Here is a 144,179-nt window from a genome sequence, read left to right on the forward strand (position 1 = left end):
TTTCTATGCTTATGTTTAGGAATCCTTGCCCATCAGAATCCAGACAACATAAAAGAACCAGTCTCCCCTTGTCAGGTATTTTTTATCCCCTATACCCCAGAGTTCAAAACCGATGGGATGAGTTCATGTGTAGGTCTCTCCTTCCTGGAGGGAGTTAGGAAAGCAATCAACAAAGTCTCTGTCCTTTGATTCTACACAATGTGTCACGGGTCATCTTGGGTGCTTGTGAAGCACTTTACCTTAATCAACACTCCTTTTCATATTTTTTGAGTTATGCAATTATAGAGGTTTACAATGCAAACACTCAATATAACTTTATATCATGGGCTACAGAGGTTATCAATGAGATTAATACATGCAGGATCCTACAAGCATTGTATAAAGTCTAAATACTAAACATTATTTTTAACTTATCAATATCTATTTTGATGATGCTAACACAAGTGAGCTGGACTGGTTTCCACCTATGCATTTGTAAGTGCTCAGTGAGGCCTTGCGTGGGTTATCCCTGAAAAACAAACATTTGATTCTGATAGATGTCAGCTTTTAACACCATAGACTTAACTCAGCTGTGGTATAGGTTGCCTGCTTTAACCTATAAATAACATTTCTTTTTTCCTAGTTAATAAATCATTAATTTTATTACAGGACTGGCTACCAGCGTTATCTTTGGTGTGAGAGCCAGGGTACAAATTGATCTGAACACTGGCATTATCTGGCTGGTCTGGCAGAGTCACAGTTGGCATTTTGGGCTTCTAAATAGGAGTTATTTTTAAGAATCGATAAAAAGTTTCACTGGCTTCTGTGTATTATTTGGAACTCAATACACCTGCTTTTAAATGCTGTATTTGAGCAGCTGCAACAGATGTTTGCTTAAAGTTCTTACCCCTTTCTTGGCCAAAGAAATTTTTAAGGTTTAATATTTGAATATGTAATAACCCCTTACTAATTCTATATTGTGAGTTTGTGATCTATTTTTACTCAATCTTAACATTAAAGACAAAGAACAATGCAGTTCACCTTATAAAATAACCTTCTGAATTGTTATGCCAGATGCTTGTTTGATTTAAGTAACTGATGGATGGAGAAAGCGGGACTCGTAGCATCAATGGGTTAATAGATTGCAGGTGTTCCTAGAGCTAACAGCAACCTCTGTAAATCGTCACTCCCATTGATACAACTTTCCTCGCTAATGGAATTTTCAGTGATTTTGATATAGTAGCCCCTTTATGTTTTTTAAAGTTAATGCTTAAACCTAACAGAAAGCACATATAATATGTCTTGCAATCCATTATCTTCACATTTTCAGGTTGTCAGTCCTAATAGACATGTGCAGAAGAGTGTCTGAAGGTCTTAGATTTATTATGGATAAACAATGTTCTGATGGATTTTGGATAGCAAGTTATCATGAGCAAGTGACAACTTTTCCATTGTAGCTATAGACTTGAGTCCACCAGGCAAAGGGATTTCAGCCATTAATGTTTCAAGTTTAATCATGAATAATAATAATAAAAATAATAAAAATCTAGTGTACTGCTGGGCAGTCTTGATCAGCTTCAATACAAATACGTACGTCACTGCATCCCTGATAAAGGTCATTAGACCTTGAGTATACAGCCGTCACAAGACACCAGAATTTATGCATGTTTTTCTGCAACTGAGCCACCCCCTGCTCCCCTTCACATTAAGCAGCCCATATAGACACAATCCTGGTTACTCTTCACCTCTATATTTCAGAAACAGAGCTGAAAATAATCCAGGCATCCCCAACCACTGGAACCTCCCCTGTTAATATTTTATAAGTGGTAGCCTAGAGTTTCGGCACGCCCATAAGTATGTCAAGGGTAGGCTTTTTTCACATTTGAAATTATATTAGCTTGTGCAAGTTAATGACCAAACAAATCTCTGTCGTGAGCTAACATATGTTGTCAAAACTTCTTGTGCATGTGTTTGTTTCTGTCTAGCTCTCAGAGTTGTACTGCACTGGCAATCCTTTGCCACGAGAGAACTCTCAGGACCACAGGCAGGAGAAGAGATGGAGACACCAGGAGGAGAGAAGGTTTCCCAGAGAGAAGTGAAAAGAGTTTGGAGGCACCATGAGCTGAGATCCCATAGTGGGAGAAGTTGGAGAGGGGAGGGAATTGGAGGCACCAGGGGAGTGTGGACAGATCACTCTCTCTCTCTGTTGTGTTTGAGATAGACCTTCCCTTTCCATGGAATGTACCTGTGATGGAGCCTACCTCCATGGTGCCCTCTTGTGACCTACTCCTTGCTCCATCATAGCACCATATAGACATAGGAACATAGGGATCAGACCAATGGTCCATCTCATCCAATATCCTGTCTCTGACAGTGGCCAGCACCAGATGCTTTGGGAAAGTGCAAGAAATCTTATAATTGGACAATTATGCAAAAGCTCATCCACAGAGATTTTCTTCCTAACCCCCATCAATGAGTTCTCTGAAGTAAAATGGTTTATATACCTTTCCCAAACTCCTGGCTAATGTAACATTTTGATGTTTACATGATTTACTGTTTATTAATAGAGTCTTAGCCACAGGCCACTGCACATAATACAACATTTTAAATCAACACAACTCCAAAAAACAGATACAAATTTTAAAAACAAATTAAAAATGCAAGATTAACCCTTCCCTAGAATCAGTTACAACTTTAAAATCACCATTCTAATATGATCTATGAAAATAAGATAAAATATTAGGAGTACATAATTTCATTTAGGTCAAAATTAGCCAGTCTTTCACATACTTTTTTTCTTATTCTCTGACTAACCAGGCCAACAGGGTGACAATCTGTATTACTGAAACATTCAGTACACAGCAAGTATTCTAATTTCTAAGCTGATGTGGTAAAAGGCATCTGGGTTGGGAATGGGGAGAACCACTTATTTCGTTGACAGTGCAAATTACAAGACAATAAATAGTGTGGTAAGTCTTCAACCTGGCCAGACCTGCATGGGCAAAGACTTCTAGTGCCAATATACCTCCCTTCCAAATAGGTGGTCTGCATCGTTTGGAAAAGGAGACCTATAAAGGCCCTCAACATATTGTTCAAAATAGCCAAATATATCTCATAACTATGGATATCTTTTAGGTGAGAAAACCAAGGAGACATAGTTGTTGTATGAACAACTGCCATATCCAGTTGTTTGAGGATATCTTCTGCTCTGAGCTTCACTAACATTTTCACACTTTTGCCTACAGTCCTAAGCAAGTCAAGTTCTGAAAAGCCCGAAGAATGGAGAGAACAGTGAACTTGCAAAAGCCGAACTTCCGGGAATGTATCTTGTTAATTTGTTTCTCTAGACATAACCTTGGAAGGAGTGTCCATTCATATGCTGAATATGGAGCCAAGAGTTAATATAGAGGAGATGAAATTTCACATTCCCTTACCTCTGGCCTGAGTAAAGCAGCGGGAATGTAATTTGGGAGGCCAATGTTCTCCTTAAATATTATTGTTTTTCACAGCCTCTAATTTACTATGGTTCTTCCAGCCCAAAGTTTCACACCATCTAATATTTGGCCACAGACTTTAGCCCTGAAAACTCTCAGAGTTGGGATTATAAAATTGCGCCCATGGACCCAAGTGAAACACAGCACTGTTTGAATAGAACTTAGCTTTCTTTTTTACCTCCTCTACATGTTTATCCCATTGGCCATTTTATGTAAAACAAATATCCAAATAGGGGAAAAATCTGGCCCATTCTACATAATAGCCATCAATTGTCTATTTATGTAGCCTTGGTCAGCAACCAAAAACAATTACTTCAATTTTCTGGTAGTTTATGATTGAGTGCACCTGCTGGCAAGAGGAGCTGAAGTCCTTTAAATATGCTTCAAGCCTATAGGCGTTTGAGACAGAAAATCTGTGTCATCTTCATAAAGGACAGACACAAATCAGTTCAGAATTTTGGGAGGGAAATACTGCACCTCTTCTAAAGCCACCACCTCATTAATATAAAAATTAAAAGGAAAGGGTCCAATAACTAGCCCTGACAGACCACCTTTTGTGATAGATGTAGAGTCAGTTACCTCACCTTGCTGCCTTACCTTAACCTTGGCCACTGTTAGGCTATGAATGGTTCTCATGAGGTAAAGTAGTCCCTACAAGTTTCCCCCAGAGATGACCTCTGTCAACAGAACCAAAAGCCAATTTCAGGTTGACAAAGGGTGCATAACATTTTTGCTACTTGGGGAAATAGATATATTAATAAAATGAGAGGACAAAGTAGATATCAATGGTAGAACAGCCATTCCAGAAACTGGCTTACTCCTTAGCAAATAAATTACAATTCTCTGCCCAATCCTATAATCTCCCCAGGAGAGATCTGGTGGTAAATTATTTTTTTAAAAAATTTAGAGGTTAATTGGGTGATAATTCCCAGGATCTTTTCTGTCACCTTCATTTATAAATTCATTCCTCCTTCTGTAACTATATGGGCTTTTCACCACTTTGCTGGCACGTAACTGGTAGGTGCCTCTATGTGGGGGAGGAGCAGCCCAGATACCACATATCCTGTAAACACAAGAATCTCACAAATCAAAAGGATAGTTGTGGAGAGAAGAAATGGCATCTGAAACTTTACAATAAATCATCCACAGTGTAAGGGAATTTCTCCAGTACTTAGAGGTGGGGGGCGGGGGGAGGGGGGAAAGTTCTCACTTGGCAGGTCATTCAGCCGGACACTCCTGTTTTTAAATGGTTTGTCTCCTGTCTGGTACTGACACAAAATTGGACATGGTTTTTGTCTGGTATAATGGATGTGTGTGTGGTGGGGGGGAACCATTTTGAAGAGCATGCTCTTCTACCCCACTGCCACCCCACTGCCATGACCTTGCACACACCATGCATGTGAGATCTTGCCAGCAGCGGTAGGGTAATGTGCTCTTCAAAACAGCATCCTCCAGGTGGCACGACCTCACATGCACTGCGCATGGTGTGAGGTCACACCAGCAGGGGAAGAGTCACATAGGCAGAGGTGTGCCCAGGCTGCTCCCAGAAGTGCTGGAATGTTTAGTATTTTGGGGATGCATGCGTGACCACACTAGGTCTCTCTCTCTCTCTCTCTCTCACACACACACACACACACACACACACACACACACGTTCAGCTTCTGTCTTGGCCAACTCTGCCTTCCAGCTCATTGCAGCCGATTCCCAAGTCCTTGCACCTCCTCTTACTGCTCTCGCCTTGTTGACTCTCAGGGCCCCGTATATATTAACCTGCTGATTAGTTCTCCATTAACAGCCAGTATTCAGCTGGAACAACTACTGCTGGTGCTCCCACCTCCAGCTGTATCAGCCAGCATGACAGGGAGGGGCAGGAGGGACTCCTCCTCAAGCAACATCTCTCAGCTTCACTCACATCCCACATCTAGATCCTTGGCTTCATTCACTACTTCTCGCAACTGCCTCTCCAGCCACTATGTACACTAACCTGCTCCTGCCACCCTGCTCACTCTTTGTCATTGGATCTGCTTCAGCTTAGGGCTGCTGCTACTGCAGGTCAGCTCAGGCCAGTCTCTGCAACACAAGGTGCAGCCCATCAGATCACTCACCAAAGTAGCCACATTCCTTTCTGTTTAGCTAGAAAGTAGGGAGTTACAGCCTGCAGCACTTGGAAGCTAAAGGACAACAATCAGCAACCAGCCACCAATGGCCAGTACCCTTTGGCAGTGCCTAAAGGTAGTCAACTCCAGGCCCAGCTTATTATCCTGGAGAAGCTCCCCCCCCCCAGTATAATATATATAACAAATCATTTTCTGACTCCTACTACACTTTTGGCACAACAATCTTTGTGGCAATGAGTTCCAAAGGTCATTTTTATTCATTTTTACATTTGTTTTTCTATTTAATTGACTGGCTCCTTATTCTTGTATCCTGAGAGAGAGTAAATAGTATAGGAGCATCCATTCTACCTTCATTACCCTTCATTACTTTGTACACCTCCCCTCCAGGCACTTTTCAGATGGCAATGCTCAGGGACATGGGAAAGCTGGGTTTGAGTTGGCAAGGTGCCTTAATGAACACCTCCCTCAGTGCACATAACTATTAGATTTCTTAATCTAAACCTGCCTCTCTGAATCACCTGCATCTGCTCTGTAGTGCTGTTCATTTCAGGGCAACTCAAAGGTACTGGCATACCTGAGAGGCAACTGCTGGCACTTAGCCCAATGTGAAAAGAACCTAAAATCGTAGGCCTATGCGTGCCAAATGGCCTCTTGCCTATCAGTAGTCAAATAAAAACAGAGACGGACAGGTTTGGAGAGAGACAGCCAACAAGAGCATTTTGAGGACAGGCTGAGATGTGGGTAGCATTCCAAGAACCCCAGAACAGTTCTCTTTCAGTATTTGCATCATATTAGTATATCTTGTTATACATAAAGCAGAAAAGAAACAGGAAAAGAAAATAATCCAGAACCTAATGTCATGCAATTGAAATTAAGATCCTGACAAATTCCAGAAAATTAGATAGGTGTACAAATTAAACCAGATCAAAAGTATATAGAATCATAATATTTCAACACAAAAAACAATATGAAAAACAGGCTAAATTCTTTTTAAAAAATCAGATTATAAAGAAGCATTCAGTCATGTAAAAATGCACTTACATTATTAAAAATGCTTTGAAAGGCATTTTATGCCCCAATTCTGCAGGCTGCTGGAAGACAAGTGCCCATGCAGAGCAACTTGCGAGATTAGGCCCTTAGGTTCCAAAACAGTGTTATAATGTTCCACATTCATGCACTTTTACTGCAGTACTAACAAAAATCATCACTTTACTAAATAATTTGGATAAAAGATTTTGAATACCTGCCAATGTTCTGAAACACCCCCCCCAAATAAAATAAAAAAAACAAAACAGGTGATACTAAGACAAGTATTTAAGGAGTGGATCCTCCCTTAAGCTGGCAATAACTGTGGTTCAACCTTAGAGACTAACCAATTTATTTGAGCATAAATTTATGCTCAGATAAATTGGTTAGTCTCTAAGGTGACACAAGTACTCCTTTTCTTTTTGCGAATACAGACTAACACGGCTGTTACTCTGAAACCTGTGGTTCAACCCTTACTCACCTAAACCTGTGCAAACCCACTGTCATCAGATCAAGCCTTCAGTGACACCTGCACAATCCCTATTAACCTTCAATGGGTTTGCACAGATATCACTGAGAGCATATGCTGAAAACAAGGGGCTGCACATATATAGCTAAGAGCAAAATTTAACTTTCCAAGGGCATGTCTACATTATGAAATTAGGGCAATTTTATAGAAGTCAATTTTTAGAGATCAATTTTGTACAGTTGATTGTGTATGTCCCCACTAAGCGCATTAAGTCAGCGGAGTGCGTCCTCACTACCGTGTCTAGCATCGACTCATGGAGCAGTGCACTGTGGGAAGCTATCCCACAGTTCCCGCAATCTCAGCTGCACACTGGAATTCTGGGTTAAGGTCCCAATGCCCAGTGGGGCAAAAACATTGTCGCGGGTGGTTTTGGGTAGATGTCATCAGTCTCCCCTCCCTCACTCCCTGCGTGAAAGCAACTGCAAAGAATCATTTTGAGCCTTTTTTCCTGGGTTACCCGTGCAGATGCCATAGCACAGCAAGCATGGAGCCCACTCAGCTCACCACCACTGTTGCCAGCATTGTAAACACCTCACGCGTTATACTGCAGTTTGTGAAGAACCTGGATAAGAGACAGCAGCACGAGGAGGATTGTGAGGAGGACATGGACACAGACGTTCCTGAAAGCATGGGCTGTGGCAATTGGGACATCATGGCAGCAGTGGGGCTGGCTGATACAGTGGAATGCCGATTCTTGGCCCGGCAAACAAGCACAAACTGGTGGGATCGCATAGTCTTGCAGGTCTGGGATGATTCCCAGTGACTGCAAAACTTTCGCATGCGTAAGGCCACTTTCCTGGAACTCTGAGTTGCTTTCCCCCGCCCTGAAGCACAGGAATACCAAGATGAGAGCTGCCCTGACAGTTGAGAAGTAAGTGGCGATAGCCCTGTGGAAGCTTGCAACAACTGACTCCTACTGGTCAGTTGGGAATCAATTTGGAGTGGGCAAATCTACTGCGGGGACTGCTGTGATTCAAGTAGCCAATGCAATCACTGACGTTCTGCTTTGAAGGGTAGTGACTCTGGGAAATGTGCAGGTCATAGTGGATGGCTTTGCTGCAACGGGTTTCCCTAACTGTGGTGGGGCAATAGATGGAACCCATATCCCTATCTTGGCACTGGAACACCTTGCCAACCAGTACATAAACAGCAAGGGATACTTCTCAATGGTGCTGCAAGCACTGGTGAATCACAAGGGATGTTTCACTGACATCAGCGTGGTATGGCCAGGAAAGGTGCATGACGCTCGCATCTTTAGGAACTCTGGGCTGTTTGAGTAGTTGCAAGAAGGGATTTACTTCCCAGACCATAAAATTACTGTTGGGGATGTTGAAATGCCAATAGTTATCCTTGGAGACCCACCCTACCCCTTGCTCCCATGGCTCATGAGCCATACACAGGCAGCCTGGACAGTGGTAAGGAGCAGTTCAACTATAGGCTGAGCAAGTGCAGAATGGTGGTAGAATGTGTCTTTGGATGTTTAAAAGCTCACTGGCTCTGTTTGCTGACTAGGTTAGCCCTCAGCGCAACCACTATTCCCATTGTTATTACTGCTTGCTGTGCGCTCCATAATATCTGTGAGAGTAAGGGGGAGACGTTTATGGCAGGGTGGGAGGTTGAGGCAAATCGCCTGGCATCCAATTTTGAACAGCCAGACAACAGGGCAATTAGAAGAGCACAGGTAGGTGTTCTGAGCATCAGAGAGGCTTTGAAAACCAGTTTCATGACTGGCCAGCCTATGGTGTGACAGTTGTGTGTGTTTCTCCTTGATGCAAACCCGCCCCCTTTGTTGATTTTAATTCTCTGTAAGCTAACCACCCTCCCCCCTTCAATCACAGCTGGCAGAGGAAATAAAGTCACTATTGTTTTGAAACTATGCATTCTTTCTTTATTAATTAAAAAAAAAGGAAGATGACTGATAAGGTAGCCCGGGTGGGGTAGGGGAGGAGGGAAGGACAAGGACACATTGCTTATTGTAGCCACACTACAAAATAACAGCCTTCTGCTGCTTGGGCCATCCTCTGGAGTGGAGTGGCTGGGTGCCCGGAGCCGCCCCCCACCCCCGCATTCTTGGGCCTCTGGGTGAGGAGGATATGGAACTTGGGGAGGAGGGCAGGCGGCTGTACTGTGGATGCAGCGGCGATCTGTGCTCTTGTTGCCTTTTCTGCAGCTCCACCAGACGCCTGAGCATGTCCATTTGCTCCCCCATTAGCCTCAGCATTGCATCCTGCCTCTTCTCATCGCACTCACTTAATGCTTTCCTGGACTCTGCCACTGAATGCCTCCATGCATTCAGCTGTGCCCTATCAGTGTGGGAGGACTGCATGAGCTCAGAAAACATGTCATCACGAGTGCGGTTTTTTTGCCTTCTAATCTGCGATAACCTCAGGGACGGAGATGATATGGGGAGCATAGAAACATTTGCACCTGGGGGGAGATAAAAAGGCCGAGTAAAATTTAGGATGATACATTTCTGAGAACAAAAGAGAGACTCTTCCACAGTGAATCAAGCAATGCACAGCAGACAGCACATGTGCTTTAGGTACAAGGTCGCATTTTGCCTTTTATATTGAGTGCCTGCCGGTATGGTGACACATCACACATGGCTGGGCAACAGAATTCTTTTTCCAGGCAGCCATGGTAAGCCAAAGGGTACGCGGGTTTGGCTTCTAACGCCTTCATAACATGTGGGAATGTTTTCAAACTGCAGCGTCCTCCTTTCCCATAGCAAACAATGCTGGTTGGGTTTGCCATTTAAAAGGAGGGGCTGCGGTTTTCAGGTGGATGTGCAGCACACACCTTCCCCCACCCCTCCGCGTGGCTATTTGGGATGATCCCTTCACCCCTCCCCCCATCGTGTGGCTATGGGATGATCCCTTTTAGCCAAGCGCAAACAGCCCAGCATGAACGGGGTCCTTTTACTGTTCCCTTACAAAAATTCCCCTATTTCAACCAGGTGACCATGAATGATATCACTGTCCTGAGGCTTACACAGAAAGATAAAGACTGAATGTTGCTTGAATGCGACCAAAACCCAGAACCATTTGCTGCCATGCTTGTGCTGCAATGATTCCACACTACTTGCTACTGGCTTGGCATGGTGAAGTGTCCTACCGTGGAGGACGAAATAAGGCAGCCCTCCCCAGAAACCTTCTGCAAAGGCTTTCAGAGGACCTCCAGGAGAGCTTCATGGAGATGACCCTGGAGGATTCCCGCTCCATCCCCAGACGCGTTATCAGACTTTTCCAGTAGCTGTACTGGCTGCGAATGCATCCCAAGTCTTCCAGGCAAATCAAACATTAAACACTATTGCTTTTAAACCCTGTGCTGTAGTTACAAATGTGCACTCACCAGAGCTGCCTTCTCTGCCTTCAGGGTTGGGGATCCTGCCTTGGGAGGGTATTGGCTCCAGGGTGATGAAAAGGTCCTAGCTGCTGGGGAGAACAGATTCACCGCTTGCCTGCTGCGCATTCTCCTTCTCCTCCTCTTCCTCATCCACAAAATCCTCCTGTGTTGTGAGAGACTCCCCCTTGCAGGTGTCCACGAACAGTGGAGGGGTATTGGTAGGGTCCCCTCCTAGAATGCCATGCAGCTGATCATAGAGGCAGCATGAATGGGGCTCTGATCCAGAGAGACCATTTGCCTCCTTTTGGTGGGCTTGCCTGAGCTCCTTGACTTTCACACGGCACTGCTGTGTGTCCCTGTCGTAGCCTCTGTCCATCATGCCCTGTGCAATCTTGGCATATATATTAGCATTTCTTCTTTTTGATCGGAGTTCGGCCTGCACAGTTTCTTCTTCCCATACAGCAATGAGATCCCGTGTCTCCCGTTTGCTCCATGCTGGAGCACATTTGTGATTCTGGAGGGACTGCATGGTCACCTGTGCTGCTCGGCTTGCCATGCTGACCAAACAGGAAATGAAATTCAAAAGTTCCTGGGGCTTTTCCTGTATACCTGGCTAGTGCATCGGAGTTGAAAGTGCTGTCCAGAGAGGTCACACTGGAGCAGTCTGGACTGCTCCATAACATTGATTTGCATCCTCACTACCCCAAATTCGACCCAGCAAGGTCAATTTTAGCGCTATTCCCCTCGCTGGGGAGGAGTACAGAAGTCGATTTTAAGAGCCCTTTCGGTCGACTCAATGGGGTCGCTTGTGTAGATGCATTCATTATAAAATCTACCTAAAGCGGCTAAATTTGACCTAACCCTGTAGTGTAGACCAGGACAAAACCTTTTCAACTGCTGATAGTGTGAGAGAGAGAAAGTTGTGCACTGCTATTCACATCAATGTATTGTGTCTGCACTGCAGGGCAGTGTAGGCATAGCCTTAGGCCTTGTCTACACTAAAGGGAAAAGTCGATCCAAGCTACAAAGTTTGAGTTAGATGAATAGCATAACTCAAGTCAATGTAGCTTAGATCTACTTACCATGGGGTGTGCGCTACGCGATGTCGATGACATATGCTTTCCTGTCAACCCTCCTTACTCTTCTCAAATCGGTGAAGTATAGCAGTTGACGGGTAAGCAATCTGCGGTTCAGGGGGTTCTGTACTCTTCCCCCCTCCCTAGTGCAAAGTCTCACTTTCCTGTTAGTTTTAGTTTTGCAGCCAGAAGGAGGCAAAACTAAAGGGAGCACAGCGCACAGCTAGGTTTCCATCAGCTGTCTCTGAGTCTGTTTATCTAAATGAGACACTTAGTGACCATGGAATCTCTTGATATCATGTTTAGAGATTCACTTTTCAGGATAGAGTTTAAACTTAATTAAAACATAGCGGGAAAAATTTCAAAAGCAACATAGGCACTTAGAAGCCTTGATTTCATTGAAAGTCTATAGGATTTAGGCATAGGCTACCAAGTCACTTAGCTGAGTTTAAAAATGTTGTCCGGTATTACTGACCCTTGTGATGACAATATTTTTCTTAAAAAAATAAAAAAACAAAACAACCACAAAGATTTTGGTGACAGACTTTCCTTTAAATATTCATACCCTTGACAAGTTTGATATAATCTTCACTGTTGGGATAGGGAGCTCACCAAATATCAACAGTCTTTCTGGTGGGAATCTGTAGAGAAGCCAGCTTATACAAAAGGATTGCCTGGAGCATCCCAAGTTTTGACTCACAAAGGGCTAGATTCAAATACTCTATCTAATACTATCTTACTCCATGAGTAGCCCCACTGAAACCAGTGTAACTACTTGGTAGCAATAAGGATGTCAGAATCTGACCTATCATGAGCTCTTTCATCTTCTTCTTGATCCCAGTGTACTCTTTGACCTGTCCCCTTTTCAGTGGTGCAAGGTCAAAGAATACACCACTGTTCTAAAAGAGTGTGCTGTTCTAAAAGAGACTCAGGAGTGGGGATCTTGAAGCCAGATCCTGAGCTGATTTAATTCAGTGTAGCTCCATGATGCGATTATAGGGCTTGTTACACCTTTGTCCCCTTTCTGCTCTCTCTGAGTGCACCCTTAAGGTGGTTAGCCTCATGCCTTTACATATTCTGGGGCAGAATGTTGCATGTCTCTCCGTCTTAGACTAGTGACCCTGGACTATAATGCCCTGTGTAACCACCATTCTCAGTCTGTAGGCTTGACTGAGTTCAGGCAGTTGCAGTTCTTCCCTTCATAAGCCTGTGACTGGTGGCATACACTAGTGATCTGACAGCCTTTTAAAACAAAAGTATTTATTTTAGCAATATGAAAAACTTATACAGAAAAAGGATTTTAAAACAATGAACAGTCTATACCTATGTCTTCCTTACCTAAAGCCCTACCATCCTTTGATGGAGACCCCAGGCAGGCCTAGCTTCTTCAGACACTACAGGGGGTTCTGGTGTCTATCTGGGTCCTCTGAACAATTATTCCCTCTCTTGGGGGAGGGTCCCTTTTAATCCTACCATAATGCTTTTGTTCTTGTGTTCAGAGGCCTTTTTCTTGTGCTGGTCAAGACTGGCTGAAGACAGAGGCAAAAAACATCAAAGCTAATAGCTCTGGTTCTGTCCCTTAACAACTTTTCAGTGCTCATTGAGAGATGGCTTATCTTGAGCCATTCTTTGCCAGCTTGCCTGTTTTCCAGATCCAATCCTGTTGAGTTAAACCACTATAGTTATTCAGACAACACCCAATAACCAGGCCAACATATAGTTGTATTGGGGTATAAAACCCTCACAATGGCCAGGAGGGGGTTGCTGAGGGCCTGTGGTACCAATCAACTCTGTCCCACTACACCAGCACTAGGTGTTAGGTGCAGCAAGGAGTGTTAGAAAGAGAGGACTTAGTTAGGTCAGTTGAGTGCTGACCAGGAAGGAGTGCTGACCTCTGCTTTGACTTATGTGAGAAAAGCCAAGTTTTAGCCAGGAATAGGAGACAGCCTGTCAACTAGATGACCCCCCTTGTGGATGGGCAGACTTGTCCCAGGGAAGCTGACCATGCGTTTGAAGACAGGCTCTTGTCGTGAGACATAAGCTGGGCCCCTCTGGTTTCTGCTCCCACACTCTGAGCCGGCTGCGCACCCTGCAGCTCATCTGGTTTTGAACCGCGCCCAGAAACCATCTGTACACGCTCGTGCTCCACACACTGCACTTCCTCACCCTCACGTCCCGCCCTGACACCAAATGGCAGGACTATCTTCCACCTAAAGAGGGTGAGGCGCCCCGGTGGGCCAGCCTTTATTCCACCTTGGTCCCTCAGCCCGCCGGGGACATCAGTTGGTGGCTCCTTCACAGAGCTGTGAGCGCGGGCGTGCACCTGGCACGGTTCACCCCTATACCCGAGGCCTGCCCCTTTTGCAGCTTGAGGGAGAACCTGGCGCACGCCTATCTTAAATGCGCCAGGTTGCAGCCCCTGTTCTGGATCCTCCAGAACCTCTTCTTGAGGTTCTGGCTGCACTTCTCCCCGCACTTGTTCCTCTTTGCACACCCTATCCATGGCCCCACGAAATCACGAGACCTCCTCGTCAACCTTCTCCTGGCCCTGGCCAAAGTTTCCATCTATAATACCAGGAGTAGGATGTTGGACGAGGAGGTGCTCAGGGACTGTGGGGTCTATTTCTGTTCCTCCCTAGTTTCATGCATCCAGGCAGAGTTCCACTGGGCAGCGTCCGCTTGCTCCCTCTGCAGCTTTGAGGAGCAGTGGGAGCTGTCCAGGGTTCTCTGCTCGGTGTCCCCATCCGGTATCCTCATTTTGAACCTATGACCTTCACTCCAACCCCTGTTTTTCATTAGTTGTCCCCCGCATTTACTTGGTCCCTGGGTCCAGTGGTCCCTCCCGCTAGGCTGGCGGAGGGGCCTTTAGAAGTAGGTGGGCTTGTGCCTGCCCATCTCCCAGATTTTCCAATAAGACTGGGACATGGGTGAGCGCTAGGTTTCTCCTTGCACATCCTCTTCTCCCTCTGCCAGGGGGGTGTTATTCCAGGCGTGTCTCTCACCTGCCACTGGGTGATCTCTGGGGTTGTCCTTGCAGGGTTTGTTCATCCCCCACCCGCAGGAGAACTCACACTTGCTAGGGGGTGGACAGCCCCTCACTCTGCTGCTACCACAGATCTTCACACCAGTCACAACCCCAGGTCTGTCCTCCAGGCTGCCCCCGCCCTTTCCCTCTGGCAGGGGATCAGGATCATTCTTGACCACCCCAGGACACTCAGGGCCTCGTGTTCTCCTACCCTGTCCAGTGAGGTCCAGGTTTGTTTTCCTGGGGGCTCTATTTTGGGGCACTCCTTAGGCCCCTCCCCCTCTACTCCTTTGTCTTCCCCTTTCGGACTCTGTTGTCTAAGATTTTCTTCTGGTTTTTCATGAGGACCTTGGTCTTCCCCCTCATTGGGGTCCACTAGTGTAGGGGGTTTCCCTCCCCTCTTTGGGGTCCCTCCCCTTTTCCTTCCTGTGGATCTCCTCCCACTGCCTCCTTTCCCTTTTGGAAAGGGGTCCCAGTCTGTCCCCAGTACCACTGGGTACAGTAACCCCTCCATTACCCCAATCTGTTTCCAGAAAAACCTGCCCCGGGCTTCCAGGGGCACCTGGGCCATTGAGCAGTGCTTCCTATCCCTGTGGACTCACTCAAGTTTCATCCTCGCCTTTGGGGAAAGCCAGTGTGGCTTTACCAGCCCCCTTTTGATGAGTGAGCAGGCCAAGGCCACGTCTACCAGGCCCCTCTGGGGCTTCCTCCCCACTGGCACCAGAATGATGGCTAGTCCTCACCCTTTCCCCCGCCCTCCATCATTAATCCAGCTGCAAAACTCAGCTAGGCCACATTCCATCTCTGGGCAGTCCCCCCTTTTATGTCCTGGCTGCCCTCACTGCCAGCACATGAGCTGTCCAGGGTGACTGGGGGCTCCCCTGGTCTCCTTCTCCTGAGGCCCTTCCCGGGGGGGGTGTTTCTTGGGGTCTTTTCCCCCACTCCAGGTCCTGGCATGTCCAATCCTCCTTCCAGGGGAACCGTGCCTCTGCATACTCCCCAGTTAACTTAATGGAAGCCTCCACAGTGCTCGGCTGGTGTGGCCTGACCCAGACTCTCATGCTTTCAGGGAAGCCCTATAAAAACTGTTTGAGGATCACTCAGTCCATAATTTCTCCCACCGTTTGGGGCTGAAGTGGCAGGGGGCTGATTAAGCCCTCCTTACTCAGCACCCTGTCACAGCCCTAAAGAGAAGAGTGGGGCTCTGCTGAAGAATTGTTGGATGACCCTCTTTTAAGTTCCTCCTTTTCTTTTGTTTTGAGTCTTTGATACCCTACAAGGGTGGATCTGGAAAGTGTCTTAGCTGGAGTGCTAAGGCTCCAAGCACCGGCACCTATGTTAGGTGGTGGCTGACTATAGGTGACCCTGAGGCAGGGACTGCCATGCTGGGCCACTGGTGGGCACTGCAGAGGTCAACCTTGCCTCAACTATATTAATAAATTATCATGGAGCAATCCCAAACCTGCCACACTCCACTGAAGTCAACAGAGCTATGCCTGTTTACACCAGCTGAGGATCTGGCCCTTGGAGTCAGATCCCAGAAGCTCTCAGGATTTGTAAAAGAACAGTTGTTTTCCACAGCAGGTGTCTTGAAGATCAGACACTATCTTTCTCTTGTCAAACTGTATGCCCTTAACATTGCAAATACTTCTGATGTGGAGTGCCACCCCTTACCTCTTCCCCTTCTGATTCTCCTCTATAAACCATCTATATTAGCATTCTAGTTATGAATAATCTTACCAGGTTTCATCATACTTACTAACTCATTATCATATTGCTTCTAGCTCTTCATGTCATAATTGGATGTCAATTTTCAATTTATCCACACCTCAGTTTACAAATATTTGCATAGTATTTACTGATTGATAAATTAGGCACATACATACCATATGCAAATCAGTGTGGATGACTCATTTATATAGACAGCATATACTTCATTCATGATTCAGTTCTATTTTTACATTCATTTTTTTAAAGCTGTAGCACAATGTGTAGCTATATGCATACAGTCACCAATTAGTATGTACATAATTACATACTGTATCATGTATTTTCAACTTATAAAATCTCAGCTGATCTCTCTGATATCTCTTTGTGGATGTCTGTCAGCTCAAGCTCAACAGAGTTCTTAATCTTTCCACTCTAGCCTTCCCCAGCCACCTCCTTTCTCAATCACTGTGAATAACACCACCACCCTGTTTGTCACTCAAGCCAACAACCGGGCAACAACTTCAACACAGACCTCTCTCTACATCCTCACATCCAGGCTATATTTAAGTCTTGAAGACTGTTGCTGCATAACATCTCGAAGGGCTTGGCTACATTTGCGAGTTAGAGTGCATTAAAGGAGCCCTGGGTGCACTAGCTCACTACCCGTCCACATTGGCAAGGCACGTAGAGCGCTCTGACTCCGTGGCTAGAGCGCTCCTGGTACTCCACCACGGTGAGTGGAATAACATTTTGTGCGCCCCTACTGGAGTGCCGCAGCACCAGTGTGGACGCCCTGGTCTGTTAGTGCGCTCTGATCAGCCTCCAGAAGTGTCCCATAATGCCTGTGCTGGCCAGTCTGGTCATCACTTTGAACTCTACTGCCCTGCCCTCAGGTGACCAACCATCAGACCCACCCTTTAAATTCTCTGGGAATTTTGAAAATCCACTTCCTGTTTGCTCAGCCAGGCGTGGAGTGCTCTCAGCGAATCTTTCCAGGTGACCTTGCCTCCACACGCCAAGCGATCCCCAGTATGAAGCAATGGCGAGGTGCTGGACCTCATCAGTGTTTGGGGGGAGGAAGCTGTCCAGTCCCAGCTGCGCTCCAGCTGTAGGAATTACAATACCTTTGGGCAGATATCAAGGGACATGATGGAAAGGGGCCATGACCAGGATGCACTGCAATGCAGGGTTAAAATGAAGGATCTGTGGATGCCTACCGCAAAGCCCATGAGGCAAACAGCCGCTCCGGTGCTGCCCCTGTGACCTGCCATTTCTACAAAGAGCTGGAAGCGATACTTGGGGGCGACCCCACCTCCACTCCGAGTACCACCATGGACACTTCAGAGCTCAGTTCAACAAGGTGGGAGGAGGAGGAGGAGCAGGAGAAGCAAAGCAGGAGCGAGGGTGCTGAGGCGGAGAAAGACACCCCGGAATCCCTAGATGCATGCAGCCAGGAGCTGTTCTCAAGCCAGGAGGAAGGTAGCCAGTTGCAGTGGCTGGTGCTTGAGGAAGGACAAAACAGCAGAGGAGGTTCCGTGAGCGGCTTTTATTTTGGGAAGGAAGTTATTCAGTGCGGGCTCTTGGGGCAAGGAGGGTTAGGGCTGCATGCATGCCTAGATGCAGAATAGGGTGTTGATGTGCTCTCTCACATTGCGGTAACTAGCCTCAGTGATCTCTTCAAAGGTCTCTTCCAGAACTTGGGCAATGCGCTTGCGCAGGTTTCTTGGAAGAGCCACTGTGGTCCTTGTCTCAGTAAGTCTAATTTGTCCATGCCACTGTGCCACGAGGGGCGGGGGAATCGTTGCTGCACATAGGCAAGCTGCATATGGGCCAAGATAGAAATTGCATTGGAGTAGAAGACCCTCCCTTGCTTCCCAGGTCACCCTCAGCAGCGAGATATCTTCCAGGATGAACTCCTGTGGAAAATGTGGGGACAGTGTTCAGTACAGGGGCCCCTGCAGCTGTTGGCTGTCCCCAAGGCACAGAAGCCCAGAGGACGGTACAGCCGTGAAACAATCAGTCACGCTTGACCCTGTGCTTACTCACCATTTTGGGGCTCCTGTGGGTTATGTGAGCTCGCTTTGGGAGGGGCAAATTATGCTATTGTGTAGACTGTGCTTGTCTTTAAGTACAGGGAAATCATTGCTCTGTCTGGTGTAAACAATGCTGCCTCTGTTAAGGGTTGCATTTTGCCTTTACAGATGCAACCTTGAGATCTCAGACGTACATGTTATCACCGGCCGAAAGACTCCAAAGAATCAGAAAGAGGCCATGTAGAAGCAAGGAAGACATGTTGCATGAAGTAATGCAGCATTCAAGTAATGAAAATCAAAAAGTGCAGGAGTGGCGGGACAGTGATAGGAGGATCCACCAACAGAATGAGGAGTGCCAGCACAAAAGCGCGGTGCTCTGGAAGCAAAGCACGGATCGGCTGATAAGCATAATGGTACGCCAAGTGGACTCTATCCAGGCACTCGTAGCCATGCAAGCGGAGCACTACCGCACCCGCCCCCCTCCCCCGGCAGCCCTTGTCCCAAAACTCTTTCCCTTGTGCCCCCATGTCACCTCCAACCCACTTTCCCCAACATCTGGGTTCTTACTGCCACCAGCTGCCTCCAACACCTGTGGCTTCACAGCATTCCAGACAGGACAGCGAAGTATGATAACAGGACAAATGCAAATCTGTGATTGTACCATTCCCCACCCCACCCCCTTTCCCTTTCTGTTTCCCAAGCAGTTGTATTTCTTTTCAATAAATGAATTTTCTTTTCAATAAATGGATTTTTTGGCTTTGAAAACATTCTTTATTATTGCATAAAATAAAAGATACCTTAGCCCAGGAAAGAAACAGGCACTGCAAGTCAGCGTAGCAAACACAGATTCCTACTAACATTGGAACCACTGCACTTCACTCCTGTGTAAGCCACCAGACATTACTGGTGGCTTTCAGCCTCAAATTGCTCCCTCAATGAATCCCTAATCCTTGCAGCCCCACGCTGGGCCCCTCTAATAGCTTAATCTCTGACTGTTCAAATTCAACCTGTAGGTGTTGAACCTTCGAGTTCCAAGCCTGCGTGAATTGTTCACCCTTCCCTTCACAAATGTTATGGCGGGTACAACACGGGGGTATAACGGTGGGGATGCTGTCATCGGCCAGGTCCAGCTATCCATACAGAGAGCACCAGCGGCCCTTTAAACGGCCAAAAGAACACTCCACAATCATTCTGCACTGGCTCAGACTGCTGTTGAACCGCTCCTTCCTGCCGTCAAGGCTCCCTGTGTAGGGTTTCATGAGCCATAGCATTAAAGGGTAAGTGGGGTCTCCAAAGATCACAGTGAGCATTTCAACTTCCCCTATGGCGATCTTCTGGTCTGGGAAAAAAGCCCTGGCTTGCAGCTTCCTGAACAGGCCAGCGTTCTGAAAGATGCGTGAGTCATGCACCTTTCCGGGCCAGCCTGCGTTAATGTCAATGAAATGCCCACGGTGATCTACAAGCGCCTGGAGAACCATCGAGAAATACCTCTTCCGATTAACGTACTTGGAAGCTAGATGGGCTGGTGCCAGAATTGGAATATGCGTGCCATCTATCGCCCCTCCACAGTTAGGGAAACCCACTTCTGCAAAGCCATCCACAATGTCATGCACGTTAGCCAGAGTCATGGTTCTTCTCAGCAGGATGCGATTAATGGCCCTGCAAACTTGCATCAACATGATTCCAACGGTTGACTTTCCCACACCAAACTGGTTAGTGACCGATCGGTAGCTGTCTGGAATTGCCAGCTTCCAGATTGCAATAGCCACCCGCTTCTCTACCGTCAGGGCAGCTCTCAATCTCATGTCCTTGCACTGCAGGGTGGGGGCGAGCTCATCACAAATTCCCATGAAAGTGGCTTTTCTCATCCGAAAGTTCTGCAGCCACTGCTTGTCATCCCAGATTTGCATGATGATGTGATCCCACCACTCAGTGCTTGTTTCCCGAGCCCAAAAGTGGCATTGCACAGTGGTGAGCATGTTTGTGAATGCCACAGGCAAACTCGTGTCATATGCGTTACTCGAGTCGATATCATCGTCGGAGCCCTCACTGTCACTTTGGATCATAAGGAATAACTTGACTGCCAAATGTGACATGCTGGCGAGACTCATCAGCACCCTCCTCAGCAGTTTGGGCTCCATTCCTGCAGACCGAAAGGGAAGACAGAGCATGCAGTACAAAAAACGTTGAAAGATGGTGCCAAATGTGGATGGAAGCACAGGGATTGCTGGGATGCAAACCGATGCGAGCGTTGGGACAGGACCCAGAATGCCCCGCACTCCCTGCCTCCTTCCCACAAGCCACAGAGCCAGAATGGGAAGAGATGCTCTGTGGGATAGCTGCCCATAATGCACTGCTCCCAATGCCGCTGCAAGTGCTGCAAATGTGGCCACGCCTGTGGACAGACTGAAGAGCTTTCCCTACTGCGCTCACTGAAGGCAGGTTTAACTCAAAGCGCTCTACATCTGCAAGTGTAACCATGCCCTAAGATACAGCTTTATTCTATTCATCTACACACCTAAAGCTCTTATCCAGGTTCTCATCTCACATCTTGATTATGGCAACATTCTTTTTTCTAGCCTTGCAAATGCAATCTTGCCCCATTCATATCCATTCTGATTGCAAAGATCATTTCCCTAGCCTGTTGTTTTGACCGTATCACTGCTCTCTTTGCATTTTTCCATTAGTTCCCCCTTCTCTATCACATTAAACATAACCTCATCTTACATTTTCAAGGTCTTTCACTGCCTAAACCCATCCCACACGTTATCTCTCACTATTGAGAGGTCAGTGACTACCTCAACTGGCCCATGATACCAGCCTCCATTGTTCACTTGTTTAAATTTCTACACATGCACCTTCGTACTTTCTCCCATGGTGCTCTTCAGAGCTAGGAGAAACTCCTCATAAGTCTCCTCAAAACAAATGCATTATTCTCCTTTCAAATCCCTCCATAAAACTCTTCTTTGCCAAGATGCCTATGAAAAAACTTCACAATGGTTAGGCTGCTGGTGTGCTGAGATTACTGCCTATCAAGCTGACCAATAATGTTACCATTCTCTTGTACTCCTCCATCTATCTGTATCCATCTGTTGTCTCTTGTCTTAAATTGTAAGGTCTTTGGGAAAAGAACTGTCTTTTTTCTGTGTTTGTACACTACCTAGCACAGTGGCACCCTGGTCCATGACTACGGATCCTACTGCTATGATAATACAATGTTTGTTTGACAGTGCCCTAAGTGCAGCAGTGACAAACAAAATACAATTCATTAACAGTATTAATAGCCTCACTACATTCACTGTTCCCTCAGGCTAAGGACAGTTAGAGATGGGGAGATAGTTGGGAAGGCTGTTAAGTGTCAAGAGATGGTTTATTGAACAGGGGACCAATAATCTCTCACTTAATGGAAGGCTGGTGGCATCCTGTAGTTTTATAAGGAGGACACTGTTAATATCACTAACAAAGGACCTAGTACCTCACTGCAAGGCTTGACCAGTAAGGAGGGGCACAGGCCTAATTAGGTTGAAGCACCCTCTATCCCAAGCATAGTCTCAGTGAATGAAGCTGCATTCATAATGCACAAAACCCATAAAACTTAAGCTTCCAAAACAGACTTCTTGAGTTAAAAGATAATCTGCTTTAGCATGTCATATCTGCTCTTATATCCTTTTCAGTCCTCTAGCCACTAGAGCAAGAGACAAATTTATAAAGAAGAAAAACACTAAAGAGTTTCTGACGTTCCATCCAGCAGAGGGCACCAATGATGCACATAAACACTAACAGTATGTTACAGGGTGTTGATAAATTGTGTAGTCAGTTGCTTGACCACACTTAGGTTCATTATGAAATATACTCAAGAGATCAAATAACCAATGTCTGTCAGGTTTATTGCTATGAGCCAATAATAATATAGTACAGGATAAAAAGTCTATGCAATACCAGGTTTCAGAGTAGCAGTCGTGTTAGTCTGTATCCACAAAAAGAACAGGAGTACTTGTGGCACCTTGGAGACTAACAAATTTATTAGAGCATAAGCTTTCATGGGCTACAGCCCACTTCATCGGATGCATAGAATGGAACATATAGTAAGAAGATAGATAGATAGATAGATAGATAGATAGATAGATAGATAGATAGATAGATAGATAGATAGATAGATAGATAGATACAGAGAAGGTGGAAGCTGCCCTACAAACTGTAAGAAGCTAATTAATTAAGATGAGCTATTATCAGCAGGAGAAAAAAACTTTTGTAGTGATAATCAAGATGGCCCATTTAGACAGTTGACAAGAAGGTGTGAGGATACTTAACTTAGGGAAATAAATTCAATATGTGTAATGACCCAGCCACTCCCAGTCTCTATTCAAACCCAAGTTAATGGTATCTAGTTTTCATATTAATTCAAGCTCAGCAGTTTCTCTTTGGAGTCTGTTTTTGAAGCTTTTCTGTTGCAAAATTGCCACCCTTAAATCTTTTATTGAGTGGCCAGAGAGGTTGAAGCATTCTTCTATTGGTCTTTGAATGTTATGATTCCTGATGTCAGATTTGTGTCCATTTATTCTTTTGCGTAGAGACTGGTCCAGTTTGGCCAATGTACATGGCAGAGGGGCATTGCTGGCACATGATGGCATAAAACACATTGGTAGATGTGCAGGTGAATGAGCCCCTGATGGCGTGGCTAATGTGATTAGGTCCTGTGATGGTGTCACTTGAATAAATATATGGACAGAGTTGGCATTGGGCTTTGTTGCAAATTTGGATTCAGATTACAATCCGCTTCTCCCCCCTGAAGTGAGGGTGTTACAAAGATGGGGATTCTGAACTCCCTGCTATCCTTGAAGTTTAGTAGTGGTTGGATATGGGGTTTTGGTGTAGGTCCAATCTCACTTACCACATATACATTTTATGTCATCATCATTATTGTTCAAAAATTATCTTATTCAAAGGGTACGTATACATTCCTCTTAAACATTTTTATATTTCCAACTATGTCTCTGGAATGGCATGTTGTATTTTTTTAGCTGGAATAAAGGGCCCAAAGAGTTAAAGATGTTAACATGACCTTGAAACTGTCCAACATTAAACAGTTTTTAACAAGGTTTGGGGTTTGTTGTACAGAGACCTCAGCCTGCTTAGTACCATGGCAAGTACACCATTAAACATCTCTTTAACCCTTTATTAAAGATACAAAAAAGAATGAAAAATAGTTAAAGCATTGGAAATCTAAGGTATTAAGTAAGGCTTTCATTTTAACATCACTTGTTCTTTTTTCCTTTAGCTGTAGAGAGTTTTTAAAAAGAAGGTCCCCCTTCACCAATCTGACTGTCTTTAAATTGTATTATCTATGGTAATAGCTGTCCCTTTTTAAGGGGGGTGATGAGAGCGAGGAAGTTAGTTGAAATGAGCTAGAACTGTTGTTGATAAAGTCTGATCAACACACATAAGCGTAACATTACTGTGGGTCATTGCTGAAACTAGTTTTCAAAGCCTCACGGAGACACAGAGCCCCTCAATGTGCTCTTCTGATTGCTCTGGTGGCTGGCTGCTCAAAATTGGCTGCCAAGTGGTCTGCCTCAACCCCACACCCTGCAGGAAACTTTTCTCCCTTTGTTTCACAGATATTATGGAGCACACAGCAGGTAGCGACAACAATGGGGAGATTGCATTCACTGAGGTTGAACCTAGTAAGCAAACAACACCAGCAGCCTTTTAAATGTCCAAAGGCACATTCCACCACCAATCTGTACTTGCTCAGTCTATGGTCGAACCGCTCCTTACTGCTGTCCAGGCTGCCTGTGTATGGCTTCATGAGCCATAGGAGCAAGGTGTAGGCTGGGTCTCCCAGGATCATGATTGGCATTTCAACATCACCAATGTTTTTTTTTTTGCAGTCTGGAAAAAAGTCCCTGCTTTCAGCTTTCTGAACAGACTGGAGTTCCTAAAGATACGTGTGTCATGCACCTTTTCCGACCATACCACGTTGATGTCGGTGAAATGGCCCCTGTGATTCACCAGCGCTTGCAACATGATTAAGAAATACCCCTTTTGATTTATGTACTCTTTGGCAAGGTGGTCTGGTGCCAAGATATCCGTCTATAGCCCCACCGCAGTTAGGGAACCCCATCACAACAAAACCATCCACTATGTCCTGCACGTTCCCCAGAGTCAATACCCTTCTTAGCAGAAGTCTATAGATTGCCCTGGCAACTTGGATCACAGCAGATCTCACGGTAAATTTACCCACTCTGAATTGATTCCCCACTGACCAGTAGCAGTCTGGCATTGCAAATTTCCACAGAGCTATCGCCACTAGCTTCTCAACTGTCAGAGCAGCTCTCATTTTACTATTGCTGCACTTCAGGACTGGGGAAAACTCTTCACACAGTTCCATGAAAGTGGCCTTATGCATTCGAAAGTTCTGCAGCCACTGCTCATCATCCCATAGCTCCATAACTATGCAATCCCACCAGTCACTGCTTGTTTCCCAGGCCCAGAAGCGGTGCTCCACCAAGTCAAGGTGATGCATGTCTGTCGCCAGCATCTGCGAATTGCTCCGGTCCATGGCTTCCAGCAGGGCTGTTGTGTGGCATCCCATTGTTCTGCGCGGTGGCTCCTGCTTTGGCTGAGTAAATACTACAGGATAAGGTGTGAGGTGTTTGTAATGCTCACAACAACAGTGTACAGCTGAGCAGGGTCCATGCTTGCCATGCTATGGTGTCTGTGTGGGGAACCCAGGCTTAGGAAAAAAAGTGCAAAAAGGGCTTGGTTTCTTTGCCATTGATTTCATGGAGGGAGGGAGGTAAATGCATCATGGAAGGCTAACGCCATGTTCCCATAACCACCTGTACAAATGTTTTGGTCCCATGAGGCATTGCAAGCCCAACCCAAAATTCCCCTTGGCTACAAGCACTGTGTAGAGCTCTGTGCGTTGATGCAAGCCCTGCTAGTGAGGATGCTCTCCGCCGATACAATATGCACAGTGGAGACACGCAAGATCGACTTACTTAAATCGGAGGCTTAATGTCAACTTACATAAAATTGACTTAACTTTGTAGCGTAGACATGCCCTAAAAGTTACACTACTCCAGCAATATGAATAACATAGCTGGAGTTGACGTAGCTTAGGTCGACTTACCCCTTCACTGCACTGTGTCAATGGGAGACACTCTCCAGTTGACTTACCTTACTCTTCTTGGGGAGCTGGAGTACCGGAGTCGACCAGAGAGTGCTCTGCCATTGATTTAGCTGGTCTTCACTAGACCCGATAAATCAACACTCGCTGCATCGAATACAGCAGTCTTGATCTCCCCGGTAGGGAAGAGAAACAAGCCCATGGTCTTATCAGCCACTCTGAGACCTGGCAACCTTGACATGAGTATTGGACTGCTTAGGGCACTGCTTTTAGCTTCCTCTTTCTGGTCATAGGCTTACAGCAGTGTTGCAAAATATGCAGTCTTGCCTGGCCAAGCCAGACTTACTAAACAGATGGAAAAAAGAGAGAGGTAGGAAAGAAAAGAAATAAAGGTGGAGAAGGAAAGAACACATGGTGGAAAGGGAGATGAAGTGCAGGTGGTGTTTGGGATTTAGCCAGAGCTGGTGGTGCCTGGGTCCCTCTTTCTCTGGCCCGGACATCTATCAGCATTAGGATGAAGAAGGCCCTAGGTCCCAGGAAATGGTGAAGGTGAATGAATGATGAATGGTGAAGGTGAATTTCATAATGATGAAACTTGCTCCTTCCCCTCCTCTCATCTTGCAGCCAGCGTCACAGTAGCCAGCTTCCCCAAATCTCTTTCTGAGGACCCCAAAAGTGCAATGATGGGTAGACTAGTCTGTTCTCTCATTATCTTGTCCACCTATTAGGCTTACTTTCCAACACACCAATTTTCGTTCACTGATCTCTGGTTCCATACTCTTCTTGTTCACCAAGTGTGATCTTAACAGTTGAACTCACAATTAGGTTAAATCTGTAGGGCCAATTATTACAACAGAGTATATTAAAAATAATAAGCCAGCTAAATCTTAAGAGTGCTTAGAGGACCCAACTGTGGTAGGTGCTGTACAGGCACATAAATCCCTGCCCAGGACAGTTTACAATCTAAATAGACAAGATGGGCAAAGGGTAGGAGAAAGGAAGTATAATTTTACTGATAGGCAGCTAAGTCACAGAGAGATTGACCTTCCCAAAGTCACACCAGATATTGAATGCAGATCTTCTGATTCCCAGTCCAGTACCTCAAACCACAAGAACAGTGTTCTTCTGAGTTGCAGCTACAGAGAGGTGTATTCTTCCAGTATTACATGCAATACTTTGTTTGACTGCCTGCCAACTAAAAACTAAAGAATTTGGCTTTTACAGCAAGAAAGGTCAGGTGACTACATTTTATAATAAAAATTCTATCAACAAAACTTTGTTGAAAAGGTATTAGCAGCGATCATTTAAAACTGATCCCATCAGAGTTTTTCTCCAATTTTGACAGGACATTTTCTGCCATATATGACTGGCTGTTTGTTTCCCTCCCAACACCTCGTGCCACTGCTCTCCATCTCCTCACCACAGCTTCACATCATACTTGCCTTTCATACCCTCATCCACCTCCCTTAAATGTCCTCTCTCCATTTAGCTTAGTTACCCCCTAACTAAATTCCATCTTTAACACTGTTTTTTTAAAGAAAACTCATGGAACAATTACAACATGACATTTGCAGGCCATTATGCTGTTCACTCTGCTTGCATGCTATATCCTCTTTCCCTATTTTGTCTGTTTAGATATTAAGCTCTGCAGGGTGAAGACTGTCTACTACTTTCAAAAAGAAAAGGAGTACCTGTGGCACCTTAGAGACTAACAAATTTATTTGAGCATAAGCTTTCGTGAGCTACAGCTCACTTCATCAGATGCATTCAATGGAAAATACAGTGGGGAGATTTGTATACATAGAGAACATGAAACAATGGCTGTTACCATACACACTGTAATGAGAGTGATCACTTAAGGTGAGCTATTACCAGCAGGAGAGCGGGGGGAACCTTTTGTACTGATAATCAAGGTGGGCCATTTCCAGCAGTGGACAAGAATATCTGAGGAACAGTGGCGGGTGGGTGGGGGGAATAAACAAGGGGAAATAGTTTTACTTTGTGTAATGACCCATACACTCCCAGTCTCTATTCAAGCCTAAGTTAATTGTATCCAGTTTGCAAATTAATTCCAATTCAGCAGTCTCTCGTTGGAGTCTGTTTTTGAAGTTTTTTTGTTGAAGAATTGCAACTTTTAGGTCTGTAATCAAGTGACCAAAGAGATTGAAGTGTTCTCCAACTGGTTTTTGAATGTTACAATCCATTGGTGATCTTCCTGAAAACACCATCCTGGCCACTATGGATGTAGAAGCCCTCTACACCAACATTCCACACAAAGATGGACTACAACCCGTCAGGAACAGTATCCCCGATAATGTCATGGCAAACCTGGTGGCTGAACTTTGTCACTTTGTCCTCACCCATAACTATTTCACATTTGGGGACAATGTATACCTTCAAATCAGCAGCACTGCTATGGGTACCTGCATGGCCCCACAGTATGCCAACATTTTTATGGCTGACTTAGAACAACGCTTCCTCAGCTCTTGTCTCCTAATGTCCCTACTCTACTTGTGCTACATTGATGACATCTTCATCATCTGGACCCATGGAAAAGAAGCCCTTGAGGAATTCCACCGTGATTTCAACAATTTCCATCCTACGATCAACCTCAGCCTGGACCAGTCCACACAAGAAATCCACTTCCTGGACACTATGGTGCTAATAAGCGATGGTCACATAAACACCACCCTATATCGGAAACCTACTGACCGCTATTCCTACCTACATGCCTCCAGCTTTCATCCAGACCACACCACATGATCCATTGTCTACAGCCAAGCTCTACAATACAGCCGCATTTGGTCCAACCCCTCAGACAAAGACAAACACCTACAAGATCTCTATCAAGCATTCTTACAAGTACAATACCCACCTGCTGAAGTGAAGAAACAGATTGACAGAGCCAGAAGAGTACCCAGAAGTCACCTACTACAGGACATGCCCAACGAAGAAAATAATAGAACACCACTAGCCATCACCTTCAGCCCCCAACTAAAACCTCTCCAAAGCATCATCAAGGATCTACAACCTATCCTGAAGGACGACCCATCACTCTCACAGATCTTGGGAGACAGGCCAGTCCTTGCTTACAGACAGCCCCCCAACCTGAAGCAAATACTCACCAGCAACCACACACCACACAACAGAACCACTAACCCACGAACCTATCCTTGCAACAAAGCCTGTTGCCAACTGTGTCCACATATCTATTCAGGGGACACCATCATAGGGCCTAATCACATCAGCCACGCTATCAGAGGCTCGTTCACCTGCACATCCACCAATGTGATATATGCCATCATGTGCCAGCAATGCCCCTCTGCCATGTACGTTGGTCAGACTGGACAGTCTCTACGTAAAAGAATAAATGGACACAAATCAGACGACAAAGTTTATAACATTCAAAAACCAGTTGGAGAATACTTCAGTCTCTTTGGTCACTCAATTACAGACCTAAATGTTGCAATTCTTCAACAAAAAAACCTTCAAAAACAGACTCCAACGAGAGACTGCTGAATTGGAATTAATTTTGCAAACTGGATACAATTAACTTAGGCTTGAATAGAGACTGGGAGTGTATGGGTCATTACACAAAGTAAAACTATTTCCCCTTCTGTTCCTCAGACGTTCTTGTCAACTGCTGGAAATGGCCCAACTTGATTATCACTACAAAAGATTCCCCCTCACCCCTCACCCCCACCCCCGCTCTCCTGCTGGTAATAGCTCACCTTAAGTGATCACTCTCGTTACAGTGTGTATGGTAACACCCATTGTTTCATGTTCTCTATGTATATAAATCTCCCCACTGTATTTTCCATTGAATGCATCTGATGAAGTGAGCTGTAGCTCACGAAAGCTTATGCTCAAATAAATTTGTTAGTCTCTAAGGTGCCACAAGTCCTCCTTTTCTTTTTGCGAATACAGACTAACACGGCTGCTACTCTGAAACCTGTCTACTACTTTGTTTCCCATTGTTCTAGGCACTGTCCACCTTGTTTTTTGTTGTCGTCCCCTATGCATTATGGTAATAAACATAATCAAGAATTTGTGACATATCCCCAAACCCTAAAAAGCAAGGAAATTCCAAATTATGGGACATTTCAACCATATCATAATGCCACACAATGTTTCTACTGTCAGCAACAGATGCATTTCAAAAGGAATTTTCTTCTGCTTCTAACAAGCGAGGAAATGACACACAACTCAGTAATCTCCCTCTGTATAATGCAGAACTTTAATTATAACTTCCGCAACATTAACAAATAATTTCAGGTTAACATATGCACCCAGATTCAGTGTGCGATATGTCTTGTATATATATATAAGGGAAATATAAGGTTTTGTGCAATACTATGAGTCAAAATAGCATGGTGAGTATTAGTGTGCTTCCTTATCAGTTGCAAACAAAAGGAAGTTCCTTGTGATAGTGAAAATCCACTCCGTAGGCAAAAACATCTAGTTAACCACAGGCTAGCATGTCACTTCAAATGGGTATCACCAAAACTTGAGTCTCAGAAAAGAATCTGAATGAGAGGATAGGGCCTTGTGACCAGAATTGAACAACTGTTCTCTACGTAAGGGGTAGTATGGGAAAAGGCATTCAGCTGGCTATAGGAGATTGACAGAGGGGAGAGGTATTCCAACTGTAGACTGACCCCCAAACCCAGGGGTGAAAGTAAGTCTAGGGACTTACCAGTATGGGGCTGGGCTGGGACCGGCTCTGGCCCCCGGAAGGGGCAGGGCCTTGGGCAGAAGGGGTGGTGTTGGGGGAGATCAGAGGCAGCCCCGGCCCACCCTGTAGCAGCAAGTGCCTCCTTCCCCCTCCCCGGGGTAACGGTAGCAGCCAGGGGCTCTGGCAGCAGTTTAAAGGGCCCAGGGCGGTAACAGCGGCCGGAGCCCTGGGCCCTTTAAATCGTCCCCGGAGCCCCGCCGCCGCTTCCCCAGGGCTCTGGCAGCAGGGCTCCGGGGACGGGGCTCCGGCCGCCACTACCGCCCCGGACCCTTTAAATCGTCCCTGGAGCCTGCAGGAGTGCTGGGAAAGCGGCGGCGGGGCTCCGGGGACGATTTAAAGGGCCCAGGGCTCGGCTGCCGCTACTGCCCCAGGCCCTTTAAATCGCCTTCCAGCCCCACCGCCGCTACCCCAAGGCTCTGGCAGCAATTTAAAGGGCCGGGGGCTCCAACTGCTGCTCGGAGCTGTAGGCCCTTTAAATTGTGCCTGGGGAAGCCAGTCCACCCCAGTACGGCGCACCGGCTGTTGTACCGAGGCATACTGGCTTACTTTCACCTCTGCCCAAACCTAAAGACAATGCCTCCAGCATGGACCCCCGGCCATCACCTGTCACATCACATCCTCCTCCCCCACACTGTACCAGTCTTGTCTATCTTAGGTACTTCTCTGGCCCCTATCACTGTAATATCGGAGTGCTTTACAATGTTAATGTATTGATTCTCCCACTATTTTGTGAGGCAAGGCAGGTCTACAATCCCCATTGTACAGATGGGAAACTGAGGCACAGAGGGGTTAAGTGACTTGCTTAAGGTCACACAGGAAGTCAATGGCAGAGTGGGGAACTGACCCTTGATTCTCCCAAGAACTAGGCTAGTGCCATAAGACCCCAAGAACTAATTTGCTTCTGCTGCACAACACCCATATACAGAGCCAGTGCCTTGCCCCGCCAGTGACCCTCCATGAAGACCCACCTTGTCAACCCTCACGATTCCCCTACCCCTCGGTGGCCCCCTTGTGATGACCCACCCTATGGCCCCCCACATGATCCCCACTCTTTGTCAGGGCCCACCCCATAAGGATCCACTCTTTCGCTCCTTATGTGACCACACCTCCATCCCGCCACCTGCCCTTCAGTAATAAAACCCTTGAAGTAGGTTTCAGAGTAACAGCCCTGTTAGTCTGTATTCGCAAAAAGAAGAGGAGTACTTGTGGCACCTTAGAGACTAACCAATTTATTCGAGCATAAGCTTCCGTGAGCTACAGCTCACTTCATCGGCTGCATACGAAAGCTTATGCTCAAATAAATTGGTTAGTCTCTAACTTGCCACAAGTCCTCCTTTTCTTTTCCCCTTGAAGTAGGGTTGCCAACCCTTCAGGATTGTTCTGGAGTCTCCAGGAGTTAAAGACTAATTTTTAATTAATGATTATGTCATGTGATGAAACCTCCAGGAATAGGGCCAGCCAAACTGGGCAACCCTACCTTGAAGGGGCCCACCCTATCACCCCTCATATGACCCCCGCAGTAACACCCGCCCTCTGACCCCCTCATGTAATCCCACCGCTCAATGACCCCCTCCCCCCAGGACCCACCCTGCCAGCCCTCATGTGATTCCCCGCCCCTCACGTGACCCCTCCACCGCCCCTCAATGACACCCCGCAGAGACCCAGCCTATCACCCCCAGGCTCATCCCCCCCCCCCCCTTTCCCGCAGCCCACGTGCCGCGGAGACCCGCCCGGCCGCGCCGTCCCGAGCCCCTCCCAGTCTGCGGCGACTCAGCCAGCGGCAGCCTGGGGAGAAGGGCGGTGGCTGGGATCACGTGCGTCTGCCCGCTCAGCTGCTCCGACTCCGCTGCTGTCCCCAGCGCAGCCGCCGCAGCGACCGGAGCCGCCGGAGTTGGGAGGCGGGACGGGGGCGCTGGCCGGGATGCTGGCGCTGGTGGCCCGGCTGCTGGAGTGGCTGCGCTCGCTGTTCTGGAAGGAGGAGATGGAGCTCACCCTGGTGGGGCTGCAGTACTCGGGCAAGACCACCCTGCTCACCGTGCTGGCGGTACGGCCCCGGCCCCGGCCTCCCCGCGGCGTGGTTGTCGGTCTCCGGGAGAAGGGGGCCATGGCGCTGGCCCTCCGGCGGGTTGGGGGGGGGGGCTCTGTCTTGTGGCTGTGCCTTTAATGAGATGGGAGAGTGTCTGTAGGGCAGGCGGGGGAGATCTGTGTCTGGATGGGTGGGGGGCGGTGTCTCGGGTGGGGGTGGTGTGTCTCTTTAAGGAGGTGGGGGGGGGAAGGCTGTGTCTGGTACGCTGTCACTGGGGTGTCTCTCTTTAAGGGGGCAGGGGGACCCTATCTGCTGCCAGAGGGCCGTGTCTGGGATTGTCTCTCTTTAGGGGAAATGGAGGCGGTCTGTCCCTGGGTTTGGATGCAGCAGGCCCCTAGCCCTGCCTGCTGGATGAACCTTGCCTGTGGTTGGTTCACCCCCCCCCCCCCCCCCCCGGGAGTGAGCCCTTGGGACGGTGTGTAGTAGTACTGTGGTTTGGGGTCTGCGATCCCCTGTGGGGGAGAGGGGGGAGGCTGCAAGCAGGTTTCAGGTGGTCTGCCAAGCATGGCTGGCATTAGACTTGCTGCGGCCCAGGACAGAAAGCCGAAGCCCTGCCACAGGGTATTGCAGCTCGGGGCCCCAAGTCCCACTGCCCCAGGCTGAAGCTGAAGTCTGAGCAACTTAGCTTTACGGTTTCCCCTGTAGTGTGGGGCCCCAGGCAGTTGCCCTCCTTGCTATTCTCTAATGCCGGCCCTAGCCTTTATATGCAGAAAAACAGTTGTGGCACAGCTGGGCCAGTGAAGTTTTTATAGCCTGTTGGGTGAGGGGGGCCCCAGAAGGAAAAAGGTTGAGAACCCCTGTAGTAGTATATGGGGGAACATGGCTTGTATTTGAGGCTGGAAAGCAGATGGTAGCTAGAAAATTTGTTAGGATTTCTAGTGCCTTGTAGCTGAATGCCTGGCATTGCTCTTCCCTCCTGCTCACCTCCCCATGCCCTCAGGAGAGAGGGTTATTGCTTGTGGTGAAGTCCTCATCCTGTCATAAGATCTCTGTAGTGAGTGGGGGATGGGAAGAACCCTGGGACAGTGATCATTTTGCAACTGCTTTAATATCACACCAACAACAGATGTGAGTTTAAAGTAGGTTAGAGATGAGAAAATAGCTTTTTGATTATCGGGTTCATCTATCTCACTCTGAATCCCCTAGGCAAAGGATATTTGTACATTATACAAAGTCACTTTTTCTACAATAAAATAGTGTTTGTTTTATATAAATCATCACAGCAACACCGCCTATCTAGCCAAAATTCACCTGATAAAATAATGTTCTAGTCTGTCACTGAGACTTTATCACCACCTTCACTGAATCCCTTCAGTGACTCACACTCATCCATCACATCAAGTTTTAAACTTTTTTCACCTTACTTTCAATAGGTTTACATCAGCTTGTGTGTCTGATCTGCAGTATTATTGTGTCCTCCTCACACGATGCTGCCCTTAATGTCCTGTTCATCTCCTCTTCTCATTTCCACTTACATGCCCTTTTCCATTCTGTCCCTGTGCTTAGAAGGCCCACTCCATATCAGTTTGTCAAACCACCACTCTTCACATCCAAGTCCTTCCTAAAGATTTGCTTCCCTGATGCCAAAAAGTACACATTGAATATTAGAGCTGTTTGGAACATGGAATACTTATTTTGTAGGAAATTCCAAAATCTATGTAGAATAGGAATGTAACAATTTTTCAAAATGTTCATTGGAGCAAAATTCTGTAAGTTCATTTTGGAAGAATTCAAATGACATTTTGACTGTGTCCAAACATTTAGTTTTGACTTTTATAACAATGCATAAAAGTCTTGTTGATTGTAATGGAATATAAAGATTGAAAGATTTTTACTACTATGTCATGGCAGCCAAGGAACTAGGTAATAGGCAAGCTGGCCAGCAGGTAGCGATCTGAGGAGCTGACCAGTTTCCCTCTTAATTTTTCCCACATGTGTGCGGAATGAATTTTGTTATGTGCACCAGTACAAAGGTGATGTGTGACACATCACCTCCATATTGGTGCACATAACAAAATTCATATGTGGGGGTGGGGCTGAGGGGTTCAGGGTGTGGTAGGGGGCTCAGGGCTGGGGCAGAGGGTTGGGATGTGTGGGGGGGTGAGGACTCTGGGGTGGAGCCAAGGATGGCAGGTTCAGGGCTGGGGCGGAGGGTTGAGGTGTGGGGGGGGAGTGGGAGTGAGGGCTCCAGCTGGGGGTGCAAGCTCTGGGGTGGGCCCAGGAATGAGGAGTTTGGGGTGCAGGCTGCCTCAGGGCTACAGTGGGGAGAGAGGACTCCTCCCAGTTCTCTCTCCCTGCAGCACCACCTGTGGTGGGGCTGCAGGATAGGCTCCTTTCCCCTGGCTGTGGCAGGTCTAGGCCAGGGCTAGGGGAGGGACGTCTCTTCCCCTGGCCACTGCAGGTCTGGGGCTGTGCTGGGTTGGGGCTGGCGGGGAGAGCCCGCCGCAGCCCTGAGCGCCTGCGCAGCGCTTAATAGGCTGCTGTGCAGCTTTGAGGGCACTTTGGCAACCTGGCTGGTCAACTCCTTTCTGCCTGATTTCTTTCGAAAGTTTCAATGGACTTGACACATTCGCATGGAACACTTTGATTCCATCAAATCAGCATTTTCTGATGGAAAATGTCGACCAGCCCTACCTGTCAATATGTACTGATCAGCTAAACTATCTTGTCTGTCTGTCTGTCTATTTATCTATTGTTACTCAAAGTTAATCTTTCCTTTGGGCTTCCTAATGGATCCCATTGTCTCTATTTTGCCTGTCATTGTTACTGTGATAAATGAAAGGGGGGTAGCTCCCTTTTGTGGACACGCAGCCAGCCAGTTAGCTATAGAATCCCTCTTGGTAGCTGTTCTCTACTTGCTTTATCTGTAAATGGTTTAAAAAGTCTGACTGCAGGCCTAGGTAAAAGAAAGTGAGTGGGCACCTGACCAAAAGAGCCAATGGGAGGGCTAGAACTTTTTAAAATTGGGGAAAAAACTTTCCCTTTGTCTGTCTGTCCTTTTCTCTGGAGAGAGGAGACAAATAGCAGCAATGCTATAAGAAGCTTTAAGCCAGGTATGGAAAATCATCAGATCATATCTAGAACTACTTATCTGAACCCCAGATATGGGAATGTCTAGGAAGACGCGATTAGAGTTATTTCTTTTATTTTTTTATTGGCTCGTGGACTCCTCTGTGCTAACCCCAAATGCTTTTGTTTTGCTTGTAATCTTTAAGCTGGACCTTAAGAAAACCATTCTTGATGCTTAATTATTATATTTGCTCTTTTTAATTCTAGCAATAGCCTAAGTTCCAGATATATTTTCTTTCTTTTTGTTTTTAATAAAATTTACCTTTTTTAAGACCAGGTTTGGCTTTTTTTGTATGTCCTAAGAGGTTTGTGCATATGGTGTTTAATTAGCTGTTGGCAACAGCTGATTTCCTTTGTTTTCTTTCTCAGCTCTTCCCCAGAGGGTAGGTGAAAGGGCTTGAGGGTACCCCCACAGGAAGGAATTCCCAAGTGCGCCTTCCTAGGTTCTCAAAAGGGTTCTGCACTTGGGTGGTGGCAACATCTACCCATCCAAGGTCAGAGAAAAGCTGGAAACTTGGGAGATCAATACCAGCGTGGAGTGGCCAGTATTAATATTTAGAATCCTTGTGGGCCCCCACCTTCTGCACTCAAAGTGCCAGAGTGGGGAATCAGCCTTGACAGTTAGTACTAACTTATGTTGCGGTATCATCCATATAGACACTTGATGAGTCAGTCCCTACCCTGAAAAGATGGCAGTTTAAGAAGACAGAAAACAGAGGAAGCATGTGAGGAAGAGATACAACATATAAGCAAGTGATTGGGGTGGTGATAAGCACACAACTTCAGTCCACATTTGTTTCTTGTTTTACTTTATAATATGGGGACCAAGGTGCGATGAAGGGAAATGGCAGCGGGGGTGAGATCAGAGGAGGAAGGAAGCAGGATAAAGAGGAAAAAGATGAAAGGATGAAGAGAAGCATGCAGGTGTTGGAGAGTGAGGCTAGCAGTGGGGCCACTGGGAGGGTATGTTGTGGGGAAGACCATCAATCAGCAAACAGAAAAGGACGTCTGCAGTTCAGATTGTAAAAGGCAGTTTGCTAACATATCTGGTATTCAGGTGATCTGATGATATGGGCCTCAGCGGTGCTGCTGTTAATCTAGTCTTGTTCTGCTCGCAAGGGCTTGCTGTGCCCTGGGGAGTTCTTGCTTGGCAAACAATAAATCATCTTGCCGCTTGCAACCATTGCAAAAATGGAAATAGTCTTACGATAAGACAACAGCACCAGTGTAATAATAAGTGCGGGTGTTAGCGCTTAATGATTTACAAGGAGTTCGCTTCCCACTAGCAGTGTGTTTATGGTGCTCTGTGCAGGTACACTGGGACTGGCACAAACTCTAAACCTTCTGCTGTAGGTTAGAGGAGAACAAGTTAGCTAAGAAATAACACCTTTTGGTCTTGGGCTGCATTTACATTAGCAAACTCTGTGGCTGTAAGTCATCACGTCACAGCTCAACCAGTGGTAGCAATGTTGGAAGTGGAGCACAGACAGGACCCTCAACTTCTTGTTGTCATGTTACGTAATTCTACTCAGAATGTGCTAGACAATATGGTCGTACAAAATGGGCTAGACAATATAGTGGTACTGACAGGTTTCAGAGGAACAGCCGTGTTAGTCTGTATTCGCAAAAAGAAAAGGAGGACTTGTGGCACCTTAGAGACTAACCAATTTATTTGAGCATGAGCTTTCGTGAGCTACAGTGCTACAGTTTCTGCCATTACTATAATCAGTGGAGATGCACTACTGAAAAATGACGTGTCTAATTTCTGCCAGCACAGATGCAGTCTAAGAAGAATGTTATGAGATGAATCACTTTTAACCATATTTTCTGATTTGGGGGAGGGCACAGATTGCAGCTATGGAAAAGAACATGTATTGTGTCCTTCAAGTTGGAGATAAGGTATCATGATAGAGAAGGGTTGTTTGGGAACCAGTTCTGAAGTAAACAGTCCATGATAAGTGGTTCACAGTGGATTATTCTTGAATACAATAGACCTGAGGGGATTGGAAGTGTGTGGGCAGGGGGAGGGGACAGGTTGAGTGGGAATAGAGAAACCATCATGACAAAGGACTGAGTGTATTAAACTCAAACTGTGGTGGACCATAAAACACAGGGATAGGATGTTGTTTGTATTGCAGTAGCTTGAGATCCTTGTCAGGGTCCCACTGTGCTAAGCCATGTACAAACATATTGTGAGACAGTCCTTGCCCTGAAGAGCTTGGACAAGATTTTGCCCTGTTCTACCAGTGTAAATCCAGACAAATTCCACTGTATGTAAAGGAGTTATTTGGGATTCGAGCCTGTATAACAGAGCAGAATCTGGGCCATTGTTAATGGTAAGAGTGACTGTTCATGAAAATAGTCCATGTAGTTAACTCGGGTTTCAGAGTAGCAGCCGTGTTAGTCTGTATTCGCAAAAAGAAAAGGAGAACTTGTGGCACCTTCGAGACTAACAAATTTATTTGAGCATAAGCTTTTGTGAGCTAGAGCTTATGCTCAGATAAATTTGTTAGTCTCAAAGATGCCACAAGTACTCCTTTTCTTTTTATAGTTAACTCACTATTTGGAACTATTTAATTCAGTATGCCAAAGCATTTATAAATTTGTAAGCATGTAAAACACAGGCACTCAGACTAGATGATCACAATAGTCACTTCTGGCTTTGCAAGCTATGAAAAATTCATTTCAAAACCCTCAAGCATCAAGTCTTTTGTCTCCTTCAGATTGTCGTTTGTTTTATTGAAATATGATAGAATAAGGATGTCTGACTGCACACCCCTGAATAATTATCAGACTTATTTTTTTCACTTCAAGGCTCCTTATAGTTCTTGAAACAAATAATCTTATCAACAGATTCCTTGATAAGAAACTAAACTGTAGCTCATGAAAGCTTATGCCCAAATATATTTGTGAGTCTCTAAGGTGCCACAAGTACTCCTTTTCTTTATATGCTGATTGGGCAACAATTGGTAATTCTCCTCCGTCTCCACCCCCACCCCTCCCAGTCTTTCAGCTAGAAAGTCCAAGATTGTTTATGGAGAAGAGAACTATAAAAATAATGTCTAGCTTGTAACTGTTTCTTTTCTGCCATAATAGAAATATCTCAGAAAGATGAAACCAGATATCTAGATAGGAAACATTAACTGTTTGTGGAAGCCAATATATACATTGTATCTCCAAACCAGGGCTGTTATGGCTTTTATTTTATTACATATGTCTTCCTTTTTAATATGTCTGATGTATACTTTGCTAATAAAAATGGAAGACTTCCTTTCTTAGGATTAACCAAATTCATGGCTTTTAATGGATTCCTGGCATAACTTTCTAGTTTTTTCCCCAAGATTCCACTGTTTGAAGAATAATCACATTTCTTCTGGTTTCTCGTTTTGAAAGTCAGTTCAGCATAAAATAATTATTCAGCATATAATATTGAACAAATTAGACCAACGTCTTTACCAGAAGATTGAAACTAGCTAGGCTTTGTCTGATTTTATTGGCATTCCAAATTTCTGCTTCTGTTGCTGCTAGGCATGTGGTTTTATATAGGAGCACAGATACAATTGTGTTTGATGATGATGTTTGCATGTGGAGGCATTTATAGAAAGTGAATGAAGCAAAGAACAAGAGAGGGGACATATAGAAACAAAGGATGGGGGCAAAGCACGGGAGAAAATTTATCCATAAGACTGCCTATAGAGAAGTTTGTTGTCCTGGGAACAATATACCCTGAACAAACCAAAGAACTAACTAATAGGAGTTGTTTTAATCTGAAAGGTAGAGAACATTAAAAAAATCATCAAGTGAGAGTAACAGATCTTTATTGGAAGTTTTGTGACTTTTTAAGCCCTAGATTAACACTGGTTTACCATAGTTGGTAGATAAAGGATAGAGCGATGGAATCTTATCCTCTTAACCCCAGTTAATGAAGGGGAAAGATGCAGCAAGTCTGGTATGACCAGTGATAACACTGGGAATCAGTTAGTTGTCAAATGGCATAGAAAATAGCTCCAGTGTAAAGTTGTTAGTGGGAGAAAATGCCGACTATATTTATTAAAGGTACATTTTTGGAGGTGATGGGTGGAGAGGGCATAATGAGTCCTTTACTTAGGTTCTCATTTTTGACCTCCTCCTCTCTCATGGTCTATTTTAGCGCTTTGGTACTATGGTAAAGTACGCTTTAAAAAAACCCTAAGTTCCTTTATTGTAGCAATGCTCATTTCAACTGTGAGGCACTGGACAGGACTTCCCTTAACTTTGTGTATGAGAGAGTATTTTCCTAAAATTTCCCAAATTATCACTCACTCAGCTCCACTTATTGCAGGAATAAGAACCTGAGGGGAGGTGGTGCTTCCAACACCAAGCTACTCAAAATATCAGTTATTCCCTGCAGCACCACCCACTTTCACCATTGTTACCTTTGGTGGAGCTGAACCTATGGTAGCACTGGTGAGGAACTTTAGGAGAAATATCCTTTAGTGTTGTCAAGGCCTCATAGTAATCCAACAGTGCTGCCCCCAGTTTAGCTAAAGGAACCAGATGAAGTGTGTTGAGAATTTCTTTGACTACTTAGGATAATCAATCTAGGAACAAGAGGCCAGACATGAGTCAGTTTTCTCACACTGGCAGGACAGTGTGTTAATCAAAGGATTGGTTCATATTATTTTAAATAATTTACATAATTCTCAATTTATGTTGTGAAAATGAGATTATTTAGATTACAAATGATGAATGTATTCTTAATTAGTTATATTAATTATAACTTTTCTTTTTTTGGTTAGTCAGGGCAGTTCACAGAAGATATGATTCCTACAGTAGGCTTCAATATGAGAAAAATAACAAAAGGAAATGTCACCATAAAGGTAAGTGTTCTTGTTTGAATTATACAAAAGAGGAAGTAACTATTAAAACCAAATATTTTAGCATGGAGTGTGTGTGTGTGTGTGTGTAATATTTAGTGAGCATGGTGAAAATGGCTGCAGTTAGAATAATTGATCACAGCTGTCATTTTTGTTGTGTGATATAATAGGATGGACTATTCTTTTTAACAATCTTTATTGAGACTTCTTTTGAATATGCACTCTGGTCAGTTATTTCAAGAAACCAACAGAAATATGTTCACTTTTATGAAAACAGTCCTACATAGTGAAGAACACATTATTAAAGTAATCAAGCAAACTTAACTCAGTCTATTTAAAAAATAAAGTTAAAACTATTTTCTACACCTGCCACTGCATCTCTTTCAATTCTTGTGACTTTTCGATGACTCTTATACGTTTGAACTAATAATCTTCTCTGTGCTCTCTTGCTGTGTGAAAAACAGGAAAAATTTACTTGACAATACAAGGATGTAGTGAATCTGACTATATGAAGAGCTGTCCAATGCACAAATTAAACTGAAAATGATGATTTTTTTCCTCCAATCTTTTTCAAATATAGTAATCTTACAGTTAAAACATCAGTGCGGGTGAAAAGCAGACAAGTGTCTAAGATGACAATGTTCTTTTTTAGATGTTTCAGGTCAAAACATGTCATCTTTTTTCCAATAAATACATTCTTATTTTATTTGTCACTGGGAAGTCCCTGCCATGCCAAGCCTTCCCTCCATACTTCTTCAAATGGAAGAAGTTCAAAAATTATAGGATGGGCTGAAGGAATTTCTTTTGGCTCCAACTGATCTAAATTAGAGCAGTATTGAATATATTGAAATTACTGTGCTGTCTCATATGTAAACAGTTATCTGCTACTTCTCCTTTTTTCTTGTCTTCCGTCTTCTCTGTTCTCCTTCATCCTTTCTCCTCCATTTCTTGGAAATTGTCTCTCTTCCCTCTGGATTTGTGGGATTCCTGCACCTGGTTGAAAGCCTTGCCTACTTAGGAAAGTTTGAGAGGGTTTTTGTTTGCTTGTTTTTTAATAGTCTAAGATATTAATTTAAACTGTTGTTAAACTGCCAAAACCTGTCTGTACACTCTTAGGGTATGTCTACACTACGAAATTAGGTCGAATTTATAGAAGTCGTTTTTTTAGAAATCGGTTTTATATATTTGAGTGTGTGTGTCCCCACAGAAAATGCTCTAAGTGCATTAACTCAGCAGAGTGCTTCCACAGTACCAAGGCAAGTGTCGACTTCCGGAGTGTTGCACTGTGGGTAGCTATCCCACAGTTCCCGCAGTCTCCGCTGCCCATTGGAATTCTGGGTTGAGATCCCAATGCCTGATGGTGCTAAAACATTGTTGCGGGTGGTTCTGGGTACATATCGTCAGGCCCCCGTTCCCTCCCTCCCTCCGTGAAAGCAGCAGCAGACAATTGTTTCGTGCCTTTTTTTCTTGACTTACCTATGCAGACGCCATACCACGGCAAGCATGGAGCCCGCTCAGGTAACCGTCACCGTATGTCTCCTGGGTGCTGGCAGACGTGGTACTGCATTGCTACACAACAGCAGCAACCCCTTGCCTTGTGGCAGCAGACGGTACAATAGGACTGGTAGCAGTCATCGTCATGTCCGAGGTGCTCCTGGCCACACATGCATGCAGGGACTACATTAGAAGTTACTTGACCAGGTCATTCTCTTGAGTCCTGCAGTCAGTCCTATTGAACCATCTTACGGTGAGCAGGCAGGCGATACGGATTGCTAGCAGTCCTATTGTACCATCTTCTGCCGGGCAGGCAAGAGATGAGGATGGCTAGCAGTCCTATTGTACCATCTTCTGCCGAGCAGCCATGAAATGTGGATGGCTTGCAGTCCTTCTGCACCGTCTGCTGCCAGCCAAAGATGTAAAAGATAGATGGAGTGGATCAAAACAAGAAATAGACCAGATTTGTTTTGTACTCATTTGTTTCCCCTCTCCCCCATCTAGAGGACTCATTCCTCTAGGTCACACTGCAGTCAATCACAGAGAAGGTGCAGTGAAGTAAATCTAGCCATGTATCAATCAGAAGCCAGATCAACCTGCTCGTTCCAATAAGAACAATTACTTAGGTGCACCATTTCTTGTTGGAACCCTCCGTGAAGTCCTGCCTGAAATACTCCTTGATGTAAAGCCACCCCTTTTGTTGATTTTAATTCCCTGTAAGCCAACGCTGTAAGCCATGTCGTCAGTTGCCCCTCCCTCCGTCACAGCAAAGTCAGACAATCGTTCCGCGCCTTTTTTCTGTGCGGACGCCATACCAGAGCAAGCATGGAGGACGCTCAGCTCACTTTGACAATTAGGAGCACATTAAACATCACACGCATTATCCAGCAGTATATGCAGCACCAGAACCTGGCAGAGCGATGCCGGGCGAGGAGGCGACGTTCGCGCGGTCACGTGAGTGATCAGGACATGGACACAGATTTCTCTGAAAGCATGGGCCCTGCCAATGCATGCATCATGGTGCTAATGGGGCAGGTTCATGCTGTGGAATGCCAATTCTGGGCTCAGGAAACAAGCACAGACTGGTGGGACCACATAGTGTTGCAGGTCTGGGACGATTCCCAGTGGCTGCGAAACTTTCGCATGCGTAAGGGCACTTCCATGGAACTTGGTGACTTGCTTTCCCCTGCCCTGAAGCGCATGAATACCAAGATGAGAGCAGCCATCACAGTTGAGAAGTGAGTGGCAATAGCTCTGTGGAAGCTTGCAACGCCAGACAGCTACCGGTTAGTTGGGAATCAATTTGGAGTGGGCAAATCTACTGTGGGGGCTGCTGTGATGCAAGTAGCCCACGCAATCGAAGATCTGCTGATATCAAGGGTAGTGACCCTGGGAAATGTGCAGGTCATAGTGGATGGCTTTGCTGCAATGGGATTCCCTAACTGTGGTGGGGCCATAGACGGAACCCATATCCCTATCTTGGCACCGGAGCACCAAGCCGGCGAGTACATAAACTGCAAGGGGTACTTTTCAATAGTGCTGCAAGCTCTGGTGGATCACAAGGGACGTTTCACCAACATCAACGTGGGATGGCCGGGAAAGGTACATGACGCTCGCATGTTCAGGAACTCTGGTCTCTTTCAAAAGCTGCAGGAAGGGACTTTATTCCCAGACCAGAAAAATAACCGTTGGGGACATTGAAATGCTTATAGTTATGCTTAGGGACCCAGCCTACCCCTTAATGCCATGGCTCACAAAGCCGTACACAGGCACCCTGGACAGTAGTCAGGAGCTATTCAACTACAGGCTGAGCAAGTGCAGAATGGTGGTAGAATGTGCATTTGGACGTTTAAAGGCGCGCTGGCACAGTTTACTGACTCGCTTAGACCTCAGCGAAACCAATATTCCCACTGTTATTACTGCTTGCTGTGCACTCCACAATATCTGTGAGAGTAAGGGGGAGACGTTTATGGTGGGAGGTTGAGGTAAATCGCCTGGCTGCTGGTTACGCGCAGCCAGAGACCAGGGCAGTTAGAAGAGCACAGGAGGGCGCGGTATGCATCAGAGGAGCTTTGAAAACCAGTTTCATGACTGGTGTGAAAGTTCTGTTTGTTTCTCCTTGATGAAACCCCCCGCCCCTTGGTTCACTCTACTTCCCTGTAAGCTAACCACCCTCCCCTCCTCCCTTTGATCACCGCTTGCAGAGGCAATAAAGTCATTGTTGCTTCACATTCATGCATTCTTTATTCATTCATCACACAAATAGGGGGACGACTACCAAGGTAGCCCAGGAGGGGTGGTGGAGGAGGGAAGGAAAATGCTCCACAGCACTTTAAAAGTTTACAACTTTAAAATTTATTGAATGCCAGCCTTCTGTTTTTTGGGCAATCCTCTGTGGTGGAGTGGCTGGTTGGCCGGAGGCAATCCTCTGTGGTTGGGCGTCTGGGTGTGGAGGCTATGGAACTTGGGGAGGAGGGTGATTGGTTACACAGGGGCTGTAGTGGCAGTCAGTATTCCAGCTGCCTTTGCCGCAGCTCAACCATACGCTGGAGCATGCTGGTTTGATCCTCCAGCAGCCTCAGCATTGAATCCTGCCTCCTCTCATCACGCTGCCGCCACATTTGAGCTTCAGCCCTCTCTTCATCCCGCCACCTCTCCTCCCGGTCATTTTGTGCTTTCCTGAACTCTGACATTATTTGCCTCCACGCATTCGTCTGTGCTCTGTCAGTGTGGGAGGACAGCATGAGCTCAGAGAACATTTCATCACGAGTGCGTTTTTTTTCTTTCTAATCTTCACTAGCCTCTGGGAAGGAGAAGATCCTGTGATCATTGAAACACATGCAGCTGGTGGAGAAAAAAAAAAGGGACAGCGGTATTTAAAAAGACACATTTTATAAAACAGTGGCTACACTCTTTCAGGGTAAACCTTGCTGTTAACATTACATACATAGCACATGTGCTTTCGTTACAATGTCTCATTTTGCCTCCCCCCTCCCCGTGGCTAACAGCGGGGAACATTTCTGTTCAGCCACAGGCAAACAGCCCAGCAGGAACGGGCTCCTCTGAGTGTCCCCTGAAGAAAAGCACCCTATTTCAACCAGGTGACCATGAATGATATCTCACTCTCCTGAGGATAACACAGAGAGATAAAGAACGGATGTTGTTTGAACGCCAGCAAACATACACTGCAATGCTTTGTTGTACAATGATTCCCAAGTACGTGTTACTGGCCTGGAGTGGTAAAGTGTCCTATCATAAAGGACGCAATAAGGCTGCCCTCCCCAGAAACCTTTTGCAAAGGCTTTGGGAGTACATCCAGGAGAGCCGCGAATGCCAGGGCAAATTAATCCTTTCACATGCTTGCTTTTAAACCATGTATAGTATTTTAAAAGGTACACTCACCAGAGGTCCCTTCTCCACCTGCTGGGTCCAGGAGGCAGCCTTGGGTGGGTTCGGGGGGTACTGGCTCCAGGTCCAGGGTGAGACACAGTTCCTGGCTGTCGGGAAAACTGGTTTCTCCGCTTGCTTGCTGTGAGCTATCTACAACCACCTCCTCCTCATCTTCTTCTTCGTCCCCAAAACCTGCTTCCGTGTTGCCTCCATCTCCATTAAAGGAGTCAAACAATACGGCTGGGGTAGTGGTGGCTGAACCCCCTAAAATGGCATGCAGCTCATCATAGAAGCGGCATGTTTGGGGTTCTGACCCAGAGCGGCCGTTGGCCTCTCTGGTTTTCTGGTAGGCTTGCCTCAGCTCCTTCAGTTTCACGCGGCACTGCTTCGGGTCCCTGTTATGGCCTCTGTCCGTCATGCCCTGGGAGATTTTGACAAATGTTTTGGCATTTCGAAAACTGGAACGGAGTTCAGGTAGCACGGATTCCTCTCCCCATACAGCGATCAGATCCCGTACCTCCTGTTCAGTCCATGCTGGAGCTCTTTTGCGATTCTGGGACTCCATCATGGTCACCTCTGCTGATGAGCTCTGCATGGTCACCTGCAGCTTGCCATGCTGGCCAAACAGGAAATGAGATTCAAAAGTTCACGGTTCTTTTCCTGTCTCCCTGGCTAGTGCATCTGAGTTGAGAGTGCTGTCCAGAGCGGTCACAATGGAGCACTCTGGGATAGCTCCTGGAGGCCAATACCGTCGAATTGTGTCCACAGTACCCCAAATTCGACCCGGCAAGGCCGATTTAAGCGCTAATCCACTAGTCAGGGGTGGAGTAAGGAAATCAATTTTAAGAGCCCTTTAAGTCGAAATAAAGGGCTTCATCGTGTGGACGGGTGCAGGTTTACGTCAATTTAATGCTGCTAAATTCAACCTAAAGTCCTAGTGTAGACCAGGGCTTATTCTGGTATGAGTACCTTTTTTCGGTTTAGTTTGGTGGGTTTCATCTAAACCAAAAAAGCCACTCTTCTACTAGAATAAGAGTGTCCACGTGAGTGGGCTATACTGGTATAGCTGTATCAGTATAACTGTCAAAACTTTCCCATGTAGACAAGTTCTGTGCTTGTACAGCACCAAGTACAATAGGTTCCTGGTCAATGACTAGGACTCTTAAGTATTAAAGTTATACAAATAGGAAATAAGACCTTAAACATTGCATTTCAATGTTTTAATATTTTGCATTCAATTTTTAATGTTATTAGCTTGTAGAATAATCATAGGGCGAGCTGTTAGGTCCCAGTATATTGAGGTTACCTAAACAATTGCATTATAAAAGATTCTTGCCAACTTTTTTTGAGAAGATCTAACATCTCAGTTATTTGCAGAAGGCCTTTGAAATTAGGCAGAATGAAAGCTCTCAAGCTACAGAAGTATTCTTTTTCTTTTTTTAATGGTCCTTGAAATTCTGTTCAATTTTGGCTGAGATATAAACTTAAATATCACAATCTTTCTGCTGTGGTTTGCACTTGTGGGGAAAACTTTGACAGCATGCCAAATAAATAAACATGAACATTCTAAGGCTGGGTCCACACCAAAACACAGCAGCTCTCAAAGTTAGGAAATGTGAGCTTTGCAGTTGCCTGTGAAACGTTAAATCTGCCATCTTGTGCATAAACTTTATAATATAGCCTTTAAATTACATGACCACAAACTATTTTTTCTACGATCCCTGTCTTCGTTAGTGCAGCGGATGGATGAATAAGGGGCAAGGGGAATCTGGTATTTCCTAAATACCAAGTGTTTCAGTTTGCAACCTAAATAACATTCTTTCAACATAGGGGTGGCTTTTTTGGGGGTATATGATACAATGTATATTACATGAACACAATTGCAGAATATAATCCAAACTAGCCAAATCTCTTTGAAACAAAAAAGTTCCCTCTGAAGATATGACAAATCTTAATTGATTTACTCCCCAAAATGGGGAACAGTCTTCCTTATTTGAAGTTTTGAGCAACAACCACATTCTGCCATAATCATAAGGGAATATGTGCTATTTCAAAATATTTCAGAAATACAAAATACTATATTTTTGGAATAAAATGCCTGTTTTTTCTTCATATTTTAGAAAGAAGGGTAAATGTTGGGCGAGTTATAGAACAAACTTCCCCAAGTTATAAAGAAGGGAATGATCCTATTCTATACTGGAAAATGCTGTGGGAATGCTCACATAGATATTGGGAGCAGCTCAAGAAGAATATTTCTGCTGTCCAGTTCTCCTAAATTTCATAGCTTTCCCAGAGTTGGGATAGAGACTGGATGAGCCATTTACCCTCACGAACAAGCACTTGTCATGCTGTTCTGTTGTATGCTATTTTCTCAGATACCAACTTTTTCAGCAACATTGTACTAGACTTCATTCTGCTTCTAGCAATAGCATGACTCAGAGCAAGTCTTCCTATTAGTGGTCTGCGGCAAACATGTGAGAACTGGTGGCAATTTGTGCAGATGAGATTGATGGCCAGATAAACTTAGTAACTTTGGTGTGGGACTGTCTGAGCAGCTAGCCAAGACTAGCATTACCTACAGCAGCAAGCAGTACTCAGAAAAGATAGAGGAGCTTAAGCTCCTCTATGAAAATGCCTGTGACAATAGTAATAAGCCTGGAAAATATGTCTGGTCTGTGGAGAATTGGACCAGATCCTCAGAACTCATCCCTCCAACCAGCCCAAAGTGCTATAAGGTTCATTTCATTGCAATGGTAGAGGACAAAGAGGATCAGAAAGAAAACACTAGCTCCGTGAATCAGAGGAGAGAGAGAGAGCCAACTGGGGGGTGCCTAAAAAACACTACCAGAAACTTTTGGGGGACCTAGGATCTAGAGATAGCGGAGGAAATAGCAACTGAACTGGGAAGAGGAAATAGTGGTTGAGGGACCATCACCTGTGTACAACAGGTATACTGCTTTTTATTCTAAATGTGTACCATAGAGACTGACTTTTTCATCCCCCCCATCCCTGACTTGTGTATTTGTTATTTTCAGGGGTTTTATGGATGCTACCATTAGGATAAATTAAAGGCTAGCCATAACTTCACATCAGTGTCACTACCTGTCATGCAGCACTTCCAGCCATTACTTCCCTCAGCTTAAACCGTTCTCCTTACCTTCCCCTACCACCCCTTCTTCATGTCTACAGCACAAGTAGCAACTGCCAAACCCCTGTTTGTCCCACCTGGTTCTATTGCCCCACAGTCAGCATCACCCTTGGTAACACTCAGCCTTTGGCTACATGATCTCGCCATCCCCACTTAGCGTGAAAGTGCCCAGATGAACATGCCCAGCGGTTGCTGTGCCAGGTCATGTGTCTGGACTGAAAATGGAGGACAAGAACTGGGAAAAAAATATTTTTTTTTAATAGAAACTGCATTATAAAAAATATACGGATAGGAAATTTTTTGAAAGATTCTTCATATCGGTCACTGTAGCTAAAATACTCGCATTGCATTGCATGTGCTAGGCCATTGCACCTTATTAGCAATCACAGTTCACTTTTTCTGTTTGATACATGAAGTATTCCCAGGCATTGTGAGAAACAAAGGCTAATTAGGGGGAGCTGCTCAGGCTTTTAGGTTGACCAGCTGATGTCCACCAAGGTCCTCAAAGGTTCTATACCCTTGTTTGCTCATTGAAAGTAATGTGGCTGAGGGTTCTATTTATACATTTTATTTTTGATTAATTGTTTTAATAAAATCGCAAAAACATCCCCAAAGCTAAGATACTGTTAATAATATTCAATAATACTAAGACTAAAGCAATACAACTTTCAAATAAACAAATCGCGGTTTACTCAACAAGTTAGCTTCAATACTGGATTGGAATTAAATAATCAAATTAGTTAGTTGTAAAATTAATACAAGAAGTCTAAATTCTAAGAAGGAATTCAAGGAGGTGGCAGTCCATTTGGCTATATACCAGTTATAAGAAGTTTACCAAAATTGGTTGTATCTATAACTTGAAGATGGCTAAATATTTTGATAATGAAATGAAATGATTACTTTAAGTCTAAACTACTATCTTAGAGCTTCTTCCTTAGATTTCAGTTGCTGTGTAGTGTAGTGTAGTGGCTAACCCTTTCCTGCCCTATCCGTAAACAGAGATAATACAGCCCAGACCTAAAAGAACACTAACAAAACTCTTGTTTAGCAGTTGACAGCTGAGAGCTTCAAGTTTCTTAGGACGCTCAAAAGCAGAATGCCGAGCACGCTTTAGTGAATATCTTTTGAGATTGTTTTAGGGCCGTTTAACCTAGGGAACTTTCTTCGTGGTGCCTTCCCTAGGTGGCTTTTTACAGGCGCTCATACACCCAGGCATAAACAACCCTACCTTTCAACCCTAAAAACTAGAGAATAAAAAGGCTGCGATGTCTCCCAACTAATAAAAACAAAGACAAAAATAGAAAAAGTAAAAATAAGATACTGAAGATTAGGGTTTCTTTATTCACGGTCAGCAGTTTAAATAAATCTGACCCAAAATTTTATAAAAATAACTGCAAAGATCCTAGCAACAACCAGCCATTCAACATTCATCCATCAACAAAATTAAAAACAAATTTGAACATATTATGACCAGATATTGTTCTTGCAAACAATACAATTTAGTAATCTTGATATTTATGACCTGGGTCAGAAATCAAACAGCTTATCTTTGAAAGTGTCATGTTGATAAAGAAGCTACTTAAAACCTCTCAAGAAATAAAAACAACTAAAGTTTATAAAAGGTCTCTGTTCGCATATATGCTATTTCTCTCACAGGATATTATGCTAGAAAAGTGTCAGACTATTAGGTTTGGGGGAATAAGTGAACTATCTTTCTTGTCTATTTTCAAATATTAATTTTTTAGAAATCTAGTGGAGATACTAATGAATCTGAACATTTTTTGCTCACTTTTCTGCAATTATGTCCTAGAACCTTTCATAAAACGAGTGTTTGACTTTTGTAATCAAGGCAAAATTCCTTCCATCCCCACAGAAACTTGCACAGCATTTCCCTTCAGAGAGCTGATTCTGTACTGTCACCTGTATGAATAATTCTAGTGTGAATTTATCAGTCTTTCCCCTCTCTCCCTTGCAGGTGTGTTCTGCAAACTGGGTGGGGATGTTTTTCTGAGGCTCCTGTTTGCTTGCATTAACATTTTAGTCCTGGTACACTCACCACCAGCTGTCCCCTTCAAAGGTGTTTTTTTCCCACCTTCGAGGATCACTTTCTGATAACAATCTAGCACCCCCAATTACCCCTATAATTATGTGCTAATTTTAATTTTAGGTCCTTAAAAGTTCTAGGCCAAGGAGAAAGGGCATTGGAATTGAAAACTGAACTGAAATTATCTTACAGTATTTCTGTGGTTAATTGTGGTCATTTCATCTTTCACTGTAATTGCCATGGCAGTGTTATGGACTTCTCTGAACAGTGGTGGGGAAAGGAAATGAGAGTCCCAGTGATGAAAGCGTTATGAAACAGAGGGCCAGGGAACAAATCGAGTAAGGAAGACCTACTTCTGGACACACACAGTGACATTACTGGGACTCTGAATGTTCTGGGTCAAGGAACCCAAAAAGAAGATTTAGGCAAGAGAACAGGGAATTGATGCAGGACTGTTGGGGCTTGAGAGGGAAATTGATTCTGTTGAGTATATGAGAAGTCAAGAAAACCTGAGTGCCTAAGTGGAAAGTAACCACAGGGAAGGGTACTGGAGTGAGTGAGTGAACCCCGAGGTTGGTGGGAACATGAAAAGATGTGGGGGAATAGAGGAGCCTGGGGGTGGCAGGCAGAGGTATTGAGGTGAGGGGGCCCAGAGTGGGGAGATATTTGGGGGAGGGGGATAGAGGGAAATTGAGGGAGACCCACAGAAGTGGATTAGAGGGAATTGGAGAGGAGATGTGTAGCTAGGATGGTGGGGTGGCAGCTGTGTTGCCAGCTCTTGTGGTATTTTGGTGAGTCCAGCAACTTTGCAGCGTGGGTACTGGTCTATTGCAATCTCATTGGAAGATCCTGGGAACTCTAACATTTTTGCCTGTGCTGTAACTTTGCTGCAGTTCTGGCTGGAACCACCAGAGGCAGGCACTGTCAGGTTGAGCTGCAGTTCTAGCTGTTGCCAGCAGGGGCTGCCCCTCCACTTGCCGTGGAATCTGCTCCCTCAGTTGAGCTGCTGCCTATGCAGTGCATGGAAGCCCCAGGGGAAGGCAGCTCAGGGAACCAGTGCCGGATTAAGGTATAAGATAACTAAGCTACTGCTTAGGGCCTCACAATATGAGGGACCTCTAATAAAGAAAAAACTGACTCCATTTCAAATTTTATCAAAATCGGTTGATGAATAAAGGAGATACGGGAAAAAGAAAATGCTCTCTAAATATAGACATTTTTATTCAAATATGACAAATATACACTACACAAATACCCGAATCCTTCACTAATTGTTCATTATTGACAGGCGGGAGGCTGGGGCTGAGAAAAAAACAAAAATTGCACTTGTAAAATTAGTGTTTCTATGAGTAAGTCTGCTATCAGTCTCTTAAGGCAGTGTTTTGTTGGCAAGCTGCTACTGTTAAAATTCTGACCGTACCATCATACCTTAGTTAAACAAATAGATAATCTCACTGCCGATAAAATCGAGAAGAATGTGAGGGCAGAGATGGCAGTGTTGTGAAGCAATCCTGCCAAGCTCGTGCTCGTATGTTAGTGTGTTCTTTCTTCTTTTGATTAGTACAATTGTGTATTTTAGTGTGCACGCCGCTTTCTGCTTCATGAGCTATCCATGCTTCACATGATTGAGTTTGCAGGTGATCGTCTTATGGACTTGGGTCGAGTGGATCTTGAGGATAAATTTGTGTTGGCTTCCCTCCATCAGTTTCGGGAACTTCACAGTAAATATCCAAGAGTGCTGACGAAAGGATAGAGGGTTTTGAGAGAAATTAAGAAAGATATCATATATATCAAAATATTCTGAGTACTTGGTGAGCAAGTTATTTCAAACTCTGTGCATGTATGATTTATAGGCTATTAAAGCCTATAATAATCATTATATTTGCTAGAATATAGGCTAGCTTTTCTCATTTTCTCATTGCCTGTCTAGAGATTACCAGTCTTTTTTCTAGTACATTCTTTGTCTCTTTCGTGCATATAGCTTCTTGTCACTCTGTATGTCTGAGGTGTTTACTCAAGATTAATTAGTGGTCCTGAGGAGACAGAGTATAGAGAAGCGAATGTGAAGAGAGGGGTCTGCCTAGAAAAAAGACTGAGATTTTCTGCTCACCTGGTTTGGAGTGCACAAGAGAGCATACTACCTATAATATATTATCTAAAAATTCTTATATAGACTGGAGTATAGTGTCCAGTTCTGGGTGCCACGTTTCAGGAAGGATGTGGACAAATTGGAGAAAGCCCAGAGAAGAGGGACAAAAATGATAAAGGTCTAGAAAACATGACCTATGAAGGAAGATTGAAAACATTGGGTTTGTTTAGTCTGGAAAAGAGAAGACTCGGGGGGGGGGGAGAGGGCGGGGATGATTACATAAGTTTTCATTTATGTAAAAAGTTGTTACAAGGAGGAGGGAGAAGAATGGGTTTTCTTAACCTCTAAGGATAGGAAAAGAAGCAATGGGTTTAAATTGTAGCAAGGGAGGTTTAGATTGGACATTAGGAAAAAAATCCTAACTTTCAGGGTGGTTAAGCACTGGAATAAATTGCCACAGGAGGTTGTGGAATCTGCATCATTGGAGATTTTTTATGAACAGGTTAGACAAACACCTGTCAGGAATGGTCTAGCTAATATTTAGCCCTCCCATGAGGCAGGGGACTGGACTAAATGACCTCTCAAGGTCCCTTCCAGTCCTATGATTCTATAAATCACATATCCTATGCATAATAGATTGTATTTTTAAGTACGGCAAAAGAAAAATCCCAACAATTCATTGTTTTGTAGCAAAAATTAAATTGGAATAAACGTTTGTAAATATATTTTATATATAGCCTGAATAAACTTTGTGTTTCCCTAGCAAAATTAATCAAACATTTTTTCATTTATTCATGTGAAAAGAATAATAATTGTCCTTATTCATGGTGTAAAAATATTATATATCCTCTCTTGTTTTCCTGTGAGTACATAGACAAAATAGCACCAACTTTCACAGAAATATCCTGGTAAAATAACACAGGTTTTCAGCATATATAATATATATATTAATAAAAATATTATTTTTGTTGTATTTATATATAAATCTCAAGGTTTATAATATAACATTAAATTTTTTACTTGTTACAATAAAAACTTTCTGCTATTAATTTTAGTACCAATCTTAGATAATTCAGCATAACCTTCTATAAAAACAAAACAAATCAATTTATTGGAAAAATACAACCTGCATACAATTTTCTGATGGCTTGCTTATTACCTGGGTGTAATTCAGATCAATATAACTAATAGTTGAGCTTTAAGCTTATGGGTTATCCGCATCCCATATCCTTTATTGCCTCTTGTTGCCATCTTATATCCTCTAAGAGTCTCATTGCGTATTCAGACAATGAATTCCACAATTTAAATGCCCCAGCAGAGAAGAAAAAATTCCTGAACTCTTCTAGTAAACTGTATTATTTACTGTATTTTTTTAGTATTTGTGTATATTGTATTATTTACTTACATATGCAATTAGTTCAAAGAATTTGTCTAAAATTGATTTCTATCATGTCATCGTTACAGAGAGGGCTGCTGAAAATGAAGATTATTCTATTTTTACAATTTAGCCTTTGTATAGATGCAAATATAAAGCTTTCATGTTTTGTATATTCAATGTCCTTTCTGTGAAAATAATAAATTCCTTTTTTTTTTAATGGTATGGGGCTTCTTATACTTAAATTCACAGAATCATAGAATATTAGGGTTGGAAGAGACCTCTAGTCCAGTCCCCTGCTCAAAGCAGGACCATAGCTTAGGGCCTCAGCGTGTCATAATCTGGCCCTGGTTGGAACAGAGAGGTGAGAGAAGGAAGTGATCCTAGGTGTGCATGCTTCCCATCTTTACATCCTGTGGGGAGCCAGTTCCTTTGCTGCAACTGAGCTTCAGCATGGAATGGGCCAGGCAGCGGCCGTAATGGGGAGTGGAGAGGGATCTGGGCAGGGATAGTGATTTGGGAGGAGGAACTGAGCAGTGTGTGCCAGGGATTGAGGGGAGAGAAGGTGCTGGGACAAGGCCAACATCTGGTGATGGGGGAGGCGCAAGGCTGGGTCTGTGCCCAATGGAAGTGGAGAGCATGAGACAGAATAATGCCCATTGGATGGAGGGGCCTATAGGGACCAGGGCATGGATGAAGAACCACAGAACAGTGCATGGGGAGGGGATCAGGGAAAGGTGTTGAAGTGTCCCACCTATCAACTAGGAGTAAAAAAGAGTAGGTCCTCCCAAATGTGAAGTGTGCGCGCACATCTCCCCCCTCCCCCACCCCCACGAATTCAGAAAACAGACCAAAAAGGCAATGGGAGTGTAGCTCAAAAATCGTGAGTTTTGTAATCTCATGATTTTTTTTGTTTTTGTTTGTTTGTTCTGTCATGATTTTTCAGCTCAGGGGTAGTCAGTACTGGACTAGGTAGAAGTGGGTGGATGGAATAGAGGGGAACAAAGCAAAGGAGGAATTTGAGAAGGAGAAACAGGGTGACCAGAAGTGCCCTCCCCCCCTTTCCTGATTCCTATTCTATATAATGAGGAATTTTGTGGATGAACAGCTAGGGCTTGGGCCATCAGAATGTAGTGTTTGGTCTTGGGGTTATGGGACAGAGAAATATGGGATTTAGGGAGAGAATGTAATTGATGAAACTGGGGCACAGAATAGACTAATAACCACTGGGGGCACAGTGGCTCTCAACCTTTCCAGACTACTGTACCCCTTACAGGAGTTTTGCGTACCCCCAAGTGTCACCTCACTTAAAAACTACTTGCTTACAAAATCAGACATAAAAATACAAAAGTGTCACAGCACACTATTACTGAAAAATTGTTTGCTTTCTCATTGTTACTGTATAATTATAAAATCAATTAGAATATAAATATTGTACTTACATTTGAGCGTATAGTATATAGAGCAGTATAAACAAGTCATTTTATGAAATTTTAGTTTGTTCTGGCTTCACTAGTGCTTTTTACGTAGCTTGTTGTAAAACTAGGCGAATATCTAGATGAGTTGATGTACCCCCTGGAAGACCTCTGTGTACCTACCCCCAGCGGTGTGTGTACCCTTGATAGAGAACCACTGGACTAAAAACTGAGAACTGAACTGTTGGAGGGGGAGGCACACAACGGATGAATTTCAGAGCAGGATTGGGTGGAGGTTCAATCTCAACGGTCTCAGGCCTCTTTGCCCTGCTGAACTAGGCTATGGGTAGGAGTGACCGAGAGTGAGTAAATCCTGAGTTCAGCCCCAGAGGCAGGAGCGGGAGAACTACTCGGTAGACCCCAGACCTGAATGGGGGGAGCAACTGTGGGCATGTGGAAAAAGTTGTGAATAGAGCCCTGCGTGGATAGAAATTTATACCTGTGAATGCAGATCTCCTTGGATAGAAATCGGTATCTGCAGAACCGCAGGGCTTTCCCAGGAACCATAGCGGTGAAAGGAGCAGAATGTGGGGCTGCCACTCCCAGGAGCCAGCAGCCCATGCCGGCAGTGCCTCCAGCTCAGCCCACTGGGACAGGCACCAGGCTCGCTGGCAGCTGTCCCTGGTCACGCTCTTGTGTTGAAGCGGTGCACATGCCCCCAGACAGGAGATGCAGACAGCTGCATAGAAGGGCAGGGGCAGGGATGGGGCTAGAGGTGGTACAGCTGTGCCAGAAGAGCTGCTGACTTGGGGCACTGGCTCCATGTTCTGCTCCTTTCACCGCTGTGGTTCCTGGGAGAGCCCTGCAGTTCCACGGATACCAGTTTATATCCACATCTGCGGATATAAATTGGTATCAGCATAGGGCTCTAGTTGTGAACTGTCCAGGAGAGCTCAAGCTGGCATTGCCAGCCCTCCTTCTCTGACTGCTTAACTACTGCTGCAACAACTTCTCGTTCCCATGGAATATATAGTGCTGTGAGTCCTGCTGCCTTTTCACTGTTCTTTAATAATAAAGACCTCATCTTTGCTTTAATATACGTTATTCAAAACTGAGGCGACAAATTGATAATCACTACATTAATTACTGACCCATCTCTGTAGGCCAACAGCCCTTCCTGTCCTGCTTTCAGTCTCCCAAATAAAGCTGAGCGAATAACACATATTTTGGTTTGGTGGTCAAATTTGCGGGGGAGGAGCAGGAAAAGAGTTGGGGGATGGATAGGTTCCTTTTGAACCGAAACTGATGGGTGGGTTTTTCCTTTCCCCCCTGAAATGAAAATGCAACAAATTTTTGTTCGAGTTGAAATGAAATGTTTTGAATGTCCAAATTGACACTTCTAAATGAAATTAAATTTTGAAATGGTTCTGCAGATTTCTTTTTTTAAACAAACTTTTGGCGCTTCTGAAATTTTTATTTTATTAACTGACTGGGTTTGTATAACTCACTGGGTTTGTATAATCTAGGAGCAGTTTCATGAGCCATGGCAAAAGTGGGTATGCATTGTCACCCAAAATCAGTGTGGGTTGAGGCACCATTAATGTCAATTTTGTTTAATAGGAATAGAGTTTCGTTTTGTGCCCTCTGAAAAGTCCAGTTTTTGAAAATTCTGGCAGCATGCCCTTTTTCTGGCCACCATACATGTCCATGATGATTCACTAAGATCTGCATTGCCACTGAGTAATACCGCTTTCTGTTAATGTACTCTTGGCCTTTTTTTCAGGAGCTTTGTATGCTCAGCTGTTTTTGAGACTCAGGCCCTAAATATGTTTCCATTTGATCATTAGAGAAGAGTATCATGATTAAATTTTAAAAATATAGTGCATAAAGTGTGTGTCTGGGAAAATTACTCTTGTTTCTCTCAGAAGTAACACAATATTGCTTATCTTGTTACCTAACTGGAAAAATGTCATAGAGTTAGGGCTTCATCCACCTACAGAAAATTGACGGAAGGGTTCTTCAAAGGGCCAGGAATTATTTCAAAGAACATAGTGTTCTCTGATGTATTGCCTGGTGGAAATGTAGTCATGTGAAATATTGTTTTCAATGTATACAGAGCGAGTCATAAAAGGAATCTGCACTGCAAAAGGTGAGATGATAGACCATTAAGAAGTACATCTGGCACATCATTTGCATTGAGCAGGGGAGTGTGTCTTCCACAGCAGCTAATTTGGCTAGTACTAAAAGAAGGCATCTCTTATTAGATACCCTGTATACCTATCCACAGAGATGATTTGAAGGAAATTTCCATTGTTACTTTAATTGAACTGCTTTTTCCCATTTCCTTGACAGTGAAGTTGAGTATTTCCTGAGTGCTATTCCCACTGTGCTAGATGAACAGTTACTGATAATTACTGCCTTTATATTGTGACTTTGGGAATTGGCATTAAATATTATAGGTGTGCCTAGGACCTCTGTAGAAGCACCTTATTCCTCCCTACTTGTCAGTGTACACTATAATGTTGTCAGAAATTGCTGGTGTATGTTGCCCTGTGAGCAGCACACTAGAAATCTGTTAATCTCTGCACTGTCCAAGGATTTAGTCTCTCCCTGGGGAGTTTGGTTCCCATCTCTGTTTCTACAAGATTTCCTGTTTTTACTTCTGAAAACAGTTTTTTTTGTTTAAATCCTGTCTGGTTGCAAAGATAACCTTCTGAGTAGAAATAAATGTGGTTGTATGGAGGCAGACATTGAAAGAACAGCATAAGACAAAACTACCCTTTCCCTTCCTGCAACTTTCTATTACCGGTCAAATCTTTCCACAATAAACGCTTATCAAAAAACCACCAGTGCATTGAGTCTCTAATCCACCTACAGCTTTCCACACTCTTAAGCCTGCCTCCAACTGCATTCCTGCTCCCTTGCTAAAACTTTCCTGGGCACAAAAAGGGAAAGATTTTCCCCTTAAACCTGTTATTCAGCAGGATAGCTGGAATTTTAAGAAAGAGTTTTACGCCCAGATAAAGTATGGAAATTGGACAAGAGGGATTCCTGTTTTTGAAGAATTTGATTTAACAGATCAGTGTAAGGACACTAAAAGGAATGGTGAATTTAAAGCATACTGATTACCCTAACTTGCTAATTAAAACGTTAACTAGTGTTTGTACTGGACAGCCCTCTCAGAATATGAAACACTTCTTATATGCTAAGAATTATTACTCCACAGAAACAGGAATGAATGAAACAATTTATAAATTTCTGTGGGGAATATGATCTGCCTCTGAGATTTAGTCTGAACAACATCTGCTTAATGTGATTTACATATCCTCTTTAGCAATGCATCCACCTAACAAAGAATCTTCCTCCTTATTCTACTCCTGGGGGAATTCTGCACCTGTGCATAATTAGTAAGCCATGTGTACTTTTAATTTTTGCACAGAAAAAAGCTGTTGCTGAAAAATTGCTGCAGTTCCACCTTTTGCCCACCATAGGGCACTGTGGCAATAGAACACAGCAGCTGTTCCCAGCCAGCTAGGGGGGAGAGAGTCTGCAGAACCTTCCTCACAGTGCCTGTAGGGCCAGGTCGGGAGATGGGCTTTGGGGAGACAGTGTCAGGCTGCTGGAAGGTCAGATGGGCTCATAAGGGCTAGTGGGGGAGGACAGACTGGGGCAGGGGCTGAATGGGAGTGGAGGCACAGGGCTACATGGGGCGGGGATGCAGGGCCACTTGGGATGGGGAGAGTGGGTGTCTGAGTGGGGGTGGAGGGACACATATGCCTGATTGAATGGGAGAGGCCAGGGGTCAGCCAGGGTCTGCATGGGGGAAGCTCCCTAACAGTCCGTCCCCATCTCCCCCCCCCCCCCGCCCAAAACCTGTTCCATACTTTTCCCACCCATACCCAGCAACCCTCCAAGTTCACACCTAAGCTTCTTCCCAGCAATTATTTCCCTCTCACTGCTCTGTCACCCCAACTCTCCCCAGCCGTTGCACTGCTTCTGGGGAGTGCGGGAAATATGGTTCTCTATTGTAGTTTAAATGAATCGTTACTCAGAGTTCTATGTTAATAGGCCTACTAAGGAATCTGTTTTTCAAAAAACATTTTCTGAATCTTTTTTGTTGTCTGCATTGTTACAGACATACTTGCTGACAGGTATTTTGAAATAAATGACCAAAAATAATTGAAACTGGTGTGATTATATTGTGTTATTTTTACAAATAAAATATGCAGAATTTTAAAATCTTGTGCACTGAATTTTTAATTTTTTGGTGCAGAATTCCCCCAGGAGTAGTATTCATTTTGGACATACTCCAGGGCATTTTCCAGTTCTTCAGCTGTGCTGGTCAACTTGGGATAATCTTGCCTATAAAATGTGGCCATTCTAGTCATGAGGGATCAAAGAAGACTGCAGTAACAATTTAAAGTCTAATCTACATTTAATATCACCTAGCACAGTGGTTCTCAGCCACGGGTCCGGGGCCTCCTAGGGGGCTTTGAGAAGGTTTCAGTGGGGCCTGTCAGCAGGGCCAGCATTAGACTCACTGGGGCCCACGGCAGAAAACTGAAGCCCCACTGCATGGGGCTGAAGCCCAGGTCCCTGAGTCCCGCCACCTGGGGCCAAAGCCTGAGCAATGTAGCTTTGTGGGGGCCCATGTGGCATGGGGACACAGGCAGTTGCCCTGCTTGCTACCCCCTAACGCCGGCCCTAGCTTTTATATGCAGAAAACCGGTTGTTGTGGCACAGGTGGGCCATGGAGTTTTTATAGCTTGTTGGGGAGGCCTCAGAAAGAAAAAAAAAAAAGGTTGAAAACCCCTGATCTAGACAGTTTGATTTTTATAGTGAGTTGTATCTTGTGCTATTCAGTCATGGCTTCCCTCCTTTACCAGTATATACCCAACACATAGATTTTCCCTGTATCAGCGGTCCCCAAATTGTGGGACGGATCCCCCTGGGGGGCACAGGGGAACGTTTGCGGGGTGGGGGTGCTCGGCAGGAGTGCCACCCATCCCTGCACTGTCACCAGGTCTGCTCCAGCCCCAGCTCAGGCCCGAGCCACAGCCTTGGCTCCTGGGCCCTAGCCTCCAACCCAAGGCCCCACTCCCAAGCGTGGCTCCAGCTCCTGACCACAACTCCAGCCCCACTCCCAGCTGCAGCTACAGTGGTGGGGAGGGAGAGAGACATGAACAGGTTCCATTACAGGTAAGGGAAGGCATGACTGAGAAAAATTGGGGACCACTGCCCTATACACTGAATACTGTGATGCAAAAATGAGTTATGTACTCCGCATACAGGGCATGCACAAGAATACATTTCTATGACCAAGTCGAATGTATGTCTTGAGTCACCATCTAAGCATGTATCTTTAACCCATGTCTTTCCTCCCCTTTCCTCTTCCTGGTGTATGTTATATCCTCATTTGTCTGTCACATATGTCATTTGGATTGTGAGCTGTTTGGGGCAGAGGCCTGTGTTTTCTATGGAGTACCTACCACAGTTGTGGGCTCTGTAAAATGATAAATAAGCATAAGAAGGATGGTACTAGTATGAACAATAGTTACCTAATCATTTTTATTTGGATAGGTAAAGGGGTACAGATGGCAGTTCATACACTACCCATTTTTTTTGTTAATCAGTTTTGTCTGTTTTCTTTCCCTATTAGCGATAACATCAGTGTCTCCAGTTATAGATTAAATGTTTTCCAAATCCTGTCAAATACATTCGTACCATTTTGCATGCTGTATGCCATTCTCCAATGGACTGCCAACAGGTTTATTGAGAAAACTGATTCATACTCAGTTGGAGATAACTTGTCTTTCCAGTGTTTCAGGATGATTCTGCTGATTAGACTAATGCTCATATATCTGAAGAAATATTGCATAGATCAGGTATATTGTATCACTGTATAGGGTGGAACTGATATCTTTGTATCTCAGATTCTCATTTTTACTCCAAGCTACAGCGATTGAATGGATAAGACAGAGTCCGTCTGGGCAAAAATTACATTGAGGAAGAAAACTACTGGAGCCTCCCCTGGGATAGTGCTTGGGGTGTGCTATAGACCGCTGGGATCTAATTTGGATATGGATAGAGCCCTCTTTAATGTTTTTAATGAAGTAAATACTAATGGAAACTGCGTGATCATGGGAGACTTTAACTTCCCAGATATAGACTGGAGGATGAGTGCTAGTAATAATAATAGGGCTCAGATTTTCCTAGATGCGATAGCTGATGGATTCCTTCAGCAAGTAGTTGCTGAACCGACTAGAGGGGATGCCATTTTAGATTTGGTTTTGGTGAGTAGTGAGGACCTCATAGAAGAAATGGTTGTAGGGGACAATCTTGGTTTAAGTGATCATGAGCTAATTCAGTTCAAACTGAACGGAAGGATTAACAAAAATAAATCTGCAGCTAGGGTTTTTGATTTCAAAAGGGCTGACTTTCAAAAATTAAGGAAATTAGTTAGGGAAATGGATTGGACTGAAGAACTTACGGATCTAAAGGCAGAGGAGGCCTGGGATTGCTTTAAATCAAAGCTGCAGAAGCTATCGGAAGCCTGCATCCCAAGAAAGGGGAAAAAATTCATAGGCAGGAGTTGTAGACCAAGCATGTTGGATGAGCAAGCATCTCAGAGAGGTGAGTAAGAAAAAGCAGAAAGCATACAGGGAGTGGAAGATGGGAGGGATCAGCAAGGAAAGCTACCTTATTGAGGTCAGAACATGTAGGGATAAAGTGAGACAGGCTAAAAGTCAAGTAGAGTTGGACCTTGCAAAGGGAATTAAAACAAATAGTAAAAGGTTCTATAGCCATATAAATAAGAAGAAAACAAAGAAAGAAGAAGTGGGACCGCTAAACACTGAGGATATAGCAGAGGTCAAGGATAATCTAGGCATGGCCCAATATCTAAACAAATACTTTGCCTCAGTCTTTAATAAGGCTAAAGAGGATCTTAGGGATAATGGTAGCATGACAAATGGGAATGAGGATATGGAGGTAGATATTACCATATCTGAGGAAGAAGCGAACCTCGAACAGTTTAATGGGACTAAATCAGGGAGCCCAGATAATCTTCATCCAAGAATATTAAAGGAATTGGCACATGAAATTGCAGACCCATTAGCAAGAATTTTTAATGAATCTGTAAACTCAGGGTTTGTACCATATGATTGGAGAATTGCTAACATAGTTCCTATTTGTAAGAAAGGGAAAAAAAAGTGATCCGGGTAACTACAGGCCTGTTAGTTAGATATCTGTAGTATGCAAGGTCTTAAAAAATTTTTGAAGGAGAAAGTAGTTAAGGACATTGAGGTCAATAGTAAATGGGGCAAAATACAACATGGTTTTACAAAAGGTAGATCGTGCCAAACCAACCTGATCTCCTTCTTTGAGAAAGTAACAGATTTTTTAGACAAAGGAAATGCAGTGGATCTAATTTACCTAGATTTCAGTAAGGCATTTGATACCATGTCACATGGGGAATTATTAGTTAAATTGGAAAAGATGGGGATCAATATGAAAATTGAAAGGTGGATAAGGAATTGGTTAACAGGGAGAAAAAATCTAGTGCGGTCTTGGGATGCATCAGGCGAGGTATTTCCAGTAGCGATAAGGAGGTTTTAGTACTGTTATACAAGGCACTGGTGAGACCTCACCTGGAATACTGTGTGCAGTTCTGGTCTCTCATGTTTAAGAAGGATGAATTCAAACTGGAACAGGTACAGAGAAGGGCTACTAGGATGATCCGAGGAATGGAAAACTTGTCTTATGAAAGGAGACTCAAGGAGCTTGGCTTGTTTAGCCTAACTAAAAGAAGGTTGAGGGGAGATAAGGTTGCTCTCTATAAATATATCAGAGGGCTAAATACCGGAGAGGGAGAGGAGTTATTTAAGCGCAGTACCAATGTGGACACAAGAACAAATGGATATAAACTGGTCATTGGGAAGTTTAGACTTGAAATTAGACGAAGGTTTCTAACCATCAGAGGAGTGAAGTTTTGGAATAGCCTTCCAAGGGAAGCAGTGGGGGCAAAAGATCCATCTGGCTTTAAGATTAAACTTGATAAGTTTATGGAGGAGATGGTATGATGGGATAACATGATTTTGGTAATTAATTGATCTTTAAATATTCATGGTAAATAGGTCCAATGGGATGTTAGATGGGGTGGGATCTGAGTTACTACAGAAAATTCTTTCCTGGGTATCTGGCTGGTGAATCTTGCCCATATGCTCAGGGTTTAGCTGATGGCCATATTTGGGTCGGGAAGGAATTTTCCTCCAGGGCAGATTGGAAGAGGCCCTGGGGGTTTTTCGCCTTCCTCTGTAGCATGGGGCACGGGTCACTTGCTGGAGGATTCTCTGCTCCTTGAAATCTTTAAACCACGATTTGAATACTTCAATAGCTCGGACATAGGAGAGAGGTTTTTCACAGGAGTGGGAGGGGGAGATCCTTGATGATGCGTTGGAGAGGTTTTAGTTGCGGGCTGAAGGTGATGGCTAGTGGCATTCTGTTATTTTCTTTGTTGGGCCTGTCCTGTAGTAGGTAACTTCTGGGTACTCTTCTGGCTCTGTCTGTTTCTTCACTTCAGCAGGTGGTCATTGTAGTTGTAAGAATGCTTGATAGAGATCTTGTAGGTGTTTGCCTCTGTCTGAGGGGTTGGAGCAAATGCGGTTGTATCGTAGAGCTTGGCTGTAGACAATGGATCGTGTGGTGTGATCTGGATGAAAGCTGGAGGCATGTAGGTAGGCATAGCGGTTAGTAGGTTTCCGGTATAGGGTGGTGTTTAAGTGACTGTTGCTTATTTGCACCATAGTGTTCAGGAAGTGGATTTCTTGTGTGGACTGGTCCAGGCTGAGGTTGATGGTGGGATGGAAATTGTTGAAATCGTGGTGGAATTCCTCAAGTGCTTCTTTTCCATGGGTCCAGATGATGAAGATGTCATCAGTGTAGCGCAAGTAGAGTAGGAGCATTAGGGGACGAGAGCTGAGGAAGTGTTGTTCTAAGTCAGCCATAAAAATGTTGGCATATTGTGGGGCCATGCGGGTACCCATAGCAGTGCCGCTGATTTGAAGGTATACATTGTCCCCAAATGTGAAATAGTTATGGGTGAGGACAAAGTGACAATGTTCAGCCACCAGGTTTGCCGTGACATTATCGGGGATACTGTTCCTGACGGCTTGTAGTCCATCTTTGTGTGTAATGTTGGTGTAGAGGGCTTCTACATCCATAGTGGCTAGGATGGTGTTTTCAGGAAGATCACCAATGGATTGTAGTTTCCTCAGGAAGTCAATGGTGTTAAAGCTGTCCACAGACATACATAAGAGATTGTAACTGAAGTCACTAGTTTATTGCTTGTATTCTGTCATTTCTGCTATTTTGTTTAATGTTTTATTTTCCTTTCTTTAATAATAATAGCCATGATTAATACTTGTGATTATTTTGCTTAGTCTTGATCACTGTGTCCTCTAAGGTATGTAAAAGAACTCCTATGACTAAGTAGTGGGAGTCACCCCACTGAGTTGGCTTTAAGAGAAACAATAAAAGATGACCTAGCATTTCTTGTTTCTCAGGACTAAAATATCTTTACTAATTTTTAAAATAAAATAACTTGTCATCCAAAAATTTAAAATTACCCTTTTTCTACCCCACATAAGGTAGAAAAAAGAGTCCCATCTGCTCCTGGGGGTTATCAAACCAGTTCCCCTTCCTTCATTGGGAAAATAATCTACTCCAGATACCTTCTGGTACTCAAAAATAGAGGAGGATGGAGACCAATCCTGGATCTCAGAGCTTTGAACACATTCATCCAAAAGCAGAGGTTCAGGACAGTAACACTACCAACAATAATACCATTGTTTGATCCATGGGACTGGTTTGTGGCCCTCCACCTTCAGGATTCATATTTTCACATAGTGGTGCATCCAACTCACAAACCCTTCTTGCAGTTTATTGGCAATGAGTGAGTGCTTCCTTTTTGCTTCTCAGCTTGCCCAAAAGAGTCTTTATGAAGGTCTTCTCAGTAGTGGCAGCCTAACTACAATTGGGTATAATGGTCTTCCCCAGTCCAGATGAGTGACTCTTCAATGGTTGGTCATTCCTTGAGGTTCAGTCCACAACCAACAAGTCCTATGCCCTTTTCTACTCACTGGTGCTGAGGCTTAGCATGGAGAAATCCACTCTGATATCCATTCAGTACATTGAGTTCATCGGGCCACTGTGGATTCCATGATTGCCAGGGCTTGCTTACCTATGGACAGGTTCATCACTATGTCCAACCTGATCTCCAAGCTCCAGCTGAGCCCCCAAGACATAGCGAGTACCTGGCTGCAATTACTGGGTTGTATGGCAACCTGTACATTCGTAACACCTCATGCCAGACTGCATTCCTGATGTCTTCCAGCCTGGTTCAGGACTGTCTACATACTGAACAAATACAACTTGTCCGAGTGGGTGCAAGAGTCCTTACAGAGTTTGTCCCACTCTTGCATCCTACCCCAATAAGGATTATAACCACAGATATCTCCCTGTTAGGCTGAGGGACTCACCTCCAGGACCCTATGGCTCAGGGCAGATGGACTTTTCAGGAATCTGCCATACACATCAGTTCATTGTTCATGCAGCCACTTATTACACGTAATGGAGGGCAAGTTAGTCAGGATCATGGCAGATAACAGAGTGGCCATGTGTTACATAAACCACCAGGCAATAAAATTGTGGAACTGGTGCATAAATCACCAAGTAGGTGTACTGCTGAGATGTCGATCAGGTCTGCAGAACCATAACAAACACATTTTGCTAGGATCACAAATTGGAACCAAACAATCCAATCCTATTGGAAATATTCTTCACCTGGGGGATTCCTGGAGATAGACCTCTTTGCAAAGTGCCACAAATTTTGCTCAAGGGGAGGACACAGCCACGGTTCCCTAATACAGTGGTCCCCAACCTGTGGGGCACACTCCCTAGGGGGTGCATAGAAATATTAAGGGTATGTGATGGAACCCAGGTCAGCCCCCATGGGGGGCAGGAAGGGAGTACCACCCATCCACGGCCTTGGTTCCTGGCCCCAGCCTTGGTTCCACTTCTGGATGTGGCCCCAGCCCCGGCTCCCGGCCCCGGCTCCCAACCACGATTTGGGGGAGGGGGAGTGGACCACTGCTCTAGTGGAGATGATTTCCTCATCTCTTTGCCACAAATTTTTGCTCTATGCTTGTCCCCCCACACTGTTGTTTCTTCAAGTCTTGAACAAGATAAAACAAGAAATTTGAGATCATCTTCGTAGCACCAGCTTGGGCAAGGTAGATACGGTTCTCAGACCTGATTCGTCTGTCATTATGGCCACCACTTCTTGGACTTCTGACAGCAGACCTAATGACTCCGGGATCAGGGAGACTGAGCCACCACAATCTCCCCATACTACATCTTGAGGCCTGTCTCCTGGAGGTTCTTGGGCATAGAAATGGATTGATCTTTCAAAATATGGAACGTACTGTTGAATAGTAGGAAACTGTCCATGAGAGAGACTTACATGCAAAAATGGAAGCAGTTCCACTCCTGGACAAACCAGCAGGCATTGTCTCTTTCCAAGTCACGTCTCAGTCACATATTTGACTACCTGCTGAGTTTAAAAACCACAGGTTTGTCACTCAGCTTCATCAAAGTCCACCTAGCAGCTATTATAGCTTTTCACCTATCTGTTGATGAGGTTTCAGTGTTTGTGTATCCCATGTCTACGTTCATTAAGGGCTTACCAACTTCTTCCCACACATCAGAGACCCTGTGGTGCCTTGGAACCTTAATCTCATTCTCAGTGTCTTAAGGAGACCATGCTAAAATCCATAAAGACATTCACTCCTCTATTTCTCTTTCAAAATCTCCTTGCTCATAAGAGAGTAGTGGATTAGGAGCCCTTGTGGAGGATCCATCCTATGTGGTATTTTACCAGGACAAAGTGCCTATGCCCCTATCCTCATTTCCTGGCAAAGATCTCCTCTGGCTTCCATATTAACCAAGACATTCAATTGTAAGTCTTCTACTCTAAACCTCACAACTCTAGGGAAGAAGTTAGTCTTCACGCTTTGGAGCTCTCATGGTCTACCTACAAAGAAATATGCCCTTTAAGGCCTCTCTTAAGCTTTTTGTCTCTTTCATGGACACAATGAAGGCAACCCCTGTTTCCACCCAAAGACTATCAAAATGGATCTCAGTTTGCATAATGTCATGCTAAAAAATCTCTGGCATGTGATGCCCCTTCTGGGATGGCTGCCCATTCACCAGGGTGCAGCCCACCTCTGTCGCCCTGTTTAAGAACACTCCCATCGCAGATTATGATAAAGCTGCCACCTTGGCATCCATTCACATCTTTTTGCAGCACTACACTATTGTGTATGCTTCCAGGGCAGATGCAGTCTTTCAAATGGCTGTTCTTCAATCTGTACTAAATTGAACTCCTCAGCACCTGTCCCCATAGTTTGGAAACTTCTTGAGAATCACCTGAAGTGGAGTACCCATAGGGACAACTACTCAAAGGAGAAGGAGAGGTTACTTACTTGTACAGTAACTGGAGTTCTTTGAGCTGTTTTGTCCCTATGGATGCTCCACTACCCACCCTCCTTCCAGTCTGCTTCAGAGTCCTTGCTTCTGGCAGGATTTCATCTTGGAGAAGGGATTCAAGTGTCATAGGATCTGCTGTCCCCACTATACCCTCAGATTGGGACATGAGACTGTACAGGGGATGGACCACTCAGACAATGCTACCAAAATCTATGATCAGAGGTTCATGGGCGTACACACCTGACACTGAGCACCCATAATGACAAAACATCTCAAAGATCTCAAACATCTCCAGTAGCCTTTGCTTCCATTGAAGTCAGTGGGGCTACTCACATGCTTACGGTTAAGCATGTGCATAAGTGTTCGCAGGATTGTGGCCTGAGTGATTATTTTCAACCTATTAAACTCTTTTTTGTAGAATGTATGTATATTTGAGCTTTTCTTTTCATGTGGTGAACTGATTAGTCATATGTCTCATCACTGAGTGGTTCTCCAACTTTGCAATTGACTATCATTTTCTTTCTTCTTCTGATTGTCTTGACCTCATATCTTTAAAAGCCTCGTCAGCGATCAAATGTGAAAACTATTGAGATAATAGAGGTAGCCAGATTAGTCCATCATTACACTGGCTCATTCTTTTCCCCACCCAGCTTTTTACTGTCTGTCCTTCATGTCACTAGAGGGCTAATGCATCCTTTCTTCCAGTCTCCTTACCCTCACACATACCGTTGTTAATGTGATTGAACAACTTCATCTTTATAGACATTAAAATTTAACTTAAGACTTCTGTTCTAATTTCTAAATCTCTGTTCATGCTAATGGTATATTCAGAATAACATCGGAAGCCTTTTTTCCCCTCCAGGTATGGGACATTGGGGGACAGCCAAGGTTTCGAAGCATGTGGGAGCGCTATTGCAGAGGAGTCAATGCAGTTGTGTAAGCTTCTTCATGTATCTCTTTACAAATCAATGATTTAAATATTTTTTGTAATATTGCCAATTTCCACTTTCAGTCCCCTCCACCTACAGATATTTCTCAGTCATTTACCTCTTTTGTGTGACTGCCTGCTTTCCATCATGGTTATATGTTGAATTTAACTTGGTAGACAGTGCTTTAAACCTTAAAACAAAAAAAGCTTTAAAACATGGAGTAGCTTTTTTCAACATTTAGTCTCTGGCCCCAAAAATAGATGAATTAACCATACTTGTGGATACGATTATGTTACAGAGGTCGCTACTGTCATTGAATCGGTGAATTTTGCCATTTGTTTCAGTTTGACGCTGCGAGAATGCCTTAAAATGCACCATTCCATCCCTGTAAAACTGTTCAATTTTTTTACTTGTAAGAACTAGAAGTATATGGAAAAAAAAACAAAATAAATTTACTAACATTTGTTTGACTGTAAACAAAGTGAGTGGTGGTGAATGCAGTCTTCCAGCAACAGTAACTAAGAATGTAACATCATGTGGCCTTCATTAAATTTCACAAGTAAGAGTCATGCATCTTGTAAAAGAAGGGCTTATAGCAATTAATTTGAAATTAGACTAGGAGAACAACAGCAAACAAAAAAAAAATTAGCAAAGTAGCAAAATCAAGCGCTAAGCAGTAACCAGAGCAGTACATTCCGTGAAAGTGGAGGAAAGTTATTTTTTATGTCATGCAATGTACCTGTTGATTTTATGAGAAAGGCTGGCTGTGATAAGTATAAAGAAAAGGAGTACTTGTGGCACCTTAGAGATGAACCAATTTATTTGAGCATAAGCTTTCGTGAGCTACAGCTCACTTCATCGGATGCATACTGTGGAAAGTACAGAAGATCTTTTTATACACACAAACCATTAAAAAATGGGTGTTTACCACTATAAAAGGTTTTCTCTCCCCCCACCCCGCTCTCCTGCTGATAATAGCTTATCAAAAGTGATTACTCTCCTTACAATGTGTATGATAATCAAGGTGGGCCATCTCCAGCACAAATCCAGGGTTTAACAAGAACGTCTTGGGGGGAGGAGGTAAGTAAACACAAGGGGAAATAGGTTACCTTGCATAAGGACTTAGCCACTCCCAGTCTCTATTCAAGCCTAAGTTAATTGTATCCAATTTGCAAATGAATTCCAATTCAACAGTCTCTCGCTGGAGTCTGGTTTTGAAGTTTTTCTGTTGTAACATCGCAACTTTCATGTCTGTAATCGTGTGACCAGAGAGATTGAAGTGTTCTCGGACTGGTTTATGAATGTTATAATTCTTGACATCTTATTTGTGTCCATTTATTCTTTTACGTAGAGACTGTCCAGTTTGACCAATGTACATGGCAGAGGGGCATTGCTGGCACATGATGGCATGTATCACATTGGTGGATGTGCAGGTAAATGAGCCTCTGATAGTGTGGCTGATGTGATTAGGCTCTGTGATGGTGTCCCCTGAATAGATATGTGGGCACAGTTGGCAACGGGCTTTGTTGCAAGGATAGGTTCCTGGGTTAGTGGTTCTGTTGTGTGGTATGTGGTTGCTGGTGAGTATTCGCTTCAGGTTGGGGGGCTGTCTGTAGGCAAGGACTGGCCTGTCTCCCAAGATTTGTGAGAGTGTTGGGTCATCTTTCAGGATAGGTTGTAGGTCCTTAATAATGCGTTGGAGGGGTTTTAGTTGGGGGCTGAAGGTGATGGCTAGTGGCATTCTGTTATTTTCTTTGTTAGGCCTGTCCTGTAGTAGGTGACTTCTGGGAACTCTTCTGGCTCTATCAATCTGTTTCTTCACTTCCGCAGGTGGGTATTGTAGTTGTAAGAATGCTTGATAGAGATCTTGTAGGTGTTTGCCTCTGTCTGAGGGGTTGGAGCAAATGCGGTTGTATCGCAGAGCTTGGCTGTAGACAATGGATCATGTGGTGTGGTCTGGATGAAAGCTGGATGCATGTAGGTAGGAATAGCGGTCAGTAGGTTTCCGATATAGGGTGGTGTTTATGTGACCATCGCTTATTAGCACCATAGTGTCCAGGAAGTGGATTTCTTGTGTGGACTGGTCCAGGCTGAGGTTGATGGTGGGATGGAAATTGTTGAAATCGTGGTGGAATTCCTCAAGTGCTTCTTTTCCATGGGTCCAGATGATGAAGATGTCATCAATATAGCGCAAGTAGAGTAGGGGCGTTAGGGGACGAGAGCTGAGGAAGCGTTGTTCTAAGTCAGCCATACAAATGTTGGCATACTGTGGGGCCATGCGGGTACCCATAACAGTGCCGCTGATTTGAAGGTATACATTGTCCCCAAATGTAAAATAGTTATGGGTAAGGACAAAGTCACAAAGTTCAGCCACCAGGTTAGCCGTGACATTATCGGGGATAGTGTTCTTGACGGCTCGTAGTCCATCTTTGTGTGGAATGTTGGTGTAGAGGGCTTCTACATCCATAGTGGCCAGGATGGTGTTATCAGAAAGATCACCGATGGATTGTAGTTTCCTCAAGAAGTCAGTGGTGTCTCGAAGGTAGCTGGGAGTGCTGGTAGCGTAGGGCCTGAGGAGGGAATCTACATAGCCAGACAATTCTGCTGTCAGGGTGCCAGTGCCTGAGATGATGGGGTGCCCAGGATTTCCAGGTTTATGGATCTTGGGTAGTAGATAGAATATCCCAGGTTGGAGTTCCAGGGGTGTGTCTGTGATTTGATCTTGTGCTTTTTCAGGGAGTTTCTTGAGGAGTTTCTTTTGGTAACTTTCAGTGGGATCAGAGGGTAATGACTTGTAGAAAGTGGTGTTGGAGAGCTGCCGAGCAGCCTCTTGTTCATATTCCTACCTATTCATGATGTCAACAGCACCTCCTTTGTTAGCCTTTTTGATTATGATGTCAGAGTTGTTTCTGAGGCTGTGGATGGCATTGTGTTCTGCACGACTGAGGTTGTAGGGCAAGTGATGCTGCTTTTCCACAATTTCAGCCCGTGCAAGTCGGCGGAAGCACTCTATGTAGAAGTCCAGTCTGCTGTCTCAACCTTCAGGAGGAGTCCACCTAGAATCCTTCTTTTTGTAGTGTTGGTAGGGAGGTCTCTGTGGATTAGTATGTTGTTCAGAGTTGTGTTGGAAATATTCCTTGAGTCGGAGATGTCGAAAATAGGATTCTAGGTCACCACAGAACTGTATCATGTTCGTGGGGATGGGGGGGCAGAAGGAGAGGCCCCTATATAGGACAGCTGCTTCAGCTGAGCTAAGAGTATAGTTGGATAGGTTAACAATATTGCTAGGTGGGTTGAGGGAACCATTGCTGTGGCCCCTTGTGGCATGTAGTAGTTTAGAAAGTTTAGTGTCCTTTTTCTTTTGTAGAGAAGCAAAGTGTGTGTTGTAAATTGGGGACAGTGTATACCTTCAAATCAGTGGCACTGCTGTGGGTACCCTCATGGCCCCACAGTATGCCAACATTTGTATGGCTGACTTAGAACAATGCTTCCTCAGCTCTCGTCCCCTAACGCCCCTACTCTACTTGCGCTATATTGATGACATCTTCATCATCTGGACCCATGGAAAAGAAGCACTTGAGGAATTCCACCACGATTTCAACAATTTCCATCCCACCATCAACCTCAGCCTGGTCCAGTCCACACAAGAGATCCACTTCCTGGACACTACAGTGCTAATAAACGATGGTCACATAAACACCACTCTATACAGGAAACCTACTGACCGTTATTCCTACCTACATGCCTCCAGCTTTCACCCTGACCACACCACATGATCCATTGTCTACAGCCAAGCTCTGCGATACAACTGCATTTGCTCCAACCCCTCAGACAGAGGCAAACACCTACAAGATCTCTATCAAGCATTCTTACAACTACAATACCCACCTGCGGAAGTGAAGAAACAGATTGATAGAGCCAGAAGAGTTCCCAGAAGTCACCTACTACAGGACAGGCCTAACAAAGAAAATAACAGAATGCCACTAGCCGTCACCTTCAGCCCCCAACTAAAACCCCTCCAACGCATTATTAAGGACCTACAACCTATCCTGAAAGATGACCCAACACTCTCACAAATCTTGGGAGACAGGCCAGTCCTTGCCTACAGACAGCCCCCCAACCTGAAGCGAATACTCACCAGCAACCACATACCACACAACAGAACCACTAACCCAGGAACCTATCCTTGCAACAAAGCCCGTTGCCAACTGTGCCCACATATCTATTCAGGGGACACCATCACAGGGCCTAATCACATCAACCACACTATCAGAGGCTCATTCACCTGCACATCCACCAATGTGATATATGCCATCATGTGCCAGCAATGCCCCTCTGCCATGTACATTGGTCAAACTGGACAGTCTCTACGTAAAAGAATAAATGGACACAAATCAGATGTCAAGAATTATAACATTCATAAACCAGTCCGAGAACACTTCAATCTCTCTGGTCACACGATTACAGTCATGAAAGTTGCGATATTACAACAGAAAAACTTCAAAACCAGACTCCAGCGAGAGACTGTTGAATTGGAATTCATTTGCAAATTGGATACAATTAACTTAGGCTTGAATAGAGACTGGGAGTGACTAAGTCCTTATGCAAGGTAACCTATTTCCCCTTGTTTTTTCCTACCCTTCCCCCCCCCCGATGTTCTTGTTAAACCCTGGATTTGTGCTGGAAATGGCTCACCTTGATTATCATACACATTGTAAGGAGAGTGATCACTTTAGATAAGCTATTACCAGCAAGAGAGTGGGGTGGGGGGAGAGAAAACCTTTTGTAGTGGTAAACACCCATTTTTTCATGGTTTGTGTGTATAAAAAGATCTTCTGTACTTTCCACAGTATGCATCCGATGAAGTGAGCTGTAGCTCACGAAAGCTTATGCTCAAATAAATTGGTTCATCTGTAAGGTGCCACAAGTACTCCTTTTCTTTTTACGAATACAGACTAACACGGCTGTTACTCTGAAACCTGTGATAAGTATATTGGAAGTGCAACTCATAAGCGCAAATGAGAGGCATTACAAATGGATGAAGATAGAAATTTTTAAAAAAAGCAGAAAGCTGTTTAATATCAAGACCGAAGAGCAGCTTTACAGGAGAAATGTAGTGTTCAAGTTAACAGAAGTCTTCTCTGCTGCAAATATTCCCCTGAATACCCTCGACAATCCAAAACTGTGAGAAGGTTTTTAGAGAGCAAGGTAAGTGTTATACCAAGTGCAGATCAACTTAGAAAGTTTTACCTCCCCAAAATGTTTGACTGGCATTTTGAAGAATTTAAAAGAAAAGTTGCAGTCCTGTGAATGAATTAGCATTGTGGCAGATGAAACAACCAATTCTGAAGAAAGATGCGTGCGTAACATTCTTGCCGTCCCATTCCCGCAAGCAGTGATAATGCAGGTGAACTCAAGCTGGGTGTTTTTTTGTTACACTGTAAAGTTTTGGAAGTAGTTGATTTAAAAACAGTCAGCAAAGCAATACGGGAAATTGTTGAAAAATCCACAATACCGTTTGATTCCATCACTGAGTTTGTGACCGATAATGCCACCTACATGGGAAAAGCTTGGGATTGAGGTTTGAAACCTTTGTTTTTAAATGCTGTATCTCTTACATGCATGGCACATTTGCTTAACCTTCTGGGCAATCTGAGGAGGAAGATACTATTGAAAGTAAATGAATTAGTTGTGTCTGTGAAACATGCTTTCACTGCCTGCCCTGCCAGAAAAGCCCAGTTCTGCATGTTTCTAATGGAAATAGCACAAAGTCCTTCCATCTTACCAACCCCCATAATAACCATATGGAACAGCTGGTTCAATGCGGCCCTTTATCACATTGGACACACTGAAGATTATGTTTCATATTTTTTACAGAGGAGAATGGTTATAGCAGTAGTTCAAGTTTTCAAGAGATCGTTATCCTTGCCAATCCGCAGCATTTATTGAAGAACTCCAGGCTCTAAAAGAGTTTGCACCCCAAATCATGAACATGCTTACAGCTTATGAAGAGCTCACAGTTCTTGCTCATGAAGTCAAAAATTAAGTGTGTGACCCTGCATTGTGGGTAGAGAGCTGCTCTGAATCTTGCCAACACCCAGCAGCAAAACCAGCACTCTTGGAAAGCTCAAACAACAACAACAAAAAAGGTGTCATACATGGACACTGACTCAACCTCCCACTGTCACCCATCTGCTGCCGCTTTCTTCGGGCATGCCGTGTATTTGAGCCAAACCAAGCAAAACACCTTGAGGTTTGTGAAAGCACAGAATTTGAAAATATACCATTGTTTGAAGACAAAATTGCTGCACTTAGAAGATTGGGCTTGCTATGGAGCAGTTCAGGAATTGAGGAAAGAGCATGTTTTCCAGTTCTAAAGAAGTATGATGGCCAGATTCCCAGCTCTGTCAGCAGTTGCCCTGCGATACTTAGCATTACCAGTCAATGATGTTGATGCCAAATGCTCCTTATCCTATTAAAAATGTGCTTGGTGTCAATAGACACCACATAAAAAATAACTTCTTATACCAAAATTGCAACAGTTTGTACAAGGGACTTAACAAAAATAACTGATTCTTTTTAGTAATATAGCTTTTCATTATTTTTGTTTGAAAATTGATTGCACACAATGCATATATAATTTCAAAATAGTTTACTTTGACAAGGAAATGAAAATTATTGCGTTAACATTACACTGTAATACTTTGTTAAATTGTTAGGCAATTTTTGTTGCCATGCCCATACTCTGATTTTGTACATTTTTACCATAATTGTTCCGTGAACGTTGCCTAATTTTACTGTGACAAAATCATATCCATAGTCGTACTAAAATTCAACAAGAAAAATCTACTTGGTCACTAACACTATCTTTTGTGTAAAAGTGGGATCATTTTCTTAACCCAGTCATTCTTGGTCATATGCAGTGAGTTAAACCGATGGCCAGATTTTGGAGGTTGGGAGAAAATTTCTCTCAAATGGTCTATTGGAAATAACATGGGAACATTAGAAGGATATACAATTGTAGAATTTAGGAACCTGATCCAGATCCCATTGATGTTAGTGAAAAGGCCAGGCCCAAAAATCAGGCCCTAGATGAAGATCTATTAAATTATCCAGTCAGTCCCCTCGCTTATGCAAGATTATTCCCTACACTTCAATTATTCCTGGAGATTTTGATTCTCACATACGTATTTGCCGGGTGCACATGCTTCACGTCCGTTTGCCCGATATAGTTTAGTAGGTGGTGGTTCCTTATGCTTGGAGTGTAATACTGCCCATCTCCTGCCAACTGAGAAGGTTACTCCAAAAAAAATCTTTTTTTAAACTATGTTTGGATCTGACAAGTCATTAAGTAAAAGGACGTGGCACACGTATATGGTATATTTTGCACATCCAGCATCCTTTGTATTGCAATCAATTACATTTTCCAGAAATTTCTGTCTTCCCACAACCTGTATTTAATTTTCTTTTTTTTCTTTATTCCCAATGAAATAGGAAAAATTGATATTTCAAAAATCATCTGCTCAGTGGGGGAGGAGTGGGTACATTGGACACATTTCAGATATTTTTAATAATGTTTTCTATGTGTAATGGATAAAAGTACAAGTGACAATTTTCCCATTTTAGTTACATGGTGGATGCAGCAGATTTAGAAAAAGTAGAAGCTTCGAAAAATGAACTACACAGCTTAATAGACAAGCCACAGTTGCATGGAATTCCAGTAAGTGTTTTTGAGTTTTTGTATTTATGTAATTGGTCTGCTATGGTGTCATTGATATTCAGACATGAATAAATGGATTTATTTACTTACTTAATTGTTCACATGTGAATTTAGACTTTATAGCTTGAGTCTGGGATTTTCAAAGAAACCTAAGGGCACCTGACTCCCAGTGAACTCCATTCCCTGAAACCTTTGAAAATCCCAGCCCAAATGTGATGCAGGTTGGCTATACAACACTAGAACTGGTTGGACATTTTTTTCACTGAAGTGGTTTTTTGATGAAAAATGCCATTTTTGTCAAAATTGAAAAGTTGCATAAAACACATCCATTTCAATAGAATTTTGTTTAGAAAAAACAGAAGTGAAGCTTTTTAATAATGTTGAAATGTAGTGTTTTGACATTTTCAGAATGAACTATTTTGATTTTGTTTCAAAATTACTTTTTTTTATATTAAATTATTTTTTTTAAAAAAAAGGTCAAAATCTGAATGAAATGCTTTGATCGACCTGAACTATTTTTTGTCAGACTTTTATTTTCCATTACATTTAGAAATGTTGTGGCTTTATTCCTTTTCAGAATGGAAAAAACCTCGAAATCGCAGAATTTCCCACAAAACATAAAATCCAGTTCTGTTTTTGTGAGAATTTGTGACAGTTTTCCACAGAGCTCTGGTTATTATCACATGGTATCACTGCTACAGTGTGTGTTTGTACATCTTCTGGTGTGAGGGTCAATAAAAATTTGGAGGTGGATTGAGCCTATCAAATTAATTGCACATAGGGCATTATCAGTTGGTAATACTTTTCAGTCAGTACCAGTGTGGGCCAGATTTGAACTGGTGACCCAGAGATATTAGTAGCAATATCTTAAGATGTATGAGACTTGTCTTTGTAGAGGCTGGTTAGCAGAACTCAAGCATGAAGTAGTCATCCGCTTCTACAGGTCAAGGAAGATGTTGGCTGCAAAGTAAAAACATGTAAATATAAAAAAGAATGCAAAAATTAATCTGTCCTCAAGCAGGATCTTGACTTTTGGCAAAGAATAATGTGAGCTTGAAGCACCATTAAGTAACTGAGGAGGTGGAACTGAATGTTTTGTTAAAAATAATTTGCAATTTTATAATAGGTTATCCTCAGCCTTACATCATTCTTCTGTCTGGATACTGATATCAGCAAAAGAGGACATGGGGCCCATCCACAGAGATGATGTTTTGGGAAGGAAAATAGATTGTTCTCTGACCCAGGACAAAGAGTATTAGGAACGTAGGGCTATTGCTTGGCCCCTGCGTATTTTCTATGGGCAACTACTTCCAGTTCTGACCAGTCATTGACCTAGGAAAATGCTAGCTAAAAGAGAGCTGGATGAGAAGGAGTAGACAATAAACTGACATCCAGATAATTGCAGTAAGATGAGATTTGCAGAATGAATCCAGACAAAATTTCTGATCCCACCCACTATTGCAACAGAAAGATTTGAGACCCCCCTCTGTAACCTCACTGCATATTATTGGACGAGTCAACTAGGGAAGAGAAAATAGAACTGCAGCCAGGATTTACAAGGACAGGGACAAAAAAGTAGGGAGCTCCTATTTCAGTTTTTCGTCAGATTTCCCCATACTGTTGTGCTCCTTACCTACTGAGCATGAGGAGATTGAAAGGGATCTGAGATTTTTAGCAGTGCATAATGAAGTTCCTTTCCTTTTGTGTGCTGTTATATCACAGTCTGTGGGTCCACCTAAATTTTCAGGTTGCAATAGTATGTCGTTTTTACTTATTAGTTTGTTGCAAGTAACTAGTATTGAACTATTCTTTATTTACTGCAGTTATTCCTTGGCATAATAGGAAGATAGTGTTATTAACCCAAGGATGACAATGAATGAATTTTAATGTGTTATTTCATTTTAATCTGGACTTTTACTTGCAGTTGTGACATACATTAAAACAGTAATGTGACCATGATTTTAAAACCCCTCCATCTCTTATTTTGTCTTCCATTAAAATATACAGGAAGTTTATCCAGTGTTAAGTTATACATGGTGCACTTTGTACTCTTTATGCAGTTCTGTGAGCACAAGCATCTATTTTATTTTATTTTTTCTTACATCTCTTACCTAGTTCTAAATGGAGGCTCCTATGACTGCTTCTGCATGGAAGGGATACGGGGTGGGGGAGGGAATATGGCACTGGCTGCTTTTTGTGTGCCTAACTTGAAGCACCTTAAAGGGTTGTAATTTTGAGCCTGTGAATGCTCAACCCTTTGTGAAAATCGGGCCCTTTTAAGGTGTGTTCCATGTGGAACACAAATATCACTAGTCACTTTTGAGAATGTAGGCCATCATGTCTTAAATATTTAGGTGTTAAAGGTAATAGAATGAAATTATGATACTAAATAGTTAATAAAATTAAAAAAAATTACATGAAATTTACATTAATTTGAATGTGAATTATTTCACAGGTGCTAGTCCTTGGAAATAAAAGAGACCTTCCTGGTGCACTGGATGAAAAACAGCTAATTGAGAAATTGTAAGTAGCTGGCCTATCTAAATAGTTGGGGCATTCTGAAACACTGTTGTGTAAAGGCAAAATCATTGGAAGCGTACTACAGTGACAGATTCTATTTTACATTCTCAGATGCTCCAATTTAGCTGCACTGGTATCTAAAATAGCAATGGTTGATGACTGAGGAAACCACTATTGAATCTTTCCTTCTGATAGTTTCAGTTGTATAAAGTTGTTTCAGATATCTTTTTTTTCCTCATCACTGAAGATGCAACTAATGTAAAGAGTTTTGTTCCTTCTTACGCTATCCAGGATGCATTGTAATGGCAGTTTTATGCTTGACTGTTGTTAGAAGAGAGTCATTTGAAACTATTGTCTGTAAACTTAAGCAACTCAATATTTTTGGCATACAACCAAAGCACATAGCTTTTGATTACTGAAACTTGCTTAAATTATTACAGTGGGTAAGGGAAATCTACTTTTGTACAAAGAAGTCTAATACATAGGGACCTAAACAAATTCCTGGCCATGAAAAATGGGTCATGGGCCATGAAATCAGATCTCCCCAGTGAAATCTAGCTATTGGAAGGAAGGGGGAGGGAGCAGGGCTCAGGACACCTAGCATGCACCGGACTCCAGCTGCTAGTCCCAACGGGGCTGGGGAGGGACAGGACTTTCTCTTCCTCTGCAGGGACTGCTTCCAGTGGGAGATCAGACCCACCTCTGGGTACCTCCCACAGCTGCAGGAAAATCCGCAGCAAGGTGGGTCTGATCAGTGATGAGCTGCCAAAAGCTGAAGAACAGGTTCCTTCAGTCGCTCTGGGTCTTCAGCACTTCGGCAGCAGGCCCTTCAGTCGCTCCGGGTCTTCGGTGGCACTGAAGGACCCATTGCAGAAGGCCAGGAGCAAGTGAAGGACCCGCCACCAAAGTGCCGCCGAAGACCTGGAGCACCTCTGGGTGAGTAAAAACTAAAAAGGGATTCTCAGGGGAGCCTCCCCAGCCGAGAGCTCAGGTGGGCCGTACAGGACAGTCCTGTGGTGCGGATGTGGCCCGCGGGCCGGAGTTTGCCCACCCCTTTAACAACCGGTTCTAAACTGGCTTCAAAATTTAACAACCGATTCACGCGACTCCAGCTCGCCGCTGGGTCTGATCTCCCCCCCTCCCCTCCGAGAGCAGCCATGCAAGGAAAGAGGAAGTCCCTTCCCTCCCCAGCCCCACCAGGACTAGCAGCTAGGAGCCCCTGTCTGGGACGCTCACAGCAACATGGGGGAGATCAGACCCATCTCCAGAAACCTACCCTAGCTGCAGGAAGCTCCATGGCTGCTGCCTTCTGAGCCCAACGGGTGGCAGAGAAGTGAGAGTGGCAGTCCCGCAAGCCCTTTTTGGGTCGGAATCCCCATGGTTACAACACTGTGAAATTTCAGATGTAAACATCTGAAACCATGAAAATGACTAATTTTAAAATCCAATGACCATGAAATTGACCAGGATGGACTCTGAATTTGGTAAGGCCCTGCCAATACAGCAGTAATTTTGCTTAAATAAGTTTGTGCATCAAACCACTTTTTCATTTGTGGGATGCAATCCCTTTTGAAAAAGAATTCAGAGAGGAAGGATGGTCCAGTGGTTAGGGCACTAAGATGGGACTCGGGGGACCAGAGTTCAATTCACTGCTCTACCAAAGACTTCCTTTGTGACCTTGGACAAGTCACTTAACCTCTCTGTGCCTTAGTTTCACATCTGTAAAATGGGGATAATGGCAGTTCCCTACCTCACAGGGGTGTTGTGAGGATAAATACATTATAGACTGTGAGACACTCAGACACTAAATAGTGGGGGACATATAAGTACCTAAAAAAGACTAAAAATATTATTTAAAATACAGATTTTTTTTCCCCACAGGCAGCATCCACATTTATACAGGAATCTTAGATCCTTAGTTCTTAACCTAGTAAACTTCGCATGGTGTTGTGAACCTCCCAAAGATTGCTGTTGAGCTCCTTTGAATACTATTGTTGCAAAATGTTGTAAACTCATAAAAACGTTGGTTTCTGATACAAAAGGGTGAAAGTTTACCTTTTAAGACAAGGCATTGTTTCCTAGTTACTACTAAGAAATATTGTCTCAGACATATGGATACCTACTCTTTTCTATCTTTCTCTATTAAACCTGGCTTAATCAGAAAGGCTTTGAAGCCCTTAAAACATTTAACACTTTAAAAAATGCACTTATTGTAAGCAATAGTGGAGTTTTAAAGTTGCATGTCAGAGGTTAGAGTTTGGCCCTTTGAATACAAATTTGCAAACTTAACTTAGTGGATTGTGTGGAAAATGCTTGGGTTTGGTTTTGTGCAATAATAAAACTACTTAATGGAATTTCCTTTCTATAGAAACCTTTCAGCTATTCAAGACCGAGAAATCTGCTGCTATTCTATTTCCTGTAAAGAAAAGGATAACATAGGTAAGCATGTTATTTTGACAATACTTTCTGTGCACTACTTACATTATGATTGAGATTTTAATGGGGAGTGAGCATCCAACTCCCTTAGGCAGCTTTATAGCTGGAGACGTTTTGACCCAAGCCTGTTATTAAAGCAACCCTTCAAAACAGTCTAGAAATTTTAGGAAGCAAATAGAGTAGTCAGACAGACATTTAGTTCTGCAGAAGATCATTAAATTACTTTAATTGAAGCCTTGAAGATGCATCTTAAACATAAACTAAATATATTATACAATTTGTGGTACTTGCAGACTGTTATTTCTTGGATAGAAAGATACCAGTATGTTATCTAATTTAATAAACTTCTGATGGATACTGGTCTTGTAGGCAGCTGTCAAGTAGATGTTACTCCTAGGGGCTGCTGCAGACTTTTAAGCTTTAAGTCCTCTGTACTAGAACGTCTTTGAGTTCAAAGACATCCCAACTAAGCACTAAGGAGTTCACTATTTCCCAGACCACTTATTTAAATATTGGATGTTTTTCCATTCTTTAGCAAAATAGTGCCAGACCCTCAGCTGGTGTAAATCAGTGGAGCCCCATGGACCCAATGGAATTATATCGATTTACATCCGCTAAGGATCTGCTTGACTCTTCTATCCTACACAAAGCTGGAGAAGAGCAGGGCAAGGAGAAGTAATCCCTTGTCTTCGGCAGAGCAATAGAAATCATTACCATGCCCTAACCCAGTACTCCCTGCCCCTGCTCCCCTCCTCCCATGGAGCCTGATAAACAAATAGGGAAAACTGTGGGAACTCTCATCTTGAGCATATCACAGCGGGGGATGGGTCATGTGTAAAGTGCCCAAGACTGTAAGCTACCTGTGAAGGTCTTGGCCTTGAAACATACCCCAACAACACCCCAAAAGCTTGATGACAATTTTCTTCTCTCCTCACTCTTTTGAAATGGATATAAAGTCAAATGTGAGGCTTCTGGGTTTTTTTATTGTAACGACCTTCTAGCATTCTCATGTCCCTTCATAGATTATTTGTTTTTTATCTGTCCTTGCAGACATAACATTACAGTGGCTTATTCAGCACTCCAAATCAAGGCATTGTTGAAGAAAACTTTTGCTGAAGATAACTTTTCTTTCCAAATCTCACTGGTCCCCACCTGCTATACACTATTGAAAAGATAAGGAATGAAACTAAATACTACCAGGACTCACTTTCACTAGATTTGTTAACAAATGTAAAATTTCAGTCAATTACGGCCTTTAAAAAACAAACATACAGACATCCAGAATGTCTGTATGTCTGTCTGTCTGTCCTAAAAGCCTTAATATAAAACTGAAAAAAATGAATACTTTTTCTGAGCTGGAATGTTTTGAGTTTATGCATGTGAATTGTCAACTGTTCAGTAATTTTTTTAAATATGAAGCTGAATAAACTGCACAATAGAAACTGGTGTGTCTTATTGTAAGGCGTATTGCAGAGATGATAAACATATGCGCACAGTATTTATGGTTATGTTGCTATTAATATCTATTTTCAATTGCCAATACTGAGTTAGTTAGTTCTTGAATATTCAAATCTTCCTTTTTTTAAAAAAAAGAACGTATCAATCAAAATGTTGTTTAAATGGCCAGATGTGGAAAAGAGCTGTTTAAGAATTTGCACATTTATAATCGGGTACCATAGTCTCCTCATAGGCATAAATGACTCATATTCATTTGTCTGTTTTATGTAAAAAAAAAATCCCTTTCTCCACGTTGTGGCAAATCCCACTCCACACTCTAGTAGCTGACATTGAGTGTGTGACTGCAGTGAAAGTGATGTGATGTCCCACCACGTGGGTGAAACAGGATGCCTGGCTTCATGCAGGGAGGTAGATGTATTAGATCCCTACAACAGCTGCCCATCAGCACCAACATATAGAGGAGTAGGCCAGAGCGCATGGATCTATGACCGCACAGACTGACTAGCCATCCTACCCTTCACACCCTCTATCGATTGGCCATTTCCTCCCTGAGGCTGCAGCAGCACTCCAAGTGGTTCTAGTGCTGTTGTGTGGCCTATCAGTGGAATATTCTTTCCCTCCCTGGCCCCTGCAGAACTCTCCAGCACACAGCCTAGGTCCTTGGGCTCTGTACTGGGATTAGGATTTGCTCCTTTGCCAACAGGCTAAAGAAGCAGTTAATTCTTTTTATATTACTGTGTGTACCTTATTATTCTTCAATCCCATACATTAGTGATATCCCCCTGCCCTGAAATGCATTCTTATGGAACCTGTTGTATATGTACACAGATCAATATGATTCTATTAATGGAACTTTAAGGCGCAAATAGTGAGTAGACCTTCAGAGGTAACCAAGAGAGCTGACCAAGGGCTAAATCTTTCCTTTAGATGTTTGCAGGTGCAGCATGGAGAAAAGCTGTTGGGTTTACTGGTCTAAAGATGGCATGTGGAGAGATGGCTACAGCAGTCAACATAAAGTGGTTATATATTTGAGCACTACTTAAACATTATATGTACAAATGATATAAATGGTAATAATTTTGATGCAGCTTCAGTTTGAAGATGCTTTTTGGATGTAGCTTTAGTGAGTCATTCCCAGTACCATGCTAAACAAAGCTGATGGAATCTTATTTTACTGTCTACCAGTGCCACTGCAATCAAGATTGGCTCTTCTGTCAAACCCCCTATTTTCAGGGGCATATAGCTTGTTTGTAAATGTTTGCAGCATGCTGGTATTTGCATGCAAAGTCACAGTCTGGAAACCATTTTGTCTAGCAGCTAAAAGAAAATAATGTGGCCACTTTACAACTTCGAACAGGAAAAACAAAAATGCAAGTGTCTTGGGCTGGGGTATTTTTGTTTTCTTATAAACAACATTGATTCCAAACTTGGACAAGTAACTGTAGTTTAGTAGTCTAATTGCCTTTGGTATTTTGAAAACCAGCACTAGTGACAAAACTAATAAATCTTGAACAGTGATTACCAGCCATGCTCAGTTTTTGTCTTTTTAAGGGACGGGGCTACTGCTGCTGCTGGAGGCAGAACCTCAGCACATCCCAGAATCATGTTGTGCATGCCACAAAGCGAGCTGCATCCACGCCAAAGGTCTCCATCACTACCAGGACTGTGCTGCTTGTCACGAGGGGATAGCTCCCTGAGAACGTTCTATGCTTCTGCTTCTGCATGGGGAGTTCCAGGGGTGTGTATCCATCCCTGCTGTTCCATTCATAGTGTGGGGACATTTCAACCACTTCACTGCAGGAGGCTTGGGTGTGGTTGCCCCACTGGATTCTTTGCTTGCTTGACACCTGGTGGCAGCAGCAGCTGCCGACCTATGTAAGTAATGGGTAAGGAGAGGCAGCGCTTACTTTCCACCTTCCCCCTACTTGTGGTTGGTTCTCATTTCTTTACTCAGAGAAACTAAGTAGCATGCTTATTATGTGCAGCACGCATCCTCCTTCGCAAGCTGGAGTCAAGGCTCTTCAGAGGGAACAGGCTCATGTTTGGAGCCAGCTGAATGAATCCCAGAGAGCAGGCGGTGTGAATGAGGGATTTGATGATTAAGAATGTCTCATTATACAGCATCTACTGAATTCCTTCCCTTCCCCCCTACTGTGTGAACCTGTTTCTGAGCCCCAGCCAGCACAGTGCAGACACTGGCCTTGCTGTCCCCATTCAAAATATCCTGTCCATTTTTCTTCCTCAAGGATAACTTTTCAAAGTGGGCTTAATTGTAGATGGGCTTTTATTGTCACACACAATAGCAAGGCTAGGGAGATAGGGTGCATCTGACTGTAGAAATTGGCATCATCCTGTTTCTGAGGCTATACACAAACATACAAGATCACAGAGACTAGATAATAAGACATAAGGGTGCAGAATAAAAGACTTAAAAGGGGTTTCAAACAGCTTCCTGAGAGTACCCACCCCAACCAGCACCAAGCTGGTGTTAGTGCTATACAAACCCGCAGCCCCAGCCCCTGGTGTGAGAGCCATATTACCGTGTTTCAGGGGCAGGCTGCAATGCAGAGCTCTGTGGCTACTTGCTGCTTCCTTGAGCTCACAAGAGACTCACAATGAGAAGCTTACTGAGTTTGAGTAGCCTCCAAGCTGCTCTAACTTATACCGAGGGCTGGGCAGGGCCCTGAACAGCCCAGCATGCAGGGAGCACAAAAGTGACTTAGACACATTTTGTTTGTATGTATTGTATAAAGAACTTCTGTAAACTTAGAACATAAAATTGTCGTTAAATGGTATGGGGGAAAAAAATCAAAGGAAAGTCAAGTTACCAGGCACATGAAACAACCCTGCACAATTGCAGCAGAGAACAGTGACTCAGAAATAATTTGTTTCTGAACAAGTCATTTTGTAAAATGCTGGTACTTCAGTCACCTAGGCAAAATAGTAAACTGAATAGCTTTGTTATATGCTCTAGTAGAGCGTGTCCTAACCAGCTCTTAGTGGTGTTCATAGCAAGCTTGTAGGACAAGTAATGGGTTCATGTGTAAGTGGCCAAATAAATTAACTAACTCCCAAAACAATATAGTAAGGTATAAGTCTTTCCAGTGATGCCAGGGGGCAGCTATCCAATAAACAGCAGCAAATAAGGCTTATTTTAGCTGCAATGTGGAAATGATGTTTCCCTGGTTCATAGGTTTTCAAACTTTTTCACCTCTTCTCTCATTTGCAATCACATAGCATGCCAGTGATAACTACAGCAATTTCTTATATTGTACAGTAATATTAAGAGAGTTTTCAGCATACAAGTATGTCTTTCAATGCAATGAGAAATGCATTGATGAGATGCATAAATGCATTAATGAGAAAGAGAACCAAGTCTGGGTGACCAGCCATATTTCTGTGGACACCAGAGGCTCTCAGACCAGTGTCGGAGAATTTCTGCTCCGGATGATTCCATGTTCCAAATGAGGCTTTTGCCGTGATGTGCTGGAGTGAGTTGGTGAGGGTCCACCAGTGAAACTGAAATTCCACCAGTGAACTGACGAGAGTGAAGTGATTTCCCTGTCTCTGAGGGGAGTTCACCCTTTCTCTCAATACCGCTTAATCATCCCTAGCCGAGACAGTTGATCCCTGGGGCTCATACAAACACATTTGGAAAAGTTTTGTTGGCCACTGGAATGGACCAGATTGCACCAAATGGTAGGTAGCTTCCAAATATGGCCCCAGAAGAACATAACTCATCTCCCTTCCAGTTCCACAAGCTGAGTGCTATGTGATGCTAGCAATACCCTCAGTATACTTTTCAGGAGCAAAGTATAAACGTTTACAGTGAAGTGCACTTATAATAAGCGTGTTGGCCAAGCTGTGTCATCTCATTCCTTGGTTATTGTTACATGCAGATGAAGCGGAGAGTGTTTTTGTTTAAGTGGAAAACATGTTAATAAACTTCTTCAATTCTTCCTCCATTTTCTGTGCAGACACATGCAGTTCTGGTATGCAGGCTATAGTCTTTGGTTAAAGGAAGGGAATTGTGGGAATCTCCTTTTGATAATATTGGCAGCACTTCACTGGCTTTGTGCTGACTGCCTGTCAGAGCTCTGTTGGGTCAAGGGACTGGCATTGCATAGGTAGTCCAAGCACAAACGATACTCCATCCATTGGGTCAGGTCGCTCCCTCCTATGTTAAAAGTCAGAAAACTCAATCCCTAACTAAGCATCTTCCTCGTACAGTTGAGAGGAGGGGTTTGTCCCCCTTTGGAAAAAGGGCTGGTGCCAATCCCAAGAAGGTGGGACCAGGGGTGCAGTGGTCCTGTTCCTCTGCCCCCTGCCTTTCCTCCTCCCCTAGCTTCCTGATAGTGCCACCCCAGTGAAGTCATTCTAAAAGGGACTCAGCCTGACAGCAGTAGCAGCCCTCTGGGACTGTACTTTCATTCTGGGTAACATCTCTAGTGCTGGAGGTGGGCGGGGAGTGACATACATCCTCTCGATGCACCTACTCTCCTTCCACTCCCCACCCCACATGGACCCTGGACACACAGAAATTGTGGGAGGAGATGGTGCTGTGATTATGATGGAATTCCTCTGGTGGATGGAGGACTTTCTTGTGGATAAAAGGGGGGTAATTTGGCCCTTTGATGCTCAATTGCCTTCTCAGTCATGGATTAACTAGGCAAATGAATGGGTATATGTCAAATGTATACCTGTAAATGTACTGGCTTGCAATACTAATGTAACCCCACACCTCCTGGATGTGGTGCTCTGTCCCATCTAGTGGCACTAAGACCATTTAGAGAGAGATTAATAACACTTGTAACATAGATTCCGGTCATCGGCGGGTGGGATTGAATGTGGAATCTTTGAAGTTTAGTGCATGGGCCTCTACTGCATGAGCTAAAACCCACATAGACTTTAGTTAAGTCTGTAGCAGACTTACTAATCTCTCTCTAAGTGGTCTTGGTGCCACTAGATGGGATAGAACACCACACTCAGGAGGTGTGTGGGTTATACTAAGACTTAACTCTTAAGAACAGGTTTCAGAGTAGCAGCCGTGTTAGTCTGTATTCGCAAAAAGAAAAGGAGTACCTGTGGCACCTTAGAGACTAACCAATTTATTGGTTCGTCTCTAAGGTGCCACAAGTACTCCTTTTCTCTTAAGAACAAACTGATAAACTAAACGCCACTTACCAAGAATAAGATATGAGACATGAGTTTGTTAATTTGTTTTTAACGTCACAAATAAACAGAGATACAGATTAATGTTCAGCTGGCATAGTGTACAATTTCAGCAAGCGGGTTTTTGATCATTTATCCTTTATATTTATTTTCAATACTATGGGCCAAAGTTAGAGGCTTGGGTCCACAAACAAAAGTGCACCCTTAACTGCATGTGCAGTTACTGTGACTGAGTATAAATATGGTAATAACCTGTGAATAGATAGTTGAGCACCTGACTAGCTGTTTAGATAAGCTGTGTAAGGGTAGGCTTGAGGCCACCTTTTTGGAAATACGGTCCCATGTGCAGAAGAACCCATCATGTCTTCTCTGTAAAAATTAATGTAGATTTACAACGCTACATAAATTATTTGCTACTATAAATATTTATTTTAATTTATTGCCAATTCATGAAAATAAGCACCATCAACATTCTCTGGGTGCATTTACCATAGTATGCACAAGGCCACAGAATCCAATAGTCAGCTCAACTAAATTGCCCCTGCACTACTGACATGTTGTTGCCTTCACCATACTCCAACTCAAAACAAAATCTCACTCCTTTAACCTTCAAACGCCACCACAAAAACCACTCCTCTGTCCCCTCCCAAATACTTGTGAACAAAGGTGGTGATGTGCACTGTGTGAGGAAGGCTAACAAATCCAGACTCTGCCACCTCAAAGATGGGAATGAGTTCCAAAGCCAAGGAGCATTCAGACAATACGATGCTGGTGGTTCTTTACATGATCTCAGATCCAGCCATATGTCAGGGAAAAGAGAGGAATAGCCTACACCTGCTCTTCAGCTGTGAAGTGTTTCTTAGGTTGTGCCATACAACAAGCTACTACAATCAAGAGACAGGCTGGGAGCCATGTCCGAGCAGAAAAGTGGGTGTAGAAAATGTCTTACACAGCATTTACAGACAGGCCCCAAGATGCTGCAGTTCCACCTAAGGAATGGGGAAATGGCTTGGCCAAAACAGGAAATGGCTTTGCCCATCCCCACCAAACTACCTTTAAAGATTGGGAAAGGTGCAGTACACTGTACACAGATACCCCAGTGCAGGGCTGCCTCAGTGATGAAGAATGAATGAATGGGAGACCAGCTTCCTTTCGTGGTTTGGGAGATAAATGTCCTGTCTGCCTCGTTCCATGTCTGAGTTAATGACAACTCACGATGGTCGAATAACAGGCTCAACTGGAATGATTTAATCAAAGATCATCAGAGATTAATATAGCACTATGCAGAATACAGAAGGTATAGATACATTACCCCCTTTATGTGATGATATGATAAAGAGCTGGCTCTGTGTCTCTTCTTCATTGTAACTGGAGGGACACAGCAGATTCATTCCCCAACTACATTCCAATACCAGTATCATTATATAGGGTTTTCAAAGAAAACAATATGGTCTGAATCTCAGTTTACCTTATTTGTGTGAAGGCATGATTATTTACAAGTGAGAGGACTCACAAGTGTGTAATGTATTTCAGTGGGTCTTTCTTACCCCATAATTATTCTTGCCTCTTGATTCCCCAACAGAAGATATCTGGCATATATACACAGCTGAAGAGCAGGTGTAGGCTATTCCTCTCTTTTCCCTCACATACTGCTGGATCTGAGATCGTGTAAAGAACCACCATATATATATCCATATTGTCTGGATATATATATGGTTTCCCAGACTATCTGTACTTCTATGGACATACAGGCATCCAGGATTATTAAGTACCGTCTAGCACATAGAATTCCTGAATAGGGTAATTTATGGGCCTTAGAATTCAACATATTCTTTGTTAATCTCCTAAAGATTCTAAAGAATAGTTAATAGTAAATAAATAAAATATACAGAAAGTGAAGGACTAAAAGGGTTAATAATTACTAACAGATACTAACATCCTGCTAAGATTTTTTTTTTTGCAGCAGAGGTCAGACACCAACGTAATATGTAGGCAATGGGCCTCTGTAGCGCCCCCCCTTTTTTTAAAAAAACCCTTTTATTGCTTTATTTTATTACTTACAATCGTTATTGTACTTCTTTCTCAACCACAGTGGCGAACGTCATCATCCCATCTGTCACTCAGGCCTGTAAACTGGAGGTCATCTTTGACTTGGACTTTCCTTGAGGTCTTCACATCCAGGCTACATCTAAGTTTTGCAGACTCTCTCTTTCTAAGATACAGTCTTTCCTAGCCATTTATACAACTGAAACTCTTGTCCAGCATCATCACCTTGCATCTCAATTACTGCGTTTTTTTTTTTCTGGTCTTCACAAATGCAGTCTTGCCCTGCTCATACCCATACCTATTTCTTTGAGTATGTCGCACATCTCTCCGAATCCCTCCACTGGCTCCCTCTTATCTATCATCACTTTCAAAGCCTTTCACAACCTATCCCCACCCTACGTTTCACCTCTCATTCAGTATAGAAAGATTGACTCCCATATCTGATCTGCCCAGGATGTCAGCCTCCATTGTCCTCTTGTTAAATTTTCAAGCTTTCTCCCATGTTGCCCCTCACACTTGGGGAAAGCTCCCTGTAAACACATGAAAAACTAACTCATTATTCTACTTAAAATCCACCCTTAAAATTTTCCTTTGCTGTGATACCTACAGAAAACTCAACAGTGGCTAGACAATGTTAGCACACTTGACAATATATGCTAAGACCATAGCCTATCATGCTGACCAGTATGATCTCATTGTTTCTTTGTACTCTTCCATCTTTATGTATCCATCTGTGGTAGCTGAAACCTGTCATTATGTACTAACACGGCTGTTACTCTGAAACTTGTCTTAGCTTGTAAGCTGTTTGGAGCAGGTATTGTCTTTTTATTCTGTGTTTGTATAGTGTCTAGCACAATGGGGTCCTTGCCCATATACAGGGCTCTGTGAGAACACAAATAATAAGAAAACATTCGATTTTTCCTTATATGCCAAGGCTTCCTTAGTGTTTATGGCCCAGAGTATTTGGGTTTCTGAATCCTCAGAAATCATGAGCTTGGACTATGGGGTTTAGTTCTTTAGTTCTCTGAATACAGGAAAGAATAAATGGAGCCACCATTTACGTAAACATCCATATTTGGGCATGGAATGATACTTTTCAGTTAATATGGAGAAGGTGAAATTATTAATCTATAATTTGTGAGTCTTCCTTGTGTTTCCTACAAGCAAATACCAGTGTATAATGTCACCTTCTAACACATCTGTGCAGTTGCCATTAGTCTATCTACTGTTTAAAATGACCCTATGATCAAATAGACAAAAGTTAACATGCCCATCTTCAGTGTGCTCACATTACGGAAGAGTGAAATTATGTGACCTGTTCCAATCCTTTTAACCAGTTCCTCAAACTTTCCATAATGTGCTCTATCCCTCCTGCTCCCCTTTCCCATGTAACTGGAAAGGTCTCCAAGTCACACGTAATATACAGCCATTTTTCACACACTTGATAAAGCTACACTGCATGCCTCACTTGTATCAATTATGCAAAAATTAGAGATGACTGGCTCATAAATGCAGGCAGAATAGTATTCTTAATGTTGCAAGAAAGCAGCACTTAACCAACAGTAGACAGCATAGTATCTGGTACTGGAACCAGATCCATTCTTTTGAGGACCTGTTGGCACACTAATGGCAAAATAAATTGCAACATGCTTGTGCCTTTTCCTGCACCATCAAGACATCTCTAAAGAAATCCAAGGGTTAATCTAACCCCCATTTACACTTTATTTGCTGTTACACTGCTCCTTGTAATAATTTTTTCCAGCAAAAAATGCAGCAGAATCGTCATGCCCTTTTTTGCCTGAGTGTGTGTGTGTGTGTGTGTGTGTAATCATCAGAAAATATATCCCAAGTGGGGTCACACATCTCTGAAAATTCAGGGAAAAGATATAGAATTCTGAGAATTAGGAGTCCTTTCTTCCTGGGGAATTATACTTCAAAAGAGCTTTGTTTGCCTAAGGCTTTTCTTACTGATGTATATTATTGGGTTTTCATAGATGGGTTTTCATAAATCCGGAATTGTTACACTGGCCTAACTGGATCAAAAATAAAGTTTAAAAGCTGAAGTTCAGTTCATCTTAAATTTACCATAAAAGAGGGAAGCACTAATAAAATAATACTGGAACTTTTAGAAAAGGATTTCCAATTAAGGCTACTGTAAAAGAAAGACTCAAAGTACAAAGAAACAAAGAGTCAGAAACCAGATCTAATGAAAGACTGAGCATAAGGCTTTTTCTGGAATATCAGTTTCACTGAAACTGTAAATTAACAAATTGATTTCTTTATACAATGGATTAAAGATTAGTGCTCAGCAGGAGTAATTTTCTTACTGCAGAAAGCAGTGTATTGATATTTATTTTGCTTGGTTTTAATTATATTTAGGGAGTTGTACTTAGAGTATTATAGTGGAAGACTTTTCTTGAGGAGGTTTAAAGAATTGCCATACATAATGCAATAAAGATTTTGGGCTAGATCAGGCCCCAGGTTTTGTATCTTTAAAGACCCACTTCTACAACAATGCTTATAAGAAATGACTCAGTAAAGACATTTATTTAAACAAAAACAAAGGAAAACTAAATTTTCTGTTCTACCATATTACACTCCAAGCTTTGTTGAGTAACCATGAGATCTCTTTGCAGTATCTTCTGTCCATCCTCCCACAGTCCCTTCCTGCTATCTTGATACTTTCTTCATCCCAACATGTCTGAAATAAGATTGTAAACTCTTTGGAACAAGGGCCCCTGTCTTCTTATTTGTAGCATAAAGCTTTAGCATTTGTTTGGATGCTGGGAAGTAATAAATAGCATCCAGCAAATATGGGTTTCTGCTTTTAATTTTAGAAGAATTATACCTGATAAAGATCTTTTTGCCTCCATTGACACATATTCAAGGAAGGCTTTGTGGCATTGGTATACATCCTACAGAAAACTATGCAGAGAAGACTTGGGGAAATACTGGGAAAGGATTTGCAAAATGTTATTGAAACAGATGCTGAGACTTTGTTTCAGCAGGTTTTTGTGACCCCTTTTGTTGGCTTTTACTAACATTTGTGACAGCAAGAACACAAGCATAACTAAGGAAAGAGGACATATTGGAAATTATTTTCTTAATGAGTTTATTAAGGTTTACAATGACTTAGTTTCCAAACAAGTATTCCTTTATTAGTTCAAAGGCCACTTGGTATTGATTATATCCAAAATATCAACATATGCGTATACACCCCAATATTCTATATCCTAGCAACACTAGAGCTAGAAGCACTGGCCAAATACTCACTGCTGGCTCAGGCCTGGAAGACACCTTCCCATCATGGCATGAGTCTAGAGGGGCAAGGAAAAGCTTTGACAAAGAATCCTTAGAAAGCCTTTTGTTTTTCAGACACAATAACATACAAGCAATGTCATTGCTGGTTATTGGATCTTAGCTAAAGTCAGCTGAAGAAGTTTAGGGCTGCACTCTGCTCTCTTCATGGTTTTTCTCCTTATCTCACTTTGCCATATTTTTGCCTCACTACTGGACTAAGCATTTCTAACCAAATTATTTACTGCACCTGCTGCCCAGTTAGCCATGTTTTCTTTATTTCTATTGGTCAGTCCAAACCTTAAATAAGATATCACTGGTGTTTCCAGGCTCACTACATGTTTTAACACAAACAATCCTTCTTTCTCATGAATTCGTTCTTTTTGATCACATGCTTTGGGCCTATCATTCATGCTAAGATCCAAACTCAGTTTAAAACTATAGTTCACCCACGTCTAATATGGTCTTATACTCCTACAGGACATGTCACACATACTTATTTCTGAAAGCTATTTGGCTTTTAGAGTCATCCAGTCAGGGACCAGAAGCAACACACAGTGCAGCACAGTGCTTCTCTGTCCTGCTGCCCCGAGAGGGCTGGGATCAGGTCACTTCCTGCTCACCAGTTCCCCCCAAGACCATTGGTACTGAGGGAACCGTAGTATTGCCAACCCAAGCATTCAAACATCATGAGTCATCCCCCATTATCACCAAAGATCCGGAGATTGGCTTAAAAATCAGGAGAGCTTTAAAAGTAGTACCTTGGGGTTCTTTTCATTGGAGCCTTTGGGAGTCACATCTCTTCAACCAAGAGAGCTAGAAGCTTACTTTAGAAAAGAAAGAAAAGAAAAGACTGAGATTATCACACAATCCTTTGACTATGGAAGCTGAGGCTTACCCCCCGCCACCCTGAGACCTGAAATACTACTACTAGATTTGGCAACACTTGAACAGTGTCTGCTGCTTCCTGAGCATAATGGGCCATCAGCAACTGGCAACCCACTCCAAAGACCCGTAGGGAAGTGAGAGGGAGACATCAGGCATCTCTGAAGAAAACAACAGTTAGTAGGGGCCCCAGGGTTTGTTTGGGCACAAAGGATGATGGTGCGGGGGAACGAGGGACCCTAACTGAGGAAAATGCAAGAGGCTATCCAATCAGATGAAGGAAGAATGTTCAACAGGGTTTGTGAAACCCACCACTGTGCAAATTTTCATCTCACTGCTCAAGTGGACATTCAAGTTCAGTCTGAGTAGGTTCAGTATGAATGTTTTGTCCAGTCTAGGATAAGAACCTACAAGCCATTCCACAGCCCAGTACACACATTGTTTTGATAAAAGCTGAGCAATCCTGAAAATGCCTAGTAATCCACAGCCAAGAGGCCTTAAGCATCTGACTATCCAAGCTTGCTGTATGATTTTTCCTAAGACTGGAAATAATATCCATTAGGGAAGCACTAATGCCTAATGGGTAGGGCATTAGAGTGGGACTCAGGATACCTGGGTTCAATTTGCTACTCCTGAAAGACCTGGGGCATATCACTGCACTTCTCTGTGCCTCAGTTTCCCCATCTATAAAATAGGAGTACATGATATTGACCCCCTTCGTAAAGTGCTTTGAGATCTACAGATAAAAAGTGCTATACACGTGCTAGGTATTATTATTATTTGCATGGGGCCAGATGATTTTTTTAAAAGGGCTTGATCCTGTAGACCTTACTTGTAAGTACTCCCATTAAAGTTTTCAAGCGAAAGCTCTAAGATAGAAAACCAAAACATGAGTTTGAATTGCATGTGCCTTTTTTGTTCATGTAGTGTAACCATGTTATCATCTGGTATTGAAAGGGTATTTATATAGGTTTCATCAACCAAGATCAAACCATTTTTATAAATGTTTGGTTTCTATCAGGCAATGCCATATACAGTAACGCCTCACTTAACGGTGTAGCTAAGTTCCTGAAAAATGCGCCTTTAAGCAAAATGACGTTAAGTGAATCCAGTTTCCTCATAAGAATTAATGTAAATAGGGCGGGCTAGGTTCCAGGGAAAATTTTTTTTTGCCAGACAAAAGACCACACACACAGAGTAAAAGTTTTAAACAAACAATTGAATACTGTACACAGCGATGATGACTGTGAAGCTTGGTTGAGGTGGGGGAGTCAGAGGGTGGGATATGTCCCAGGGAATGCCTTATTGCTAAATGATGAACTAGCACTCGGCTGAGCCCACCAGGGTTAACTCATTGTTGTTAATGTAGCCTCACACTCTCAGGGCCGGCTCTAGGTTTTTTGCCACCCAAGCAAAAAAAAAATAAGAGTGGCCGGGACACCGCCCCTGGCATTGTGCCGCCCCAAGCTCGTGCTTGCTTTGCTGGAGCCTAGAGCCGGTCCTGCACACTCTACAGGGCAGCACGAATGGAAGGAGGGGAGACAGCATGGCCAACTGAGACAGAGACACACACCCTGTGTGTGAGAGAGAGATGCACGTTTCCCCTTTAAGTGCACTGATACCACTCTTAAGTACACTGCCTTGTTAAGGTAATCAGCAAGCTGAGACTGCTGCCAGGAAGCTCCCTCCATCCCGAGCCCTGTCGTGTGTCCCCCCTGTGCTATGGAATTGGGGTAAGCGGGGTGCAGGAGCAGGGGGACACCCTGACATTAGCCCCCCCTCCCCAGCAAGCAGGAGGCTCTGGAAAGCAGCTCCAAGGCAGAGGGCAGGAGCAGCACACGGCAGTGGGGGGGGCGGGACAGCTGAACTGCTGGCAATTGATAGCCTGCTGGGCGGCTGCTGCACAGGGAACTTAGGGGAGCGGGGAGCTGATAGGGGGGCTGCCGGTCCACCCTGGTTCCAAGCCCCCACCAGCTAGCTCCAACGGGCTGCTCTTCCTGCAAGCAGTGGACAAAGCAGGCAGCTGCCAAAAGACGTTATAAGGGATCATTGTGCAATTTTAAACGAGCATGTTCTCTAATTGATCAGCAACGTAAGAACAAAACAACATTAACCGGGATGACTTTAAGTGAGGAGTTACTGTACTTGATATTATCCACTTGACTATGCCAACAAGAAATGCTCCTTTTGATGTATGCAAACATTGTAACTGATAGACAAGAGAGTTCTGCTTGACTCAATTGGAGATACTGGGTTTTGCTGGCAACTGGAGAGGTTTGGACCCTGCAGTGTTTATTAAACTGGTGAACTGGATATTGCTGAGTCAGAACCTTCTAAATTGCTTTGGGCTACGAAGGGGCAGGTGTCCTCATTTGCTCTAGCTTTCGGGTCATTTACAGCCAGCCAAAGAAAATTCTCTTGCTCTAATTAAATGAAATTTGTTTTGTAAGCAAATAGGCTGCTGGTTTTCTTGCCTCTGTTAGTTTTATTTCTAATTTGTAGCAGAAATTGGATTTTTTTAAAGAATGATTTAATGTGCAGAAACCAATGGTCCTCCTGTTAAATATACTATACAAGCTCTGGTGAGTGATGTGTTATGTGCCTTATGATCCTTAGAAGGAGAAAGATAAACTAAGATATTCATATTATACTTCACAGCCAAACTAGTAGTTATGTAAAACAAACTGCAGCCTGCTCTTGATTGTGAAATCGGAGTTGAGGACAGATGCTATATCGATATATTTCCAGGATAGAAAGGCTGAGTGCAATAAAGATGAACTGGTTGGCCAGAATCATTCACTTGTTCTATATGCCACCAACTGATTTACCTTCATCTTTCTCCTCCTTGTGATTAATACTGGGATTTGCCATTGCCTTTGTGCTGAAAGACCCTGAGTCAAATTTAAGATATTGCAACAAAATAAATTTATTTAAAACAACATAAATCTTCTATAAGCACTGGGATTCCTTACGTTTGTAGGTTTCAGAGTAGCAGCCATGTTAGTCTGTATTCGCAAAAAGAAAAGGAGTACTTGTGGCACCTTAGAGACTAACAAATTTATTTGAGCATAAGCTTTCGTGAGCTACAGCTCACTTCATCGGATGCATTCAGTGGAAAATACAGTGGAGAGATTTATATACATCGAGAACATGAAACAATGGGTGTTACCATACACACTGTAATGAGAGTGATCAATTAAGGTGAGATATTACCAGCAGGAGATTCAGTATTTTCCACTGAACGCATCCGATGAAGTGAGCTGTAGCTCATGAAAGCTTATGCTCAAATAAATTTGTTAGTCTCTAAGGTGCCACAAATACTCCTTTTCTTCTTACGTTTGTAGGACTTGCTGGACTTTATATTACTCTGGTAATTTTTTGGAGGTTAAACTTAGTTCATTGTCATTCAGTGGATATAGCACAGACCAGCTTCTGCCATTAAACTTCCTCAGAATGCTCCCACTCAGATGTAAGTGTCAGAAACCACCATCCCTTAAATTCTTCTGTGATTATAATTTGAGAGACACTAAGGACCAGGTGAATTCCCTGTGTTCAGATAGTAGCAGTCCTCTTCCCTGCTTAATAATGAATGATGTGATCAATATAATGAAGGTAAAAGGACTTATTTTCTACTCACAATTCTTTTGGGGGCTATAGATTAGTTTTGATAGCTAAAGTTAGAACTGAGGCCCAGATCCTCAAAGGTATTTAGGCTTCTAACTCCTATTGAAATTAAGTGTAACTTTAACTACATTCCTTGTGAATTATTTGTCCTTACTAAGGACATTTAACATCACATCATTCAGCTCCCAAATAAAATTGAAAGGACTATTTCTCAGTCATTGAATATCACAAATCTTAGTTTTCAGAGTAACAGTCGTGTTAGTCTGTATTCGCAAAAAGAAAAGGAGGACTTGTGGCACCTTAGAGACTAACCAATTTATTTGAGCATAAGCTTTCATGAGCTACAGCTCACTTACAAATCTTAGTGGAAACCTTTTGCATGCTCTTTGTAAAGTAACAGCCTTTTGTCAAACAATGGGAGGCGATAGTGCTGAAGTTTGGAATTGGAGAGAGAGATTCCGTTGCTCTAAGAACAATTGACTTTGTTTGTAGTGTGACAGTGTTGCCCTAACATTTGGTTTAGGTTTTTATCAGTGCCCAGACAGACTTCACAGAATGGATATCAGAGAGATGGTGCAGATGCTTCAGCCCTAAGAGAATGCAAGAAGTCAGAGGTTTTTGACGGAACAATACATCACACTGGTTCAAACCAGAAGTAATCCCTGTCTGGGATGGTCTTTTATTGAAACAGTCTATAGCACATTTCAGCTAAACACAAATAAAGGGTCCTGAGTATCTTCTCTCTCGCCAGGTACTAGTGACAATTATGCACAGCTAAAAAAAACACTACAATTAACAAGCCTTTGTCTGATGTTGGTTAGGCAAGAGCTGAGAAAAGGCTTCATTTTTCCGCTAAACTGTTAATTTTCTCACCTCAGCCTCCCACCCACCTTCTCCCCATTTGTCTGTTTTGACCACCTGTAGTGTCCTGTCTGGCACCAAGACTGTAAGATCAGTAGGGCAGAGACTGTCTTTGTTATTTGGCTGTACAGGACTTGGCACAGGACTTGGTGGAGTCCAGTCCCTGGCTGGAATACATAGATGCTGCTGTAATACAAGTAATGAATAAAAATAATACAGATAATTTGTACTCAGCCAGCTATTTTAAAGTCATCCAGTCACAGGAGCCTTACACTAGTCTCTCCCTTTAAAATTCCTCTCCTGAGGAGAGGCCCTTTTCTTAGAGAAACAGAGGACAGGGAGCTATGCTAGTGGCCTCCTATTCCCCCTCCCCCCATGTTAAGTGTAGTTATTCTGAAAGAGAGACAAAGTGTTATCTCAGATACATAGGAATTGCCATACTGGATCAGAACCATGACCCAGCTAATCCTGTTATTTGTAAGTCACAATGCCCAGTACCAGATGTGTTAGAGCAATGTTTCTCAATCTTTTCAGGTTGGAAGGAAAAAATGTTCAACCTCGTTTCTATAAAAGAGCAAAAAACATCTCAGCAATAACAATGATAAGCCTATGTCATTTATTTGTTTTTGTGTTTTGAGAGGTTAACTGAGAATAATTGACCTTGAAGGGTAAGGGTGTATGGGGTAGGGAGATTTTGTTTGCTTCAGATTGTAATCAATTTTTCAATGTCTTGTGATCCCTTTGATTGCCCTTCATGAGTCCCCCAGAGGTCATGACCCACCAGTTGAGAAACATTGTTTTGGAGGAAGGTGCAATGAAAACCAGCAATAGGCAATTATGGAATAACCTACCCAAGGACGGTTCCTTTTTAATCGCTGTTCGTTAGAGACCGATTTGTGCTCTGACCCTTGAAGGTTTATAACCTTCCAAAATGCTTTCTCTTTTTAATCATATTATCCATATAAATGTCCAGTCCTTCTTTTAATGCTGCTAAGCTCTTGAACACAATGAAGTCTTGTGGCAATGAGTTCCACAAGCTAATGGTGCATTGTGTGATACCCCAAAAGTCCTGTACATCTCTAAAAAACCTCTATACCCATTACAGGGAACTTTGCCTCAAATGTTACTGCCTTGTCCAGACATTTAATTTTTGGAATGAGGTAACAGATTTCTCTTTACTGAGAGAAATTAAGCTCTTTAATTACTACTGAAATTCTAGGTTGATGGGGTAAAATCCTGGCTCCGCTGAAGTCAATGGCAAAACTCCCATTGACTTCAAATCGGTTGGATTTCACTAACCATATCTTTGATAATTTGTGCCAAAGTATGATCAGTTCTTAGCTGTTGGCGGGCAGATAATAAGATTGTCTATTTTCCATTTCAGAACAGACTGCCAATAATTGAGGCACATTACAGAACTGGAGAGATTCCATCTGGAGAATAAAAGAATATGTTTTCTGTTTGCTCCAACTAATTAACAAGGACAAAATTCTCCTAAATGTCTGTATCCGGAGAGCAGAATATGACCAAAGGCTGGTTTTTCTATTAGTGCCATAACTACTTCTGACATTTTGATTTATTTTTATTTTTCAAAATATGGTGGTGTTATCTTGATGTGTGAAGGAGTCTTTAGTAGTGAAGGGGGAATCTGAAAAGGTTTGGAGGTTCAGCTAAGCAGAACAAGTTTCATTGCTTCTGAATTCATCCAGACCTCTTTGGTTTAGTAAAATGGCAGGAAATCTTACAAGCTGAAGGCAGTGAGGGTTAATGGATAGGACTGGATTCTATTCTGAGCTCTGTCGTGACTTGACCTCCAGTTCAGCAAACATGCACTACATATTAGTATTGTTACTGTGAACTTTCTGTTTCTTCCATTGTCTGCTGCAGCAGAAATCAGGGAGAGAAGAGTCAGGCAAAAATAAAAAGTTAACCAACCCTTTTCCAACTCCAAAATATGAAAAGGGTGAAATTACTCTTCCAAAAATATTAAAGTATGAAATAACATCTTGGGTCAAGTGACTGGTAACAAAACAGTCTTCCATTTCTAAGTAACCAGTTCCAATCTCTCCCAAGCCAATTGTGACCAAAGGCAGTATCCATCCGTTCAGATGGCATTTGGGGGTCTATGAAGCCCATGTTTGCAGCCTCTCATCCTTCTCATTTGGGGACTTTACAGACATCCAAGTCAATCTTAGCTTGTATTTAAAATCAAGTTTTAGTCATTTTGTTCACAAGGCTAGCTTTGAAAATATAGATTGGTCCCAACTATTGAAAGTCTGTCAGGCTGATGTTTCATGGCGTCTCCACGATATAACAGCAAGTCAAAAAGTGAGGCCATTTCTGAAAGCAAAGCAATTGATGTTTTGAATTTTGAAATTTCATATTATTTTTAAGGAGAAAAACATGTCCAGCAGCTCTATAGATCGTTAAAAAAAACTGAAGAGAAGGAGCTGGATGGAGAAGAGTGTGGTGAAATATTGCTAAAACTTAGCCAGTCTTTCCTGTGTGTTTTTCGATTTTTTTTAAAAATGTGCATGTGTGGACGGGAGGGATTGGACTTTGCACCAGCTGTACGTGATATTTACATTCATTCCAACCCTCTCCCACACCTGCCCTTTGAATCCCATTCGCCACAGCTCTCCGGGTTTTGGAGTGGACCCGGCCCCCCTGCGTGGCTATAGAGGTTGCTCAGTCCACCACTGATGGCTCTAAGACTTCTGGCTGCTGGCCAGCAGTGTAGCAGCCTCTCACTTCCACAGGAATATTACGAAGGTTGCTGACTTGGGCAAGCCGGCAGTAAGATGCACACAGACTGGTCTTTTATTAACCAAGAAAAGGCAAAGAACTTGACAGGCTCTCAAGTAAGCTTTTGCAATCCCCCTAAAGCCTGAGAACACTTTACTACATTCCTTAACCTGAGGGCCAGTACCTGGCCAGTTTTCTGGAGAATGCAGCAAAATCAGTTTTTAGCAATTTTAGAGTGACTTCAGCTAATTATCCACCTGTGCACCTATCAGTTAGCCCCAGCTGGTTTTCTCTGCCTCGTCACAGTGATCATCAGGAAGTGACTGCTGTACCAGTGAGGATTCTCTGAATTTCCTTAGCAGCACAACTCCTAAAAGCCAAGTCAAATGATTCCCCTTTCATTAGGGAAGCTCTCAAAGCTCCAGGTCATGCAGACTGCATCTTCCACTAACAATGGAGTTTTGCTTCTAGAGCACAGTACACAAGTGGAAAACAATAGCAACAATGACAAACAAAAACCATCACCACAAGAAACCACCATCCTCCACTAAAAGGGACGGGTTCCTCACTATCTGAGGCAGTGTGTGGAAAACAAAAAGCTACAGTAGATTGGAGGCTGCGGATGGCAGGTAAGTATCATACATGTGACCATTTGTCCCAGTAAATAACTCTAGAGCAGAAGTGATTTCCTAGAACAGTGGTTCCCAAACTTGTGTTACTGTATTCCCTTCTCCATGGAGTTACCTAACAGTCTTTGCACCCTGTCCATCCCCCACCCCCAGCTCCCACCTGTTGCAGCAGAAAGTGACTCACTGCGGGACAGTGGCAGGACTGACTGGCTCCATCCCTGGAAGAACACATGGCATGGTAACATGACATGGAGTGAACGAAAGCTTCTGCCCCCCCTCCCCTGCTCAGAGACTTTTTCACTCCTGCAGGCTCTGGAAGGTTCAAAATAAATGCAACTGTGGCTGGCCAGGTGTCTGGCTTTGGGTAGCAGTGGGGAGAGCACATAGGGAGCCCCCAGCGGTCAGGAGGGGGCAAAGGGGGAAGAGCAGCAAGCTGTAGGAAGGGCAGGGCTGGACTATCTCCTCAACTGCCAGGGATTTCCTATGCACTCTCCTGCTGCTGCCCTGCCACGGACACCCAGCCAGGTGCAGACTCTGATGTTCCAAAGACTTAAGCATGTGCCTAACTTTATGCATGTGTGTAGTCTCATTGATTTCATTTGCGTAATGAAGGGAAAGGAGGGGGTGATCGGGCAATATTCTGCATAACTCTTATGCTCCCCTTCTTCTTGAACCTCAGCTTAACAATTTGTTGAAGCACAGGTCAGAGGCTGGGCACTGCAGGTGAATGCTTGGAGGTTGGAGTGTGCATATCCCTAATCTCCAGAGGGACAGCGAAGCCTGCCTAGCTTGAGAGGTCAGTGCTTGCGCTGCCTGTGGCTGGTGGTGTCAGGGAGCTGACCCATGGCAGGCACAGACAAGGCTTCCTCACTCAACGGGCAGACGGTAGTGAGGTGCATCCCACTGCTGGGTACCCCCAGGAAGCATCACACATTTGCAGGTATTCTTCCCATGCATTGTATAGGGATCTTGAGCACCTAACTCAGGGTTTGTGGATTCCACTGTGTGGGTAGACACCTAAAAGTTAGGTGTTTTAAATCATTCTGCAAATATGCTCATCTGTTGTACAATGTGGCACTATTAACACATAGCAATTTTTTTTATTATGACACCCTACCCCCATTTGCTCCTGTTTGTTATTTGAAAGGACCATATTATCTACACTGGATATTAAAAATCAACTTGTCCAACACTATATGTGCCAAATCTTTTGTTGTTGATCTATATTGACATAATCTTTCCTTCCCCATGAAGAGCTCCATCAGTTAGCTCTCAGCTAGCCTAGCACCACAGCCCCCAGAACAGACCACGCTATAATCTTCAAGCAAGTGTAAGCAGAGGCTGAATGAGCTCTCCCTTGTCATCTAGTCGTGAGCTGTGGAAAAAGACTTCAGGAGCTGATCTTGTTTGCATGGACACACCCACCCTGCCTAGGTGCTCAGCATGATGGGATTGCTTGCCTAAATGATCACTTGTGGCTGGTGTTGGATCCCCAGTCTCCTTGTTATTGGGGCAGAAGTAATAAAGGGTTGTTATCCTTGTTGTGTGAACCAAGGGCAGCAGAACTGTACCTGGCATACTCCAATTGAGGGACTCACCCTCAACTGAATGGCACTCGCTAGGCAGGGGACATGGATTCCAAAGCCCAGTGAGTTGAGAGAGGGTGAGAATAGGTATTTGGTGGGTCCTGTTTAAGAGACCCAGACACCATTTGACCTTTCCTTTCTCTGTAGTATAATAAAAGAGCTAATTTAGACTCAATTGAGAGTTTTGTTACATGCTACAGAACTGAAATCACTGATACCTAGGTCAAAGTGTTACACCTACTGTAGGACAGTGTCTCTATTGCAAGAGACTGCCCAGTGTGTACCAGCAGTAAGGCTCTCCCGCTAGCAGCTGAAATCACTGAGAGTGGTGTTAAGTGTGTTTGTGGGGGGTGGGCCCTGAAGACATCTTAGCAAGTGGCCCGGGCAGCTGGTGGAGATGTGCAGCCAGCAGGGAGGCTGGTGGAGAGAAGCAGCCACCAGGGCAGCTGGCAGAGAAGCTGGTGGAGAGGGCCAGAGCAGAGCCCTGTGGAAGTGTAGCAATCGGCCATTGGGGCAACAAGTGAGTGTTCGAGCAGTGCAGCATGTAAGGTGCCTCCTTATCCCTACCCCTTGCCTTCCACACAGGGTGGGAGGTGAACTCTGTGGATGAACCTCTGAACTCTGGAGCTGCACTGGCCAAGGACAGCAACTGTGAGTGGGGTACAGAGAAGGGACAGGCATGTTAAAGGGACTTTCGTCTTGCTGAACTTAAGACCCTGAGGGGAAAAGGAAACTGCCCAGCTTACTTGGGGGTAGGTCTTTTGCTCATGATTTGGTTTATGAACCCTAGTTGTGGTGTTTTCCTAAATTAATGCTGAGTGAATTCCCTCCTTTTAATAAAAGTTTTTGCTACACTCAGACTCTGTACTTGTGAGAGAGAAAGTATTGCTTCTTAGAGGGCTGGTGTGTAATTATCCCAGGTCACTGGGTGGGGGCTAGATCCAGTTTTGTGTTGTATTGTTAAAAACCCTTAGATACAGAACTCGACCCTTGTTGCTGCTGTATCCCTTCTGCCCAGTAAAGCCACAAGCAAGCATACAACCACAAACTGACAAACAAAAGCTAGTGAACAGGAGTAGCAAATGGGAGTTTTGCAAGGGAGTTTACACAGGGTACATTAGAGGTAGTTACACCCAACAAACTTACTCTGAACTTAAGCCAATAACACCCCCCCACAAGAGAAGTCTAGCAGCAGAGGGGGGGGTGACATACTAGGGTACAATTCAGACCAGTGGCAGTCTGTGTCACCCATGTACTGCAACCTTGGGTGCCTTACAATGCCTTGCTGATGTAGCTCCACCTGGGCTGCTCACAAACAGCCTCCCAGCATGCAGGCCACACCCTGAGTGTCCGGGTGTAACTGCAGCCTGCCAGCTACATCCTGGCTCTCACCAGCTTTGGTTATACTGCAGGGTGACTCCAACACCACCCCAGAAACATATATCCTGTATTACCCAGCCCTCTCCTGACTCTATAAATATTTTAAGTCCATTATTCCTTTAAGGGAATAATGTGCCATCTTATTATTGTAAATAGTTCCCAAGACACTTCAATTTAAACACACTGGATTAGATAATCCAGTAAAATAAGTTTATTAACTACAAAAAGATTAAGGGAGTACAAGTAATGAAACATAAAAAACCAGAAATGGTTACAAGAAAAATAAGGATAAAATACTTAGTAGTGCCTAACTTAACAACCTATATTAGATCCAAGCAAAATTTCTTACCACATGCTTCCAGCAAGGTCACTGACTAAACTCTTCAGGTCAGGACCTCCTCTGCCCCCCCCCCCCAGCAGTTTCCCTTTGTCTTATTAGGTGCAGAGAATGTACTGGGCAGTGAGAGAGAGAGAAAGATCTGGGAGTATTTGCCCCTTCTTTTTATAGTTTCAGTTCCTCTGTTGAAAACCATTTCCAGCTAGGAACTAGGAGACTGAGTGGGTACATAAGGATATTTCCTCCTGTTTTTCTCACCTGTTTGAACTTCCTTTCTGTTTTCTCTTCCTGCTTGATGACTGTTTATTGCTTATATGCAAAGTAAGGCAAACATACACTCCTTTGTTCAACACAGGCCTGTTTGACCAGCGTGGTGCTATATGAGTTTTGAACATGTACTCTTAACATTGCACAGGGGACTCTTATAACTTCACATACAGTGTTGCCACACACATTTTATCAGGACAGAACTGATGAACAAATCATGAGTTTTCATATCATACCTTAACGGGCATACCTTGTACAAAGATAATTACAGTAGTGTATGGGGTGTGAACACAGGAGTGTATTCTGTTACAGGGATTTATTGCACTGGATGCAGAATATATGATTACCTGCTTTGTAGGCAGGTGGCATATGTGTTCTTATAGTGCAAGCAGCTAATAGCTTTTAGAGGCGCAGATGCTGTCATGGTATCCTATCACACTGAGCATACACCTCCTGGGAAGTTACTAGCAAGAGCCAGGTAATAGTAATGGGGGATTCAATTATTAGAAATATAGATAGTTGGGTTTGTGATGACCTGAGAAACACATGGTAAATTGCCTGCTGGGTGTGAAGGTTGCAGATCTTATGAGACATCTGAACAGACTTATGAGCAGTGCTGGGGAGGAGCTGGTGGCTATTGTACAGGTAGATACCAGTGACATAGGAAAAGGTAGGAGAGAGGTCCTGGAGGCCAAATTTAGGCTGCTAGATATGAGATTAAAGTCCAGGCAGCATTCTCTGAAATGCTTCCAGTTCCACACTCAAGGCCTGAAAGACAGGCAGTACTGCATGGTCTCAAGGCATGGATGAGACAATGGTATAGGATGGAGGGTTTTAGGTTTATTAGGAACGAGGAACCCTTTTGGGAAAGGAGGAGGCTATACAGGAAGGATGGGTTCCACCTACACCAAAACAGAACCAGACTGCTAGCACGTAAAATAAAAACGTTTGTAGAGTTTTTTTTTAAGTTAAGGGCTGGGGGAAAGCTGACAGGTACATAGGAGCACACTGTTCAGGTGGAAACATCCCTTAGGGATGAAGTTATTAAAGTGGGGACTCTTTATCCCAGTAAAGAGGATCGGGAAGAAGTTGGTAAAGTACAGGTAGGAGTTACTGTGCCACACATAAGAGAGTCCCATTTAAATAAGACACATGAACTGAATATTGACAAAATGTACAAGTGCTTATGTACAAATGCTAGAAGACTAAATATTAAGATGGGTGAACTGGAGTGCCTAATACTAAATTAGGATATTGATATAATAGGCATGACAGAAACTTGGTGCAATGATGCTAATCAATGGGACACAATAATACAAGAGTACAAAATATATGTAACCTGTCCTTGATATGGTCTTTTGAGAGGTCTCTACTGATCCTGACTGGCTTTCTTTGGTTAGGCCCTGATCAGGACAGTTCTTGGCCCCGGGCCTCTAGTTAGACCTAGAAGTCTGTTTCTGTCTCTTTGGCTGTGTTTCTGGAGGCAGCCTGGTGTAGCAGTGGTACCCCTTCACTGTCCCAGGCCTTTCTACCTCCTACCTTCTCTGAGCTCTCTTTTTATAGCAGGCCTTGTTTCCCCTATTGGTTGCAGCTCTGGGTGCCAGCCTCCATGATTGGCAGTTGTGGCAGCTGCATGGGGGTGTGGTCAAAGTGCTTGCCAGTATGCAGAAGATGCTCACCTCCCACTTCTGCCTCTGCTCAGTATGGGGTTTGTAGACCCCCATTACAATATAGAAATGGCAGTTTATGTCATGCTGGAGAGGGAGTGGCACTATATGTGAAAGAAAACGTAGTCAAATATAGTAAAGATCTTACATGAATCAAACAGTACCATAGAATCTCTGTGGATAGAAATTTCTTGCTTGAATAATAAGAGTATAGCAGTAGGAATATACTGCTGACCAGGATGATGACCATGATTGTGAAATGCTTAGGGAGATTAGAGGGGGATTTAAACTATCCCCACATTGACTGGGAACATGTCACCTCAAGATATCATACAGAGATAAAATTTCTAGACACCATTAATGACTGTTTCTTGGAGCACCTAGTCTTGGAACACACAAGGAGAGAGGCAATTCTTGATTTAGTCCTAAGTGACACACAGGACCTGGTCCTAGAGGTGAATACAGCTGAACCACTTGGTAATAGTGACCAGAGTGTAACTAAATTTAACATCATTTAAGGGGGGAAAATACCAAAGAAACCAACCACGTTAGCATTTAACTTCCAAAAAGGTCACTACATGAAAATGAGGAGGCTAGTTAAAATAGAGATTAAAAGGAACAGTATGAAATGCCTGCATGCTGCATGGAAACTTCATAAAAACATGACAGTAGAGGTTCAAACTAAATGTATATCTAAAATCAGAAAAAAATGTAAAAGGACCAAATAATGCCACACACAGCAGAGTAAATAAGGGGGTTAGAGAGAAAAAGACATCTTTTAAAAATCAGAAGTCAAATCCTACCGAGAAAAATAGAAAGGAACATAAATTCTGACAAATCAAGTATAAAAGTAAGATTATGCAGGCCAAAAAAGAATTTGAAGAGCAATTGACTGAACACACAAAAATTAATAGCAAACAATTTTTTAAGTGCATCAGAAGCAGGAAGCCTGCCAAACAATCACTGGGGCCACTGGACGATCAAGTTGCTAAAGGAGCACTCAAGGAAGTTAAGTCCATTGCAGAGAAGCTAAATGAATTCTTTGCATCAGTCTTCACTGCAGAGGATATGTGGGAGCCTGAGCTATTCTTTTTAGGTGATAAATCTGAGGAATGGTCCCAGACTGAGATATCAATAGGGGAGGTTTTGGAACAAACTGATAAATTTAACAGTAAGAAGTCACCACGAGCAGATGGTATTCACCCGAGAGCTCTGAAGAAACTCAAATATGGAATTTCAGAGCTACTAAATGCAATATGTAATGTATCATTAAATCAACCTCTGTACTAGATGACTGGAGGGTAGATAATGTAAAGCCTATTTTTTAAAAAAGGCTCCAGAGGAGATCCTGGCAATTACAGGCTGGGAAGCCTCACTTCAGTAGCAGGCAAATTGGTGGAAATAATAGCAAAGAACAGAATTATCAGACATGTATATGAACATATGATGTTGGGAAAAAGTCAACATGGCTTTTGTAAAGGGAAATCATGCTTCACCAATCTACAAGAATTCTTTGAGTGTGTCAGCAAGCATGTGGACAAGGGTGATCCAGTTGATTTAAAGTGGAGTTGGACTTTCAGAAAGCCTCTAATAAGAATCCTCACCAGAGGCTGTTAAACAAAGTAAGGAGCCATGGGATAAGAAGAAAGGTCCGCTCATGGATCAGTAACTGACTAGAAGATAGGAAACAATGGGTAGGAATAAATGTTTAGCTTTCACAATGGAGAGAGTTAAATAGTGGGGTTCCCCAAGGATCTGTACTGGGACCTGTGCTGTAAAACATATTCATAATGATCTGGAAAAAGGGGTAAAAAGTGAGGTGGCAAAATTTGCAGGCAATACAATTACTCAAGACAGTTAAGTCCAAAGCCAAGTGTGAAGAATTACAAAGGGATCTCACAAGACTGGTTGACTGGGCAACAAAGTAGCAGATGATATTTAATGTTGATAAGTGCAAAGTAGTGTACATTGGAAAACATATTCCCAACTATGTGTACAAAATGATGGGGTCTAAATTAGCTGTTACCACTCAAGAAAGCGATCTTGGAGTCATTGTGGATAGTTTTCTGAAAACATCCACTCAATGTGCAGCAGCAGTCAAAAAAGCGAACAGAATGCTAGGAGCTATTAGGAAAGGAATAGATAATAAAACAGAAAATATTATATCACTACATAAATCCAGGGTACGCCCACACCTTGAAAACTAAGTATAATGTAGTTCTGGTTGCCCCATCTCAAAAAAGATATATTAGAACTGGAAAAAGCACAGAAAATAGCAACAAAAATGATAAGGGTATGGAACAGCTTCCATAAGAGGAAAGATTAAAAAGACTGGGACTGTTCAGTTTAGAAAGGAGACAACTAAGGGGGGGGTATGATATAGGTCTATAAAATTATGAATGGTGTGGAGAAAGTGCATAGTGAAGTGTTGTTATTAACCCCTTCCCAAAACACAAGAACCAGGGGATACCCAATGAAATTAATAGGCAGCAGGTTTTAAACAAACATAAGGAAGTACTTCTTCATACAGCACACAGTCAACTTGTGGAACTTGTTGCCAAGCTGGTTGTGAAGGCCAAATGTATAACAGGTTCCAAAAAAGAAATAGATAAGTTCATGGAGGATAGGTCCATCAGTGACTATTAGCCAAGATGGTCAGGGATGCAACCCCATGCTCTGGCTGTCCCTAAACTCCAACTGCCAGTGCCTGCACAATCTTAATCTGCCACCTTGGTGTATGCATTATGATACAGTCTCTGATTACCTGATCAAATGCTGTTATCTCTCAATCAGGACAGCAGTATCTCAGGGTTGATAGTGTTGACTTCTGCAGGAGGCACAGGAGGATGAGAATTGATGTCTTCCCTTCATCCACTGGTAGCTGGAGATCATCCATCAGTGCCACTAAAACTGTTTTATGTCCTGGCCTGCATCCAGATTGTGCTAGGTCTAAAATATTAAATGAGCTTCTAGCTGGCTTTTGTTTAGCTTCTCTATATGCTTGCTCAGGAATGGAAGGTTTAATATTGGTTGATAGTTGCTAAAAATGATTACCCAGGGAGTGTTTCTTCAGTGTCAGCCGTACTATTGCATGTTTGAAAGAGGAAGGGACGATTCCCTTCCTGAATGAGCTGTTGATTATTTTGGTCATGAGTAACACCAATTGCGCACGAGCAGAGCTGGTTGGAACGTTTTTGGTTAAATTAAATTGTGCTGAAATACGCTGTTTTGTCAAAGCCAACACGTTTCATAGAAAAACATGTGCACACCCCAAATTGAAAAGCTCAGTTTTGGTCCAAAATTGGACATTTTGAGACAATTCCATTTTTGCAAAAAAGTTTGAGTTCCAGTGAAGACCAAAAACAAATGTCAAAACCTCAACAGTTTTATGAAACGGAATCATCTTCCCTCTGGTCAGCTCTGCTTATGACTCTTTCACCAACCAGGAAAAGCCTGGGTCATTCGCACAGGTCTTTGGCCAAGACTCCATTAGGATGGCCAATACTTCTTGAGGAGTGCATTTGCTGAACCCTGGAAGCATGGAAAGGCTGTTTGCTTGCTGGCACAGGGGGACACGGTCCATGCTGTGTGAGAAGCCTTTCCAAATATGCATGACCGTTTCAATGAAATAGGATGATAGTTCTCTTTACATGGTATGAGGTTTTCTTATGGGCTGTAGACACTTATGATTGATTAATTGGTTTACCACCATGGATAGTTCTTCAGGGTTGGATTTGTCTGCTTCAGCAGATACTAAGAGGAAGGTTCTCTTGGCCTGTAAAATAGCATAGTCTTGGAGAAATTCTTTGTGTTGTGAGTAAAAATTGAGTAGGAGAAAATACCTTGAGTCTGTATCAGAGGGGTAGCCATGTTAGCCTATATCCACAAAAACAAGGAGGAGTCCGGTGGCACCTTAAAGACTAACAGATTCATTTGGGCATAAGCTTTCATGGGTAAAAACCCCCACTTCTTAGGATGCCTCTGAAGAAGTGGGTTTTTTTTACCCATGAAAGCTTATGCCCAAATAAATCTGTTAGCCTTGAGTCTGTGTGACCCCCTGCAAGACTCCTAAATCTGTTTCCATTTGACAATGAAGCAAATTGTTATTTTGTAAAAATCAAGCAAAAGTATACCCTTCTATATCAGAATGCACCTGCAGCAAACATATAGCATGCATTTCAGGAAAAGAGCTTTAGTTCTCCAGATTAGAAGGAAGCAATAGCATTTGGCCACGCTACTGCAAGAGGTGCAAAGACCAAGGAAGAGTCTCCTAAAAAAAATAAAAATAGAACAAACACACACGGCAGCTTGAAGAAGATTAGGGCATAGATTCTTGAAAATATGCTCCACAACATATACCTTCAGTATGAGTGAAATGATGTGCTCATGATAAGAAATTCAACGAAACAGCAAGGGTGTCCTACACAGGAGCCTAGTCATGTTTGATTCACAAGAAATGTCTGGGCCCAGTGGGCCAACAAGCAAAAAAGATAAAGAAGTGAAGCAGGTATAAACTACATGAAATTCTTAGCACATTCGATAAAAAGGTGGTTGAGCACTCTGTAGATACATTTTGAGAGTGAGAGACAGAACATGCTGTGGACCATGGATATAGGATGAGCTATACCAGCCTTATAACAGTTAAGCCTTTCTTCCCCTCATTCTCTAGAATTTAATAGCAGGAAAGTAAGGAATAGCAATGAATCTGTGAAGAGTACAAGTATTTAGCTATCCATATTAAGTGCAACCCCCTTATTGAACGAAGTCATATTGCTTTAAGTTTCTGGCATACACTATTTTTTTGAATGTCAAATAACCATTATATTAGATCTTTACCTTTTGCAGTAACAGTTCAAATCCAGCCCAGGGTCACTGAAACTGGGACAATGTGAAACTAACTTGCCAGCAAACAGATGTCCATCTTTCGTACACCCATCACAACCATGACTGGCATTAATTGACTCCCTGTGTTGATAATCTTAGTAAGAGGTCAAAGGCTGAAGGTGCAGGTAGACTGAATTCTCTACCCACCATCTGAGTCAGTGAGGAGGCAGGCTGGAAGGACAGCATAGAGAAATATGGCAGAGCCAGCCACAGCATACATCTCGTATATTATGTCTACACTACGAAATTAGGTCGAATTTATAGAAGTCGGTTTTTTTGAAATCGGTTTTATATATTCGAGTGTGTGTGTCCCCACAGAAAATGCTCTAAGTGCATTAAGTGCATTAACTCGGCGGAGCGCTTCCACAGTACAGAGGCAAACGTCGACTTCTGGAGCGTTGCACTGTGGGTAGCTATCCCACAGTTCCCGCAGTCTCCGCTGCCCATTGGAATTCTGGGTTGATATCCCAATGCCTGATGGGGCTAAAACATTGTCGCGGGTGGTTCTGGGTACATATCGTCAGGACCCCATTCCCACCCTCCCTCCCCCCGTGAAAGCAAGGGCAGACAATCATTTCGCGCCTTTTTTGTCTGCTGCCAGCCAAAGATGTAAAGGATCGATGGAGTGGGTCAGAACAAGAAATAGACCAGATTTGTTTTGGACTCATTTTCCTCCTCCCCTGTCTAGATCACACTGCAGTCACTCACAGAGAAGGCGCAGCGAGGTTAATCTAGCCATGTATCAATCAGAGGCCAGGCTAACCTCCTTGTTCCAATAACAACGATAACTTTGGTGCACCATTTCTTATTGGAACCCTCCGTGCAGTCCTGCCTGAAATACTCCTTGATGTACAGGCACACCCTTTGTTGATTTTAGCTCCCTGAAGCCAACCCTGTAAGCCGTGTCGTCAGTCGCCCCTCCCTCCGTCAGAGCAACGGCAGACAATCGTTCCGCGCCTTCTTTCTGTGCGGACGCCATACCAAGGCAAGCATGGAGGCCGCTGAGCTCATTTTGGCAATTAGGAGCACATCAACCACCACACGCATTATCCAGCAGTATATGCAGCACCAGAACATGGCAACGCGATACCGGGCGAGGAGGCGACGTCAGCGCGGTCCCGTGAGTGATCAGGACATGGACACAGATTTCTCTGAAAGCATGGGCCCTGCCAATGCATGCATCATGGTGCTAATGGGGCAGGTTCATGCTGTGGAACACCGATTCTGGGCTCGGGAAACAAGCACAGACTGGTGGGACCGCATAGTGTTGCAGGTCTGGGACGATTCCCAGTGGCTGCGAAACTTTCGCATGCGTAAGGGCACTTTCATGGAACTTTGTGACTTGCTTTCCCCTGCCCTGAAGCGCATGAATACCAGGATGAGAGCAGCCCTCACAGTTGAGAAGCGAGTGGCGATAGCCCTGTGGAAGCTTGCAACGCCAGACAGCTACCGGTCAGTTGGGAATCAATTTGGAGTGGGCAAATCTACTGTGGGGGCTGCTGTGATGCAAGTAGCTCACGCAATCAAAGATCTGCTGATATCAAGGGTAGTGACCCTGGGAAATGTGCAGGTCATAGTGGATGGCTTTGCTGCAATGGGATTCCCTAACTGTGGTGGGGCTATAGACGGAACCCATATCCCTATCTTGGCACCAGAGCACCAAGCCGGCGAGTACATAAACCGCAAGGGGTACTTTTCGATAGTGCTGCAAGCTCTGGTGGATCACAAGGGACGTTTCACCAACATCAACGTGGGATGGCCGGGAAAGGTGCATGACGCTCGCATCTTCAGGAACTCTGGTCTGTTTCAAAAGCTGCAGGAAGGGACTTTCTTCCCAGACCAGAAAATAACTGTTGGGGATGTTGAAATGCCTATATGTATCCTTGGGGACCCAGCCTACCCCTTAATGCCATGGCTCATGAAGCCGTACACAGGCAGCCTGGACAGTAGTCAGGAGCTGTTCAACTACAGGCTGAGCAAGTGCAGAATGGTGGTAGAATGTGCATTTGGACGTTTAAAGGCGCACTGGCGCAGTTTACTGACTCGCTTAGACCTCAGCGAAACCAATATTCCCACTGTTATTACTGCTTGCTGTGTGCTCCACAATATCTGTGAGAGTAAGGGGGAGACGTTTATGGCGGGGTGGGAGGCTGAGGCAAATCGCCTGGCTGCTGGTTACGTGCAGCCAGACACCAGGGCGGATAGAAGAGCTCAGGAGGGCGCGGTACGCATCAGAGAAGCTTTGAAAACCAGTTTCATGACTGGCCAGGCTACAGTGTGAAAGTTCTGTTTGTTTTTCCTTGATGAAACCCCCCACCCCTTGGTTCACTCTACTTCCCTGTAAGCTAACCACCCTCCTCTCCTCCCTTTAATCACCGCTTGCAGAGGCAATAAAGTCATTGCTGCTTCACAGTCATGCATTCGTTATTCATTCATCACACAAATAGGGGGATGACTACCAAGGTATCCCAGGAGGGGTGGTGGAGGAGGGAAGGAAAATGCCACACAGCACTTTAAGCACAGCACTTTAAAAGTTTACAACTTTAAAATTTATTGAATGACAGTCTTCTTTTTTTTGGGCAATCCTCTGTTGTGGAGTCGCTGGTTGGCCGGAGGCCCCCCCACCGCGTTCTTGGGCGTCTGGGTGTGGAGGCTATGGAACTTGGGGAGGAGGGCGGTTGGTTACAGAGGGGCAGCAGTGGCAGTCTGTGCTCCAGCTGCCTTTGCTGCAGCTCAACCATACACTGGAGCATTCTGGTTTGGTCCTGCAGCAGCCTCAGCATTGAATCCTGCCTCCTCTCATCACGCTGCCGCCACATTTGAGCTTCAGCCCTGTCTTCAGCCCGCCACTTACTCTCTTCAGCCCTCCACCTCTCCTCCCGGTCATTTTGTGCTTTCCTGCACTCTGGCATTATTTGCCTCCACGCATTCGTCTGTGCTCTGTCAGTGTGGGAGGACAGCATTAGCTCGGAGAACATTTCATCTCGAGTGCGTTTTTTTTTCTTTCTAAGCTTCACTAGCCTCTGGGAAGGAGAAGATCCTGTGATCATTGAAACACATCCAGCTGGTGGAGAAAAAAAAAGGGACAGCGGTATTTAAAAAGACACATTTTATAAAACAGTCGCTACACTCTTTCAGGGTAAACCTTGCTGTTAACATTACATACATAGCACATGTGCTTTCGTTACAAGGTCGCATTTTGCCTCCTCCCACCGCGTGACTACCCCCTCAACCCTCCCCCCTCCCCGTGGCTAACAGCGGGGAACGTTTCTGTTCAGCCACAGGCAAACAGCACAGCAGGAATGGGCTATACTGAGTGTCCCTGAAGAAAAGCACCCTATTTCAACCAGGTGACCATGAATTATATCTCACTCTCCTGAGGATAACACAGAGAGAGAAAGAACAGATTTTGGTTGAATGCCAGCAAACATACACTGCAATGCTTTGTTCTACAGTGATTCCCGAGTATGTGTTACTGGCCTGGAGTGATAAAAGTGTCCTACCATGAAGGACGAAATAAGGCTGCCCTCCCCAGAAACCTTTTGCAAAGGCTTTAGGACTACATCTAGGAGAACCGCAAATGCCAGGGCAAAGTAATCCTTTCACATGCTTGCTTTTAAACCATGTATAGCATTTTAAAAGGTACACTCACCAGAGGTCCCTTCTCTGCCTGCTGGGTCCAGGAGGCAGCCTTGGGTGGGTTCGGGGGGTACTGGCTCCAGGTCTAGGGTGAGAAACAGTTCCTGGCTGTCAGGAAAACCGGTTTCTCCGCTTGCTTGCTGTGAGCTATCTACAACCTCCTCCTCCTCCTCATCTTCTTCGTCCCCAAAACCTGCTTCCGTATTGCCTCCATCTCCATTGAAGGAGTCAAACAACACGGCTGGGGTAGTGGTGGCTGAACCCCCTAAAATGGCATGCAGCTCATCATAGAAGCGGCATGTTTGGGGCTCTGACCCAGAGCGGCTGTTCGCCTCTCTGGTTTTCTGGTAGGCTTGCCTCAGCTCCTTCAGTTTCACGCGGCACTGCTTCGGGTCCCTGTTATGGCCTCTGTCCTTCATGCCCTGGGAGATTTTCACAAAGGTTTTGGCATTTCGAAAACTGGAACGGAGTTCTGATAGCACGGATTCCTCTCCCCAAACAGCGATCAGATCCCGTACCTCCCGTTCGGTCCATGCTGGAGCTCTTTTGCGATTCTGGGACTCCATCATGGTCACCTGTGCTGATGAGCTCTGCATGGTCACCTGCAGCTTGCCACGCTGGCCAAACAGGAAATGAGATTCAAAAGTTCGCGGTTCTTTTCCTGTCTACGTGGCCAGTGCATCTGAGTTGAGAGTGCTGTCCAGAGCGGTCAGAATGGAGCACTCTGGGATAGCTCCCGGAGGCCAATACCATCGAATTGTGTCCACAGTACCCCAAATTCGAGCTGGGAACGTCGATTTAAGCGCTAATCCACTTGTCAGGGGTGGAGTAAGGAAATCGATTTTAAGAGCCCTTTAAGTAGAAATAAAGGGCTTCACTGTGTGGACGGGTGCAGGTTTAAATCGATTTAACACTGCTAAATTCGACCTAAAGTCCTAGTGTAGACCAGGTCTTAGTCTGAGACAAGATTTCATGCTAAGCAAGGCTGTCAAATTGGTTTTGACAGGCATTACATTTGTGTGTGAAGATGTAAAATATAGTGATGTCAAGACTGTGGATTTTTTAAATGGTTAGATGCAAGTCATTAATGAGCAGTGGATATTTTGCTGCTCATCTGGGGTTAATGGTTAAATCTACCATTACAGTGGCAGTTCAATCAATAACAAAAACCTGTCAAAAGCAGCAGATAAAAGGATTCTCTGTTGGCAGTGGCTACAAAATGCTGAATAAAGCTGGTCTTTGAGAGAGGAGTTGATAAATGCTCAGTAAGGGGCTCTTTCACCTTTCAAAAGGTATTCTGTTATTGGAAACTATTGATGGAAATGAGCACTACTTGTGATGGAAACTATTTTTTTAACCTATTTCTGATCACTCTGTTGCCAACTAGGAGTGCATAATAAAAAGCAACAAATTAACTTTTTAACTCTAAATAAAGTCTAGGATTTACAATGTAAATGCAATGGCATGAACAGTCTTTTGACAGTAAATAAAACTTTACACTACACGTAAATAACAGTTCAAGTGACTCAGTTTAGCAGTGACAAAAGCTGTTTCAATTTCCCCTTTTCATAACAGAATAGCACTTAAAATGAGTCAATTTACTGTAGCATTGAGAAAGATTGTTTTCAACTCTAGGCGTTCTCTTAAATCTCTTTAAAATTAAGTAGATGGTTGCCAAATTGATGCAATTACTTACATATCATAAAAAGGGTTTTAAAACCATAAAAGCATCTTCTAACCGTATTAAATTGAGGCAATTTGCCAATAGGAATTTTAACCTTCATCTGACGACCAGGAACCCATTTGGACCCTAGAGGTGCTTTCATATGTGTCTGATTGTAGCTTATATTGGTAATTAAGGAGCAGAATTACCTAGATATAAATCAGCAATACGTTTCCAGAGGTGTCCCTGTCTGCAACAAAGTGAAACACAGTGCACTGTGGATACTGCATTTATGTTAATTGGTGCTGTGTGAATTATACTGACATTATTCACCTGTTATCCTTCATATGTACCATTTTGTTTTCCAATCAATATTTCTTACAGTGAAAGGCACCTGGAACCAAACCAATCCCATTAAAGTATGGCAATTGTACAACAAGGCATGTGAAATTCAACTAGTGGTTATCCCCTATGCAGTGCACAAAGTGTGCTAGGTGATTTATATACCAATATCCTGATCCTGTAACTAGCCTCTTATGGGCAGACCTCTGCAGTTGTTCTGAGCCTTGTGATTTCAATGGATCTCTGTACTGGGACACTTGTAGGATTGGGGCCCACCCTGCCTGAAGGAAACTACATTCTGATTTTAGATATAATGGTGAGCAAAACCAGCATAAGTGGCAGTGGGAGAGATGGCAAGTGAAAGGAAAATGAAGGATGTAACAAGATGACATTGTTGCTGCTGGGTAGTTTCATTTTCATTTATGTAGGCCTGGTCTACACCTAAAGCTTAGTTCGACCTAACTACTTTGCTCAGGGCTGTGGAAAAAAATTGCATGCTGAGAGACAGTTAGGTGGACCTAACCCTCACAGTAGGTGCAGCTAGGTTGACCTAACCCTTGCTGTAGATGTGGCTAGGTCAATAAAATAATTCTTCCATCAACCTAGCTGCTGCGTCTCAGAGAGCTGGATTAGCTACAACAATGGAACTCCCCACCTTTCCCCCGCCCCCTGCCCTCCCAGTTTGCAGAGGCTAGTAATATGCAGTGACAGAAGCAGAACCCTGATTAGGGGGCCTATAAAGGCAGCCATTGGCACAGGAGCCAGCAAACAGAGCTGAAAACAGGGGCGTTTGAGTGCAAGTTCTGTTGGAGGAGTTTGGGGGAGGTGTGTGTGTGTGTGGTGTTTGGTTTTTTTGTCTGGTTTTCTCCTTGACAGGAGTTTAGATAGATGCAGCAGTGGTAATGACCCAAGGAATGGAAGAGACAATGAAGACGACTGGATGGGGAAGCTGTGGCATGTACATTAACCTGGAGTGGGTACCTGGAAAGAGCTTGGTCTGTAAGAAGTGTTGCCAGGTAGAGATGCTGCAAGAGAAAATCCAAGGTTTTGAGATGCTATGGTTGAATTTCGAAGAGAATTTAAGCAGATGATGGAGGGAAGGCAAGAAGAGGCTGAAAGGAAAAGTCAAGACTTGCAGGTGCAATCTGGACTGAAGAACTCTGAGGGGAGATGGCTGGGTGAGGAAAGTGTCCAGTGGAAGCCTGTGACTATGAGAACCAAGCAGAGGAAAAGACTGGCTAGTGAAGGAGAAATAGAGCTCAGGAACGGATATGCTGAGTTGGAAAATGAACAAGTGGCACAGAAGGCAGTAACTGATGGTAGAAGGGCAAGGAAGGAGAGAAGAATGGCTAGTCCTATAAGAAGAGGGGAAGATGACCAGATTTCGGATTCCCGGGAGGATATAGGTTGACTCGCAGAAGAATGCAAGAGAAAACAAAAGATAAGACTTGCAAACAGAAACAACAGGAGGAAGGCTGGAGAATCACACCAACACCAGGAAGAGGCAGAACTAGGTGACTGGGATACCTTGCTAAGAAGAACTGACAGGCCTGTCACCAGAGCTGATCCAGAGAACAGAAGGGTGTGCTGTCTGCTGGAAGCAAAGATACAGGATGTGGACCTGAGGCTGAAGAGAATCCTAATGGGAGTAGGAAAGAATCCACTGATTGTCCTTCATGTGGGAACAAATGATACAGCTAGATTCTCACTGAAACACAAGAAAGGAGACTGTCAGGCTGGGGAAGATGCTTAAAGAAATGGAGGCTCAGGTAAACTTCAGTGGGATTCTACCTGTCCCTAGAAGAAGAGAAAGAAGCAAGACAAGATTATGATGATCAACAGATGGCTCAGGCTGTGGTGCTATACGGAGGGCTTTGGGATGTTTGACCACTGAGACATTCATGGACAGAGGACTGTTCTTATGGGATGGACTCCACCTCAGTAAGGGAGGGGAAATAGGCTTCTGGAATGGAGGTTGGCACACCTGATTAAAAGAACTTTAAACTAGGAACTCAGGGGAGACAGTTGGGAGATGCTCATGTAACCTCCACTCCTGATTCTAACATTGAGCAGGAGGAAAATCAAGTAAGAGAGGATACATCAATGGAGAAAGGAACAGCAGTGGGTAGGAGACTGGACATTAAGAGAAAAGCTAGTGGGTTGGAGAATGGACGTTAAGAGAAAAGCTAGCAAGAAGAAGCACCTTCTTGTCAACTGTTTGAAATGGGCCACCTTGATTGCATTGGCCTCATTAGCACTACAAAAGTGATTTCCCCTCTCTTGGTATTCACCCCTTCTTGCCAACTGTTGAGAATAGACCATTTCCACCTTAATTGAATTGGCTCATTAGCATTGACCCCCCACTTGGTAAGGCAACTCCCATCTTTTCATGTGCTGTGTATTTATACCTGCCTACTGTATTTTCCACTCCATGCATCTGATGAAGTGGGTTTTAGCCCACAAAAGCTTATACCCAAATAAATTTGTTAGTCTTTAAGGTGCCACAAGGATTCCTCATTGTTTTTGCTTTTTGAGAAGATAACTGATTTTTTTAGACAAAGGAAATGCAGTAGATCTAATCTACCTGGATTTCAGCAAGACATTTGATGCAGATCCACATAAATTATTAGTTAAATTGGAGAAGATGGGAATTAATATGTGAATTGAAAGGTGGTAAGAAACTGGTTAAAGGGGAGACTGAGGCATACTGAAAGGTGAGCTGTCAGGCTGGAGGGAGGTTACTAATGGAGTTCTTCAGGTATTGGTCTTTAGGCCAATCTTATTTAACATTAATATTAATGACTTTGGCACAAAAAGTGGGTGTGCACTAATAAAATTTGTGGATGACATAAAGTTGGCAGGTATTGCCAATATGGAGAAGGACCGGAATATCATGCAAGAAGATCTGGATGACCTTGAAAACTGGAATAATAGAAATGGGATGAAATTCAATAGTGTAAAGTACAAGGTCATGCATTTAGGGACTAACAATAAGAATTTTTGCTACAAACTGTGGACTTATCAGTTGGAAGTGACAGAGGAGGAGAAAGACCTGGGTCTATTGGTCAATCACAGGATGACTATGAACCACCAATATGATGCAACTGTGAAAAAGGCGAATGCAGTCCTAGGATGCATCAGGCAAGGTATTTCCAGTTGAGACAGGGAAGTGTTATTATCATTATACAAGGCACTGGTGAGGCCTCATCTGGAATACTCATCTGTGTGCAATTGGTCTTCCATGTTTGGGAAAGATGAATTCAAACTGGAACAGATGCAGATAAGGGCTACTAGGATGATCAGAGAAATGGAAAACCTACCTTATGAGAAAAGACTCAAAGAGCTTGGCTTGTTTATCTTAACCAAACAAAGGCTGAGGGGAGGTAGGATTGCTCTCTGTAAATACATCACAGAAATAAATACGAGGGAGGGGAAGGAGTTATTTAAGTTATAAACACAATGTTGACACAAGAACAAATGGATATAAATTGGCAATCAACACGTTTAGGCTTGAAATTAGATGAATGTTTCTAACCATCAGAGGAGTGAAGTTCTAAAACAGCCTTCCAAGGGGAGCAATGGGGTCAAAAAACCTAACTGGCTTCAAGTCTGAGCTTGATAGGTTTATGGAGGGGATTGTATGATGAGGTTGCCTACAATATGTGGCCCATCTGAGACTGTTAGTAGTAAATACAGTAGAACCTCAGAGTTATGAACACCTTGGGAATGGAGGTTTGTAACTGAAATGTGTGTAACTCTGAACAAACCGTTATGGCTGTTCTTTCAAAAGTTTAAAACTGAACGTTGACTTAATACAACTTTGAAATTTCCCTGATTGCGCAGCTTGCCAAGCACACCTAGCAGCTCTCCATTGCTATGTGCAGCTGCCTAACTAACCATGTCAGCTCTATGCTCATAAGAACAGCCATACTGGGTGAGACCAATGGTCTATCTAGTCCATTATCCTGTCTTCCTACAGCGGCTGGAGCCAAATGCTTCAATGAAAATGAACAGAACAGAGCAATGTATCGACTGATCCATCCATTAGTTGGGGATTGGTCCTGCTTTGAGCAGGGGGTTGGACTAGATGACCTCCTGAGGTCCCTTCCAACCCTGATATTCTGTGATCCCCTGTTGTCCAGTCAGAGGTTTATGGACACTAGGGTAGGGGAGTAGTGTCCCTGACTACTGAGGCTAACAGCCATTTATGGATGTATCCTCCATGAACTTATCTAATACTTTTTTGACCTCAGTTATACTTTTGGCCTTCACAACCTCCCTTGGTGATGAGTGCCACAAGTTGACTGTGCGCTGTATGAAAAAGTACTTCCTTTTGTTTGTTTAAAGCCTGCTGCCTATTAATTTCATTGGGCAACCTCTGGTTCTTGTGGTATGTGAAGGGGTAAATAACAGTTCCTTATTAACTTTCTCCACATCATTCATAATTTTATAGACCTCTATCTATCCCCCCTTAGTTGTCTCTTTTCTAAGATGAACAGCCCTGGCCTTTTTAATCTCTACTCATATGGAAGTTGTTCCAGAACCCTAAGCATTTTTGTTGCCTTTCTCTGTACTTTATCCATGTGCTAGACATGTGTCTGCCTGGACCAACAGGAGGTTTTGGATCTCCGGGGCCTGTGGGGAGAAGAGGCTGTACAGGCACAGCTATGGACCAGCCACGGAAACATGGAGATTTAAGAAAAGATTGCCCAGGGGATGCAGGGTTTTGACAGAGATCAGCAGCTGTGCCACATGAAAGCCAAGGAGCTGTGACAGGCATACCACAAGGCCAGGGAGGCCAGCAGTCAATCTAGTACTGAACCACAGACCTGCTGCTTTTATAAAGAGCTGCATGTCATACTGGGTGGAGACCCTACTAGCACCCACAGATACTGGGGATACCTTGGAGGAGCCTAAGACAGAGACCCCTAACATGAACAGTGAGGAGGAGAGGTGGGATAGATGTTGGTGGGGAGGGGGGAGTCCAGCTATGCTACAAACCAGGATCTGTTTGAGATTTCATCGCTGTCTAGCCAGTCTCACCAGCTGAGCACAGATGAAAGAGGAGGGACCTTGGGTAAGTGTGTATGCATCCATTTTCCCTTACAATGTACAAATGTAAAGATGGTGCTCAGCCCATCCCCAAGATAACAAGGCAAAGACATCAACTTTTCATTGTTTTACTTGTTTGAGAATCATAGAACTGGAAGGGACCTCGAGAGGTCATCTAGTTCAGTCCTGCCTTGAGTACAGGGGACTAAGTATTATCTAGACCATCCCTGACAGGTGTTTGTCCAACCTGCTCTTAAAAAGCCCCAATGATGGAGATTCTATAACCTCCTCAGGCAATTTATTCCAGTGCTTAACCACTCTGACAGTTAGGAAGTTTTTCCTAATGTCCAATCTAAACCACCTTGCTGCAACTTAAGCCCACTGCTTCTTGTCCTATCCTCAGAGGTTAAGGAGAACAGTTTTTCTCCCTCCTCCTTGTAACAACCTTTTATGTACCTGAAAACTGTTATCATGTCCTGTCAAGGTTCCTTCCCCACTCTGAACTCTAGGGTACAGATGTGGGAACCTGCATGAAAGACCCCCTAAACTTATTCTTACCAGCTTAGGTTAAACGCTGCCACCACCGAAGTGTTATACAAAGAACAGGGGAAGTGCCCACTTGGAAATGTCTCCCCCCCCCAAAAAAAAAATCCCCCCAAGCACTACACCCCCTTTCCTGGGGAACGCTTGATAAAAATCCTCACCAATTTGCATAGGTGAACACAGACCCAAACCCTTGGATCTTAAGAACAATGAAAAAGCAATCAGGTTCTTAAAAGAATTTTAATTGAAGTAAAAGAATCACCTCTGTAAAATCAGGATGGTAAATACCTTACAGGGTAATCAGATTCAAAACATAGAGAATCCCTCTAGGCAAAACCTTAAGTTACAAAAAGATACAAAAACAGGAATATACATTCCATTCAGCACAACTTATTTTATCAGCCATTTAAACAAAACAGAGTCTAACGCATATCTAACTAGATTGCTTACTGACTTTTTACAGGAGTTCTGATCTGCATTCCTGCTCTGGTCCCGGCAAAAGCATCACACAGACAGAGAGAACCTTTGTTTCTCTCCCCTCCAGCTTTGAAAGTATCTTGTCTCCTCATCGGTCATTTTGGTCAGGTGCCAGCGAGGTTATCTTAGCTTCTTAACCCTTCACAGGGTTAAGGCTATGCAGAACTGTTTGTTTGTGTACGTAGGGATGTCCCTTGTATCATCCTGAGAGATCTTGATAAAACTTCCATGGAGATACTCTGCAATGCTCTCCTGTAGGCTTCTAGGGATGGCAGCCTTATTTCTTTCTCTGCAGTAGGACACTTTCCCACACCACTGCACAATGCGATTGCTGGGCTCCATTACAGTAAACTGCCTACTGGCATATGGGCCCAAGCAGCTTCAGGACACCACCACCAGCAGCTGTGCTCTCTGTGCCTTTGTTACCCTCAGGAGTGAGAGATCAGTTAAAATTGCCACCGCCTGTGAAAAACAGTGCCAATACTCAGTGCCGTTGCCTGATACTCATAACCATGGAAATAGAGACCACAATTTTATTGTTTCATCCAAATTAAAATCTTAATGCCCCCCTCCTTTCCTCCCCCTCACCCCAGGTGGGCTGTAGTCACCATGGCTGGGACTGGAGAGTGGTGCTGTGCAGAAGTACTACAAAGCCAAAATATCAATAAGCAAGTCTTATTAAAAGTTTGTATGGGGAAAAAGGGAAAACAGTTTTGAAACTTATCTTTCCCTTTTCATGGTGACTGTAAATCCGGTGATACATCTATCTGTCTTATCTGTAGCTGCTGATCTTGCAGCCTTAGGGGTGCCCCCTCTACACCCGTGGAATACCTGAGCCTGAGGAGAAAGAAGAGGACATGTTCAGTAAGATCATGCAAGCCACTGTTGCATTACACTGTGAACAAAGAGCCTGCTGGATTTTTTTTTAAAGACAACATGGAGATGGACAGAGACAACAGGAGAAAATGGAGAAAGGCCCAGGAATCCCAGCAGGAAAAGGAGAGGGAGATGCATTAGGACATAATGGGGCTTCTCAGGAAGCAAACACAAATGCTGCAGACTCTAGTAGATCTTTATAGGTCCAACAATCCTGGACTCGCCGCCGTGTGCAGTTCTTGGAGAACTCCATGGAAGCAGCTCCCTACCCCCAACAACATTCTGTGGCCTCATGGGCCGCATCCCTACCCCAGTCTTACCACTGCACACCAGGAGATAGTAAGGACAACCACATCTTCAAGTACACTGACCTGTGAGAACCACGGTTAGTGTATGTGTAGGCAAAATGCACTACATTTCTGCACTGAAATGGGCAGATATTTGCTGCCTTTCCCACTTTAAAGTTCTATTCTGTTACGTTGTTAGACATTTGTATTGTTCTGAGGTTTTCTATTTGCACATTTTTGCCACTCAAATTTCTATTTTTTGAAAATAAAATATTTTAGTTCACAAACAGCTTGCAGAATACTCAGTGGCATTCAAAGCACTGAATACTTGCAAGGGTACAGCACCACAGAACTCAAGAAAACAACCAGTCACACGTGTAAACGTACAGCAGGCACTGCATAATTCATCGGGCCAGTACAGTACACAGTGTACTATTTATACATGTGCAGCAAACACCGCATAAATCATAGGTTCAGTAAAGCACACAGTGTAATATTTATAAATGTACAGCCAGTATTATTCAACTCCTATCGGCACCCAAAGTTACAGGGCGAGAGAACAGTCCAACACAGAACACAATTGTGGCGGACTCTAAAATGCTTTTTGAAAGCCTGCCTCAAACGTATAGCTTCACATTGAGCTCCTCTAATGGCCCTTGCGTCTGGCTGTTCAGACTCAGCCGACAGCCGTCCACCTCCACCCCAGTGGCAACTTTTCCACCTTTGTCTCACAGATATTAGGCAGGACACAACATCCAGCTATAGCCATTAGGGTATTTTTCTCACTGAGAGCCAATCTTGTGAGTAAGCACTTCCCTTTAATCTACCAAAAGCACATTCAACTCTCATTTTGCACCTGCTGAGCTGGTAGTTGAATCTTTCCTTGGTGCTGTCGAGGTAGCCAGTGTATGGCTTCATGAGCAAGGGGTAGGTTTAATCCACCAGAATCACTATTAGCACTTCAGTACTGCCAGTGGTAATCTGCTGGCTGGGAAAGAATGCCCCGGCTTGCACCTTTCTGAACAGTCCTGTGTTCTTAAAGATGTGAGTTTCTTTCACCTATCTGACCAGCCCATGCTGATATTGGTGAAGCATCCCTGGTGTTTAACAATAGGAAATAGCCCTTTCTATTGAAGTACTCTGTGGGAAGGTGGGCTGGTACCAAAATAGGGGTAGGCATACCCCTTTGCAATGGAGTTCCTGAACTGCAGCAGATCCATCCACTATGTCCTGTACATTGCTGACAATCACAGTCCTGTGTAGCAAGAGACAATTAATGGCCCTACACACTTTCACAACAATGGCCCCCTCTATGGATTTTTTTCCAACTCCAAAATGATTTCCCATTGACCATTACCAGTCCAGAATTGCTAGCTTTCAGCGTGCAATCACCATTCACTTTTCCACTGTCAGTGCAGTTCTCATTCTGGTGTCCCTGCACTGGAGGGCTGTGGTGCGCTCAGCACACAGATCCAGGAATGTGGCTTTTCATATCCTAACATTCTGAAGCCACTAGTCATCATCTCAAACCTGCATTACGATGCAATTCCACCAGTCACTGCTCATTTCTTAGGCCCAGAAGCAGTGCTTCACGATCTGCAGTTGCTCCATGTATGCCAACAATAATCTTGAATTATTTTCCATCAGCCATCTGTCCTTGAAGAAATCATCATGTGCCCTGCTGTTGAAGGTCTTCCTGTGGGTCTGTAAATACCACATACTCATGTGTCCTATATTTGTAGCATTCATGAGAATAATGCAGAGCTCTACGGGCTCCATGCTTCTGTCAGAGATGGTGGACACCAAAAACTGCAGTGTGGGTTTGTGGGATTTTAAAAGAAAAAGGTGTAAAAAATTATGGGTGGGCATTATGTAATTAAGAATGGTGTGTGTTGGAAATTTGACCCCTAGCTCCCAGAAACCCGTGCGTGAGTCCTTTACACCCCACCCAGCTGGATGGTGACATGTGGCACACTGGGATACCTACCTATGGTGCATTCCACTTTGCATTGACACAAGCACTCGTGGCGAGTACATGCAGCCTGACACAAGCAGCCAAGTATGCATGTGTACGATCTATATACTTACTTGGGTCACTGTATGCCAATGTAACCGGCATCAAGCAAAGTTTGTAATGTAGACATGGCCTCTGAGTACATTCTGAAAAAGGACAGCAAGATTTGGCCCTATGAAAATGGCCTGTCCTATGGTATTGTGATGAATGTTCCATTTCTGTGTCCAGCCAAAAACAATAATGCAAAGGCATAGGGGAAAATGTTAGAAAAATGGAATTATTTCTATGGAGTTCAATTCAGCTCTTCAACAGAGCTGGGTACGGGTCCATGTTTAGAGGAAGACTCAGGCTAGTTCTCATTTTATTCAAAATGGTTTACGGATCCCTAATTTTCAGGTCACGGCAAATATTTTCAAAATGGCTGATCTGTTCCCCCTCCAAGTTTAGAACTCAAATAAATGCCAAATGCAAAGTTTTTTTTCAAAATCATTGCTGATTTTAAAGCTTTTATGATAGCTTTTACCCTGAAGAGCATGCGGCACACTAGAGACAGCAGTAGTGATCTGTTCATACGCCTCTGGGGTCAGCTGCTCGTTCCCAAGAGCTCTTTAGTGAGGACAATGCTCCCTAAATTTCCATTTTGATTAATAGGTAAGAGCGACTTTTAGCCTCCATCCTTTTATGCAGCTGCAAAACCCAAGCACATTATAGAGGTGTCAAGGTTCCTCCCCCACTCTGAACTCTAGGGTACAGATGTGGGGACCTGCATGAAAAACCTCTTAAGCTTATCTTTACCAGCTTAGGTCAAAACTTCCCCAAGGTACAAAATATTACACCCGTTGTCCTTGGAGTGGCCGCTACCACCACCAAACTAATAGTGGTTACTGGGGAAGAGCTGTTTGGACGCGTCCTTCCCCCCAAAATACTTCCCAAAACCTTGCACCCCACTTCCTGGACAAGGTTGGGTAAAAAGCCTCACCAATTTGCCTAGATGACTACAGACCCAGACCCTTGGATCTTAAGAACAATGAACAATCCTCCCAACACTTGCACCCCCCCTTTCCTGGGAAATGTTGGATAAAAAGCATCACCAATTTGCATAGGTGACCACAGACCCAAACCCTTGGATCTGAGAACAATGAAAAAGCATTCAGTTTTTTACAAGAAGACTTTTAATAAAAAATAGAAGTAAATAGAAATAAAGAAATCCCCCCTGTAAAATCAGGATGGTAGATATCGTACAGGGTAATTAGCTTCAAAAACATAGAGAACCCCTCTAGGCAAAACCTTAAGTTACAAAAAAGATACACAGACAGAAATAGTTATTCTATTCAGCACAATTCTTTTCTCAGCCATTTAAAGAAATCATAATCTAACACATACCTAGCTAGATTACTTACTAAAAGTTCTAAGACTCCATTCCTGTTCTGTCCCTGGCAAGAGCAGCATACAGACAGACTCAGACCCTTTGTTTCTCTCCCTCCTCCCAGCTTTTGAAAGTATCTTGTCTCCTCATTGGTCATTTTGGTCAGGTGCCAGCGAGGTTACCTTTAGCTTCTTAACCCTTTACAGGTGAGAGGAGCTTTCCCCTGGCCAGGAGGGATTTCAAAGGGGTTTACCCTTCCCTTTATATTTATGACAAGAGGCAATAGAATTTTTTTATAATGAGCTGTATTAAGAAATTCATCTCTCCTCAACCATGAGTATCTTCAACCGAAAAATTGCAGGCAAAGGATGTTCCTGCGGCAAGCGACCGTACACCAGTTCAAAGGCAAGAATTCCTTACACTGAAGTATACGTTGATCCTCTTCTATACTTTCCAAAAGCACATCACTGACTCATCTTGTTTATCTAGAACCACCATATAACTGATACATTTTCCTAACTATACAGATTAGTTGATGCTGTATTTTTTTAAATTGGAATAATTGCTAAATTTTAATTTGTTTATTAATTAGTTAATATTGATTCAGCACACGGTGCATAAGCCTTCATGTAAGAAACATCTGGAGCTCACAGACTGACTGTTCACCAGATAATGCTTTAGTCAATGGACAATTTAGAGGAAAAGCCAATTTTTTTTTTGGGGCCTTTGTGTCTCAAGAGTTTTATGTTTTTGTTTTTCCAATCCTACCACATAACAGTTCAATGCATTTTTATGGTGATTTCTTATATCTTCTGATCCTGCTCTTGCATTCCTTAGTGAGAGAAACTAAATCCACCAGGATTTCAAGAACTAATGCTCTGCATGGTTCTTTGTCCTATTGGAAAAAAATGTCCCCCCTCACTTGTGCTAGCTTTTTTTATTTTCTTTCCTATTGTGCTAGTTTTCTTCTCTTATTCCCTTTTATTGTCTTACTTTCCTTTAGCTGTTTTACCCAAGAGAAAATGCATTATCTGTTTTTTCAGTAGTATTCAGGATTTTCTTGCTGCTATTTTAGAAAATGCTCCCTTAGTCTGTTTCTCTTTCTGCTCTTATTGTGTTGAAGCCCCTGCTTCTGACTGTTTTTCATCTTTTATCCTTTGCTAAAAGATGCTTCTTCTGTTCTGGAATGCAAATAATTTCAGCAAATGTTATATTCTCCAAGTGTAAAAATAGATGTGTGTTAACTGAAGATAGAAACACACCATTCCACTCTACTCATCTGGATACTAGAAACATACTCTCAGACAACTGGCTTTTCATCTTTCTGTTGGGTAAAAGCAACCAAACAAGGAACGGCTTTGGGTTTTTTACCTCCTCTGCTTGCCTACCCTGCAAGCAACATCATGCCCCTCCAAAGCCAAGAACGGCGGTTGTTTGTTTAGCTGAATACTCAGGCTCTGCTCCTGGCTGCCCTCTCCTTGTCCAGTGAGATTTCTCTTCTCTACTTCTTTCTGCCCTTTTCCCCTCTGTTCCACCTCTTCGTTAGTTTGTTCATGAACTGCTTATGGTCACCAGATAAATGTTCACTCTTTAGTCTCTATTCCCCCAACTCTGTCTTTGCAGCTTTCCCTTTTTCTGTAATTCTCATCCCAACATCTTCCTTCCACCTTCACATAGTGCATCAGGACTGGAATTAAATCTACCTTTTCTCCATGTCCTTTCTGTCTCCACTCCCTCTCCTGCCCTTCCCCTTTTGGCCCCTCTCCCTTGCTCTTTGTTTAGCTATCCTACTTCCCTGCTGTCTCTCAACTTTGCCACCTCACCTTCCCCCCGGCCCCCCCACACCAAACAAGAGCATGTACTGGCACCAATGGAAGAAAGAGTGCGGAGGCAGCTGCAGATTTTAAAGGGCCAAAGTGAAGTGGCAGTATTGAGTGGGTTATTTGAGACCTGCCCCTTATTTTCCATTCATCCAATCTTTCCATTTATTTCTCAGTTTGGGATGCTGTCACGTGATGTGGATATTATACATTAGTTTGCTTATATGTTGCAAAGGGACTCCCCTTGCAGGTATTTGTTGTCTTCAACCAAAGGCACATTTGGAGCTAAACCTTTGAAAGCAGGTGGGTTACTTGTTGAATAAGACAACCATCAAAGATTTAGCCCTTGGACAGACTCCATCCAGAACTGGTGTGTGGCAACTGTTAAAGTGTCTTGTGCAAAGTGCTGTGCAGGGAATCCACTGTATCCTGCTGCCCCAGAGATTGTCACAGGGGAAACAAAATGTCCACACAGCTATAACCAGTTAGAACTCTGTTTTCTTTTTTCACGAGCTGCTCGCATTTTGTATTTACTTTCCTACTTAGAATGAAACATAGCCTGTCACATTATGGACTAGGTACATAATGTTAATATACTCTCCTATAGCACCATTCCTTTAAATTCATTTACTTTGTTTCTTGTTTGGCATGGATTTCTTCTCTTGGTACATTGATGTTATGTGGTAATCACCCTTAATTTCATTTTTTAAAAGAAGTCAGCCTTTGCCAGCAATTACCACACTACAGCAGCTGAGATACTAGTTATTTAGTATTTAATTATACTCTGCAAAGGGTAGTGCTGCTGTTTCTCACATACCAGAGTGGTAACGGGTAAATGCAGACTTTTAAAAAAAAATTCATGATCACTATACATAAATATAGACCTATAGAAATATCACATGATGGTTCAGCTGAGACTGGTGGTTCATCTAAATCAGGATTGTTGCCCCTTTTTCAGCCCAAGTGACTAGTTAGAATTTAGGGCCCTGGAGATGTAGAAATTGTTGATGAAGTCTGTCACTGTTTTGGTGCAGGCTGGCTTGTTCACAAGGCATATACAAAGTCTGGCTTCCCCGAACACAGGAAGAACCAAAAACAAAGCAGCAGTTTTAGGTTAGAGGCTCAGGCTTCTCTTAGCCACCACCCCTGACCCTGAAACTTTCTCTAGGCTTCTCCCAGAATCACATCATGCTTCGAGGCTGCTGCTTGGCTGTCTAGTTCTCCACAGTCTCTGTTTCTTGTCTGCGCCCCAGCTTGTCTTTTGTATACCTCCATAGACACAACCCCTCACTCCGCCCCAACTTGGTCAGAACAATACGCAATGGAACTCTCTACCCACATGGTGCTAGTTTCTGGGCAGAATCTATTAGGCCTTGTTTTAGGTGTGGCCCTGAACTTTCACTTACAACTATCTTAAGTGAAGGGTGTGTTCACACATCAGTTTCAATAAGGTTTTAGCTCAGCCAACAACAAGGGTTAACAGCTCATAACAGTATCTTGACTCTGACAGTTACCAGTGCTGGGTACCTCAGAGGACTGTGCAGGAAACCCTGCAGTGAACACAATGGGGTAACTGCCCATAGCTGCAATTAGTCAGTATTTGGCTTATGCCCTGTAGCATGAGAGTTTATATCCCTTCTAATTTTTAAATATCCTATTTAATATAACTGTGATGGGGTCTCGGTAGCCATAAAATGCCATATTAATGTTTTCAGAATCCAAATAATTTTCTTTGAATCCTACTAAATTATGACCTTGATACCTTGTTTCACAAGTAATTATGCATATTATGTAGGTCACAATGTTCTCTTTGTATGATGATGTAACAAAGAGACTGGGTCTATCACTTAGTGTGGAAACAGAGATGCTGCTAGCAGCTGCTGAGAATTGGATGGCATGTTTCAGTTAAACCTATCCAAGGTGATCTTCTTAGAAACATATGCTTAATCTCTATTTTTTCCATTTTATACACCATACCTTCTCATAAGGCAACATATTCCACATCTCCAGGAATGTAATTATAGCAACAATTGGAAATATGTTTTTTGAAACAAAATTCCTCAAAATATGAGGCCCGTTTCTGCTCTGTTTCACCAGCATTATTCTGAGTTATTCTGGATTTTCCACTGGTGTAAATGAGAGCCCAGCATTTGACCCAAGAACTTTATACCTTTTATTAGCTAGAACTTAAATGGAGTTAAAAAAAGATTTTCTACACTAATTGATATCAGAACTGAAACTCATTCTGCTTAATCTGTAAGATTGCCATTTTGTTAATTTTATTTTTTTGACTGCACTTTAAAGAATTATTTTGCTGCATGTCCAGTGACTTTAGTTTTTACATTCAAAACTGTAAAAATTCTGAATTGAGGGAGGGAAGGGAAAAACAAACCCATGAACCTTAGTTGGTGAGCGTGGGCCAGCTGCAGGTGTCTAGGTTTTGTGAAGACATACCCTGAGATGCTACCAGAATACAGATAACACATGATCATAAGAGGTCACTGAAGTTATAGGAGAGGATGTCAAATGGACTGTAAGAAAATATCTTAAATAACATTACATTTCTTTCCCAAGTCCTTAATTTTGTTCTGCTTCAGGAGAGAACCTTTTAAGTGAGGGCTTTGCAGGTAGATATTCAGTAGCTACTAACAATATTTCCATACACAGTGTCCATTGTCTAGAGGAGACCAGAAACTGCTGAGTTAGCTTGGCACAGTAGAGCTCATTAGACACATCAGGAAACATGTCTTTCCACCCATGCAGCAAGCCGAGGCAGCAAGTACTTCCCCAGTGTTTTGTCTGTGACCTTACGTTGCTGTTTGTGGAGTCAAGTTATTCATCATTCAAAAATGTTCCAGTGACCACTGGTTATTGTATCCAAATCTCTGTGAATCCCAAAGGTTTTGTTATACTTTTCCACAAATGATTATTCATCCATAAAAATCTTGGATTGGAAGCCTCCCATTCATCAAAAAGTTTGTGTCATAGCTGGGGAGCAGATGTAACCCACACACCTTCTGGGTGTGGTGTTCTGTCCCATCTAGTGACACCAAGACCAGGGGGTCTGTCGGCATTACACAGACACAATACCAGGAGACTTGAGTGGCACAATTAGGGTTGCCAACTCTCTAATTGCATAAACCCAAACACCCCTGCTCCCACCCCTTCTCTGAGGCCTTGCCCCTACTCACACCATCCCCCCTCCTTCCACACTTGCTCTCCCCCACTCCTCACTCACTTTCACCTGGCTGGGGCAAAGGGTTGGGGTGCGGGAAGGGGGTATGGGCTCTGGGCTGGGGGGTGGGGCCATGGGGTTCGGAGTGTGGGAGGGGGCTTTGGGCTGAGCCTGGGGCAGGTGGTTGCGGTGCAGGAGGGGTGCAGGTTGTGGGCTGTGGGAGGGAGTTTGGTTGGGTGTGGGATCTCAGGGCTAGGGCAGTGGGTTGGGTGTGGGAAGAGGTGAGGGGTGCAGGCTCTGGGAGAGAGTTTGGGTTTGGGAGAGGCTGGGGCAGGGAGCTGGGTTGTGGGAGAGGGTGAGGGTGAGGGGTGCGGGGTGCGTGCTCTGGCCAGGCGGCGCTTACCTCAGGCGGATCCCAGAAGCGACTGGCATGTCTACTCCTAGGCTCAGAGATGGCCAGGGGGCTCTGTGCACTGCCCCTGCCTGCAGGCACTGTCCCTGAAGCTCCCATTGGCCATGGTGCCTGGCCAATGGGAGTTGTGGAGTCAGCGCTCAGGGAGGTGGCAGCATGCAGGGACCCCCTGGCTGCCCCTGCACCTAGGAGCCAGAGGGACATGCCAGTCGCTTCCAGAAGCTGCGTGAAGCCACGGCAGGTAAGGAGCTCGCCAGCCCCGCTGTGCCACTGACTGGACTTTTAATGGCCTATTAAAATCTCCCAGATTGGTTGGAGTAGCCACCAGGAGATCAGTCCCGATTCCAGGAGACTCCTGGCCAGCCTGGGAGGGTTGGGAGCCCTAGGCAAAATACATAGTTAAAATGAACAGTTTAATAGGCTGAAAATCCAAACCGTTCAGTAAACACTTACAAATAACAAACACAGAGGCTGAAAACAGGATGAGTCTGCAAAGAGATAATGGGAGATGAATTCATAATTAATATTATTCAGTGAGTAATTCAAGCAGTTCAGGTCCCCAGTGCTGTATGGTACATAAGCACATGCATTACTTTAAACATGTTTGTAGTCCCACTGAAGTCAGCACATGCTTAAGTACCTTCCTGAATCAGGGCCCTAATAGGGACGACAACTGTGAATACTGTGTTTTCCTCTTCCAGCATCTGTATGTAGACTTATTATCAATTGCCCAACAGGTGTGTTTTTGACAGTCTTTGCAAATGATTAAAATAGTCATTTCAGAACATTCAGTATTATATTGTATTGATGTTATCTTTCTGTTAAATGACAAAGGTGCGAGTAATTGCCTTGCCAGGAAAGGAGGAATTAGACAGCTGAGTGACTTCTCTAACTTTAAATATTTTGAGAAAGATAATACAGTTGGAATTAAATTGTGTCCTAGTCACCATGGATAGGTTTCAATGGGAGAACTTGCTACATCTGGATGCTGAAAGCTCACATTTTAATCTCCCATATTAACCTGATAAATTGTGTATTAGAATTCAGAACACAGGCAGTCAAGGATGTGCTATTGCTTTAAGTCATAAAACTGTCATGGAGAGAATTTCTTTATATACTGACCTACTTTTACATCCCGTTACCCACAAGCTTCACTTACTTTTAGCATACTAATAATTTAAACTAAATTCCACTGCATACGTAGCTGAACAAATTGGATAAACACACACCTAAAGCTAGCTTCTCCTCAACTTCTGTGGACTGATAGCCTTCTCCTGGAAGTAATAAAAGAAAAGAAATATCTCACTAAATGTACTCGTGTTCAGTTGCAGTGATTACTGTATTTCACAGAGGACCCAAATTAGTAATTCAAAGAACATCCTACAGTGGCAGTGAAGGCCAAAACTTTCATGGTTAACTGGAAAAAGAGGTTTGCAATGAAACCTGAGTGGTAACCATTTATGCACAGAAGTGCAGCTTTTTCTTCCCCTTATTTTGGATGAACAGGAAAGACACTATCTATATTCTGTTCACTTTCCTAACCAAAGCACTGAGCAGTGTTGTGGAAAGCTCCTCTACCTTCCTTCCTTTTTACATTTCTTTTTAGTGAAGTCATGTTTATTTTAAAAAAGTCCACACAAAACAACCCCTCCCCACAAAGCCCCAACAATGTCCTCCAAAAAATCAACCCTCTAGCTCCCCATCAAAACGCAAAACAACATGGGCTGACTGCCACTGGGGTCTAAGTTTGCTATTTAACCACTGAACTTCTGCAAATCAGGCCGTCTTACACTGAAGAGGGATTACCAGCAAGGGAATTTTCCCTTCCATGGTACTAATTCCCATTCAGAACAGTAACACTTTCTTACTTGACTGCAGGACATTTAGGACTAGATTTTGAAACCTTTGGTCATGCTGAGAAGCACCTTTCTCTGAGTAATCTCATTGATTTTAAAAGGATTACTCATAGAGTAAGGTACTACCCAACTTGAGGAACAGTATAAATCTGAGTGATCACAGCTTTCATTTGCTATTGATCTGGGAAGGATTCAAACAGCTGACCAGCTCCATGCCCTGATAATTACCATTTGTCTGAGATAGCCAGTCCCGTTTCATATTCCCATTAAAATATTGATTACTTTCTAGAGCTGTAGTAGTCAAGAGAATTTCCCAATTCATCACAGCAAGAACTGCTGGAGATGCCAATTGTGGATCCAAAGCCCATGAAGTCTTTAGGAAATCTTTGAGGGAAGGTCCATAGGGAGGATGAGGAAGTGTATGGTTAAGGTACTGGACTGGGACTCAGGAGACCTAGATTGAATTCCTGGCTCTGCCCCATATTTTTCTGTGTGACTTTGGGCAAGTCACTTAAACTAATGCCCTGCCCTTTCAAGCGTCACTGCATGGGTTCAACCCTGTATTTGTGTATTAGCATAACTGATTTCTTAAGCCCTCAGCGATGCAACCTGTGCACAGTGAGCTGCATGGTCTTGGCCTTATTAGCTACCCTGGATCCTGGCAAACTTTCACTGAAATTGAGCAGCTTAAGCATTGGGTTTAGCTCATTAAACTTGCTGCAGTAAAGTGCAGGACATAATGGACCTTAATCTCTACTGATGTGGACCTGGTGTAGTCACCTAACCTATGTAAAGTGGGTGGGGGGAACCTAGTCAGGCAGAATGGTAGCAGTTCCACTCACTTTGCACAGGGGCAAATGGCAATGTGAGATGTAAAACCATGGAGAATTAAGAGAAGCTGAAAAAATAAATAGAAAAGAGGTAGGATGAATAATGTAGGGTGGAAATTGAAACAGAATGGAGAATAGCAGGAACATTAGTGTCACATTTCAGGAGTTGCTTAGCATGCATCTGTGGAGATGGTGGTTTAATTTATATTTTTTAACTAGTTGGGTTAGAACATTTTTGGGATTAACCAAAAAGACCCAACAGGCAATAAGTTCCCAGTGTGCAATGATGTTCATCAGGGTAGCAATGGTGATAGCTCTTGCAGTGCTAGTAAATTACCTCATTTCCTAAGTAGAAATGGCCAAAAGGAATGACAGCTGTGTCCAATCAAATCAAATATTCAGTGGCTCAAATGTGGACATGTTGTTTCATATGAAGAAGAGTCTGGTCTTGTTACTATAACAACTTTGCAAACCTCATCAGAAGCCTTGAAAGCTCCTAAACCACCATTCTTTTTAGCTCAGACAAACTCCGTTGACATAATTTGTTTTACTCTGTTGTGTGCTTTCTTTTACAATTTTACATATCATGTTTACAGTTCCAGTGACATACTTGACACTTCTTGCTCACCCTGGACAATTTCAGCCTTTAACTGAAATCAAGATTTAACACAGCTCAATAACCTAATTGGTCATAGGTAGAGACAAGATATTTACAAAATTTGTCATCTAAAATTTGGCTCACAATATTATGATGATTGGAAATTTTGTCTTGCAGCTACATCCTTAGTAGATATCCAGACATTAAAATATTCTATAGTAGGAATCTCTTCATGTCAGCAGTGCTGTGTTAGCTATTGATTATTTAAAGTGGGGTTCAACATTAATACATAGATACATAGCACAAATCCCTAGCAATGTTTAATGAATATATTATATTGCTGAATCTTCTAACTTGGGCAGGCTTTTTTCTCCTCAGGACCTGAAATAGTTCAGATAGGGAAGTAACTGATGGGACTCTAACATTTTAGTATTATACTTGTAGTATTATCTACAGGGCTGTCAGTTGCTCCCTTTTAACACTAGAGGGAGGTGTGTGTAAAGGCACTAGAGAGTATACTGCTTGTACTTGGTATATAATGTGTTTAACAAAGGAAATTACTTTTAAAAGTAAATGAGAATTTTGAAACAAAGGTGAGAAGCAACATAGTTTAGTGCAGAGGTGGGCAAATATTTTAGCCCAAGGGCCACATCTGGGTATGGAAATTGTATGGGGGGCCATGAATGCTTATGAAATTAGGGCTTGGGGCGCGGGGGGCAAGGGCTCTGTCTGAGGGTGTGGGCACTAGCTGGGATGAGGGATTGCGGGTGCAGTAGAATGCTCCAGGCTGGGACTGAGGGGTTCGGAGGGCAGGAGGGGGATCAGGGCTGGGGCAGGGGGTTGGGTCATGGAAGGGGGTCAGAGGTGCTCCGGACGGCGCTTACTTCAAGCGGCACCCAGAAGCAGTAGCATGTTCCCCCTCTGGCTCCTATATGGAGGCGCGGCCAGGCAGTTCTGTGCACTGCCCTGGCTGCAGGTGCCACCCCTGCAGCTCCCATTGGCCACGGTTCCTGCCCATGGGAGCTGCAGGGGCAGCCCTTGGGGTGGGGGCAGTGTGCGGAGCCTCCTGGCTGTCCCTATGCATAGGAGCCAGAGAAGGGATATGCTGCTGTTTCCAGGAGCTGCGTGGAGCAGGGCAAACCCCTGACACGCTCCCCTGGCTGGAGTGGGCAAGCCCCGGACCCTGCTCCCCGGCGGGAGCTCAAGGGCCAGAGTAAAATGTCTGGAGGACCATAGTTTGCCCACCCCTGGTTTAGCGCATAGGATGCTGGAGTGGGAGTTTGGCAATGTGGATTCTAGTCTCTGGTCTGCCACTGACTTTGTGTGATTTTGGGCAAGTTGTTTTACATTTCTGTTTTATCTCCCACCCTTGGTCTAGCTTGTCTGTTCGGGGGCGGGGGAGGGGGGGCAAGGATTGTACAGTGCCTAGCACAAGGGGTTCTGATTTCATCTGGGGTGTCTAGGTACAACTGTAAAACGAATAAGAAATAATGTTTTAAAATGAAAGAAATAGATACACTTGGTGTATGTAGCCTAGGTCTGGAGTTATTGTCTTAGACACAAATATGACAGTAAATCCATCCAGTCAGCCTTAGAACCTTTTCAGCAGCATTACTTACCTCATTCATTTCATATTACATTTTTAGAGTGGGACCCGAGTGCAACCACTTTGGGAAGGGGAAAAAATACAGACAACATTTTTGAAAAATCTAGAATTAAAAACAAAACCTATTGAAGACATAGAATACTGTAGGGGTACATCAGTGGCATGTGTGATGGATTAGATGCACAACTCCTGCTAGCAATAATTAGAGGTGAGCATTTAATTTCCTGTGCTGAAACTTTAGCCTGTAAGTGCTATTCTTCACCATTTTTTTTGGCAGCTTATGTGCTAGGAGGCATACATAAGAAAGTGTCCCTTTTCTCCATCTCCCCCTTCACCAGGCTTTTTATGCTGACAGTGTCTGGCTTGATCCAATGCCCATTGAAATCAGTGGATGGGCTCCTATTGACTTCAGTGAGCACTTGATGGAGACTTTAATGAGCGGGTTAATGTATACACAATCATCCCACTCAAGTGTTCCAGTTTCAGATAAGGCAGAGGAACAAAATGAGACCAGAAAACATTCTGGAAAAGGAACCGTATTCAGAGAGCCAAGATGAACTGAGATAATTATTTTCTTCCACCTCTCAAGACACGAAGATCATCCATTTCTCCAAATTGCAATGGACAAATAGTTAGCAGTATCCCGAGGGAAATCACACATGGGAGTGCCATCAGAGCTGATCAACAGATACAGAATAGGGGATAAGTGGTGAGGTTGTGGCACAGCAGGGAAAGACCTCACTGTTTATAACAGATGATAAATTGAATGAGTCATCAATGTGGTGCTGTTCCAGAAAAAAGCAAATGACCTGTTGGGTTATATAGCAGATAACAGTACTATGTGTAAAACAACAAAGGTAATAATCCCACTCTATTTGGGACCTCAGCTGAAGAACTGTATTTACTTTGGGACAGTGATACTCAGACCTCAGCCATTCAGGAGCCAAATTAGCGATCAACTTTACCCAAAAGAGCCACAGTAGCGTGAATTCATTGTTTCATTTACTAGAGTACTATATCATTATAATGCAATTCTCACAGCAAATAAGTTAATAACTTAGTGCAAGTTGACAACTTAATTGGATAATAACATAGTAAAAGCATCCTGACTGGTTAATAATTAAATCACATGGTGTTTTAATAACATGTGCTGCAAAGAGCCGCAGGAGACACATTAAAGAGCCTCTTGTGGCTTGTAAGCCTCAGTTTGAGTATCACTGCTCTGGGGCCTCGCATATCAAAAAAGCCAAAATAGGGTGAGCTCGGGAAAGCAATAAAAACAAACCTCTGCAACAGGGTGGGGGTGTTACACTGGCCCTTTAAGAGAATCTATAGGTCAGGCAGGGCTCAGTCTACATCTAGAGTTCTTTGACAACACACCCCTACTTCAGATCTTGGCTTGTTCTTGGTCACTCTCAAACTGAGTATAAAAGAGTTTATGTAGTCCTGCAATCACCTGATTATTTATATATAATATATATATTCCCTGCACTACTGTCCCACACGTCCATCTAGACTACATCCCCCAGAATGCCCTTGTTTTGGGCAGCACTGGACTGGGGCCCATGCCTGAAAAATGAGTCTCTGAAGAGAGCCATATACACCTTGTTACGCTGTCCTTACTTTTTTTCCCTCCAATAAAGCCCTGTTGTACTGGAACTATCATCTCATTTAATAGTATTTACCAGAGTTAGATTGAATGTGCTTAAGAGCAATGACCTTCTTTAAGTGGATTTTGTACAGCACTGAGAACACTTACAGCATAATGACAATAAAATAATTTGGAAACTAAGATGCTAAGCCATTTGTCACCCTGGAGAAAAGACCACTGATGGGAAGGTGCGACTTAAGAAGACAGGGAGTGGTTAATTTTCAGCCTACTTGACTCCCTTTTTCCATCCTAGTTAATAGTTTTTCTGTCTTTAGTTGTCTGCTGGCTCCAGGACCAAGGGGCTTTGATCTGGGACTCCCTTGGAATTTTCATAGGGAATAGCTGAGTAGTAAAAATATCAGGAGTAAATATTATTTATTGGAGCAGAGCTTCATTTGATTTCCATCAGGAAAGCTGTGTGGGTGATAATTCCAGCTATTAAATGTTGAGACACAAAACTAAAATCCATTCTCACAAAATTTGTTTTTAATACTCCATTTAGGGCAGCAGATATTTTTACATCTCCAGTCTAAAGGCTGACAAGTTTAGCTTCTCATGAATTATTATTTATCCAGAAACTGTCAAATGCTAGAATAACTATTTTCCTTTCTTTAAGCTCCAAAGGTTTCCAGGTGCCATAGCAAGCTTTGATATAGAGCCACAATATTAGCCAAATAAGGCATTGTGCACAAATAACTAGCTGATAAATCTGCAGTGGAAAATTCTAAGAAACCATGACCTGTCTGTTCCACATATCCAGAACTAAAATGCAGCCCTGTGTCCTGGTTTCTGTGTGAAGGGCAAGAGACCTAGTAAGAGCTGCAGGCAAGTGCCTGCTGCAGCTTGTAGCACTTGCTCTTGTAGAGAGAGCCATATACATTGGCTTTTCCCCCTGCAGCTACAAGCTGCTCCTGAGATCTCATAACTGTCTCTGTCCCCTTCTTGCAGGCCCCACTGAGCCTTCTGTTCGGAGTAGCTTTCACCAGCTCAAGGTTCTTTCTCCAACCCTGTACGTGGACTTTTTCCTCAGCTTAGCTACTCCAGCCAGCAGCTTCAGCTAGATCTGCTGGGGAATACAGCTGGGAAGTGGAGGCTGCCTGCGGGAGCTGTATAGGGGAAGAGAGGCTGGCTGAGGGTAGAGCTAAGCCCACTTCCTAAGATCACCTTCCCAGTTAGTCTCTGCTCCCCAGCTGTACACAGCCATCCTGATATTTGAAACTGGGTAGCCCTGATTCCTCCTGGATCTTCCAGCTTGCCCCTCCTAGAGCTTTACCTGTGCTTCTCCACTGTTAATGACCTCTGTCCCCAAGAGTAGCATGACTCCCACAGTCTCAGGCATTTAACAGTGTAGTCCAGTTGTCTTCAACCTTTTTTTTCCATTTGCAAACTACTAAATTTTTTAATGCAGGTGCAGATCCCTTTGGAAACCTTAGACATAGCCTGCAGAACCCCAGGGGTCCACGGACCACAGGTTGAATGCCACTGGTTTGGTCTCTTAGCGAGTCTGTTGCAACCTGGCCTGGTGCAGTGGTGGCTAAGCAGTATGTCTCCCAACAGAATCCTGTACTCCTCTCAATATGTTCCACTAGAGTTCCATACCCTTGGTCAAACCTCTATGCCCCATTGCACCATAAACAAACAACCCTAATTCCTACCTGACAGATTAAAAATCTGTAGTGTTTTATTAAATATCTTAAATAACAATCTGAGGTCAGAGTGAATGGGGAGACTGTTGTGATTTCAGAAGAATCTGGATGTGTTGATTGTTAGCGACTATGCTGGAACGGAAAAGTGTGTTTCAGACATATACATTTTGGGCACTCTGAAGTCTGGGTGCTAAGGCACATGAATTGAGTTTGGCCTGGATGTTCATGATGTTCTTACTAGAGTGGGTTGGCAATTTTTCAGTGAAATGTTTTTCCATCAGAAAATAGATTCAAGGAGTCTGCATTAAAGTGGAATCTGATGCTTCCTGAGGCACCCAAGATTGTGGGGCACCCAGGGTTGTGGGGCACCTCACTGCTGCCTGCCCTTCGCATGAGGAAGCCTTGTCTGTGCCTGCCATGGGCCAGTCCCCCCCCCCACCAGCCTCTGGCAACACAAGCACTGCCTTCCAGGACTCTGCAGGCTCCGCTCCCTCGGTTTCAGCTAATGACAGGAACACTAACATCTGAGCATCACCCTGGAGCGTCCAGCCCATTTTCCACAGGACACTCACAGAATTCACAGATCGACTACTCTGAAAGGAATTGTACACACTATCTTATCCACCACTCGGTCCAACACACAGCACTTAGCTCCTTCACGAGAGGTTTTCAAAAAGAGGCTGGGTAGTCATCAGTCTTGGATGGTTGAGACGCAACAAATTTTACATCTTGGCAGGGGTTAGACTAGATGACCCTTGCAGTCCCTTCTAACCCAATGGTTCTATGATTCTATATATGTTTTAGTAAAAACAAGAAGTTTATTTAACAAAGAACAGAGATTTGAGAAGCAGCAAGTAGAATCAATGGAAACAAAAGGTTGCATACAAAATAAAATTGTAACTTGCTGTCTCGAGCCTAACCTTAACTAATGAGACATTTCAGTCTCATAAATTCCTCTCCCAGAGTCAAACAGCCAGACTGGCTGTAATCCATCATTCATAAGACAAGCCAGCTTGTCCCACAGTGAGGGAGAACTGGGTGTACCTCTCCACCCCCACATATCATTCGTATGATCCATTGTCTTGCAAAAAGGGCAACCATGCTGCTTGTTTTTTTCCTACCGAGAATCTCCCCTGGTGACTTTGCTATCACTTGATTAGCAGACAAAGAAAAAAAAGTCTCCTGCCTAAAATAAACGTGTTTACCTTCTGGTGGCGAGCCCCAAGTCACAGACCTTAAGAACATAATTTTCAGCATACATACACATAACTCCTTATGTATTATCCATACGTATGTTTTGCAATGATTATGAGGACTTGTGTGACAAGTTCTCAGTAGAGTCCTTACACGACACACTTTGGTAAACTAGTACATAGATGCCAGACCCAGGAGTTCCCTGTAACCCTTATGCACCCCTGTGCCTTCTGCCCCTGGGCACCAAGAGGGCACTGGGTCACAGAAATGTATCAGTTTTGACAAAACTTTTATTGGAAAGGTTACTCAGATTCAGGATGGTGTTGCGAGAGGGCCCAGAATAGCCATGAACTCACGTGATGAGGCACTCACCTAATCTGAATCAGGCAGAGTAGACACTCGAACCTGGGTTTCTCGTATCCTAGGGAAGTCAGTCTCTCTCTGGCCTGATGAATATTTAATTTTTTTATACAAAATGGAACTGCTCCAATGGGAGAGTGCAAGAGACTGAGTCTATAGCCTCGTGAGTTAGGATGCAGGAGACCCGTGTTTATTTCTTTGCTGTGAATCAGGCCAAGCAGGGACTTTGTGAAACAAAATTCTTATCTTCTGGCTCTCCCTAGTCATTAACTTGGTATTTTCCAAGAGTTTAAGTGACTATATTGATAGGAAATGCACATGAACAGCCACTTTGTTGGAAACTAAGAGCATGGGGGATGAAATAGAGCAAGGGAAAACTCGTCTGGATATGTTTCCTAATCGTGAGGCCTAAGAGCATGGCAAAGACAATGGCAGAGGCTTCATCATTGAAGTAATTCATAATTAAGCTGCTTAAAGCATAAAAAAATACACTATAGGGGGACCATTCTGCATTGGAAGGGCACAGACTAAAGACCGAATATTCATCCTCTAATCTCTATGATGATTTAAAAAGGAATCAGAGGCAATATAATCTTCTGCTGGTTCTGGCTCTTC

At 43.6% G+C, this 144,179-nt stretch overlaps 1 protein-coding gene across 3 annotated transcripts; it reads left to right on the plus strand.

Moving 5' to 3' along the window:
- The first annotated feature begins 31,948 nt into the window (after positions 1-31,948).
- LOC140905265 (ADP-ribosylation factor-like protein 8B) lies at positions 31,949-84,301 on the plus strand. 3 transcript variants are annotated; one of them, XM_073328234.2, is made up of 7 exons: positions 31,949-32,246; positions 40,136-40,216; positions 68,577-68,650; positions 76,270-76,363; positions 78,819-78,886; positions 81,252-81,322; positions 83,705-84,301. In XM_073328234.2, exons 1-7 carry the CDS (start codon positions 32,124-32,126, stop codon positions 83,818-83,820), a joined length of 627 nt encoding a protein of 208 aa, XP_073184335.1. In that variant the 5' UTR covers positions 31,949-32,123; the 3' UTR covers positions 83,821-84,301. The 3 variants fall into 3 exon arrangements, with proteins under 3 accessions (XP_073184335.1, XP_073184338.1, XP_073184337.1); XM_073328236.2 differs by lacking the exon at positions 83,705-84,301 and adding an exon at positions 82,370-82,761 and having other exon boundaries at positions 31,955-32,246; XM_073328237.2 differs by lacking the exons at positions 81,252-81,322; positions 83,705-84,301 and adding an exon at positions 82,370-82,761 and having other exon boundaries at positions 31,950-32,246.
- Positions 84,302-144,179: the final 59,878 nt, after the last annotated feature.

Source organism: Lepidochelys kempii, chromosome 1 (assembly GCF_965140285.1).
Source record: "Lepidochelys kempii isolate rLepKem1 chromosome 1, rLepKem1.hap1, whole genome shotgun sequence".
Taxonomy (NCBI): domain Eukaryota; kingdom Metazoa; phylum Chordata; order Testudines; family Cheloniidae; genus Lepidochelys; species Lepidochelys kempii.

What these genes read in the sequence shown, in the direction of transcription:
- LOC140905265 (XM_073328234.2), top strand. Translation starts at nt 32,124, where the DNA reads ATGCTGGCGCTGGTGGCCCGGCTGCTGGAGTGGCTGCGCTCGCTGTTC. An exon ending in CCCTGCTCACCGTGCTGGCG is followed by an intron (nt 32,247 to 40,135) that starts GTACGGCCCCGG and finishes TTTTTTGGTTAG; the next exon opens with TCAGGGCAGTTCACAGAAGA. An exon ending in AGAGGAGTCAATGCAGTTGT is followed by an intron (nt 68,651 to 76,269) that starts GTAAGCTTCTTC and finishes TTCCCATTTTAG; the next exon opens with TTACATGGTGGATGCAGCAG.